The 129892-nt window shown below is 46.2% G+C and overlaps 1 protein-coding gene across 3 annotated transcripts; it reads right to left on the bottom strand.

The window, feature by feature from the left end:
- Positions 1 to 21429: 21429 nt before the first annotated feature.
- On the bottom strand, positions 21430 to 124220 carry DPYSL5 (dihydropyrimidinase like 5). 3 transcript variants are annotated; one of them, XM_007971191.3, is made up of 13 exons: positions 124059 to 124220; positions 72876 to 73140; positions 45974 to 46132; positions 43594 to 43773; positions 42728 to 42796; positions 39434 to 39478; positions 37985 to 38060; positions 36554 to 36710; positions 31099 to 31240; positions 29205 to 29347; positions 28564 to 28771; positions 26487 to 26655; positions 21430 to 24467 (listed from the first exon to the last, which is right to left on the bottom strand). In XM_007971191.3, the coding sequence occupies exons 2-13, from the start codon at positions 73134 to 73136 to the stop codon at positions 24382 to 24384; spliced, it is 1695 nt and encodes a 564-aa protein (XP_007969382.1). In that variant the 5' UTR covers positions 73137 to 73140; positions 124059 to 124220; the 3' UTR covers positions 21430 to 24381. The 3 variants fall into 3 exon arrangements, with proteins under 3 accessions (XP_007969382.1, XP_007969384.1, XP_007969383.1); XM_007971193.3 differs by lacking the exon at positions 124059 to 124220 and adding an exon at positions 122809 to 122887; XM_007971192.3 differs by lacking the exon at positions 124059 to 124220 and adding an exon at positions 122593 to 122755.
- Positions 124221 to 129892: the final 5672 nt, after the last annotated feature.

Here is a 129892-nt window from a genome sequence, read left to right as displayed (position 1 = left end):
GGGTCTTGCTCTGTCACCCAGGCTGGAGTGCAGTGGTGTGACCACAGGTCACTGTAGCCTAGACTTCCTGAGCTCCAGTGATCCTCCCACCTCAGCCTCCTACATAGCTGGGACCACAGGCATGTGGCACAAGCCAGCTAATTTTTGTGTTTTTAGTAGAGACAGGGTTTCACCATGTTTCCCAGCTGGTCTAGAACTCCCAAGCTCAAGTGATCCCCCCATCTTGGCCTCCCAAAGTGCTAGGATTACAGGCATGAGCCACCTTGTCTGGCTTCCACTTCTTAAATGCCTCTCAAAACTCTTCCCTTCTTTATCTGCTTTACCTTTACCATCTTTTGCCCGGGTTGCTGCAGAGCTTCCCACCTGCTCTCTCTGCCTTCAGCCTCTCTCACCTCCAATCCATCCTTTATACAATTGTCAGAAGGGTCTTTCTAGAAGATAAATCTTATCACATAACTATCCTGCTTAAATCCCTATGACTGTCATCAGACCTGCTGAAGCAACTTCCGGGATGGGGGATTCACGTAAGGAAACAGGGTGGGAAGAACTATAGAATAGATTATCTTCCTCATGGTTTTGTTTTGTTTTTTTGAGACAGGGTTTCACTCTGTCGCCCAGGCTGGAGTGCAATGGTGCAATCTTGGCTCACTGCAGCCTCCGTCTCCTGAGTTCAAGCAGTTTTCCCACCTCGGCCTCTCAAGTAACTGTTGTGACTACAGGCGCGTGCCACCACGCCCAGCTAATTTTTGTATTTTTTGGTAGAGATGGGGTTTCACCATGTTGGCCAGGTCTTGAACGCCTGACCTCAAGTTATCTGCCCACCTTGGCCTCCCAAAGTGCTGGGATTACAGGCGCGAGCCACTGCGCCTGGCCCTCATTTGTTTTTTTTGAAGTAGGGTCTTGCTGTGTTGCAAAGGCTGGAGTGCAGTGTGTGATCATGGCTCACTGCACCCTTGAATTCCTAGGCTCAAGTAACCCTCCTGCCTGGGTCTCCAAAAACACTGGATAACAGGTGTCAGCCACCAGGCCTGACCTCTTGAATTTTATTTATAATAAATATATCTTTAAATGTAATCTTAAAATTTTATCTAGAGATTCAGAAAACAACATTTATCTTATTTTAATTTTAAATTTATTTTTATTTATTATGTATTAAGGTAAACATTAAAACAGACATAAAATGGAGTAGAATATAAGAATCACATGATTTCAAAGACAAGACCTTTAAAGAGAGTTTGAACTCAACATGGGCTGCCCTCTATTCCTATGCCTGTGCTATCCACTGCCTTTGGGATGCTTTAAGTGGAAAGGTTTGAGAAACATTGGCTTAAAGGATATAAAACTCCAGACATCTTCATATGGTGGACAAGCTCTATTACAGTCTGGCCCCTACCAACCATTTCCCCTTCACCTTCCGCTCCTTTTGTACCTTATCCCCTACTCCACCTTTTGTAGTTCTTGCAGTTGGCCAAGCAAGTGGTTTTGTTTTGTGGCTGAGCCTGCCTTGCAGGGTTACCCTTCCTTTTCCTTCATCAGGCAAACTTGGACTCATTCTCCAAGACCAGCTTTTGTGTCACCAACTCGGTGGTGTGGTCATGGGCCTCCCCCAGAGACCAGACTTGCTCTTTCTTTTTTTTTTTTTCTCTTTTTGAGACAGAGTCTTGCTCTGTCACCCAGGCTGGAGTACAGTGGCACAATCTTGGCTCACTGCAAACTCCACCTCCCAGGTTCAAGCGATTCTCCTGCTTCAGCCTCCCGAGTAGCTGGGACTATAGGCATGCACCACCACACCTGGTTACTTTTTATATTTTTAGTAGAGACGGGGTTTCACCATATTGGTTAGGATGGTCTTAAACTGCTGACCTCATGATCCTCCCACCTCAGCCTCCCAAAGTGTTGGGATTACAGGCGTGAGCCACCGCAACCGGCCCCTACTTGCTCTTTCTCCTTGGTACCTGGTCCATTCTTTGTTATGGTTCCCCTTTGCCTTCAGTTATTATGCTTATCTCCATGTTTCCGCATAGGAAGGCCTCACACTCAAAGACCATATCTTATCTACGTTTGTATTCCTGTCACCTTGTACTTTGCATTTTAACACCTTGGAGTAAAAACACCCAAGCAAGTTGAAAAAAAATCTGATCTTTCTGCACTTTCCCCAAGGTGAGTGGGCAAACCAGAGGAGTCTAAGAGGGTGGATTAACTCTGTGAGTTGCGGGGCTGGAGTTCAGACTGGAGCAAGCAAGCCTGCCCTGCTCCGGCTGTGAGGTGGAGGCAGGAAGGGGCTGCAATGTTGGTAATTGTTACTAACTGTGTTCATTATTCATTTGAAACTAGCTAAACGTGGAACAGGGCACTGAAATAAGACTGATCCCCACAATACAGGAAACCTTTGACATGGTTTTGAATGTTTACAAGGGACCTATATAAGTCATACACGATTTTGCTGAGGAATGAATTTTAATTACATGCCTTGAAGTGAATGAGCCCTTATTTAGAGAGTGCATCAACCCTCCACCCTGCTGGAGTTACACAAGCACTGGGTCCAACACCGCCTAGCTATGTGACCTTGGCTTTGGTTTTTCTCTTGGTCTGTGGTTGTGATGATTAAACAAGATAACGTGTGAAAAATGCCTGGCACTGCCTGGTGTACTATAAATATCAAATAAATGGTGACTATCAATACTAACAAAACTTTCATTAGGGTCAAGAGGCTACTCAATCTCCCTATCCGCCCCAGTTATACCTTCTATGTAGAAACTAGTGTGGAAATTGAGAACTTGCAAAGGTCTTAAGACACACCTGTGAACATTAATGAGCTGCTGTTTCCAGAATGCCCAGCAACTCAGGGCCCCAGTACTGTTCTTTCGCCCCTCCCAGTTTCTGCATCTCCATCTGCTGTTCCAGATGCTCGGTAGCCACAATCTGTGCTTCTCTTCATAGTGGTCACCAAGTCAAACTTCAAGGGCCAATCCATGCAAAGGTAGTGTAAGATAGAGGTTCGGAGCATTGGTTGGGGAGTTAGATGGACTCAAGTGAACATACTAAATCTACCACTTACTAGCTCTGTGATAAGCTTCTTAACTCAGTTTCTCCATTTGCAAATTGGGGACAGTAATAGTAAACACCTTGGAGAGTTAATATAAAGATTAAATGAGATCATGTTTATTAGATACTTAGGGCAATGTTGTGGGCATTCACTATATGCTATTAGCTATTATTTCTATTTAAAAGTGAAGTGTGGGCCAGGTGCGGCAGCTCACACCTGTAATTCCAGCACTTTGGGAGGCTGAAATTGGAGGATCGCTTGAGGTAAGGAGTTTAAGGCCAGTCTGGTCAACACAGTGAGATCCCATTTCTAATAATAATAATAATAATAATAATAATATAAAATAAAATAAAAGTGAAGTGTTACATTCTTTGTAGACAGCCTCCCAAAGGAGGTAAAGTTAATTGTTACCATAACACTTTTAGTTGTCTCTTTCTCATGGTAGTTATATTATTATTATTATTATTTTTGAGACAGAATCTCACTCGGTAGCCCAGGCTGGAGTGCAATGGCGCCATCTTGGCTCACTGCAACCTCCGCCTCCCAGGTTCAAGCGATTCTCCTGCCTCAGCCTCCTGAGTAGCTGGAATTACAGGTGCCTGCCTCCACGCCCCGCTTTTTAAAATTTTTTCAAAAGTAGTAGAGACAGGGTTTCACCATGTTAGTTAGGCTGATCTCCTGGCCTCAGGTGATCTGCCTGCCTCGGCCTCTCAAAGTGCGGGATTACAGGCATGAGCCACCGTGCCTGGCCTGGTAGTTATATTATTTTATAAAACTAGCATATATTCAGATCCTATGGCAGCCAGGCATGAGATACATACAATTTCTTACAACCTCCTTGGTCACCTTCCGAGGTTGGTATTATTTCTTCCTTTTTTTTTGAAGTGGAGTCTTGCTCTGTCACCCAGGCCGGAGTGCAGTGGCGCAATCTTGGCTCACTGCAACCTCTGCCTCCCAGGTTCAAGCAATTCTCCTGCCTCAGCCTCCCGAGTAGCAGGCACCCACCACCACACCTGGCTAATTTTTGTATTTTTTGTAGAGAAGGGGTTTCACCATGTTGGCCAGGCTGGTCTCAAACACCTGACCTCAGGAGATTGACCTGCCTCAGCCTCCCAAAGTGCTGGGATTACAGGCGTGAGCCACCACGCCCAGCCAGAGGTTGGTATTATTCCTATTTCCACACATAAACAACAGAGGCCCACAGATGTTAATAACTTACCTAAGTTAACACAGCTAGTGAACATTAGAAGTGGAGCTTGAACTTAAAGCCAACACCAAAATCCAGACTTCTTCCACTATCCCATGTTTCCTACATTTTCTTGTTGGTCAACATGTCTTTTTTCAAACTCACCTCTAAATGCAGGAGCTACTCTTGCTTCCTGTTGTCATATCTCACACATGCCTGGTAGATGTTCTATAAGCATGGATCAGCCAGAAGGTGGGGAATTCCTGTAAACAAACCTAAACTAGAATTGCCACATAAAGACAAGACACCTTAGTTAAATTTGAATTTCAAATAAACAATAAATTATTAAAAAATAATTTTAAATAGTAAATAAATTATTTAAAAATAATTTTTTAGCATAAGTATGACACAGACATTATTTGGACATACTTAAACTAAAAAATTATTTTTTATCTGAAATTTACATTTAACTGGGCATTCTGCTTTGTTTTGTTTTGTTTTTTTGAGACGGAGTCTCGCTCTGTCTCCCAGGCTGGAGTGCAGTGGTATGATCTCGGCTCACTGCAAGCTCCGCTTCCCGGGTTCACGCCATTCTCCTGCCTTAGCCTCCCGAGTAGCTGGAACTACAGGCGCCCGCCACCACACCCTGCTAAGTTTTTGTATTTTTGGTAGAGATGGGGTTTCACCGTGTTAGCCAGGATGGTCTCTATCTCCTGACCTCGTGATCCACCCGCCTTGGCCTCCCACAGTGCTGGGATTACAGGTGTGAGCCACCACACCCGGCCCTGCATTCTGTATTTTTATTTGGTATATCTGGCAAATTATCCTAAATTCTGAGATTGGTTTTGAAAGGGACAACTTCCTCCAGGGAGCTCCAGATGGGAGAAGGCTGCTATGGCCACTCACCCGCACTCAAGGCGGACGGAACCTCAGCTGCTCTGAGGGCAGGGATTGAGGCCTGGTAACCTGGACACACCTGCCTTTCCTTCAGCTTTATCTGTTCACATCGTAAACTAAAGCAGCGACCACTGATGAGCTGAAAGCGCCATCTGGAGGCCTTTACAGGCAGTACAGTGGCCACGGGCCATCCCACAAGATCCAGGACTTGGGGAGTGAGAAATGCCAAACCAGACAGAGACCACACAGAAGAGGACGCCAGCCTGGAGGTGGCCAGGGGCAGGGGAAGATGGATCGTCCTGGCATTTTCGGTTTGCAGCAGCTGCTGCTCTGGCCGCCTGGGGGTGAAGTCACTCTCCACAGGTTACTGGTTAGGGCTTCACGATCCTGGAATCCTCTGCCTCTCCAGCTGTTCCCAGCTCTTCCCCAGGCTGAAATTCATGGCCTTAGGAGAAGCACCATGACCTGGGTCGGATGAGGATATTAGGGCTCATGCTTGAGGGTGGTTTTAAAAATCTTCACCCTCTATCCTCAGAGGCTCATCAGTCATCATTATCTTCCAAGACAGAACAGTCTTTAATCCTATGGGCCAATAGATACAGGGAATTTCAGCCCCACTCCAACATTAAATCAGTAACCCATACATACATAGCAAAGTACTTAGCATATAGTAGGCATTTTAAAAAGTTACTTCCCTGTTCCCTCTGGATTGAATGCCTCTCCACCTCACCTCCATCTCATCTTCCCAGGCTCTTTGTATGATGTGAAAGGCTACCCTTAGCATCTCCTTCTTTCTCAGTCTGGGGGCGCAGGCACTGAGGGCAATCGCTCCTGGTGAACTGACCTCCCAAGCAGGCATGGCCTGCCACATCCCCAGTCCTCTCGGAGCATCAGAAGGCCAGATTCTAAGCATCTCTGTCAGCTCAGGGTTCAGATCCCAGGTCTGACTGTGGAGAGATGAACAGAAAGGCCATGGCAAGTAATCCAGAAAAACAAAATGATGAAAGAAATTTAAGGGACGCACCAGTGAGTGTGGAAGAGAGGCAAAAAATATCAAGCGGTTGAGAAGTAGACATCTAGAGGGAAGATGTGTCCAAGACAGTTAATCCCTAAAGTCGCTCCTTTCACTCACTCTCAGGAACCTCACCTCACAGCTCCGGAAACGCCTTGCCCTAGGGTTGGAAGAGGCTGTCTGAGGGCCCGGGAGGATCACAGGCTCTTGGAGAACCCAGGCAAGGGCAGCAGTTCTGCTTGCTGCTTAGCGACAGCCTGGGTCAGTCACCTAACAGGTTGGCTGGGATTCTTGACTGTCCTGGATGTAATGCGCTATAGAGGGAAGGTGCCCCAGCTGCTCTCCAGCAGTCCCAAGGGGACTCCTGCACACATGCTGAGTTCATCAGCTGCTCAGGTTATCAAGGGTTAGCGGGGCATTGTCTTTGCTTCTGCAAAGCCCCGTTGGTCCTTTCCTCTGCATGGGTGGGCACTGTCTCTGGGCACCTTCAGTCAGAAAACTCCATTCTGGAGAGTTGGTGCCACATTTTAAGATAAGGATGGTGGCTGGGAGCGGTGGCTCACACCTGTAATCCCAGCAGTTTGGGAGGCCGAGGCGGGTGGATCACTTGAGGCCGTGAATTCGAGACCATCCTGGCCAACATGGTGAAACCTCGTCTCTACTAAAAACACAAAAATTAGCCGGGCATGGTGGCAGGTGCCTGTAATCCCAGCTACTCAGGAGGCTGAGGCAGAAGAATTGCTTGAAGTCAGGAGGCAGAGGTTGCAGTGAGCCCAGATCGTGCCACTGCACCACTGCACTCCAGCCTGGGGGACAGAATGAGACTCCATCTCAAAAAAAAAAAAAAAAAAAAAAAAGCAAGTTCTTAGGCCCCACATCAAATCTACTGAGTCAGAAACTTTGGTGTGGGGTTTAGCAAGCTGGGCTTACACAAGTCCTCCCAGTGATTCTGACGCATGCTAAACTCTGAGAACAACCCAGAAAGCATGAGTGTAGTGGGCAGAAGTAAAGACTGCAATAATGTGTGAAATTGGAAGAGCTGTTTATGAATAAGATTGTTCTGTGTGCCTTCATAGGGAAGAGTTAGTACAAAGGGGCACAAGCTGAAGACAGACAATTTAGTTTCAGTTCAGGAAATGATACTGAAAAAATAGAGATTTTGGGGAGTGTGATAGTATGCCTGCTGAAGGCACACTGTCACTGGGCTAAACATCCTGCATCCTGAGTTAGATGATTGGTTAGGGATGTGGTAGAAATTTCTGCAGAGGTTTAATTAGATGTGTGCAAGAAATCCGCAAACTCAGAGAAGCCATGATTTCATTCTTCTTGCAAATCCTCTTTTCTTCTTCAGTTGTCGTTTATCAAGAGCCAGGGCACTTTTGGTGGTTCTGCCATTCCCGAGAACTTCTTTCAGCTGAGCATTTACAGCTTTTTGTTACAAACGGGCAAATACTGAGGGCAGGTGGCTGTTCTAGCCTGCTGGGCAGGATTTTCTCAGGACTGTTCCTTTCTGGACCAGCTGTGCAGCAGCTTAGAGAACAACTGCCTCTACCACCATTCTGGAACTTTCCTTATTTTCTTGCTTATGCTGAATGTCCTATTTCCTTCATCCCATGTCTTTTTTTTTTTTTTTTTTTTTTTGAGACAGGATCTCACTCTGTCACCCAGGCTGGAGTGAGTGGCACAATCTTAGCTCACTGCAGCCTCCGTCTCCCAAGCTCAAGCGATCTTTGTGCCTCAGCCTCCCAAGTAGTTGGGACTACAGGCGCATGCCACCACTTCCAGCTAATTTTTGTATTTTTAGTAGAGACAGGGTTTTACCATGTTGGCCAGGCTGGTCTTGAACTCCTGACCTCAAGTGACCTGCCTGCCTCAGTCTCCCAAAGTGCTGGGATTACAGGCATGAGCCACCTTGCCCGGCCCATGTCTTTTTATTATTCATTTTGGTGGAGCACACCCTCAAAGGGACTCTCTAATGGGTTCCATGGAAGGTCAATCTTTTCAATCTTGCATGTCTGAAAATGACTTTCTTCTATAATACCTTAACAGTTGGTTGAAAGTTTGGCTGGGTACAGAATTCTAGGTTAGAAATTATTTTTCTCAGAATTTAGAAAACCTGCTCCATGATCTTTCATCCTCTAGTATTTCTGTTGACAAATTGAGTGACATTCAATTTCTAATTCTTGTATGCAGCTAGTATTTTTATCTCTTGCTGGCTCTTGAAGCATTATCTCTGTTGTTCAGAAATTTCATGATGATGTCTCTTCACTCTGGAAATGCATATATTTAGTTTGGGAAATTTTCTTGTATTATTTCTTTGATAAACTCCCTTGCTTTGTTTTTTCTGTATTCTTATTTCTAGAATTCCTGTTAGACTAATCATCTAATTTTCTTGTCTTTCCTGTTTTCCTTTTATCTTTTAATGAATATATTCTCTTTATCTTTGGAATTTTCATTTACTCCTTGAGTCATGTCAGTTTTCTCTGAGATATTTTGTTCTTATGTTTGTTTTGGTCTTTTTTTTTTTTTCTTGAGACGGGGTCTCACTCTTGTTGCCTAGAGTGCAGTGATATGATCTTGGCTCACTGCAACCTCCGTCTCCCAGGCTTTGGTGATCTCCCGCCCCAGCCTTCCGAGTAGGTTGGACTGTAGGCGCGGGTCACCACACTTGGGTAATTTTATTTTATTTTATTTTATTTTTTTTTGAGACGGAGTCTCCCTCTGTCACCCACGCTGGAGTGCAGTGGCCGGATCTCAGCTCACTGCAAGCTCCGCCTCCCGGGTTCACGCCATTCTCCTGCCTCAGCCTCCCGAGTAGCTGGGACTACAGGCGCCCGCCACCTCGCCCGGCTAGTTTTTTTGTATTTTTTAGTAGAGATGGGGTTTCACCGTGTTAGCCAGGATGGTCTTGATCTCCTGACCTCGTGATCCACCCGTCTCGGCCTCCCAAAGTGCTGGGATTACAGGCTTGAGCCACCGCGCCCGGCCGGGTAATTTTAAATATTTTATTTATTTATTTATTTATTTTTGGAGACAGTGTTTTTCCATGTTGCCCAGGCTGGTCTCAAACTCCTGGACTCACAAAATCCACCCACCTCAGCTTCCCAAAGTGCTGGGATTACAGGCGTGAGTCATTGCGCCTGGGTGGCCGGACTGTCTATCTTTTTGGAGGTTTTCCTCATCTTTAAGAGTAAGATGCAAACCGGCTAACTGAAAGATTGGAGCTCATGCATGGGGCATATGGGTTGAGGTGTCTCACCATAGAGAGATTGCATGGGAACTGGCCAAATTACTACCGGACCCCTCAAATATCACAATGTAAGTATTTTTTCCTCAAACCAGTCAGCTTACCTAGAGAGGGATCCTCAGATTTCTTGCCTGGGGGAATACAGTTCTCTGTATTGGTTATGGTAGGTGGCATGGGAAGGAGGCTGGGAATATGCTGATGTCACTGTTTAGTGTTCTGTCCTTCTCTAAATCCACCTAAGTTCATCCTCTCCCCTTGGCAACCTGAAAGAGAGTGGGACAGTTGCTTGCAGGAGCTGGAGGATCTATGGGTCTAACTGCTCCTCTTAGAGAATTTTAGCCAGTCATCCTGATGTCACTCTCTGGCCTTTGGAGATCCCAGGAGCTGCTACTGGGGATTCTTTATTGGGCTCTGGGGTGCTAAATGGAGTCTCATTGGTTGCCTTCATGGCAGGCAGACATTTCAGCTTTCTCCACACTGCACCTGCTCATCCATTTATTTTACACCTTCCAAGTTTTGTTGATATCCCTCATAAGCCATAATCTCATTTCCCATTATCTTTTCCCATATGGCTTAACCCTTCTTTTTAAATGTCACTTTGGTGAGGATTTGAGAGGGAATATAGAGAAATAGGTGTGTTAATTTGCCACATATAACCATTAATCTACTCATTGATTTTACATTTGTTTTGTTTGAAAAGAGAATAAAGCTCTAAGTTTAACTCTAAATGACATTAGCTAGATACCACACATTTTATATTTTGTACGAAAATATTTCTATTTTGTATAAACACTCACAATTTACTTGCATTTTTCCTTAATAGTTTCTTGATGTTGTAGTTTATTTATGTCTAATTTCATTGGAATGTGAGCAGAGAACAAAGCCTGAAACACTAATACTTTGGAATTTTTTGAAACCTGCTTTGTGGGTTAGTAAATGGTCAATTTTTATAATATAATTCTTTTATTGTGATAAAAGATGTGTATCGGTGGGGGGTGGTGGCTCATGCCTGTAATCCCAGCATTTTGGGAGGCCGAGGCGGGTGGAATGCTTGAGATCAGGAGTTCGAGACCAGCCTGGTTAACTTGGTGAAACCCCATCTGTACTGAAATACAAAAATTAGCCAGGTGTGGTGGTGTGTGCCTCTAATCCCACCTACCAGGGAGGCTGAGGCAGGAGAATTGCTTGAACCCAGGAGGCAGAGGTTGCAGTGAGCCAAGATCACGCCACTGCACTCCAGTCTGGGTGACAGAGCGAGACTCCGTCTCAAAAAACAAAAACAACAAAAAAACACGTGTATTGCTGGGTGTGGTGGCTTATGCGTGTCATCACAGTACTTTGGGAGGCTGAGGCGGGAGCATCACTTCAGGCCAGGAGTTTGAGATCAGCTTGGGCAACATAGTGAGAGTCGATCTTTCCAAAAAAAAAAAGGCCAGGCGTGGTGGCTCACGCCTGTAATCCCAGCACTTTGGGATGCTGAGGCGGGCCGATCACGAGGTCAGGAGATAGAGACCATCCTGGCTAACACAGTGAAACACTGTCTCCACTAAAAATGCAAAAAAATTAGCCGGGTGTGGTGGCACCTGTAGTCCCAGCTACTCGGGAGGCTGAGGCAGGAGAATGGCGTGAACCCGGGAGGCAGAGCTTGCAGTGAGCCGAGATCCCGCCACTGCACTCCAGCTTGGGCGACAGAGTGAGACTCTGTCTCAAAAAAAAAAAAAAAAAAAAAAAAAAAAAAAAAAAAAAAAAAAATTCGCCAGGCGTGGTGAGTGTGCCTGTTGTCCCAGCTTCTTGAGAGGCAGAGGAAGGATCGCCTGAGCCCGAGAGACCGAGGCTGCAGTGGGCTATGATTGCACCACTGCATTCCAGCCTGGGTGACAGCGTGGGACCTTGTCTCAAACAAACAAACAAACAAAACCCATATCATAAAACTTACCGTCTTAATCATTTTTAAGCGTACAATAGTGCTAAGTGTATTTACATTGTTGTGAAGATCTCCAAAGCGTTTTATTCATCCTGCAGAACTGAAACTCTCAAACCACTAAACGACAACTTCCTGCTTCCCCCTCCCTGCAGTCCCTCCTAACCACCATTCTGCCTTCTATTTCTATGAATCTGACGTTAGATACCTTGTCCTATAAGTGGAATAAACAAATACTGTATCTTTTTGTGGCTGTCTTATTTCATTCAGCATAATGTCCTCAAGGTTCATTCATGTTGTGGCATGTGATAGGATTTCTTCTCTTCCTTTTTCTTTTCAATACGATTCCATTATCTCTATCTATCTAGCTATCTAGATAATTCTGTTGCATATATTTCACATTTTGCTGTCCATCTGTCAATGGACACTTGGGTTGTTTCCAGGTTTTAGCTATTATGACTAATGCTGCTATAAACATGAGTGTGCAAATTTTTTTTGAGCTTCTGCTTTCAACTCTTCTGGATATTTACCCAGAAGTGGGACTGTTGGATCAAATGGATCAGTCATTTTTTGAGCACTCCCTTATTTTTTGGTTCTCTTCCGTGTACAAAGTGCTGTTGAGCCTCACTGCCCAAAATGTGTAGCCCTCCTCCCCAGGTCACTCTTTTGCTCAAAGAGCAGAAAACCTGTGGTGCTTGTGGCAGCCACTCTCCTTTGGGCTGTGTGTTTCATTTTCTTTATAGTCCACAGAGGAGTTTTTATTATTATTATTATTATTATTATTATTTGAGACGGCGTCTCACTCTGTCACCCAGGCTGGAGTGCAGTGGCCGGATCTCAGCTCACTGCAAGCTCCGCCTCCCGGGTTTACGGCATTCTCCTGCCTCGGCCTCCCGAGTAGCTGGGACTACAGGCGCCCGCCACCTCGCCCGGCTAGTTTTTTGTGTTTTTTTGGTAGAGATGGGGTTTCACCACGTTAGTCAGGATGGTTTCGATCTCCTGACCTCGTGATCCGCCCGTCTCGGCCTCCCAAAGTGCTGGGATTACAGGCTTGAGCCACCGCGCCCGGCCGGAGTTTTTATTATTTTTAATGGACTTTGTCTTTTAAAAGTTGTGCTAAGTGTGCTCTCTATCTGCTTTGTGTTTGGAGTTGGGACATAGAGAATTTTTATTTGAACCCACCTGGCTATCTTGACTGGAAGGCCTTCCTAGAGATCACGATTAAGGTGATTGAATTGCACAAGCCTCACTCTCCATCAGTGGAAAAAGTACTGTGCACTTGTACATCACATGTGTACACGCCTTGACCTCATACTTTATGTGTAGGTGCACATTGATGACAAAGTCAGCTACTCCATCTTAAACAATGCTGCACATAAGAAGAAAATTTAGACAAGAAGAAGGTATGTCCTTTAAATTTTACAAACTTAATTGGAACAAAAAAAAGCCAGAACATACCAGGCACTGTGGCTCACGCCTGTAATCACAGCACTTTGGGAGGCCAAGGCAGGTGGATTACTTGAGGTCAGGAGTTCGAGACCAGCCCAGCCAACATGGTGAAACTCTGTCTCTACTAAAAATACAAAAAATTAGCTGGGCATAGTGGCACACGCCTATAATCCCATCTACTCGGGAGGCTGAGGCAGGAGAATCGCTTGAACCCAGGAGACAGAGGTTGCAGTGAGTCAAGATTGTGCCATTGCACTCCAGTCTGGGCGATAGAGTGAGATTCTGTCTCAAAAAAAAAAAAGGAAGCCAGAACAAAGAATATGTTTTGTACGATTCTATTTACATGGAGTTCAAAACCAGGCAATACTAGTATATGGTATTAGAAGTCAGAAGAATAATTATCCTAGTGGGGGATTGTGAGAGGAAGGGACACACAGCAGGCTTCTCAGGTGCTGGTAATGTTTTATCTCCGTCTAGGTGTTCAGTTTATACAATTTTTTTTTTTTTTTTTTTTGAGACAGAGTCTCACTCTATCACACAGGCTGGAGTGCAGTGGCGCGATCTCAGCTCACTGCGAGCTCTGCCTCCCAGGTTCACGCCATTCTCTTGCCTCAGCCTCCCAAGTAGCTGGGACTAGAGGCGCCTGCCACCACGTCAGGCTAATTTTTTTGTATTTTTAGTAGAGACGAGGGTTTCACCATGTTAGCCAGGATGGTCTCGATCTCCTGACCTTGTGATCCACCTGCCTCAGCCTCTCAAAGTGCTGGGATTACAGGCGTGAACCATTGCGCCCAGTCTCAGTTTATACACATTTATCAAGCTGTGTACTTAGATCGTGTGCACTTTTTTCTATACCCATTACACTTGAAGTGAAACATTGGAATTAAGAAAAAAGATACATCCCTAATGTCTTACTGAACAAGCAACATGACTCCTTCCTGATACATAGCTTGTCACCCCTTCAAATAGCCTTTTTGGTTTGTTGCTGATAACCATAATGTTTACCCTCCCTTCCCCACCAGTTATCATGAGGTTTTCTTTCCCTTTCCCTTTGAAAAGTGCCTTCTCCTCTCATGGCCACAAGGCAATTCTCGGAGAGGGTCTTAGTTTACACCCATGCGTAAAAGAAGGTCTGTGCTTTTGAAAGTTAAGGAATTAAGATGTAACAGTCAAAATGCCATTTGGTGAGTGCTTAACCTTGCTCTGCATGTGGTCTCAGTACATGACGGAAGCTAATATTAAATTCTGCATCCGTGGTCTTTTGTTTCCTGCCACGTTGTAATGTGGTCGTGGCAGGATCTGACACAACACAGCCCCTGAGAGTGGTGGTGGAGGGATGAGGCCCCGGGGGAAACACAAGGTAAGACCTGTTGGAGTCCTACCCTCCAGCTTCCTCACCCCCTCTCTGCTGCCTGGGATGCTGTGGTTCAGCTCCATCCTTGGCACGTTTTAGTTCAGAGCGCTTTACTGCATAAAATAGGCATCATAGGCTGAGCTACCTCTTTCCCCCTCTTACATTTTTCCTATCCAATTTTCTAAAGTGATTGAATGTCCTGTTTCACCCTTAGGCTAGATCAGGGTTTCTCAAGCTTGCTGCCATGGACATTTTAGGTTGGATAATTCTTTGATGTGGTGGCTGTCCTGTGTATTGGGGGATGTTTGACAGCATTCCTGACCTCTAGATTCCTATAGCACCACACCACCTGCAAGTTGTAACAACCAAAAATTGTGTCCAAACATTGACAAATGTCTCCTGGGGGAAGAAATTGCCCCTACTTGAGAACCACTGGGCTGGCTTGACTTGCGGGTTACTTCAGCCCAAGGGTTTGGAAGGGAGGCCTACCCCTGCTCAGATCATAGTAAACCATTATGATGCCCAATCTACTGAATTTATTTAAAGAAGGGATGTCCAAATTGCATCTTGAGTTCCTGTGACCATGATGCCAGATGAAAGCGAGGTCTCTGTGAACAAGTGAGAGTTACAAAAGAAAGGCAAAATCTTTCACTGCTTCCCATGCAGATATGTGGGAGGAGTTACAAAACCATATTTACAGACATAAAGTAAAAACTATAAAGTGCTTCTCAAAGAACAAGCTTGAATCCTCACAACTTAGAAAAGATACCTCCACCAGGCCGGGCGCATTGGCCCACGCCTGTAATCCCAGCACTTTTGGAGGCTGAGGCGGGCGGATCATGAGGTCAGGAAATCAAGAACATCCTGGCTAACACGGTGAAAACCTGTCTCTACTAAAAATACAAAAAATTAGCCGGGCATGGTGGCAGGTGCCTGTAGTCCCAACTACTTGGGAGGCTGAGGCAGGGAAATGGCGTGAACTCGGGAGGTGGAACTTGTAGTGAGCCGAGATCGCGTCACTGCACTCCAGCCTGGGCAACAAAGCGAGACTCTGTCTCAAAAAAAACAAAAAACAAAACAAAAGATACCTCCACCAGGCCACCACACTGGGGAACACAGAAAGCCTGGCTGCTGTAGACCAGGTGCGGTGGCTCACACCTGTAATCCCAGTACTTTAGGAGGCCAAGGCGGGTGGATCATGAGGTCAGGTGATCGAGACCATCCTGGCTAACATGGGGAAACCCCATCTCTACTAAAAATACAAAAAATTAGCCGGGCAAGGTGGCACGTGCCTGTAGTCGCAGCTACTCAGGAGGCTGAGGCAGGAGAATCGATGGAACCCGGGAGACAGAGCTGGGCGTGATGGCGCATGCCTGTGGTCCCAGCTACTCTGGAAACTGAGGCGGGAGGATCGACTGAGCCCAGAAGGTCGGGGCTGTAGTGAGTGGTGATTGTGCCATTGTACTCCAGCCTGGGTAACAGTGGCAGACCTTGTATCCAAAAGAAAAAATTCCAATAAAGCAAGAGGCACTGAGCAGATGATGAAATTTAAATATGCATAATTGTAAGCAACTGTTTTCTGTGTGAAGTGATCTTTTTTCCCCCTTGAGATGATAAATTAATGCAGAATGTGAAATTAGGAATTTTGGATATTGCATACATGATTTCAATGAGAACTTGAGTTTCATGGCTAGAAATGTTCCAAAAGGAAAAAAATGTTTGAGTTTCTGCCCTAAAGCTAATAGCTAAAGGTTTTTGTAAATGTGATGTAAAATGCGGGTTTTGGTAGCAGTATAGGCTATTGCTACTGAAATGTATCACAGTTGGAAAAATGTGTGCTTTATCAATTCATTCAATAAAACTCACATAATCTGAAATTATATAAATCAATAGAGAAGTTTCAACAGCTTTCTGGGTACCATTAAAATAATAAATTATACTTTCTTAACAGTTCCTTATTAATTTTACCTGGTTAGTCTCTGTTTTTTTTTTTTTTCTTCTAGGATTTCAGATTGGATTTTGGAAGTTTGAACTTAAATAGCTTTAAGGTAATGGATACTTGTTATTCAAAGGCTTGGCAAAGTTGGTTATGTAGTTAAAATGAACCTCTCTGTGTGTTTGCATGTAAATGCGTGTGTGTGTGTGTGTGTGTGTGTGTAAAGCCCTAAATTAAAGCCTAAATTTTGACCCATGCGTCAAGAGGATTTCAGATAAAACCTCAAGAGCTCGTATTTATGTGAATATGTCTTGTTACTGCTATCTTTGTGCCCCCCACAAATAGTCTTTTTTTTTTTCTTTTAGACAGAGTCTCGCTCTGCTACCCAAGCTGGAGTGCAGCGGTGTAATCTCAGCTCATTGCAGCCTCTGCCTCCTGGGTTCAAGTGATCGTCCCACCTCAGCCTCCCAGGTAGCTGGGATTATAGGTTTGCACCAGCATGCCCAGGTAATTTTTTTGTATTTTTAGTAGAGACAGGGTTTCACCATGTTGGCCAGGCTGGTCTCGAACTCCTGACCTCAAGTGATCTGCCCACCTTGGCCTCCCAAAGTGCTGGGATTACAGGTGTGAGCCACCATGTCTGGCCAAAAGTCTTACAACTGAAACTGAATTTCAAAAAATTCCTAACTGGGAGAATCATCTAGCAAACACCTGAAAAACTTAGTGTAGCAATACAAACCATACTCAGTTGCTTAAAGAAGTCACATACCGTAAAAAGAGAAACTTTTAGGTCATAAAAGGGAACCATATAAATTTTAAAAGGTAGATCAGACTTTAGCCAGGTGATCAAAGTCAACATCATTAGTAATAGGTCATTTTGATAGTATATACCCTTGATGTGACGTGAGGAAAATGGCAACTGACTTTTATGGTCTTCCTTCTAAAAACTCCTAACACCAATCTAACCACTTAGAAAAACAGCAGATAATTTCCAGTAGAGAGTATTCTATAAAATCTCTGAACAATACTTCTCAAAACTTGTCAAGGTCATCAAAAACAAGGGAAGTCTGAGAGACTGTCACAGTCCACCGGGCCTCAGGAGACATGACGAGTAAATGTAAAGTGGTGTCCTGGAGGAGATTCTGGATCAGAAAAGGGACATTACATAAAAACTTAGGAAATCTGAAGAGGCATGGACTTTAATTAATGATAATGTATCAATATTGGCTCAGATTGTAACAAACGGGCCATGCTAATGTAGGATGTTAGTAATAGGGGAGGCCGGGTGTGGAGTAGGTGGAAACTCTGCACTATCTGTGCTACTGTAAATCAGACTTTTCCAAAAAATACTCAATTTAAAAAAAGCTATACAAGGATAGAATGTGTTGCTTTAAATGTAAGGAAATCTTAAAATACAAAGGATCTAATTTATTCAAACATTTTTAAAGGAGGCAGAACTCCCTTGGCTAGAACTGATATACACACACATTACACTAATAATTGTGCATTCAGTTATTGTAGATGACCAGGTAGTGGTAAAGTGAAAATCAGGTGCACTGGAAATTTGAGATTGGAGTGGAGCTGTAAGCAGACCTTCCTTGCACCCTCTAGGAGTTGACTTGTCATCAAGAAAAGACTTGAGGCCAGGTGCAGTGGGTCATGCCTGTAATCCCAGCACTTTGGGAGGCTAGAGGATCCCCTGAGCCCAGGAGTTTGAGACCAGCCTGGCCAACAAAGGGAAACCCAGTCTCTACAAAAAAATACAAAAATTAGCCAGGCGCAATGGTGCACACCTGTGATCCCAGGTACTCTGGAGGCTGAGGTGGTAGGATCACCTGACCCCGTAGGTCAAGGCCACAGTGAGCTGTAATCGCACCACTGCACTCCAGTCTGGGTGATAGAGCAAGACTCTGTCTCAAAAAATAAATAAATAAAATAAAAAAGAAAAGACTCAAAGCTAAAGCCCAGTGAGAGCTTACAACTGGCAGGGGGTATAGAATTAAGAAAATAAAGGTTTTTAAAGAACTAAGTCCATAGTGTTAAAATTTTTGTATTAAGAGAAAATCTTGGCATAGTTGGTATTTTATTTATTTCTATGAGAAATTTTTGGTCTCTTAGAGTGAGCATCTCATAATTAACTCAAAATGTGTAACTCGGCCAGGCGCAGTGGCCCACACCTGTAATCCCAGCACTTTGGGAGGCTGAGGAGGGCAGATCACAAGGTCAGGAGTTCGAGACCAGCCTGGCCAACATGGTGAAACCTCATCTCGACTAAAAATACAAAAACTACCCGGGCGTGGTGGTGGGTGCCTGTAATCCCAGCTACTTGGGAGGTTGATTCAGGAGAATTGCTTGAACCCAGGAGGCAGAGGTTGCAGTGAGCCAAGATGGTGCCACTGTACTCCAGGCCGGGTGACAGACAGAGTAAGACTCCGTCTCGGAAAAAAAAAAAAATGTGTAACTTAAAACATAATTTTAAGTTGAAATATTGTTTATTCTTAGCATCAAAACAACTAATAAAGTATTAAACTTAGTATATTTATAAGTTTAATTTATTAGATTGGTAATAATTATTTGGTACTCAGGAAAGGTATTTAAAAGGGAAATAGAATTTTAAATGTAGTTGAAAATGTTGTAAGGTGTTTAAGTTCATAAATGGAATCAAAGGCACCTTAAAAGCAAGTGATAGAATATGGTAGGCTTATAGCTTTTAACGGAACAATGAGGTCTACGAGGCAAACTGAAAAAGCTTAGAAAAGCATTCCCAGACCTTCCCCACCCTATGGCATCATCAGCTACTGAGACTCATCAAGCCTCCAAGAGCTGTGTGAAGACACAGGGCTTGTCATGCAAACCCCTAAGTCACCACCCACTGTGGAAGGACCCATCTTCTGCATCTCCTATGATGCCATGTCTTGTCTTTCAGCAATGGAAAAATTTTTAACTCCTGGACAGGCACAGTAATAGCCCAATGAATGTATAGGTATATAGAAAGTGACCATGTAGTTTATTATACAAACCAGGACATGTTTGACAGTGAAAGTGGACACTGTTAATAATTATTCTGGGGCAAGGGACTTAAACCAGGATTGCCCTGAGCAAACCAGGACATCTGGTCTCTCTAGGTCTAAATGTATGGTTGTAAATCCACAAGGGAAAGTACATAACTCAGTTCCCATCATAAGACAGTACCCAGTGTCAGTAAAATGCCAGATCCTTTACTGTTCTACTGGGAAAGCACTAAGAGCCCTTTCAAATGTATGTTGTTACAACACTGTCAAATAGTCCGTTACTAACTTAGGACTCTAAGGTCTACCAGCCCCTACATATCATGAGGTTTCTTCTTCACACCTGGGTGTCATGAGACCCTGTGTCCTCCACTGACTACAAAGCAAGTTTTTTTTTTTTTTTGAGATAAAGTCTCACTCTGTCGCCCAGGCTGGAGTGCAGTGGAGCGATCTCACCGCCACACTTGGCTAATTTTGTATATTTTAGTAGAGATGGGGTTTCACTATGTTGCCCAGGCTGGTCTTGAACTCCTGAGCTCAGGCAATCCTGCCCCTTGGCCTCCCAAAGTGCTAGGATTACAGGCGTGAGCCAACACGCCTGGCTGACTACAAAGCAATTCTTACTGTTAGTCTATACCGGTGTATAGAGGTCAGTCTGTAATTCTGAGTTAGAAGATAGAGGTTGGTGGCTGCCTAGCTGCTGACTGGTGTGATTTCTCCAAATCCAGATTCTCATAAACAATCAAGGCTTATTTTAAAGTCTGAGTCTGTGGTCTTTTATTTTTCTACAACTACATACGTAAAAAGGCACCCCATGTCTTCCTGGGCATCTTTTATTTTTTCCCTGTAGACTGCCTGATAGATGCCATGTGCCAAATGTGTGGTCATGTTATTTTTTCATCCAAACCCAATGCATTTTTGGTAGTTAATCCAATTCTGGTGTGCTCTCCTGGTGTGGGAAAACAGGGTAACAGACACTTTGCAATACATTGCGCGGACTCGGCATCTATCTCAAGCTGACAAATCCATCTCAACCTTCAAATTTTAAGGTTAAGAAATAAGTACAGTGACCCCATAGTACTAGAAGCCACATTTTTTTTTTTTTTTTTAAAGACAGAATTTTGCTCTTGTTGCCCAGACTGGAGTGCAATGGTGTGATCTCAGCTCACAGCAACCTCCACCTCCCCGGTTCAAGTGATTCTCCTGCCTCAGCCTCCCGAGTAGCTGGGATTACAGGCGTGCACTACCACGCCTGGCTAATTCTGTATTTTTTTAGTAGAAATGGGGTTTCTCCACGTTGGTCAGGTTGGTCTCGAACTCCTGACCTCAGGTGATCCACCTGCCTTGGCCTCCCAGAGTGCTGGGATTACAGGCGTGAGCCACCATGCCCGGCCTTAGAAGCCACAATTTTACCCTTTAGTGAGAAAGAGTTTAATCAGATAATCCTCCCAACATCTGACGGAGCTCTAGAGAGAAGGCAGAGGGTCTCAACGCAATGGATGGGGTTGAGAGTACAGAGGGCAAACCCCAAAGGCGGGGTTCTGGACAGCCAGAGAGCAGCTGGAAGGTCCTTCAAAGGCACATTGGCCTTGTGATTTTTTTATGAAGCCATCGTTCCATCAGCCAAGGGTTCTGCCAAGTGGAGAGGTGGCTATGGGCTTCCAAAATGGTAGCCAAAAGAACAGGTGACTACAGGTAGATGGAGCGAGTCTAGTTTTTTCCCTTTTGCGCCTAATTCTTCCTCCTAATTATTTCAGATAATTTGGCAACCTTGTCCCTGGAAATCTGGCACCACTGGGGCTCCTGTCTCTCAGAATTAAAAAAAAAAAATCCAGTCTCTGCACAGGCCACCCAACAGGAGAGACAGATCAAAGCTGCCTTTTCTTAGCAACGGAAGCCTTGCCCAGTCACCGTAGAAGAGATCTCTGCCAAACTCCCTCCTCTTTGAAGAAACACAACAGAGTCCAAGTGAGAAGTAGCTACAGTTTAATACAAACCTGCACCAGAACACAACGTGTCGGGCTGTTTAGTTTTTGCCTCAAACGGTGGCCAAAGCACAGGACCGTGTGTCGTCTTGGGGTTGACACAGTCTTAGCACCATGACATTTACAGGGGAGTGGGGAAGTCACCTGGGTGCTGCGGTGCTGGAGGCTCCATCCCGACCCCAGGCTGTGCCTGCGCCGCAGCAGCTGGAGGGGGTTTGGGTTTCCTTGTGGTTCTGTGGCTTCTGGGTCAGTATCGGAAAAGCCCTCAGCACGACATCGGCTCGACAGAGACCTACTGTGGACTCCTAGCACTACACACACGCACGCACACGCACACACAGTAGCACAATTTTTCTGGCAACTTAACCCCACAAACCTAGAGAGCAGCTAAGGCAAGAACAACAGTATTTATTCAGCAAGTACAAGACCAGTTTGAGAGCTGCATTCAGTGCAACCAGAGACCCTTTCGTTCCAACCAGGAGCCAGTGAGGCTGGTGACGAAGCTGGCTGGAGCTCTGCACGGGGCAAGGAGTGCATGGTGGGGGCTGACCGCTCATTCGGCTCCTTGAATCTCTTTCTGATTTCCATCTAGAAGCTCCCGGGCAAAGGGTAGGGCCTATGTAAGGACTGGGGGTGGATGAAGCGGATGGCCTACAGTGGACCACTCCAAGATGTGGTTCCCCGGTGCCACGGGTCACGCATCTCTTGGGCGGAGGCACTCAGAGAAGGTAAAGCTTTCCTAGCCCAAGCAAGGATGCTTTGCCCAGCTGGCCACCACCACTGCTGCTGGGCTCTTTGGCATCTGCCCAAGGCCCATGACCCAGTGAGGGCTGACAGGGATAGAGATGGTGTGCACTGCACCAGGAGGCAGTGTCATGGTTTCCCCCATCCCTGGTGGCTTTCCCAGGCCTGAGTCCTCACCCCTGTTCCAATGGCTGCCACTTGCCATGAGCCCCTTCACCACCTCTGCTCCCTGACTGACCACCTCTGTCCTCTCAGCCCCTGAGTGAGGAAAGGGGGAGTGAAGGGAGAAGTGATGGTGTGGATGCAGCTCACACTGCACAGTTAGCCCCCAAAGGGTGACTAGTCCTAGCTCAAACACAGAATGTGCATGAGATTGTTTATAAGAAAGATGAGAAAAAAAAATCTATCTACCTGTGCAAAACAAAGCAGGCTGCCTACCAGGAAAGTAAGTCTTCTTGTTGGTTAAACTCTCAGGGGTGATCTACAATAGATGCCACCCCAGACCTCCTCTCCACAGCTGGGGTAGATAGCCAAGGTTGGAAGGGTGGTCACAGACACTTCTGGGGTCAGAGGGCCTGAACTTTCTGGGCCTCAGTTTCCTCACCTGTAAAATGGGAAGAATAGTAAGTGCTCCATTGTCATGAGGACCAAGTGAGAGGTCATATATGGAAGTGGTTTGAATACATGAACAGCAGTACAGAGATGTGCAGGGGCTGACTTTTTTTTTTTTTTTTTGAGACGGAGTCTGGCTCTGTCGCCCAGGCTGGAGTGCAGTGGTGCAATCTCAGCTCACTGCAAGCTCCGCCTCCCGGGTTCACGCCATTCTCCTGCCTCAGCCTCCCGAGTAGCTGGGACTACAGGCGCCTGCCACCTCGCCCGGCTAATTTTTGTATTTTTAGTAGAGATGGGGTTTCACCGTGTTAGCTAGGATGGTCTCGATCTCCTGACCTCGTGATCCACCCGCCTCGGCCTCCCAAAGTGCTGGGATTACAGGCGTGAGCCACGGCGCCCGGCCAGAGACTGACCTTTAACTGAGGATCCAGAAGCCTCGCACAAGCCTCACGGGCTGAAATCACATGTGCAACATGAAGTCACTTCCCACGGGGCAGACAAGGCTTAATAAGGGCAGGCGGCTGGGTCACTTCCCAGACCACTGGAGGTGGAAGGAGACACCTGGCCTCTAGTGTTTCCACGGGAACTTCTGGAGGGCCTCAGAAGCAGGGAGGGCCCACCTGGACAGACAGGGGAGAAGATGAGGCCATGAGCCGGCGAGGGCCTGGTGCCAGCCACGGGAGATCACGGCACCTGAGCAGCAATGTGGGTTCGACAGCCAGGTCCTGTGTGCCTGGGGTCTCCCTCCCTGGTGTCTGGCCAGCCCCTCTCCCACTCCTCCTCTCTCAGCAGGCATGAGGCCTCTTGCCAGTCACACAGGAGGAGCACTGAGTCTCTGTCCAGCAGGAAGAAGTTACAGGAAGCCGTGTGTGTGTGTGTGTGTGTGTGTGTGTGTGTGTGTGTGTGTGTGGTAGGTGGAGATGGGGGGAAGGCAGGGGGAGTGCCGGGAGTGACCAGGGCAGAGAGGGGAAAGGATACCTGCTTCCTGAAGGGCTGGCATCTCCGGGGCTAGCTTCCCAGGCCCCCTCTTGGAATGTGGGAAACTAGACAAGGAGGGGAGGGGAGGGGGAAAGGGCCTGGGCCTCCGGCAGCCCGGAAGGCCCCAGGCGGGGAGAAGAGAGGCCTGTGAGCCCAGCCCCTCCACCGCCCCTGCCCTGTGCTGTCTGGTTGGTGTCGAGTGCAGCGTCTCCTAAGGACCACATCTATTCCTGTTGCTATTCTATGCTAGTGACACAAGCACCGTTATTTTTCACAGGATGCACAAACAAGTCAAACCAAACTACTGCGCAAACCAAACGTGCAAAACCAAACCATTTACACGCGCCGGGCACCAGCCTCGAGCCCCGCCCAGCTACCCTTCTGGACCTGTGACCCCCCGAGGGTGTGGGCGGGGCACAAGAGAAGCTGGTGAGGGGCACCGGGCGTCCCAGCCACCCCCATCCCTGCCCCTACACAGGGCCAGAGGTGGGTTGGGGGAGATGGGACGTCCTGGGCATGGCTGGGAAGCTGACACCTGTCTGGCTTGGGAAATGTCACCACAGGGCCTAAGGGGTGGGGGAGGAGGCCTTTACTTTGAAACCACATCTGCTAAAGTGCTCTGGACAACTGGGCAGTCAGCCAGGGGGCAGGGCACTAAAGTCTGGGCTTTCCCAAAGCCAGCGGAGGCAGGAGTGAGAGGAAGGGCTGGCCAGGGCTCTATGCACTGGGCTCTGTGCATAGTGTGGGCTTCCTGGGCCCCAGAAAAGCCCACGGAGGCCAAGGCAGAAAGGACTACAGCAGGAGGAACACATCTCAAAGTGCCTGTTAGAGTTGGCTCGAAGCACAGTGAATCACTTTGCAGACATAGGGAGGGCTCCGCAGGTCCTGGGGCCCCCTTCGGGTGGTGTGCTGGCCAGCCCAGCCTCTCCTGCCCCTGAAGCTGTGGCCGGAGAGTTGCGGACTGGTGGCGGCGGTGTGTCCTCACTCGGGGGGCTGGGCAGTGCCTTTACCAAATGCCACTCGACCTGCCTCCAGGAGGAGCGAGGATCCGAGCTGAAGCTCGCTTTGGAACATGGTCATCGATCTGAGAGCCTGCCGGGAAGGAAGCACAAAGGGTGAGCTGGGCTCTTGTGCCTGCTAACAAACCACAGTCACCCTCTACTGGAGGCTCACTGTGTGCAGGGCCTGAGTGAATCCTCACAGTCACTCCATCCCATTTTACAGATGAGAAGACCGAGGCTCAGGGAAGTTAAGTGACTTGCCTCGTGTTGCAGTGTGTAACTGGCAGAGCCTGGACTTGGACCCAGGTTTTCCGGTTTCACAGCCTACATTATTAACTGCCCACTGTGCCAACCTCACTGCCTCATGTCTGGGCATACAGTCTCTTGTGCATGCAAGCCATCGGCCAGCCTGTTGGCACATGGGCCTTTGTACATACGCCTCAGTGAGTAAGCAAGAGAGAAAAATGAGGGTATGCCATTGTTTTGGAAAATGAAAGAACCACAGCCCAAAGGCCCCGCATCTTGAAATCCCATGACTTAGGTACAAAGGGAGGGTCTATACAGAAGGAGAAGGATTGGAAAAAAAACAAAAACAAACAAAACACAAAGGGAGGGAAAAGGAGGGTCTAGTGCCCCGGAGAGCCCAGCGGGACATTCTTCAGCCTGGCCTGCTTAGAACAGACAAGATTTGGGGTGGAGAGGAGGGGACAGGCTGCCTGATGCTTGCTGTCTGAGCGGGCGTTCTGGCCAGTCTTGGCTCTTGGGCAGGAGAAGAGGAGGCTGCTGGTCAGCAGGGGCCCTGCAGCTCTGGGGTCTTGGTGCCTCTCGGGTCTGGCTGCAGGAGAAAGGACCCTGCCCCGGCAGCGGTGGGAGTCCACGCCTCCCGGACTGGCAGGACCTAAGTGTGCATAAACAAGTCTTCCACGCCAGGGTCCCTTTCTGACTCCACTCATGGCCCATCACTGGTGGGAGTAGCAGTGGCCCTCAGGGTAGTGGAGCTATCATCTCAGCAATGAGACTGGTCCTGAGACCAGTGCCCAAAGCAGGACACACAGGAGCCAGGGCAGGCAGGCGCTGCCCCATTGGCATCCCTCTGGTTTAGCCCTCTGCTCTCACAGCAGGATGTTTTGTGTGCGGGGCTTGTCTCCCCCAGTAAACTCCAGGCTGTGGGCGGAAGGACCAGGGTCTTGCACCTCTCGCTGTGCCCATCCTAGCACAGCCCTCACAGAGTGGATGCTTGGTCTCTCTCTGGGCTTATGCTGAAGGCAGCTCAGTGGCGCTCGGGGAGACCCAGGGTCCTAGCCCCCTGCAAGTGGTGGTGACAGTTCCCACCTAAGCTGCCTGGAGGCCCGGGGCATCTTACAGCCTCTGCTTGTTCTCCATTGAGGGTCATCATTTATGAGCCTGTGGCTCGCATGGTGATGGAGGGGGTGGGGAGGAACTGCAGATAGTGGCTTTAAGAACTCGGATGGGACCCCCTAAGAACCTAGAGATTCCACAGAAGGACTGGGGCCAGGACCCAAGGGACAGAAAGATAAGAGAAAAAATTGGGCATCAAAAGTCGAGAGAAAATATTTTACTTAAAGTTAAAAAAAATTGTATACAACACAATTCCTGGTAAAAAAAAAAAGAAGGTGATGGTGGGGTAAAGGCGGGGACAGGTATGGGAAGGTCAGAGGAGGAAAGTGGGTAGCAGAAGGAGCAGAGAGGCTGCTGAGGAGTGGACTGGGGCAGGCCAGGGGCCACTGGGTGCAGTCCCGTGAACCACAGACAGGGCTGACTCTTCTGAGCTCAGGGCATCTTTGGAGCACCCACTGTGTGCACAGCCCTCAAGATGTTTCAAGGGTCAAAAATATCTGAACTTAGAAACCCTAAGGAGAGCCCCAGGTGGGCCATGGCCTATTAGAGCGGCTGTGCCCAGGGACCAGGATAGCCCTCCTGTCCCCACTAATGTCTGTGTGAGTCTAATATCCAAACCAGCACTTATCCCTGGAAATAGGCAACGGGAGGGAGGACAGGACACAAAAAAAAAGCAGGCGTAAGTCCCACTGCCTGGGTGGGCCACTCCTCCCGGCCCCCCGCCCTCCTCCCATGGCCCCCTGACTCTTACCAGAGAGGCTGAAGCTGGATTCATGAAGGTCCCGCATGCCCCCATGCCGGGTGACAGGCCGGGTAGGAGTGTCTGCGAGTGGGGTTCCCATCTCTTTTTTTCCAGGGTGCACGACAACAGCGACATCCCCTAGGTAGGGAGTGCGGTCCACTCCTCTAACCTTTAAAGTCTAGGGAAGGACGGAAGAAGAGCAGAAGCACGGGACAACACCATCAGAACTGACACAACTGTGGCCTCCCTGGGGGCCGGTGGGACATTAGACACTGCCACTCCGCCCAAGACCCAAATCACTGCAAGCGACCAAGCCTTCTTAAACCTTGAGTCCAGGGGCTGGAGTTTTCTCGTACGTCCTAAAGAGCATGTGCATGTGTGTAAGTGTGTGCATGCATGCATGTGTGTGAATGCACGTGTGTGTGCGTGCATGTGTACGGGAGAGATACTGGCTTCCCCCCAACACTGGTGGAAGCCTTACCAAGGCAGCAGGTAGAATCTGAGGAAGTCAACTTTAACCAAATTTCTTTTCTTTTCTTTTTTTTTTTTTTGAGACAGAGTCTCACTCTGTCACCCAGGCTGGAGTGTGGTGGCGCGATCTTGGCTCACTGAAACCTCTGCCCCTCTAAAGCGATTCTCCTGCCTCAGTCTCCCTAGTAGCTGGGATTACAGGCGCCTGCCACCGCGTGTGACTAATTTTTATATTTTTAGTAGAAACGGGGTTTCACCATCTTGGCCAGCTGGTCTTGAACTCCTGACCTTGTGATCCACCCACCTCAGTCTCCCAAAGTGCTGGGATTACAGGCATGAGCCACTGTGCCCAACCGGAAATCAACTTTAGAGAGTTCCCTCCCACACAGTACAACGTTACCCACCACCTTAGGCTCCCACGAAACCACACCCTTTACCGGTCTGACAACTCTGAGAGAACAGAAGCTAAACACAGCCCCATGTGGAGACAAGAGGCCCCCAGTAGCAACACTAGCTCATTCTGTACTCACAAAGGCAGTAGAGCTAGGAGTCTATATTCTACAACCAGACTGCCTAGGTTCCAGTCCCAACTCTGTCACTTGTAAACTGTGTGGCTTTGTGCCACTTACTTTTCTGTGCCCACAATACTAGTACCTACATCAGAGAGTTGCCGGAGAGCAGATGAATTAGTATGTGTAAAGCTGTTCCAACTGCTTTGGCACATGAGAGGCAACATAGAAGTAGGAGAAGTTATTACTACAGAGGTCATTTATGGTCCTACATCATATTAAAAAGTGCTATTGGGCCGGACGCAGTGGCTCACGCCTGTAATCCCAGCACTTTAGGAGGCCTAGGTGGGCAGATCACTTGAGCCCAGGAATTTGAAAGCAACCTGAGCAAAACGGTTAAACCCTGTACGTCTCTACAAAAAAAATAAACATTAGCTGAGTGTGATGAGTGAGAGACCCCGAGTTTGCTTTCGGATTTAGCCCTGTGATCAGGAAAGTCACGCTTTCTTCGTTCAGGCAGCCCAAGCCTGCGCCCCTACAGCAGACCTGGCAGTGGATTTCTTCGCTCATTGGCCTCCGGGAGAGAAGGGTCCTTAGTTTCTCTGAAAGCTCTGAGCCCTCTCGTGTGGTCTGTGTGCCAGCAGTGTGGGCCTCCCGTGTTCAGGTGCCTGTGCCTCCTGTGCTTCAGACAATGCTTTGCAAATGCCAGCTTTACCCCCACTTGCTTCATCAAGAGTGGGAGGTGGCCAAGCCAAAGCAGTATCTCCAGCCCCCAGCACCTCCTCCAACCCAAGCCTGCTTATCGGGAGGAGCTCAGCGGTCGCACACAGTCACATTTCCCATTTGTGCCCTCAGCAACTCAGGACCCCTGCTGCTTGACCACTTAAAATGCCACTTGGTAATCAAAGACAGGGAACAGAAATCAGCGTTTTCTGACTCTAGCGTTCTCCGGCCCTGCCACACACTCCCCTCTCAATGCTGGAGAGAGGGCAATGGAATTGGGTCCAAAACTGGAGTGAACATCTCTTTGAGATTTAAAACAGTCATGGAGGATGTTCCCCGGCAGGGGGCGCCAACACCCCTGCATCTTCCCCCTCCCACCTCACCTTCTCTCTCTGGACCAGCTTCTTGTAGACAGTGTCTGGGAAGGACCTCAAGGGACAGAACTTGCCGGTGCCCTCGGCGCACATGAAGACGCCGTTCTCATACACGACGCGCCCCCGGCTGATGGTGACCAGTGGCACGCCGTGGCAGCGCATGTTCTCGTACAGGTTGAAGTCTCCTCCCTGGACCTGTGTGCTGGCTGAGATGGTCCTGGTGGGGAGGCAATGGCGGGAGAGAAAGCGCTGAGGACAAGTCAAAATGTCACAGCTCCATCGGAGGGGTGAACCCCAAAGGCTGGTTGTTATGGGCTGAATTGGCTCCCTTCAAAATTCTTCCGCTGAAGTCCTAACACCCAGAACCTCAGAACATGGCCCTATTTAGGGCCTTTAATGTGATGTCATATAGGTGGGCCCTAATCCAATCTGACCAGTGTCCTTATAAGAAGAGGAGACAGACACACCAGACATGTGTGACACAGAAGAAAGACTGTGTGAAGGTGGAGGGAGAAGACGGCCAACTGTAAGCCAGGGCCATATTTTATGCTAGAAATAGTGCAAAGTTATATGCTTTTGGAGATCGGTAATGCAAGTCCTCTTCAACACCCCGAGCCCCTCTAGCCCTGGAGATGAGCAACAAACTTTACTTTGTGGCTTCTGGGTCCCACACCACCACATCAGCATCGGCTCCGGGGATGATGCGGCCCTTGCGGGGATACAGGTTCAGAAGCTTAGCCGCGTTGGAACTGGTAACAGCCACGAAACGGTTCTCATCCATCTTTCCTCCAACCTGAAATGTTGCAGAAAGTGTCAAGTCAACCAGGCTCTGGGGGTGGGCTTCAAACCCTTGGCTACCTTTGATGCCGGCCCATGGACTTTGGGCTTAGGTGGTCAGGACAGTGGTCACAAGGGGACAAAGCCATGAGCAACATCTCAGATGAGCCAGCCTGCTTGGCTGGGTCCCAGGTGCTCACTTATTCCTTTCTCCCTTCATCCAGCAACGATGGTGAGTGGTTGTGGTTCCATTCAGGCTGCCTGCCCGGGGCAAATCTGCCTCCTGTTTGTAAAACCTACTCTGCTCATGTGCCCACACGGATGAGTCAGGAATCTCCCTTCATCTACTAAGGGTGGTATTTTCAAAGGGTTATATACGCTCTTGAAAAACATCTTATTGTCCCACCCATGAGAGTACTATGGACTCTCTTTAAGGGGATTTCCTGAGCCATCTCCTTGGCCTTCCATGAGCTTAGTCTTGAGAACTTCAGATCTCTTTGGGGCTCATACTATTTTGAATTTAATCTGAGATAGATCAAGACCAAAAATACTTACTCTTCATCTGCAGAACAGGTGGTATTCAAATGAAGTCCCAGTTCTTATCTTTTTTGAAATTAATTAGACAAAATATATCAAATCAAGAGCCTTAAAAATGTTCATATCCCTTGGCCTAAAAATCCACTTCTAGGATGCTGTCTTAAGGAAATAATCAGAAATAATAATCAGAGGCCTGGCGCGGTGGCTCATGCCTGTAATCCCAGCACTTTGGGAGGCTGAGGCGGGCAGATCGCGAGGTCAAGAGATTGAGACCATCCTGACTAACCAACATGGTGAAACCCCGTCTCTACAAAAAATACAAAAATTAGCTGGGTGTAGTGGCGCAGGCCTGTAGTCCCAGCTACTCGGGAGGCTGAGGCAGGAGAACCACTTGAACCCGGGAGGTGGAGGTTGCAGTGAGCCGAGATAGCGCCATTGCACACCAGCCTGGGTGACAGAGCGAGACTCCGTCTCAAAAAAAAAAGAAATAATAATCAGAAATGCTGACACACACACTCATGAACAAAGAGGTTCTCCACAGCATTATTTGTAAGTGCAAAAATTAGAAACAGTGGAAAGTCCCAAACATCAGGGAAGTATTAAGTAAAATATGGTACTTTCATTGGAGAAAATATCATTCAGCCATGAAAAAAGATGCTTTTAAAGAATTGTTACTGATATAGGGAGACACTCAGGGTATAGTGTTATATGAAGAAAAAGAATCCTGGTTAGTATAGCAGTTAGTAAAAGAAAAAAATATGAAGCCAGTTATTAAAATAATGTGTAGCTGGGTGTGGTGGCTCACACCTATAATCGCAGCACTTAGGGAGGGAGAGGTGGAAGGATAGCTTGAGCCCAGGAGTTTAAGACCTGCCTGGGCAACGTTGCAAAAAAGAAAAAAAAAAGTACAGTACATGCACGGAACTAGAAAGAAATACACTATAATGTTAATAGTAGTTTAATTTTTAGGCATGGAATTAAAGGGTTTTTTTTTTGTTATACTTTTCTGTATTTTCCAAATTTCCATAATAGATCTTACTACCTTTCTAATTGGGGCAAAGACCTTTTGTGTTTTGTTTTTGAGTGAAACAAAGAGCTGGGATTGAACCAGCCCTTCTAAGAACATTCTTTGACAGGATCTGAGGAGTGAAAACTCTTACTGGATTAGAGCGGGGATGAAGCGGGGATTAGAGCAGGGATCTGATCGGGGCGGGGCTCTAGCAAACATACCACTCCTCTCTCCCAGATGACGCTCATGCGGTCCTGCACGCCACTCACTCCATGTGGGATCTTGGTGAAGTCTTCCTTGCCCATAGCTTTCTGTTTTGTGGTGAAAGGCCGGTGATCTGATGCCACAATGTTCAGAGTGTCACTGGGTAGAGAAAAGGAGGTGACCAGTAAGGGGAGGGGAGGGGAGGAACCTAGAGGGTGGGGATAGATGTAGGGAAAATCCTCAGTGTGGGAACCAGGCAAAGCTGACTCCAAGTTCAGCTCTGCTGCTTAGGCCATGTGGCCTCTATGAGTTACTTCATCTATGTGAACCTCAGTTTACCCATCTACAGAATGAGTGTGGCACAGTCTGTCTGTGTCACAGGTGACTTCAGTGAGATCCTTGGGATGGCAATGTTTAAGAGTGAAGAAAGCAGAGAAAAGCCGAACTTAGAGTCTAGCTGAAGTGAGATGGTGGAGGTGGTTCTACCCTCATGGAATTGTGTGCCGATTCCCTCTCATCAGCTCTCCAACCCCACCTGCTGACAGGCATTCACAAGGTCAGTGTTAAGCTTTGTTGAACAACTTGGACTCATACCTTCCTTGGGTGTGGGGATTCTAATGGACCAGAAGAGGAAGGAGGAACAGGCTAGAAGCCTGACTTAATAGACCGAGAGTGGCATGCAAGTCACTCAGTTCTTCCTCAATGCTGTTCATGACTACGGTCCTCACACATATATTAAGGCTGTCCTTGGGCCGGGTGCTCATGCCTGTAACCCCAGAACTTTGGGAGGCTGAGGCAGGTGGATCACTGGAGGCCACGAGTTCGAGATCAGCCTGGGCTACATGGTGAAACCCTGTCTCTACTAAAAATACAAAAAAATTAGCCGAGTGTAGTGGTGGGTGCCTGTAATCCCAGCTACTCTGGAGGCTGAAGTCAGAGAATTGCTTGAGCCCGGGAGGTAGAGGCTGCAGTGAGCCAAGATCGCCCCACTGCACTCCAGCCTGGGGGACAGAGGGAGACTCTGTCTGAAAAGAAGAAAAAACAAAGCCATCCTCTATCCAAGGCTGTGGGTGGCTAAGGCACAGGCAGGACTTCGAGGGGCTACTGGGCCAGAGAAGATGTAGGGAAGAACAGGGAGAGAGGGCTCATGGCAGCAGATCCTCTGCCCAGTGAGGGAGGCAGGCAGCTGGCCCGGATTCAGAGATCTCTGCCCGGATTCAGAGATCTCTGCAGGCCAAGGGCTCAGAGGCAGTGAGGGGCGGAGGAGAGAGAATGTCCACGAAAACCAGGCCAGGGCAACCTCAGGAGGAAATGGCTTTGCGGGGGCAGGGAAAGGCCTGGCTGGAGCAGGGGGGTCAGGTAGGGGAAGGAGATGACTGCTGGGACCACACTGTGGGTGCCCTGAAGGTCGGGGCAGTGGTCCCATTGTACTCTGTAGGAGGCCCCAGAGCCTTGTGAGTGCCCGTGGGCCATCTAAGATGCCCACTCCAGGAGACTCCAGGGGCAGAAAACATTATCTGACCTGGTGAGGAAGCATATTCTTAAGGCTCTCAGACAATGGCCAGTTAGCTACAGAGGGCTGTCTCCACAGGGAACTTGGCAGGGCTCATCAGTCTCAGTTCCCACCCAATGACTAATGTCTTTGGCCAAACCCGCGGTGAAGATGGCTCGCTCTTCCCTGGGCCAAAGAGGCTGCTCTGGCCCTTGCAGAGACTCTTTGCAAGAGATTCTCCCGCAGAGCCCCAAGGCTCCCCACACTCTCTGGACCTGCAAAAGCCCCCAAAGATGAATGGAATCTTTAGGGTTTCCTTTCTCCTGAGGGGCCCTCTGGATACTTGAGCAGGGCTCAGGGCAGAAGATGCCCATTGCAGTCATGAAGGGCAGGTCAGGGACCCTGAGAGCAACAGGTTCAACTCCTGCTCTTTAACCAGCAAGTCTTCCTGAGCACCCAGCTTTCTGAAAAGGCTCCTACACAAAGGTGCCCACTAGGCAGCCGTGAATGATGGTAGTTACATTCTAGGAGGCCCTCTGAGCTCTCTCAGTGCTGCCCTGAATCAGGGAGATAGGAAGCCCCCATCCAAACCATTTAAAGTTTAAAACATGACTGGCTTTGCCAAATGCTTTAAAATTTTATATGATCAAATGAAAAAATTTCTAAGAAGCCAGATTTTAGGCCAGGCACAGTGGCTCACGCCTGTAATCCTAGCATTTTGGGAGGCCGAGGTGGGTGGATCAGTTGAGGTAAGGAGTTTGAGGCCAGCCTGGGTAACATGATGAAAAAATACAAAAAATACAAAAATTAGACTGGGCATGGTGGTGCAGGGTGGCTCACGCCTGTAATCCCAGCACTTTGGGAGGTTGCACTCCAGCCTGGGAGAAAGAGTGAGACCCTGGCTCATAAAACAAACAAGCAAGCAAGCAAGCAAACAAACAAACAAATGAATAACTAGCCAGGTGTGGTGCTGCATACGTGTAGTCCCAGCTACTCAGGAGGTTGTACCTCTCCTTTCCAGCCTGAGTGACAGAGCCAGACCCTTTCTAAAAAAAAAAAAAAAAAAAAAAAAAAAAAGCCAGATTTTAAATAAAGGACAAATCATTATATCTACAGATTGAATTTTTTTATTCCTATACAGCCTAACAAATCACAAATCACATCCTAAAGTAGATAATTATGAAATAGCTCATATTTTCTTATGGGAATAATAATTGGTGTCTGGATTTTCTATCAAGTATTTTGCATCATATAAATTATAACCAATAATGTATTACAAAAGCAAAATTATAGTCATCATCAATTTCTACAAATAATTAAAATATTAAAATTATGCTCCAAATCCTATAAAGTAGCACCCATTTACAATATGCACTGATTAAAAAGGGATTCAGACTATTCTCATAACACAAAAACTACATTTCTACTTAAATAAATAGAATCAATTTAAATAATTAAAATACATTTGACAAAGTAGGCTAGATGTAAAAACTTAAATTATTCAATGATACTTATTCCCCCCAGTCTATTTGAATTTGTGTGGGTTTGGGTGCTGTAATTTGGGTGGGTTGAGGCACTTATTATCTTTTTTGTTCTTTCAGTAAATTTGCTTGTAGCAAGCAGGGGTGTTTCAAAAGATTCTTGACCTTGGAACCAAGCCCACATTATTATACTGGAGTCTTGGTAATTGTTTCTTTTATTGTATTGCTGCTGATGAAAAGGAGTTTGACTCATCTCAAAACAAGCTTTTTTTCTTTTTTTTTTTTTTTTTTAATGAAGTCTTGCTCTTGTTGCCCAGGCTGGAGTGCAGTGGCGTGATCTCGGCTCACTGCAACCTCCGCCTCCTGGGTTCCAGCAATTCTCCTGCCTCAGCCTCTGGAGTAGCTGGGATTACAGACATGAGCCACCATGCCCAGCTAATTTTTGTATTTTTAGTAGAGACGGGGACTTACCATATTGGCCAGGCTGGTCTCAAACTCCTGACCTCAGGTAATCTGCCTGCTTCCGCCTCCCAAAGTGCTGGGATTACAGGTGCGAGCCACCACGCCCAGCCAAAATAAGCATTTTTTAAGAGTAAGAGCTGATCTAGCATTTCTCTCTTCATCTTTACCCTCCCTGTTTATTTACATAATGTAAATATGTAAATATTGTAAGAGCTGCCACCACCTGGCACCCACCAAGGCTATGGGACAGAAAACAATGACCATCCCCATGCCATGGTGCGTACTGTCCTCCACAGAGGCCACCTTCGCGCACACCCCTATTGACGGCGCTCCACTCACACTGGCAAAGCCCCGCACACCCCAACTCTCTATAGGTTGTGAACATAATGGGATGGGAGTGGGAGTTTTCCAGTGGTTGGCAACCAGGACTGAAAGCTAAGGACATGGACGAGACAAGCACCTTATTACCTAAGAGAGCCACCTTCAGTGGGGCTGGTCGCTTCCCTCCACTGCTCCTGCACCATCCTAGAAGAGGCATATCCCCACCCCGCCCCGGGTCTGGAAAGCGGGACCCTCAGAGGGAGACTGAGGGGTTGGCAGGATGGAGAGTCCTGGCATTCCCTCCCCTCCTCTTTCCTGGGTTGAGTGGGGTTTCCATACCCTCTCCCCACCAGTTCACCCTGAAGACAAGGAGGGCATACTTCAAGAGGTTCACTTGTGGAGAACAGAGCTGAGAGCAGTGGGCACCTGCCTGGGCTGTGGGCTATGGACCTGCCTCTGAGCCACAGGGAGCAGAAAGGCTGTGTGGGCTTCCTCTGGGCCTCAGATACTATAGAAGGTGGCCAGGCATAAGTTGCGGGTCCTTGTTCACAGAGGCATTGCTAGTGCTGCAAGCTGGGAGAGATGCATGGCTGGGTATGGAGAAGAATCCCCTCACCTTTTGTCCTAATCCTCCTACCCCAACCCAAGCTGAGCTGGGGATCAGGAAGGGAGGAGATGGAGTCTTAAACTGGATGGAACTTCAATATCCAAAAGTGAAGAGAAAGCAACGTCTTCTCCCCGTTTTTTTTTTTTTTTTTTTGAGTTGGAGTCTTGCTCTGTCGCTGGACAGGCTGGAGTGCAGTGGCATGATCTCAGCTCACTGCAACTTCCGCCTCCTGGGTTCAAGTGATTCTCCTGCCTCAGCCTCCCAAGTAGCTGGGATTACAGGTGCCCACCACCATGCCTGGCTAATTTTTTGCATTTTCAGCAGAGACAAGGTTTCACCATCTTGGCCAGGCTGGTCTTGAACTCCTGACCTCAAGTGATCCACCCATCTTGGCCTCCCAAAGTGCTGGGATTACAGGCGTGAACCACTGTGCCCGGCCCCCAAAATGTTAATAGGAGAGAGAAAGAAGCTGCAAGCAGTTATTGGATAAAACAAAAACCCTTTCATGATTGGGTCCCGCTGAATTCAGACTGTTCATCAAACCATTTCCTTTAGGTTGGGACTGCATGGGAAAAGCAGTGTCAGAAAGAGAAGAGCTGGAGAAAGGAGATCTGGAGGAACGGTGTGGGGGAGGGGGAAGGGGGAAAAAGTGCAGAAGAAAAAGGGAAAGGGGAAGGAAAGGAGGAGAAACCCACAGAAGGAGGGATGTACAGACAAGGGGCACACGGGAGCCAATGAGAAGAGGAGAGGTGAAGAAAAGAAACAGAAAGGACCCCTACATTCTAGGGTAAGTCACAGGCCACATTCTGCAGCTCCCCACTGGGCTTTAGAGTAAGAGATCAATGTCCTTTGAAATTCCGAATAACCACTGTTCACAGTTCTATATGTGCTCTTCACTCTTACACTTCAGAAGCTCTCACTCCACATCAAGCGCTCATAAAGTCTCAATAGGATGGCAATTATCTGATGGGCTCAGAGAAGGTAAGAAAAGCACAATCATCCTGTGGGCACAATGAAATCAAACCTAGCTCAGATTTGTTTCCTGGGCCCTCTATGACGTCTTCCTAAAGATGTACACATCCCTGCAATGTGCTGCTGAAACGCCTTACTTGGCCAGCAGGCTCATGAGGTAGGTGGAGGTGTTGGTGTCCAGTCTCAGGGGAGGCACCGTGACGTAGGCAGCCGCGTGGGACCAGTCCTGGTGGTAGTAGTGTAAGCCTGTCAGCGTGGCATGTGCAGTGGTGGTCTCAGCCAGCACAACCTTCCCTGGAAGAAGAAAGGTCAGAACTATAACCAGGAAGCCACCAAACCTGAGCGATCGCTGGTGTGTGCCTCTCATTTTACAGGTGAAGGAGCTGAGGTCAGAGACAGGAAGGAACCTGCCCAGGCTCACAGGGTTTTTGAGGGCACAGCTGGGTTCAAGCCCAGAGAGCTTCCCGATTCTCCTGCTGACTTAGGCAAGGAGAACAGAGGGACATGGGCACCGAGGCCCGGTAGCACCAAGCGGCACTTTGAGGAGTCTGGTTTGGCCAGAGCATGGGTGTGTGCAGGGCGCTGTTGGCAGATGGAGCTTGACAGTGGGTGAACAGGCACGCAGGGCTGTGAATGCCACGCTAAGGAGCAGTCTAGACTGTTTTCTGGACAGGCAGGTGCCATGAGCAGCTTCAAGAGAATGGTTGGCGTAGGACAGGGAGGGCTGTAGCAGGGCGAGAGGACAGGGAGAAAGGGGGTGGGAGCAGTCACCAGGCTGGGGCGACAGTCTAGGTGAGACCCTCCAAGGGGCTTCAGTGAGGGGAGAGGCAGGCAGCAGGATCTAGAGGGCAATACAGTTGAAGGCCGGGAGGCCCTTGCTTCTAATCTATTATAGTTGAAGGCCGGGAGGCCCTTGCTGCTCACCTATTATAGCTGAAGGCCGGGATGCCCTTGCTTCTGATCTATATCCCCAGGCCTGTGACTGTGACTTTGTTTCTCCTGCTGCCAGGCCCTCACCGGCACCTGGGGCGGGGCTGGACTCCAAGCATCTGCAAGCCTTTAGGTAATGCCAGGCGATCCACAACAGAAGCCATACAAGTGCCCCTCGGACTCATACACAGGGTTCTGGAGGCTAGAAAGGGAAGCTGGGCCCACACACTGCTCTTTCTTTAGGGACTTCCCAAACAGTCCCTGAAATGCCCACTGAAACTGGTCCAGGATTTTATGTTTGTTGCCAAGGCAACTGCTAGTGAAAGCTATGAGTCCAAAAAGACACTAATTAATGAGTGGGTTTAAAACTTGGAAAATTTTACCAAATCCAGAAGTGACAGACACTCCCGTAAAGCTGTTACGCATACAAATTTGCAGAAGAAAAAGCCACGTTCTAGCAGACTAAAGCCAGGCTAGCACAGGGCGGCTCCGAGGAAGACAGTGGCAGATGAAAGGGAAGGGCTGGCTGAGGTCCTGGGCGCAGGAGCCGGGGCCAGGAGTGAGCACGGCTAATGGGCCCCGTCCGTCTCCAGTCCCTCCACATGACCTGCTCTGTCCAGCCAAGCCTACGGACTCACCTTGCATCTTAGCAGCTGCGATAACGTCACCAGCCGAGATACTGGACACGTTGACCAGGTAGATTGGACAGTGAGTCTAAACACAAGAAACAGTGGGAAGTAGGGAGGGTTGATCCATAAACTTCACGAGCATCAGAACAACCCTAGTGAAGTCAGCCCTGGCCCCCGCGCCTCCCCCTGCGCCACTCAACCCCACCCTCAAGGTGACGGTCCTTAAGCGGGGAATGCAGGGCTGGCAGTCAAGGCGAGGTTGCAGGAACTGCATGATAGGGGGAGGCAGAGAACAGCCTCCAGCGCCACAGCCCACCGGGAAGCCCAGTCTGTGAAGTTGAAGACCGTCAAGTCTGAACCTCTCATTTTCTCCCATCTGACAACCACGACTGTAATTTAAAAGAGGGGAACTCTTTTTCCTATTTTAATTTCCTGTTTATAAACGTGATGGCCTAGAGTTAGTCGTGTATTCTGTATCTAAAATTACGATGCCTGCTGTCTGAAGGCTGCTTATCAGTAGACAGAATGCACCCTGGAGATGAACAAAATACAAGGGGGTTAGGGTTCAGAGTCTAGGCACGAGAAGGCTGATCTTGCGAACGGACACCTGGACTGTAATATTAGTTTAGCTTTTTTTCTACTAAGCTGTGCAACCACGGTCCATGGCTTAACTCATCTGAGCATATGCTTCAGCTGAAAGGCAAGAAACTGCCTTTTTGTTGTTCAGGTCTTTCCTTATTCTGGGGTAAGTTCCATCAGAAAGTAATTGATAAAATAACTATTGTCATGACAATAAAACAACGTCCTTGTCCAGCGGCCAGAGCTCTAATGTGCAATTGGGAAATTCTGTTTCCCCAGAAGTTATTCTGATTCTGTTTGCTTATCACATTAGGAAGATGTAGAGTGTAGGAGCTGGACTGAGTTTACATGTGAGCAATGAACTGAGCTTCAGCAGGCTCGGCGGGGTGGAATGGAAAGCTGTTGGTGAGAAGGGTGAATGCAAGGACAGTGGGCATGACAGCGCTCAGTCAGCAAACAGTTTTGGGGTCCTGTGGGCCAGACATGGTGCTGGCACCCAGAGCAGAATGGGGCTGCACTGTAGAGGTTCTTTTCTTTTCTTTTCTTTTCTTTTTGAGACAGAGTCTTGCTCTGTCACCCAGGATGGATTGCAGTTGGTGCAATCTTGGCTCACTGCAACCTCCGCCTCCTGGGTTCAAGCAATTCTCCTGCCTCAGCCTCCTGAGTAGCTGGGATTACAGGCGCACGCCACCACGCCCAGCTGATTTTTGTATTTTTAGTAGAGATGGGGTTTCACCATGTTGGCCAGGCTGGTCTCAAACTCTTAACTTCAGGTGATCCACCTGCCTTGGCCTCCCAAAGTGCTGGGATTACAGGCGTGAGCCACCATGCCTGGCCGAGGTTGGTTTCTAATCCCAGAGTAGAGATTGGGGGACTTACCCTGTTTGCAATGGTGATAACACGATGAGTGGCTTCAGCTTCCAGCTGTTAGAAACAAAGCACAGGAGGAAACCAAACTTCATCATCTCCTCCAAGCATACCCACACCATACTCTCCCCCTGTGGAGCAATTGCACCCACAGGGGTTGGCTTGGGGCAAAGCCTGGGCAGAGGCACCAACCTCCAACCACCCTGGCTCACAGTGAGGGAGAATTCTAGGTCTTAGAATACCAGGCATGTCCTTGCTGGATGCTACTTGGGGCTTAATTAAAAGACAAGGAAACAACATCTCTCCATAGCCACCTCAGAACTGCAGCAAAGGAGAAATAGTGGCTGATTTGACTCTGGAAATTAGCCTAGATTCGGGTTTCTGTGCATGGTACTATAGGCATTTGAGTTGTATAATTCATATATATATATATATATATATATATATTTTTTTTTTTTTTTTGAGATAGGGTCTCACTCTGTCTCCCAGGCTGCAGTACAGTGGCATGATCACAGCCCACTGCAGCCTTCACCTCGAGGGCTCAAACGATCCTCCCACCTCAGACTCCTGAGTAGCTGGGACTACAGGCATGCACTACCATGCTTGGCTAATTTTTTTTTTTTTTTTTTGAGACGGAGTCTCACTCTGTGGCCCAGGCTGGAGTGCAGTGGTGTGATCTCGGCTCACTGCAAGCTCCACCTCCTGGGTTCACACCATTCTCCTGCCCCAGCCTCCCGAGTAGCTGGGACTACAAGCGCCAGCCACCATGCCTGGCTATTTTTTGTATTTTTAGTAGAGATGAGGTTTCACCATGTTAGCCAGTATGGTCTTGATCTCCTGACCTCGTGATCCGCCTGCCTCGGCCTCCCAAAGTGCTGGGATTACAGGCATGAGCCACCACGCCCGCTTAGCTAATTAAAAAAAAAAATTTTTATAGAGATGGGGAGTCTCCCTCTATTGCCCAGGCTGGTCATAAACTCCTGGACTGAAGCAATCCTCCCGCCACAGCCTCCCAGTGCTGGGATTACAGGTGTGAGCCACTGCAGTCAGCTGAGTTGCGTAATCTTTATGGTGGGGGTGTCTGTGCATCGTAGGATGTTTAGCAGTATCCCTGGCTTCTACTCACTAGATGCCAGTAGCATCCGCCTTGTCCCCCAGGTTGGGACAAGCAAAAATATCTCTAGATATTGCCAAATTTCCCCTGGGGAGCAACATCTCCCCTGGCATAGATCCAGGGCCCCCCACCTTTAACCAATAGATAGTGGCGGTGGTAATTATTGGTATTATGACCATAGCCAAAGCCTTGCTCTTTCCCTTGTATTAAGTAACAAAGTCTAGTGTGCGTGTCCACCCCTTGCTCACTCCTGTTCTCACAGGCACACCCTCTGTGTTTCAGTCGAATCTGGTGTGTTTCTCTACCAATTCAGAAGTGCCAAACAGGACCTATATTCAAGGGCTCTGAAAGACAGGCACAGGTCAGGGCAGTGAGGGGGACTCCTCAGTGGACCCAGTGTGGGCCAACTTGGTTTCCAGGAGTGGCAGTGCCACCACATCCTGTGTCCCGATCCTTGTCCCTCGAGGCCTCCCCCTCAATCCCTCATGGATATCCAACCACCTATCTGCATTTTAGGCTTTGAAGAAATGAGAAGTTTCTCCCCCTCTTCTAAAACAGTAGAGAAGGAGTGAACAGGGTAATAGGGCAGGAAGGTGTTATTCGTCTAATGTGGTCCCTCCAGAGCAGAATTCTCTAGCAGGGGGACTGTAGGGGATTTGTATCAACGCCACGCAAAACTGCACAGGAATAAAGCCAGAGGGCAGGTGGAAAACAGAGCTCTGAATGACCATCCCAGCAGGTAATGAGGGGGAGGAGCACAGACTTGTCTGTGTCTCCTGTTTCTGGTAGAAAGGGTCCAAAGTGGCAGTCCCCAACCATTTTGGTACCAGGGACCGGTTTCGTGGAAGAAAATATTTCCACGGACTGGGACATGGGTGGGCCAGTGGTGGTGGGGAGTGGAGAGGGATGATTTCAGGATGAAACTGTTTCACCTCAGGGCTGGGCACGGTGGCTCATGTCTGTAATCCCAGCACTTTGGGAGGCCGAGGCAGGTGGATCACTCGAGGTCAGGAGTTCAAAACCAGCCTGACCAACATGGTGAAACCCCATCTCTACTAAATATACAAAATTAGCTGGGCGTGGTGATGCATGCCTGTAATTTCAACTACTTAGGAGGCTGAGGCAAGAGAACTGCTTGAACCTGGGAGGCAGAGGTTGCAGTGAGCCGAGATTGCACCATTGCACTCCAGCCTGGGCAACAAGAGTGAGACTCTGTCTCAAAAAACAAAAGAAAGAAGCTGTTCCACCTCAGATCATCAGGCATTAGTTAGATTCTCATAAGGAGGACGCAACCTAGATCCCTCGCAAGTGCAGTTCACAATAGGCTTCACACTTCTGAGAATCTAAGGCCACCACTGATCAGACAGGAGGCGGAGCTCAGGGGGTCTCAGCTTGCCCACTGCTCACCTCCTGCTCTGCGGTCCTGTACCGGTTCATGACCTGGGGCTTGGTGACCCCTGGTCCAAAGTATTCCTCAGATGCTCAAAGGAATGTCATCCCCCAAAGGCAGAGTTTATAGTTTGAAATTTCTTCTAACACCTGAAGGCCTTTTCAGTCTGTCTTTTGTCTCTTGATTCAGTTTTGGGCACAGCAACCCCAGGTGTGCTGACATTGTCTCCCCCAGATCCTTGAAATCAGAATCAAATGGGAATTTCACTCAGGGAGAAAATGATGCAACACATATATATATACACATGTATGTGTGTGTGTGTATGTGTGTGTATATATATGTATGTATATGTGTGTGTGTTTGTGTGTGTGTGTGTGTGTATATGTGTGTATATATATATGTGTGTGTGTGTGTGTATATATATATATAGAGAGAGAGACTCTATCACCTGAGCTGGACTGCAGTGGCATCATCACGGCTCACTGCAGCCTCAACCTCCCGAGCTCAGGTGATCCTCCTGCTTCAGTCTCCCAAGTAGTTAGCTGGGGCTACAGGCACGAACCACTATACCCAGCTAATTTTTTTGTATTTTTATTAGAGATGGGGTTTCATCATGTTGCCCAGGCTGATCTTGAATTCCTGGGCTCAAGCCATCCACCCACCTCAGCCTCCCAAATGTTGGGATTACAGATGTGAGCCCTTGTGCCAGGCTAATTTGTATGTTTGATGTCTCCTCCATCCTAGAAGATTCTGTCAATCTACATGAGAGACGCTGACAAAGGCCACAGGAAGTGTTTCTCACCTCCTCTGGACGGCTGATTTCGATTCCTTCTGGACCTGTGATCCCCAAATCTAGTGCCTCCTTAGCACCCTGGATAACAGCAAGAGAAAGAAAATGGAGAGAATCACAGAGATACTGTGTAAGAAAATACTGAACCCAAGGGACAGTGAAATATGCTAGACACAGCCTGTTTCAATAGGCTTGCTTCTTTTCTCACTTCTGCAATGTTCGTCTTCTAAAGAAGGCAGAGCATGCAGTGGGGCTCTCCTGATTCTCACTTCATAATGACTGAACATATCTTGTTCTCTTAAAAATACAGTTAACTATTATAACTAGCAACAGGCCTGGGACATCAAAGACAAGCACTCTTTACTGATTTCAAACTCAGAAATTCCTTCTCTGGAAATCGAGACAAATCTCTAGCTTCCAGCAACTCCTAGGCTAGCCCTTACCTAGGAGAATGCACCAGAGGCTTATCCTTCCTGGTGCCATGAATTGATCTCTTTAATGTCTCAGATCCTCTGAAGAGGCCAAATGGAAAGCGGATTCTTATTTATTCTGTATATCAAATCTCATTAAAAATATGTCTGAGAGGTGCTCCAAATTCTCTGCTATAATGAAATGTAAATCTCATATCATTAGAATTAAGACATCATCACCTAAGACTTAGAAGCCTTTTTGAACCATAAAAACAGATTTGTTTTTTACAGACAGTAGTAAAGTTTGGGATTTTCTGACCAAGATCTGACAGCTGGGGTGTCCACACCTCACACTTTAACAACTGATTTTGTCTGAATCCTGTGGGATCAGTGACGGGTGGTCAGGAACCCCCTGAGAACTGTCTCCACTGGTGTCCCTCCATCCAGCATTCTTGGCTGCAGACTTGCCTCGGCCACAAGCTCCCCGTTTTCAGCATGGACGCGGGCGATTGCCCCAATGTCCTTGCAAGCGTGCAACACTTGGTACAGCTCGCTGTCTCGAAGCATGTACAGGTCCTTGTAGGTCATGAACATCTGGAATGAGTTGACACCCTTCTCCCTCACCAGTGTCTCCATTTCTGCTTTCACCTGGAGAACAAGTGCAAAGGTAATGCTGCGTGAGGGCAGACACCCAAGAGGCCGACTGGCAGGCACCGGCCCAGCATGGGGGAGATGTGGGGCCTGCCTCAGCTCAGTCTGTCTGTTGACCCCCGCACACCTCTCTATCTCACTTTCCTCCCGCCCCACAGGCTGCTGTGAGGTCACCTGAGCAGATGGATGCAGAAGTACTGTGAAAATTGTCAACATGACACAATTTAGGAGCCACATTGTTACTACCTTATGGGCACGTTTCTCCTATCACTTAGGCCTGTCCCCTATGTCTGTCTCCAAACCAGCCTTAATGGTAAACATAGGAATAATAATTTTAATTTCTGTGGGCTGTTCCCTGGTGTTACAAAGAAGGCACACTAATGCTAAAAATCCAGAGGCCCTGGGAAAACTGAATTTAGGAACCAAGCCAAACGTGAACAAAGTGATGAGAGTTAGGATATTCCTAACAACATTATTTGTACTAGGAAAACCATGGAAGCAACCTTGGCCTGATAACAGGAAAATAAGTTCAGGTTCATCCATTTGGTAGAATATTAGGTGGCCGTTATATTGCTGGTCATGAACTTTGCAGCAAAATAGAAAATGCTCACACCTATGCAAAATAGCTACTCTGTGAAAGCATGGATGAGAAAAGATGGGAAAGAAAGAAGTTTAACAACAGGGATTGTGCTGGGGGTTATTGGATTATGTGCTTCCTTTCTTTTCTATTTTTAACATCTATAATTATAAACATTTATTATAAAACAGAATTTTAAATTCCTGATGCATGGAAGTCACCATAAGCTCTTGGAAATTAGGGAGGGTTGGCCTGGCTTCTGTGCTGCGGGGAACCTGAGCAGACCCTCTATTCCAGGCCAGCTCCAGGGGAGGTAGAGTAGTGGCTTGGAGGTAGAGGCCCCTCACCCAGGAGGGTGTCCAAAAAGAAGACCCCTGTTTGAGATAAGGAATGGCTGACATCCAGCGTGATCTGCACCTCTGGCCCAGAACCAAGAGGAGGTCTCCTATAAGTGCCAGGTCAGAAATAATGAAGAAACTGGGTGAGCCCCCAACTCAAGGCTAAGACCCGAGGGCAGGAATATACTGAGGCTTTAGATTATCATCTCAGAAGGGTGTTAGGCCCTTTATACCAGGGCCTACACCTGAAGAACTTTGTAAAACCTCCTCTTTTTTTTTTTTTATGATTAAGAACAGAGTTTATTCGAGCTGAAAGCTTGAGGATGGCCACCTGGGAGCACAGATTCAAGCTGCCCTGAATATACACTCTGATTAGCAGCAGTTACAAGTGGGGTTTTAACGGAAAATGAAGAGGCAGTTCCTAAGTTGGTAAAACTAATAATGCTCATTATTTTTATGATTCCGGGGCACCCACCAAAGTACTGGTACATGGGGCTTAATAAATAATTGATGAAAGAATGACTATCCAGACTGCTACCCTGGACAAATAAGCAGAAAAACCCCAGAAACAAAGCCAAATCCAAATGCCTGTAGATAAGGAAGAGCAAGAAAGTGGGAACCCGGGGAGAGGACACTGGACTCTGACACTGGGGCCTGGGCAGGGGGAGGACAGGAAAGCCAGAGGCCAGGAGCACAGACACAAAGGAGGCACAGAGGCTGAAGTGAAAAAGGTTCAGGGGGTGCCAGCCTCAGTCACAGACCAGGACAGCCTCAATGCTTCTCGGAAAAGGAGCTGGGCTCCCAGTAAGATAAGAGCGTACCACTGTCCATTCATTCCAGGCAGTGCTGAGGCAGGACGGGAGCCTCAGTTCGGAGACCTCAGCGCAGTGCAGTACACACGGGATATGGCATATGACCCTCTGCACCTGAGCCCTGCTCAGGCCACTGCTCAGCAGCATCGCCCATGACCTGTCGGTGGCGCCCCACGTACACACGAGACAATAGGAGCCTCATGGTCAGAGCAAGGAAACTGCGCCCCCAAGGCCTGGGCTCCGGCCTTGGCCTCTCTGTGCCTGCCGGAAAACGGCTCATTAAGTTAAGCAGGACAGGCCCACCCGCTCGCCTTATGGAATCCCAAGTGTGTTTTCTTTTGGCATTGTGGGGAGCTAGGATGGTAGTGGGAGGGGTGCCCCCACATAAACAGGAGGCACTGCATCCCAACCTGCCCCGCTGCCTACAAGACCACTCGTGCTTTCTTCTGGGATCCCACCAGCACTGTTACCTTGGGTGCCCACCAGGTGATCCCCACGTGGAGGGCGTAGTCACAGCAGACCTTGGGGTCGGCCAGACCCCGGCACTTCTCATAAGCGTCCACGAGGGAGGTCTCCTTGTCAGGCAGGACGTGGCCAATGATCATGGTGGTGCCTCCAACGAGCGCTGCCTAGGAAGACGGGAAAAGGCAGTCTCGTCACAGCCCTGCTTGCCCCTAAGTCCATGATGTGGTGAGACATGGTCCTCACAGTCCATTCAAAGACAGGCCCTGCCTCACAAGAGGCTGTGAGGACCACAGGCAGCGAGGTTGGGGAAACTGTAAAGAGCTGTGTGGAGGCGCAGGAGCCAGCGTGACCTTCATCATGACCATGGGTCCCCAAACCTGCTTCTTCCTCAGCCAGGGTTTCAGCTTGGCACGCTGGAAAAACCCACGCCGTGAGTCACCAGGCCTAAGGCCTATCTTCCCAATGAGAGATTCTCTCCCTAAATGATTTTTAGCCAATTGACTCTATAGATGTCATGATCAAATGTCTGTATGTAATATATAACATAATATAGTGCCGTATCATATAATAACGTAATATTGATGCCATAATCAAATGCCTGTTTACATCATTTACTTGGTTACACACGTATACTTGAACCATGATATAGAAAGTGCTAATTTGGATATACTGTTTTGTTTTATTCTCTCAAATTTCATGAAGCAAGTTTGTTCAAACATTTTGCGTGCATCTTCAACATCAGGGTCTTTGTCTTCAGTTTTTCTAAGCACAGGGGCTTCATTTTCATCTATCTTGTTTGAGACCGGCAGTTTTTAGATGCATGTGTGATTTATCAGTGAAAACTGATCCTATTCACAACTCCACAAGATACCACTTTAAAAAGAAATTGTTAAAAAGCCTCACTCACAATCATAGAGTGAACCCCCAGGAAAAATGACTAAATCTGTATTAGAGATTCCACCCTCTCAACTTTTTAAAAGTGAATTTTATCAGGGGGACTTCTGTGAACTGCCAAAACTAGCATTGATCAAAAGCTATTTCAGGCTAATGTGTTGTTCCCAAACAAAACTTAAAATAAAATTAAAATACGTGAGAGTGGGCGCGGTGGTTCACACCTGTAATCCTGGCACTTTGGGAGGCTGAGGCGGATGAATCACCTGAGGTCAAGAGTTCAAGATGAGCCTGGCCAATGTGGTGAAACTCCGTCTCTACAAAAATACAAAAATTAGCCAGGTGTGATGGTGGGTGCCTGTAATCACAGCTACTTGGGAGGCTGAGGCAGGAGAATTGCTTGAACTTGGGAGGCAGAGGTTGCAGTGAGCCAAGATCGCCTCATTGCACTCCAGCCTGGGTGACAAGGGTGAAACTCTGTCTCAAATAAATAAATAAATAAATAAATAAATAAATAAATAAATAATTGAGAGAGAGCCCCATCACATGACCGTCTTTGTGAGGCTCTAACACAAAGTAACACACAGTGACTCAAAATGGTTTGAGTCCTTATAGTGCTTCACAGCTCCAAGTTCAAGTCCCTGCTCTGTTCCCTTGTGGTTGGAATAACCCCAGCCAAGTTACTTAACTTCTCTGGATGCAGAGTCTTTACCTACACAAAGGGTGGCTTCCTTGTTGGGCAGTTGTGAAGGTTAAGTAAAACATCACTATGGAACAGAGGTGGTAAAATGTCCTAACATGTGAGTTTAGTTACTCAGAACTTCGGTTTTTGTTTTTGTTTGAGACTGGGTCTCATTCTGTTGCCCAGGCTGGAGTATAGTGGTGCAATCATAGCACACTGCAGCCTCAAACTCCTGGGCTCAAGCGATCCTCCCGCCTTGGCCTCCTGAGTAGCCAGCATCGCAGTTGTGTGCCACCTTGTCCGGCTAATTAAAAAAAAAAAATGTGTATATATATTCTTTGTAGAAACAGGGTTTCTCTAAGTTGCCCAGGCTGGTCTTGGAACTCCTTGCCTCAAGTGATCCTCCCACCTTGGCCTCGCAAAGTGCTGGGACTGCAGGCATGAGCCCCTGCACCCAGTCAGAATTTAGGTGTTTATCTCTGTTTTCTGTAGGGGAGAAAAAGAGCTCCATGAAATTGTCTTAATGGTTTCATGCTTCTCTATTCAGTTAAATCCTTGATCACAAATCAAAAATATTGCTGGGGGATAAGGTACTGAAAAAAATTAGCTCAGCAGCCCAACAGCAATTAAAATTAAAACTCTCACAACCTTGATGTTCCATGACGCAGGCTGGGCCAGTGAGAAAGTTCCCAGTTGTCCTGGGGAACTCGGTGGTTTGACTTCTTGCATAGCTTAAAGCAACCAACAGAGGGTGGTAGTTCTGTGGTACCTGCAAGAGCTGTGATGGGGGCAGCAGAGGAACTGGGAGAAAGAGGAGAGCAGTGCAGATTGTAGCTTTACTAGCAGGCTTCTATTTCTGATTTTGCTGGATCGTGCCAGGCTGATTCATCTTCACAGCAGGTGGTTGTACTCTATTTTGTCCTGAAATGCGTCTCTTGCTTTTACACATGCACATGGGGGTGTATATTGGGGTTTTACACACTAACTTGTTTCATTTTTTTGTGGCTCTAGATTGCGTTCCTTTGCAGCCCCCCAGTACCTCTGCAGGCTTGGATAGGAGAAGAGGAACCTGGAAACGGCACAGTGAGATGAAAGAGCCAGGACCAGTCCTCATAATGAAGGTCCCAGGGCAAGAGGAGAAAAGGAGGATCATGTGCTGATTCTCTAAACACTCGAAAGCTAGATCAAGCTAAAAAACCATTACATAGAATATACTCTATTCTCCTACTCTGTCAAATATATCTTCATAAAGGCCAAAAGGGCCAGGACCTTAGAATCCTCAAGGTCCTTAAAATTCTGAACTATACTTCAGGGATAGTTGGCCTCAGCCTCTGTGCCTGCCCCCAGCCCACACTCCCCTATCCTGAATTGATCCTGCAGCCTGCAGACCTAAGCTCTGTCAAACTCCTGCAAAATGCTGTCCTTGGGCCCAGTATGCACACATTGGTGGTCTGTCCCCCAGGAGGAGACATTCGGGTTTTCGTAGGCTCTGGAATGCTCAGGGCTGTTTCTCAGGGAATTCCAGGGACCCAGAGTATAGTTTAGGAATGGGTGAGTGGGGTCTGGGTAGACACAATCCCCAGACCTATGGGGTAGGAGTACAAGTTGTTGGAGGGCCCAAGCAGGACCCTGAAGTCCAGAGCCCTGGGAAGAGGCTCCTTTTGCCTGGGTCTAAGGACAGGAACTGAAAAGAGTTTGGGAAGGAGTTGGAAGCATAGGAGGTAGTCTTGACTTTCTCACATATTGGTTGTAATCTAGGAGCAGCCATGTGCCCCCTGATATGCACCTTACTTCTCAGGGGTCCCAGAGGGTCAGGTGGCAATAGATGTGAGAGCATCTACACGCTGGGAGAGGCATGCATATAAGTGCCTGGAATAATTATTACCGTTGCTACCCCAGGCCTCGAAACAAGAGTTTCATTGGATCAGCAAACTCTCCCCCAGCTGCAGGCTCGCAAGCCCACACCACACACTGATGTTCAAGCACTTGTTTCCTCTTAGGCAAGACATACATAGAGTTGGCTTTTTGAATATGTACCATTCCGACCCAAGGATGAATGCTGACAAGCTCTGTTTTCACAGGAAAGTGATATCACAGATGTGACAGAACTTTTTAGTGTCATCCCCCACAAAACAGCCTTGTAGAAATCGGCAGCAGTGCCCAGCTCAGTCCTGTTCCCGAGGCTTTCAAAAGGATGATGTTTAAGAACATGTGATTATTGAATGCTCATGACTGTTTTTATGCAAAAAATGGTGTTGGTTAAGTACGTTTCAGAAGATCTTTAATGGAAGTCAATAAAAATGATGTTCACGAAGGCTGTCATAACATGGAAAAAGTTTTATACTATAATGAGTGAAAAAGGCTTGATTCAAAATGCTTGGAACCATGTTCAAACACACATACTCCCCACGCAAGGAATAAAAATGCAAGGAAATAGACCAAAATATTAACAATGGTTTGTTTGTTTGTTTGAGACAGAGTCTTGCTCTGTGGCCCAGGCTGGAGTGCAGTGGTGCAGTCTCAGTTCACTGCAACTTCTGCCTCCCGAGTTCAAGCGATTCTCCTGCCTCAGCCTCCTGAGTAGCTATTACAGGCACCTGCCATAATGCCCGGCTAATTTTGTATTTTTAGTAGAGATGGTGTTTCACCATGTTAGCCAGACTGGTCTTGAGCTCTTGACCTCAAGTGATCTGCCTGCCTTGGTCTCCCCAAACGCTGCGGTTATGGATATGAGCCACCACGCCTAGCCAACAATGGTTATTTTTGAGTGATGAGATTCTGAGGAATTTATTTTTTTCAACTTTTCCAAAATTTAACAGAATATAAGTTTTATAATGTACACTTAAAAATAAATTTGGAGGAAGTTAAAACTGCAGTATTTAAAATTTTAGTTAGCCATTCTTAATGTGTTTAAAATATTTTAAAGTTATGAAATATTTCAGAGTAAAAATATAGAAAATAATAAAACATATACCCATATATCCACTACTCAAAATTAACAGATGTTAACATTTTTGCCATGTTTACCTCAGATGCTCTTTTTAAAGAAAATGAAATATTTCTGATACAGCTAAAGCCCTCCATCCTATTCTCATCCCTCTCTTCCCTGAAGATGGCATACATTCCTCCCATCTATGTTTTTATGCTTTTACTACATCAACACATAACATTTACAAATTTATACAAAATGTAGACAATAAAAAATTATACAAATAGTATCTATCATACTGTCTATATTCTTTTGCAACTTGCTTTCATGTACTCAATATTATCTTTAAGATTTATTTATGTAGATTTATTTCATTCCTTTTAATTGATTTATTATATAAACATGCCTCCATGTATGAATGCATTTCCAAGTTCATGGACATTTACAACTTCACACAGTGCTTGAGCATTCTTGCACGCATGTGAGCAGAGACCACATTGCAGGTGGACACTGCCAGGAAGCAGAATTGCAGCTTTGTAGAACATCCTCATCTCCAACTACTCCAGACCTGATCATGGAACAGCTGATTGCACAACAGCCTCCTTGAGCCTGGTGGCTGACCAAAAGTGCCCATTTATCAACCCAAGCCCTTATTTTAAAAAATATAAACGTTTAAAAAATATCTGTCCAGCCGAGCATTTCCCATTATGTAGGTGGAAATTTGTTTTTATCCTGACATCTCTCACTATTAAATTAACAGAGACATTAGGGTCATTTGTGTAACCAACAGACACTGCACCATTATATATATTTGGAAGAACACAAAACATCACTTTACTATTTCAAAGGGTCACTATTATTTTGTTTTTGACATTTATAACATACTGTTGGGTAAAGTTGGATTTATTTGATGCTCATCTGTTCCCTAAGAAAACCCAATATATTTAATGGTAATCCATTTTATGACACAGTTTCCAGGCATACACTTGACAAGGCGCAGGAACCTGTACTAGAACTCAACCTAAACCTTTTATAAACGCCATCTTTATACTTCAGAAGTTCATCAGACCACCGCGGGGCACATGAGGGGTCTCCATATTGACTAGGGAACTGCTCAGCAAGTTGGAAAGACATTTCAGATACTTGTGGCCCTTCAGATAAGATTCATTTGTTGACATCACAGCGTTGGAGAGAACAATGTGTTGGTCACTTCCAGCTTTATCAGGAGAAAGACGTTTGAAGAGCCACTCTCTCACCATCTTCTACAGGACTGCCCTGCCGCTCCAATGTGTTTTGCTGAATTTCCTGCAGCAATTGCTTCCCAGCAACCCTGCCGACAAGATTTGGTCCTCTTGCTTCAAGGCCAAGAACCAGTTGGTCAAGTTACAAGCTTTGTGCTCTGCTATTGAGAAGGCACTTGGGTTACAGCCAATTCATGGAGTTTTTCATTGAGGAAAGGGGAGAGACTTCCTAGAGCATATCTTCATATGAAAATATGCATGGAAAAAGGGTGTATGTTTGAGGAGGCGACTGGAATCAGAAAAGCAGGATCTGCTACTATTGGGATGTATATAGATTAAGACCAACTCAATCTTTATAGAGGGAACAACACTGCACTGAGAATCAAATGACGAGTGGATGTGCTCTGTAAACTGGTAAGCGCAATGCAAACATGTCTGCAGCTCTTAATGCTGCTGGAAAAGCTATCATTTGTTCAGATGGATCTGCCTCTCTTGGAATTGCTGAACCACTTCCTTTTCTTTTCACATTAAAATTATCTTCCATCTTTTATTCACATCCTCCCGAAGTACAAGAGAAACAAAAAAATAACCAGCTCAATAGTTTCTATATTGCTCATGGTAACTTCCTTCACCTTCAGCATTCTCTTGGCTACTTATTGGCCATCTGGAAAGCAAGCTTTGAACATCACCATGGGATGTGAGCAAACCCCATAACGGGTCCAAGCATTTCATCAAGTGAGATGATGCATGTATGGTACCTGGAACCATGCCTGGCATGCAGGAAACACCTTTCCCATTCTGAATCACAAGCCCACTATCCAGGCCCAGCTCCATGGGCCTGTCGCCCGTGCAGCTGCACAAGGCCCTACATTTAGAAGGGCTCTGCGCTTGCTTTTTTTTTTTTTTTTTTTTTTTTTTTTTTTTTTTTTTTTTTTTTTTTTTTGAGACAGACTCTCATTCTGTCTCCCAGGCTGCTGGAGTGCAGTGGTGTGATCTTGGCTACTGAAACCTCTGCCTCTCGGGTTCAAGCGATTCTCGTGCCCCAGCCTCCCCAATAGCTGGAACTACAGGTGTATGCCACCATTCCTGGCTAATTTTTTGTATCTGTAGTAAAGACGGGATTTCACCATGTTGGCCAGGCTGGTCTCGAACTCCGGATCTCAGGTGATCTGCCTGCCTCAGCCTCTCAAAGTGCTGGGATTACAGGCGTGAGCCACTGAGCCCGGCCATTCTGTGCTTGTTTTAATGTTCTGCTGTCACCATCTGGAAATTCTTAACAATTTTTAAACAAGGAGTCTCATATTTTCCTTTTGCATTGGGCCCCGCAAATTATGTGGCCAGTCCAGCCATCAGCTTATCACCTATGCTGGCCTGATGTCGGGGAATCAGGCTCTTAATGGCCTTACACTGGGCTTCATTGTCAACTCAGCTAATTCACATGGGTTGGGGGTTGCTGAGGACACTTGACCACTTGACCATTTCTCGATGATCCCCTTCCAGGCAGCTTGCATGCTGACCACCACTCCATCCTCTTTGTGCCACCCCCAACCCCACACCCAACCCCAGCACCTTCTGTCAGATACTCCTTAAGAAAACAGCCTCATCCAGGGCATCCGAGAGATGCATAATTTGTTCTCTGAGGCCCCACTCTCTGTCCCTTTGGCTACATACAGCCCTCAGGCCTTATCTTGACTGATAATTTGCAGCCTGTTGAGCTCATCCTGAAGCTGACAGGTTTTCCCTAAATTGCACATTTGTAATTGATTGCACTCCTAAACTTCCTTTTACATTCCACTCCTACCTTCTGGGTCTATAGCCTTTACCACATCATCCAGGGCATGGTCCCACTTTCTGACCTTACTTTGCTGTCACTCTAAATGTTATTGTATCCAAAACTCACACTTCGTTCTTTCAATTTTCTACAGAGGAAACAGGCAACATTCGATCCACAATATATTTTGAAAAACAAAAATTCTCATACCGAATCTGCCTGCCACTTAAAGCACATTAATACTATAGTATCCTGACAAGAATCAGACATTCAGGCAGGCAGATCTAGGTTTAAATTCCAGCTCCATCACTTATTAGTTGTAAGATCTTCAGCAAGCTACTTAATCTCCTTGAGCTCCATTTCTCCCTTTGTAAAACAGAGATAGTAATACTTCTCTCATGGAGTTACTATGAGAATTAAATGACATACAGCATATAAGGCACCTAACCCAGTGCCTGCACATAGCAGGAGCCCAGTAAATATTCCTGAGGAACAGGAAGCATAATTTGTGGGTAGCACTAATACGTACACTGGGTGCCCTCTATTATGTGTATCAGACGCTCCAGAAGAAGAAATGTAAGCATCTTAAGGAGCTTAGAGTCCGACTGGCAAACAGGAAAGGAGAAAAGTTCAGTTTTAATAGGAATGACTTCAAAATACTATGAGTCTACAAGGCAGCAAGAGATAGTATTCCTCGATGATGATGGAGAGCAGCAAGTGCAAAAGCAGCCCAGTGGAAGGAAAGGTCATGTTATGACAGGAAGGCTGTGAGCAGTGGGTAGGCATGATTTGACCAGGACCAGGCCAGGATGCTCCGGGGTAGCAAATGGCATAGCAAAGTCAGAGGCACAGCAGGAAGACAGAGAACAGGCTGAGGTTCCGGCTGAGGCAGGTCTGATTAGGACCAAACTGGGGACTTTGATTAAACTGATTCCATCGCATTGGCAAAGTTTGTCACCTTGTGTGACAAGTGGAGGTGGTGGTAGCGAGGGAGTTTAGGGAGTGTGGGGTTTAGGAGCACATTTACAGAGAGGAGTCGGGCCACACTGCCATCCCTGGACATGTCTGGCCCAGGACGGGAGGTTGTCGGGGGAGCTGGGATGCACTTGATCTCTGCTGTAAGCCACGTGCAGCCACAAGCAGGCTCTGGGCAGAGGAAGAGTATGAACATCAGACTTCGCAACATTACTCTGGCTGTAGTGTGCAAGCTCAAGGGCAGTGTTGGGATGATGGACCTGACTGGAGGCTGGGTTGGAAGAGACATATGTGATTCATGTTTCTTGGAAGAAGCAGCAAGCTTTGATGACAGATGAGGAGGTGAAAATAAATAACGGGGGAGGTTTTATGCTTGGGTGGCTGAAAAAAATGGCATCAGGAGAGGGAAAATCAAATTTAGGGGGAAGGGAATTTTTAGACACATGGAGATAGAGCTGATTAAGAGACAGTCAAGTGTTGATAAAAATTGCTAATAATTAATATCATGAAGCACTTCCTGTGCCAGTTTAATTCTCCCCCAAATGGCCCCAATGAGGGGCCATTATTATCCTCATTGTTCAGATGAGGAAACTGAGGGCTGATATTCTCATCTATTAGGCTAGAGGGACCTTCCTCCCATTCATTCAGGAGAGGGGTGGCTAAAGATGGAGGTGATCAGAGGAGACTGGGAGGAGAGTGGAGGAAGTGTAGGCCCTTGGTCCCAGACTTCTTAGTAGAACAGGAAATAAAGCCAAAATCCCAGATGGAAGGTTTTGGGGGAAATCATGAGTGTTTGTCTGAGCCAAGGTGAGGCTTAGGAAAACCATTTGGAAAATGCACTGCAGAGTCAACCAGACAGGCAGTGACGGGGCTTGGCTGAAGTTTCCATGCCGTTGTAATGGACCCACTCTGAACCAGGAGCTGGGGCAGAGAAAGCACTCTGGAAGAGCTGAGGGGCTGGGAGCCCAGGGGTTAGGGATGGTCGACAAAGGGGTCCAGGCAGAAGTCCAGCACAGTCACAAAATGGGAAGGGGTCCCAGGGCATGCTGAGTTTGGTTTGGGGCTCAGAGTGACATTTGCATCATTCAGTTGGTTAGAAATGCAGTTCAATTCTCCGATGGTGCATGGAGGCAGGGGCAATGGTGGGAGAAGCCTGAACACTAGAGCCTGACAGACTTGGATTTGGGTTCTGGCTGTATCCCTTAGGAGTCCCTGGTCTTTAGCAAGTAGGCCTGGCTTGGGTGGATGGGTTACCTGCAGGAGGTATCCCTGGAAGAGGAGTGGGGTTGTATGGAGGACAAGGAGCGTGTTAGGTTGGGCTTTTGGGGCATCCAATGCACAATGTCTAGTAGGGAGGTGCACAGAGGTGGCTGGTGGCTGGGCTGCAGGTCTAAATGGGAGTCGTCAGTAACAGATTATGTAGGTAGAGAGGATGGGTAAGAGGAAGAGACACTCTGGAATAGGACCCTGAGAGGCCACAGCATAGGAGAGCATCAAGATGAAGACAAGACCAGGAAGGAGACTGGGAAGGAATTGCAAAGAAGTAGGAGGAAGCCCAGGGGGTATGGGGTTATGGAAGCCAAGCAAAGCCTCTTACCAAGGCACAGAAACTCCCTAGGGTTCACTGGCTTCAAGAAGAGGTGAGCTCCCCTTAGTGGTTAAGATGCAGGCCCTCCCTGGGAGTCCTGAAGTCCTGCTCCCCATAGGTGAGTAGCCTAGGGACTTTTCTTGTCCCAGAGACGAAGAACACATCTATTCAGGAAGCCCTGATTTCAGCCTGCCCTGGCTCCTGCTCAACAGGTGGATAGATCCCAGGCACATCCCACGCTGCTGCCAGCAACCACTGCTGAGAAGTGAGAGAAAGGTCTGTGATTCTGTGTGAAATCCCTGCTTCCCCTCCTCCCTTCAGCCCCATCAATAAAGAACAGGCCTGATTGGTAAGCTGTAGGGAGCAGCCGGGTCATGCACGGGTCAGGAGGCTGTGCAAAAGCCCCTGCCCCTCCTTCCCTTCTGTCACAAATTCCTAAGTACAAAGGGGAGCTGGCTCCAGGGCTGCCCCAGCAACGCCTGGGAAGACCAGAGGACCCCCCAGGGAAAGACGATTCCGAGGTCTGCGATTCTCACCCCTGGAGGGCTTCAAAGCAGCAAGGGGGTGCTCCCTCACAGAAGGCTCTCGGATGAAACTAGACCCAGAGAGAATCTACTGCAAGGGTGCAGACCAGCCCAAAGACCTGGCCCCTTTCTGCCTCCTGCATCAGCACAATGAGGTACTCTCCCATCTGATCTTCACAGCCATGTGAAACAGACATGGTCATCTTCTCAGGTTTTGAGAGACCAGCCAAGGTTGCGATCCAGGTATTTTTACTCCAAATCCCACATTCTTCTGTAATACTGAAAACTGGTCTGAGGTTGCTGCTAAAATAGTAACTCGGCACAGAACCTCCCAGCCTGGGCGATCCCACTCCAGCTTCAGGGTCTCCCAGAGGGTGTACTTAAAATAGAACACTGATAAGTTAGTATATCTATCAGCTCTAACACTTTTTTTCTTACATTTTGGAACTAGAAATACATGAACACCCACTGGTGGGAGAAATGTAGAAGCATGCATGGTTTTTATGGTGAGACGTGAGGCACATTTCCATGCTGAAGACATTTCCTTTGAGCCCTGGAATGAATTGGGCGAATTCCCAGACATGGCAGATCAGCGAGTCCCAGGGATACAGAAGCAGCTTGCTAGCAAAAGTGATATCACTCTCACTGAAGTCATCAGGCCACTGTGGCATTAGCTCCTGGGTTTAACACACTTTCAGGAAAGAAATTAATATTTACTGACAGCCTACTATGTGCAATGTTCTTAATACTTATTATTTTATTTGATTCTCAAAATGACTCTGTAATGGAAAGCAGGAACTCAAACAGGTATTTGTACACCCATGTTCATAGCATTCACAGCAGCCAAAAGGTGGTAGCAACCTAGGTATCCATAGACAGATGAATGGAGAAGCAAAATGTGGTATCTATGTACAATGGAGTATTATTCAGCCTTAAAAAGGAAGGACATTCGGACACCCGCTGCAACATGGATGAGTCTTGAGGACCTTATGCTAAGTGAAATAAGCCAGTCACAAAACAACAAATACAGTATGATTCCATTTATGTGAGGGACCTGGAGTAGTCAAAATCAGAGAAAGAAAATAAGATGGTGTTGCCAGGGACTAGGGGAAGGAGGAATGGGGAATCAATGTTTAATGGGAGCTTCTTATTTGTTCAGCCTCATCAATAGAGAGCCAGTGGGGAAGATGAAAATGTTTTGGAGGTGGACAGTGATGATGGTTGCACAACAATGCGAATGTGCTTCATGCCACAGAACTTACACTTAAAAACAGTCAAACGGTAAATTTTATGTTGCATGTAGTTTACCACAATAAATACTTTTTAAAAATGCCTCTGTAGGGTAGGGATTACTCTTCTCATTCCACAGATAAAAAAAACCGGGGCCTGAGAAAATCACACAGCCAGACTCTAGAGCCCACTGGTTTCCTTTACGCAAGGCTAGAGTAGCCCTGGCCTGACGCAGGGGCTCCCCAGCTCCAAGATTCCTCAAAGAATGGAGAAAAACCCAAGTGAAATCGGACCTAACTGCAGCTTAGAAACAGAGGGGTAGGTGTAGCTTGGGCTTGAATTACAGGGCGAAAACTGAGAATTGTGCCAACATTTAAAATGATGAAATGAGGAGCTCCAGGCTTCTCTCTAATCCAGAATGATTATCTTCAGTGCCGAGCATCCAATTTAAATTCATTGTGTTTAATACAAAGCCACAGTACGGAGCCGGCTGGCTCCCGACATGCGGTTTCCATGGAGACTGGAGAGGCTCCTCAGAGTTGCTGTGTGGTACAGGGAATGTGGCTGCCAGCTTCCGGAGAGCCGCTCTGAAACAGAGCCACAGTGAGAGGCCCTTTGTCACCCACATCCTTAGCAAAGCCCCTTCTAACCCCAAAAAGGGACGTTTACAGGCCAGCAGGCCATGATGATGTTTATTAAACATCCAGGCTACCCCAGATGCCAGAGAGCAATAAGACACATGTAACTCTGCTTTCTCCATCCCTCAGCTGCCTCAACGTGGCAAGACCCTCATTTTAGTCCCAAAGCTATGGGGGGGACAGTGCCACAGAGCTGCCGAGAGGCCGCCCTGGAAACACGGTTTCCAGGAATGGGGGCTGTGAGTCAATGGGTGGCAGACAGGCCTGCCCTGCCCTTATTAGCTGGGCAAGTTATTTCACCTCTCTGGGACCCTGCTTTCCATCTGCAAAGGAAGGATAAGATCTGGCTGAGGGGGATTCAAAGATCAAAATAAGTGATGAATGGGTGTAGAAGTGCTCTGATGGGTGGGCCTGAGGTCCAGGCCTGACAGCTCAGGTACATCCCGATTGCAGAGGGGTTGGGCGATGGACGCCAAACCTCAGGTCCTGTGACAGCCATGTGCTGCCATGTACCAGCTCAGGGTCTGAGGTCCCAGATCCCCTCAGGGGCTGAACACACCCCATTTTGAGGACTGTATTTTCCGCCTGGTGGGAAAAATATACTCTTTGATGGCCACTAAGTCTAGGGCTTCTAGATTGGGAGCCAAAGTGCTCTCCTAAACCTAGGTCCTGGAGTGTGTTTTGCTTGGCAGTGTGAGAATCAAGGCAATAAACCAGAAAAGAGAAGTTCCAGCCCAGGCCTGAAGGTAACAAAGGATACTGTAAAGAATGGAAAACTGACTGAGGGAAAGGGGGGCGGGGCGGTGGCTTAGTGGTTAGATTCAGTCCAGGAAAAGTTTAATCCCAATCTAGTCCTTTCAGGAGCCCCCAGCCTACCCCTCTTCTCCACCAATTCTAAATCTGAGGCAAGAGGAAGCATGAGTTCTTCCCCATGATGTCATTGTAATTTACTTTAAATTAGACATGGGTGATATGAAGACAATACATTAACATCAATATTTATAATCATGTCATAGATTTTTCCCTCCAAATAACTTGAGAAAATTTTAAAGAAAATTCCTAACTGTTAGCCAACAGAAAGGGGCCATGTTAAGGACTGAGAATGTTTATCAAGTGCTTGGTTAATGCATTCATTTCTCTATGTTTTTGATTTGCAGCCTGCCCTAAACTATTGGCTTCCAAGGACATAAAATAGCCATACAACTTTGAAAAAGAACAGAGTTGGAACACCTACACTGCCTGATTTCAAGACTTACTGTAAAGTTACAATAATTAAGAGACTGTGGTATTGGTGTAAAAATAGACAAACAGATCAAAAGAAGAGAAGAGTCTAAAAATAGGCTGGCACATGTATGGTCAATTGATTTTTGACAAGGGATAATCTTTTCAACAAATGGCTCTGGAACAAGTAGACAGCCATTTGAAAAAAAAAAAAAAAGTAGATGCTTATCACATACCGTATATAAAAACTAACTTAAAATAGATCATAGACTGAACTGTAAAAGCTAAAATTACAAACTTCTAAAAGAAAACATAGGAGAAAATCTTAGAGACTTTGGATTCTGCAAAAATTTATTGATTACACCACGAAAAGCATAAAGTAGAAAGAAAAAATCGATAAATTGGACTTCAGAATTAAAAACTACTGCTCTTCAAAAAACACTTAAGAAAATGAAAAAGTAAGTAACAGACAGGGAGAAAAATTTGCAAAACATATATCTAATAAATGGCCTGTAATTAGACTATAAACAACTCTTGGGCTGGGTGTGGTGGCTTATGCCTGTAATCCCAGCACTTTGGGAGGCTGAAGCCAGCACATCACCTTAGTTCAAGACCAGCCTGGCTAACAAGGTGAAACCCCGTCTCTACTAAAAAACAAATAACAAAAAACAAACAAACAAAAAAACCCCATCTCAAAAAAAAAAAAAAAAAAAGAAGAAAGAAAAAAGAAAACAACTCTTATATTCAGATATTTAAAAGTCAACAACTTATTAAAAGATGGGTAAAAGGTATGAGCAGACACTTCACCAATAACATATAGAAGGTATATAGGCACATGTAAAGACATTCAACACTGGTCACGAAGGAAATGCACATTGTAACCATACTGAGATACCACTACACACCTATTAGAATGGCTAAAATTAAAAAGACTGACCACAACAAGTGGTGGGAATGATATGGAGTGACTACTGATGGGAAATTGTTGCAACCACTTTGAAAACCAGGTGGCAATTTCTTAAAAAGCTAAACGTAGACCTACCATATGACAAACAAATTCCACTTCTGGGTAATTACCCAAGAGAAATAAAAGCCTATGTCCAGACAAATATTGTATATGAATGTTCACAGTAGCTTTATCTGTAACAGTCAAAAACTTAATACTACTGAGGGAAAGAAGCCAGACCAAAAAAGGAATGCATATTGCATTATTCCATTTATATAGAAATAGTAGAAAATGCAAACTATAGTGACATAAAACAATGGTAACCTGGGGTGACAGTTGGGAGAAAATTACAGGAACACAAAGAAACTTTCAGGAATGATGAATATGTTTATTATACTGTGATGGCTTCATGATGTATGTATATGTCAAAATGTATCAAACTGTGTACTTTAAAATGTGCAGCTTATCAAACATTAGTTATACCTTTTTTTTTTTTTTTTAAAAAGGTGGCTTCCCAGATTACCTAATCATGTTCTCCTTCTTTCTATACATACTCTTCCCAAGAGTAGAGTTCACTAACATTTACCAATTTTTTTTTCTGTTTTTAGACAGAGTCTTGCTCTGTCACTGGAGTGCAGTGGCATGATCATAGCTCACTGCAGCCTCAAACTCCTGAGCTCAAGTGACCTCAAACTCCTCCTGCCTCAGCCTCCCTAGTAGCTAGGACTACAGGTACACACCATCATGCTTGGCTAATTTTTGTATTTTTTGTAGAGATGGGGTTTTACTATGTTGCCCAGGCTGATCTTAAACTCCTGGCCTCAAGTGATCCTCTTGCCTTGGCCTCCCAAAGCTTTGGGATTACAGGCGTGAGCCACCAAGCCACTGAGCCCCGCCTTGTTTAATTTTATTTTAAAATATTAATTGAGAATACTGTGGATTGTTTAAGTCTAAACACGAAAATTATTTATGAATTAGGGGTAGTATTTATTAATCTCTAATAGTACTTCCAGCTCTCAAACTGTGTGTGTGAGAGCAAGTGTGAGCGTGAGATGGTGTGTGTGATATGTGTGCAGCATGAGTGAGAAACAATTGTCAGTGAGAACGTTCTTACAATAGTTGGCCCACAGTTGTATATTTATTTAGTCACTAATTAAAGATCCTTACAGGGCTTCAGTTTTAGTCAACAAGAAACAAAAAAGCATCAGAAGGAGAGAAAAATGTGGCTGGCTGCAGTGATAACACAAGGGAACAATGAGGCTGAAACTACCCAGGGGAGAGGATCCAACACCTACACACATTTCTACCTGTAAATGAACCAAGATATGTCCCGTATTTTCTTTCTTTCTTTTTTTTTTTTTTGAGACGGAGTCTTACTGTCACCCAGGCTGGAGTGCAGCGGTGCGATCTCAGCTCACTGCAAGCTCTGCCTCCCAGGTTCATGCCATTCTCCTGCCTCAGCCTCCCGAGTAGCTGGGACTACAGGCGCCCACCACCATGCCTGGCTAATTTTTTGTATTTTTAGTAGAGATGGGGTTTCACCGTGTTAGCCATGATGGTCTCGATCTCCCGACCTCGTAATCTGCCCGCCTTGGCCTCCGAAAGTGCTGGGATTACAGGCATGAGCCACCACGCCCGGCTGCTATGTCCCTTATTTTCAACACAGGAATATGGCAACTTCAAAGGTAACCTCTGTGAGGTTTGGGAGAACAGATATTTCCAATTAAGAAAAGGCCATATTCAAATATTTCTTGAAATATTAAAAAAGATACGAGCTTAATTTAAGAAAAGTAAAAGAGGAAGAAGGGAGAAAAATGTCATTCATGTGTAATATGTATCATTGAAGTGCACATACAGTATATATTTTTCTTCTTCCTTTTTTCCTTTTATAAATTCCAGTGGGTGAGAGCATAAAGCAAAGCTTCTTGTACTAAGCATGAAAGATTTCCAAGACACTTGGCCTCAATCACAGAGGGTGTATTTATTTTATTCTGAATCAAAGGTTTTAAAAATGCAATAATCTGCATTGATAAATTCTTTGCAAACACTATTCTAGAAGTTTAGGACCTGCTTGGTCACCATAGGAGGTTTTTTTCAATGCTAGAGATACAAATTTATAAGAAACGATAGATCTCCTCATTCACATCAGTTCTAAGAAGGATCAACCTGGCCTACATTTTGGCCTACCAATTAATGTACACGTAGAATGAAAGTTGCCAGCAAGGTTTTGAAAGTAGCTGGTTTGAAGCAGGACATCTTTAAATAGCTCCTGATGCCTGCAGAGTTTATTACTGGCTATTTCTGCCTTTAAGAGAAAGAGAGAAGAGAGAAAATTATCTAGAATTTATCACTATTACTATCGGACTCCATTCAAACTCTAAAATACACACAGAAATTCTAATAGTAGGAACGAAATCCAGTTCCTTTACTTCCTATTTGATGCTTAACTGTTTAATATGTATGCTTATGAGGAAACTACAGTACAAATGGAGTTTTAAGGGGTCTGACTTTGATCAACATGATCTATTTATTTATTTAACCAACAGTCACATAATGCTTAATAAGCACCAAGTATTCTTTTTAAGTTCTTTACAAATAATAGCTCAACTAGCACTTATAGAGAACCATTATAATCTCCATTTTCCATGTATGAAAATGAAGGAAAAGACAGATTAACTTGCCCACATTACGTAGCAAGTGAATATGGAACAGAAATCCATACTCCAGCATTCATAGCCCCAGTCTGTGCTGATAACTCCCACTCCATGATGACGTCCATTTCTTGGATGTCGACTACACCATTAGGGCTATCTGGGTTCTGTGGTGAGTCACAAGTTAAATCGTGGTCTCTGCTCCTCAAAGGGTCTTCAATCTTGTTGAGAAACAAACTTAATATGGGAAACAATTTGAAAGCCCCAGGATGACAAGTTATTTCAGCTGGGGAGAAGAAAGTGACATCCTGGAGCTGGGTTAGCTGGAGAAGGAGTGAGACGAGAGGGTGTTTGTCTTGAAGGAGGGGCTCTGTGCAGGGGTGGAGAGAGCCAGCAACAGGCAGCATAGGATGTACATGGAGGGCGTCTTCCTGATGGATGGGTGCGTGTGGGGAGCAGCTGGCCATGAGGGATGGATGGGAGGGCAAGGTCAGATCGGGGGTTGCCCAGGGGGAAGATCCATACATCCAAACTTGATGTCTTAGACAACAGGGAGCCATTGCAGGGACACCGCATCAGGCATAGAGAGAGCTGTGAGGCGAAGAGGGGCTAAGGTGATTTTTGATTTAAAAAATGTAAATGTGGGCTGGGCGCAGTGGCTCACGCCTGTAATCCCAGCCCTTTGAGAGGCTGAGGCTGGTGGATCACCTGAGATCAGGAGTTTGAGACCAGCCGGACCAACATGCAGAAACCCTATCTCTACTAAAAATACAAAAATTAACCAGGCATGGTGGCAGGCGCCTGTATTCCCAGTTACTTGGGAGGCTGACACAGGGGAGTTGCTTGAACCCAGGAGGCGGTGGTTGTAGTGAGCTGAGATCGCACCACTACACTCCAGCCTGGGTGACAGAGCAAGACTCCATCTCAAAAAAATAGAATAAAATAAAATAAAATAAATAAATAAATAAATAAATAAATAAATAAAAATGTAAATGTGGAGTCTTAAAAAGGTTTAAGTAGGCCGAGCATGATGGCTGATGCCTGTAATCCTAACACTTTGGAAGGCTGAGGCAGGAGGATCACTTGAAGCCAAGAATTCAAGACCAGCCTGGGCAACGTAGCCAGATCCGGTCTCTACAAAAAATAAAAATAAAAAATTTAGCTGGGCACGGTGGCATGTGCCTGCAGTCCCAGCTACTCAAGAGGCTGAGGTGGGAGGATGGCGTGAGCCCAGGTGGTTGACTCTGCAGTGAGATATGATCATGCCACTACACTCCAGCCTGGGCGACAGGGCCAGACTCTATCTCTAAAATAAATAAATAATAAATAAATTATGATTTAAGTAGTTTAAGCAAGATAGTTGGAGTGGAGATGTACTAGGGCAAAATGTCTATAGGATAGCCATGTTTTTGCATGTGACTCCCTGGGGTAGGCAGAATTCTAAGATGACTTCCAGTGACCTACATCCCTGTATGACTGCCTCTCACTGAGTGTGGCAAGGATCTTGTGAATAAGATGGGAAAACATACTCATGATTAGGTTATATTCCATGGCACAGCTGACTTTGAAAGAAAGGAGATTATCCTCAGTGGGTCTGGACTAATCAGGTGAGCTCATAAAAGGTATGGTTTGGCTGGGCAAGGTGGCTCACGCCTGTAATTCCAGCCCTTTGGGAGGCCGTGGTGGGCGGATCACAAGGTCAAGAGATAGAGACCATTCTGGCCAACACAGTGAAATCTCGTCTCTACTAAAAATACAAAAATTAGCTGGGCATGGAGGCGGGTGCCTGTAGTTCCAGCTACTTGGGAGGCTGATGCAGGAGAATCACTTGAACCCGCGAGGTGGAGGTTGCAGTGAGCTGAGATTGCGCCACTGCAGTCTAGCCTAGTGACAGAGCGAGACTCTGTCTCAAAACAAACAAACAAACAAAAAAAGGTATGGATTCCCGCCTGGTCGCCTGGTGAAAGAGATTCTAGTCAGAGATTTGAAACAGGAGAGGGACCTGAGGTGAATATGTTGCTGGCTTTGAAGATGAAAGGGGCAGTTGGCAAGGGGTGCTGGCAGCCTCCAGGCGCTGAGATCCACTTGCAGGCTGAAAGCTAGCAAGGAAACAGGGACCTCAGTCCTTGAACTCCAAGAAATGGAATTCTGCCACAACTACACGAGCTTGGCAGAGAACCCTGGAGTCCAGATAAGAATGCAGCTCACTGACACCTGGATGGCAGCTTGAGAGGCTCTGAGCTGAAGATTTAGTCATGCCATGCCCAGATTTCTACTTTCAGAACTGTGAGTTAATAAATGGGTGTTTTAAGTTGCTGAATTTGAGGCAATTAGTTACACAGCAGAAAACTAATATACCCTCTACAAGCAGACTAGGTACTGATGGAAGGGGTAGAGGGATGTCCTCCAGGTGGCAGGGGAGGGGAAATCACTTCATGAAGCCTTCACAGGGCTCTTTACAGCCTGTGGGTGAGTCACAGAAGAAAGTGGAGAGAGGAGCCCAGCTATGCTAATCTCAACCCCCACAGTTAGGCCGGACAGGCAGTGGGGCAGCAGGAAGAATGGGCATGGAAAACGAGCTGGGAGGTGAGGGCCGATTCCCAGAGAAGGCCTGCCAGGGTGCCTGCTAGCCAAGCCCAGGGACACAGGTAGCATGGGCACTTGGTGCCCAGTGGAGCAATTTCATCGTGAAGCCAAAGTGGGTGGATCTTTTCTCAAGGAACTGAAAGAAAAGAGCCTGGGGTGGAAGCAGGTAGTCCCAGTCTGGGGGCTAACATTTATTTCATGTGTATATTCTGCATCAGGCGCTTCGTGAAGCATTTGTTATGCATCATCTCATCTAATCCTTACAACCACCTTTTATACATAGTAAAAACTATTCAGCTCTAAGGCACTGACGTCAGTTATTCCTGCAGGGAGGAGCGGCATTTCATAAAGCTACTGTCTTGGGCAGGCAGAGAGCTCATTCAACTGCCTGCCTGATGAGTGTCTCTTCTCAGATACCCTCATCTGGTCCAGGGAAATTTGGGGCCACAGAGTAGCAAGAGACATTTTGCATGCAGCCACAGGCTGAAAGGGGTTCAGTCCTGAGGTCTCAGGAGGCCCCAAATGGGGTGGTGAAAAGGCTGAGAAACCTGACTTCTGGTCCAACTGGCCCTGGGATGTGGGTTACTCATGCATCCTCAAACTTCTGTTTTTGTTTTTGTTTTGAGACAGGGTCTCACTCTGTCACCCAGGCTGGAGTGCAGTGGTACAATCACAGCTCACTGCAGCCTCAACTTTCCTGGGCTCAGGTGATCCTCCCCACTCAGCCTACTAAGTAGCTGGGACTACAAGCGCACACTACCACGCCTGGCTGATTCTCTATTTTTTGTCGAAATAGTGTTTTGTCATGTTGCCCAGGCTGCTCTCAAACTCCTGGGCTCAAGCGATCTTCCCCACTTGGCCTCCCAAAGTGCTGGGATTATAGGCATGAGCCACAGCGCCTGGCAGGTTCATGCATCCTCTCTAGGTCTCCTATCAATGGGTGGGTGGGACTAGATGATTTCTAAGGTGCCATCCAACTTCTTGCAGGGATGGAGAGATAAGTACACTTGAGAACATAAATTAATAAGCAAGACCATAGGAGTCTGGATCCCCATGAGCAGGAAGTGTCATTGCAGAGCTTAAAGACGGGAAAAAAATTTTGGCCAGAATTTAACAGAAATAGAATACTGGAGTTAAAGAAAAAGAAGAAAGGAAGTGAGCCACATTTATAGGCTTCATTCCACGAGAGCACATTTTGAAGACAAAAGTAGCAAAAGCAACCTGCCAAGCAGACAAATGGGATCCTTGGTAAGGAAGCTGGCAGGGCTGGGCACCAAAGGGAATTCATTTATGTCCTAGCGGGGCATACCTCAGGGCCCTACCAGATGGGGTCCAGTCCTCTGCAGTGGGAGGGCAGGAAGGGGCAGGATCCTCCATGGGGGTGAGGGGTGGCAGGCCACCCTAGCCTGCGCTACCGGCAGTCCTCTAGGCCGATCCCATGCTGCACAAGCACTCTTGATTAGGATTTGGCTTCCCCCACAGGTTGACGGTAAGATTCCCCGATGCTAATTTTGTGTTGGTGGGAAGCTGTCTTTGGGACCAGAGAGCCTCTGGCACAGACAAGAGCAAGTCTCTGGACCCTCACGGAAGAGGGCCAGCCCCAAGTGGACTTCTGTTTGATGGCATCTCTGTCACTGCCAACTTCTCTCTCACTGATGATTGCCATAGGTACAGACAGGAGGGCAGGACACCGGGTTAGGGAACTTAACAAGCACAGAAGCTCTGGGCCCCGGGCTGGGGTTTGGGAGCCCAACTAGGAGGCATTGCAATGTGAATAGAAAGAGAGAAGCAAATAAGGACCAGCAAGGTCAAAACTAGACAGGCCCAAGCTTCCCCAAGGCAGACCCAGGGGATTCGGATGTCAGCCCTGGCTCACAAGGTGGGTGAGGGTTGGAGGGGCAACAGGAGTACAGCCTGTGCCACTCAACCCCCCCGCCCCGCCAAAGTTCCTCAGCATTACCAGGGATGATGGGCAGAACACAGACCTGGAGTTAATTGGGCTGGGCTGGGGACTGGACACTGGATCTTTCAAAAATTCCCCAAGTGGTTCTGTTCCAGGAGAGGGGTCCTTATCCAGACCCCAAGAGAGGGTTTTTGGATTTCGTGCAAGAAAGAATTTAGGGCCAGTTTACAGTACAAAGCAAAAGCAAGTTTATCAAGAAAATAGAGGAATATTTGGGAGGCCAAAGCGGGTGGATCACAGGTCAGGAGTTTGAGACCAGTCTGGTCAACAGAGTGAAATCCCTTCTCTACTAAAAATACAAAAAATTAGCCAGGTGTGGTGGTGTGCACCTGTAATCTCAGCTACTCGGAAGGCTGAGGCATGAGAATCGTGTGAACCCAGGAGACGGAGGTTGCAGTGAGCCGAGATCTTGCCATTGCTCTCCAGCCTGGGTGACAGTGTGAGACTGTCTCAAAAAAAAAAAAAAAAAAAAAGAAAGTAAATAAAAGAATGGCTACTCCATAGACAGAGAAGCTCCAGGGCTGCTGGTTGCCCATTTTTATGGTCATTTCTTGATGATATGCTAAACAAGGGGTGGATTATTCGCGCCTCCCTTTTTTAGACCATCTAAGGTAACTTCCTGATGTTGCCATGGCATTTGTTAACTGTCATGGCACTGGTGGGAGTGTAGCAGTGAGGACGACAAGAGGTCACTTCTTGTGGCCTTCTTGGTTTGGGTGGGATGTGGCAGCTTCTTTACTGCAACCTATTTTATCAGCAAGGTCTTTACGACCTGTATCTTGTGACTTAGAATGCCTTAACCATCTGGGAATGCAGCCCAATAGGTCTTAGCCTCATTTTACCCAGCCCCTGTTTAAGATGGAGCTGCTCTGACAGTTCTGATGTAATTTGCTTCGAAAGGGTGAAAATCACTGGCCTACACAGCGGTTCTTTTTTTTTTTTTTTTTTTTTTTTTTTTTTGAGACGGAGTCTCGCTCTGTCGCCCAGGCTGGAGTGCAGTGGCGCAATCTCGGCTCACTGCAAGCTCCGCCTCCCGGGTTCACGCCATTCTCCTGCCTCAGCCTCCCGAGTAGCTGGGACTACAGGCGCCCGCCACTGCGCCCGGCTAATTTTTTTTTCTATTTTTTAGTAGAGACGGGGTTTCACCATGGTCTCGATCTCCTGACCTTGTGATCCGCCCGCCTCGGCCTCCCAAAGTGCTGGGATTACAGGCCACAGCGGTTCTTAAAATATTTTTGTGGGGAGAGGAAGGCAGAAAAGGTACATAGGAAGCTTGTTCAGTTGCACGTGTCTGTCCTCTCTATCAATATCTTAGTGAGGGGCTGGTACCTATATTTATTTTTATTTTGCCACATACCTGGTTTGCTTGTGAATGACTGTAGTTTTAAAAATCTGATTCTGATATTTTCACCTGATCCTGGAGAGCCATTGGTGGGTGGAGCTCAAGAGCCTGTAAGAACATTCTTTACTCTGTAATACTAGATACGTATGAAAGAGACTAAATGCAACATCTACTTAAGCAGAATAATAATACGAGAACCCGCAACCAGACTAAAATTCTGGCCCTTCTGAACGCAGTTGGTGTCACTGGCTCTCCCTCTTCACTCCCTCTTCCCCTGTCACCTCACAGAGATAACCTCCTTTTTGGAATGAGGTCTGTATTGTTAGCCAGCAGGTGGTCCTGGCACCATCCGGAAACCCTAGTTCTGGGCCTGGGGAGGGCGGGGCCTGCAGGTGGTAGGGTGCTGGGGAGATGCTGCCTGGGGCAGGGAGGAGGGTCAAGTGACCAGGCTGTGAGTAGGGGAGCCAGGCAGAGCCTGCCACAGCCTCTTTCAGAGGCTGGGGCCAGCGAGGCGTGGGCTAAAGAAGTACTGGAGAGAAATCCCTGGAGACCAAGTACAATGGAGGTCCAGATGTTCTCGGAAAGGCCAGGCTTTCAACTGTTTTGTTTTCCTAGTCCCGGCTGCTGCTGCTGCCAAATCAACAAGCAGACGCTAGCTGGGGTGGGGCGGGGCGGGGGTGGGGTGTTGTTTGCAGGGTTCAGGGCCCCGCGATCTGTCTGACAAGAACAAAAAGATGCAACTTGATCTCTCCTTCTTTCTTGGCTAATCGTTCGGGTGAGATTTTCCTTGGGATTACTGTTCTATTATAAACCCAGATGCTTAAAGTGAATCAACCTTTCTTAGAGCATGCTAAGTAGGTCAGCGGCCGTCCATCAGGGTGCACAGCCTCTGCACGGGTGCCACAGGCGGTGTGAATAATTAAATCCACCCGTCCCCATCAGCGTTTCAGTAGGAGAGCATTTTCTCTCCCCGGGAGATTTTCAGGAACAGGAGAAACTGGGAAGCCACACCATTCGGCTGCAGGAGCCACAACGTAAAGGGGAAATCCTGGTGTGGAGTGGAGGGGTTGCGGCAGGAATTTCAGGACTCTGGGCAGGATCTACTAATGGAGTCCAGGCAGAACAAGGCCACCACACAAAGGCTTAATGTGAGGGCTGGGGCACAAGGACAATTACGATCTTGCTTGGCGCACGGATATAACGAAGTGTCAGTTTAAGGGACACCAGCTGCCAGGGTGGCTTGGGGTCTGTGGTCTCTTAAATTCCCTACAACTAGGGCCTGACATGGACTGGGGCTCCTGAGGCAGCCTAAACCTGCAGAAATGGGAGATCTGGGGCCTTTCATCACCAGGGGCCTTTAGATGTTTTTTGGAGGCAGCTACTTGCGTGAATGAGAAGCAGAAAAGATCAAGAGTTACCCACCACCTTGCATAAAGACATGTGTGCAGAGCTCTTCATCAGCTGTAAAGAGCTGATGGCTCTCAGGGGAAAACCAGTCACTCTTGGCTAATGAGGCCCTAGCAGATGACAATGTGGAAAATGAAACAAAGGAGGCGAGTCTGCCCTCCGCGAGGCTGGTAGACAGCATAGTGACAGCGTGACATCTGATGCTGGCCTAAAGGACTCCTCAAAACAGGGACAGTAACTAGGAAGGTGCAGTTTTAGTGCAAGGCCTGAGCATACTACAGAATGGACCCCAGCATGGACTGGTGATGTCAATGTTAAATGCCTCTCTTACACTACTGCTGGGAGCATAAATTGTTACAACCAGTCTGGAAAACTATTTGGCATTACTTATTAAAGCTGAACATAAGTGCACCCTATGGGCCCTGCAATTCCATTCCTAGGAGTATGTGCCCAACAAAATGTGTACAGACATGTTTGCTGAAGATATGTACAAGAACATGTTCATAGTGACAATGTTTAACTTCAAACAAGCAATGACCTAAATGACCACTGACAGAGAGATAATTGCTATGTGCTGTATTACACAGTGGAATAGTATTAAGCAATGAAAATGAATGAATTTATTAATTTTTGAGCAAAAGAAGCCAATACGAAGGTACATACTGCTTCATTTCATCTACATAGACAAAACCAAGCTGTGATAAATATACCAAAACCACTGACTTACACACTTTAAATACATGAATTGTATGATATGTGAATTACATCTCGATTAAGCTGTTATTTTAAAAAGCCTATTAGAAGTCAGGATAGTGGTTATCCCTGGTGGAGACCTGTGACTGGAAGAGCTTCTGGGTGCTGGTAAAGTTTGGTGTCTTGACTTGGGAGCTGGTTACAAGTGCATTCAATGGTGGCAATTCTGTGTACTTACAATTTCTGCACTTCTCTGTATATATGCTATACTTCAGTGAAAATGACAACAATAACCACAGGCCTGGCCTGGCTTGGTGCATGAGGGTGGTGAGCTGGATATGCTCACTCAATTCAGAAAGGTCCCGACTGTCCTCACTGTCATCACCTGCAAGAGGATCCTGAGTTTAAGAGGATGGGGCTCCCCATTTCATAATCAAAATATCACTTGCAGGGCCTGGGGGAATTCTCAGAGGAGAAAGCAAGGAGGGTTGGCCTACTACCTCTCTTCCCTGGACTGGGCTAGAGCGAGCAGGTGTAGCCCTGATGCTAGAGGGTTAGGCCAGGGAGCATCCTTGTGTGGGCACAGCTGGGCAATGGCTACCGTGACTCATAGCCCAGCCTTCCCAGGGTCTGGTCTGCAGCCCCCGGATTGGGAAGGGGGCCTGTCCTCAAGGAGACCTTAAGGGCCATCTGCTTGAGGTGGGGGTAGTCCATCAAGCTGTGTCCCCAGGCCTGGCCTCTGCCTGTACACTTACAGGACAGCTACTCTAGTCCCAGGTCAGTCCAGCTTCTGGGAAAGCAGAGGAAAATGGCCAGACCTTGCCCTCAAGGAGCCCACAGTCTGATGTCCGGGGAGAGGCCAGCATGAGATAGAAAATCACAAGGAAGAGGGAGGACAGCAGTGACAGAGGTGTCTGGAACACACGGGAAGGGTGAAAAAAGCCCATTCATAACTCTTTTTGCAGAATGTAGTTTCCTCCTAATTTTTCTTCTAAATTTTTGTTTTTGGCATCCAGGAACTTACAGTAGCTCAGGTCCAGCTCAGTAACTGTTAAATATTGTCCATGGTAACTAACTCTGAAAAGAGAACCCAAAAACTCTGAAAAGAGAACCCACTACCAGTAATTTTCCAGTTATTTTAAAAAATAACAAGCAAGCTAGGAGAGGTAATAGAAGCTGTCTCATCATCTAGGAGAAGCAAATTTGTCTTTCAGTCTTTGGGAATTTAATTCAGTTTATAAACATAAAAAAGCCCATCAGACCAACCCACTCCCCTACGCAATAACAAACACCAGCTTATTCTCTTCTTCCTATAGGTTTGTATTACATGACATAAAAATATAAAAATAAAATCCGTTCTCAGCCTTGGGAGAACCCAAAGCCTTGGGTACTTGGGTAAATTATATGATTAGCAAAACAGGCCTAAATGCCTCCTTTTCTGTAATCATGGAAATCTGTGACATTAAGCTGGAAATCCCTATTGTAGTTGCCACAGTGGCCCTGACACACCCTTCTCCTGCCAGCAATATACTGGGAGCACCTGGCTCACCTGGGGCTAGTCTGGAGCAGCCCCAGAAGCAGAATAAAAAAGCCAAAGAGGAAACCACCTTTGACAAACAGGAGCATTACCTTGGTCCCATGGTAGAAGTCGTCCACGCACGTGGCATTCATGAAGGTCTGGTGGAAGTGGGTGCTGGTGTCGATGCCACCAGGGATCACCAGTTTCCCTGTGGCATCAATCACCTTGGCCCCGCCAGGGATCATGAGCTCGCGGCCCACCTGCTGGATGATGCCATTCTCGATGTAGACGTCAGCCTCGTGGGTGCAGTCATCATTCACCACCTTGCCTCCCTTGATGAGGATCCTCACGCTGGCTGAGTTGGCAAGCATGTTCCTACAAGAAGGTGAGCATGGTCAAGGTCAAAGTCCTTTCTCACTGTTTCCAGGGTCCCATCCCTCCTATCAGAGCCCAAACTCCATGGTCAGTGTAAGTGAACAGAGAAGAGGAGGAAGTTTCCCCTACAGCCAGCGGGAGTCACAAGCCTTCCACTGGCTTCCCAGAAGGACTTATTAGGAATCAGGACATGGTGGCAGTAAGGGAGAAGCTGAGGCCTACAGAAACATCATGTTTTACTTTCTCAAAATGCTATATGAGTTCCAAAGCATTTTCACATCTACTATCTCATTTTCTATGTCTCATATCTCATTTCTCATATCTCTACTATCCCCAAAACAACCCAAGGCATTTTACAGATGAGAAAGCTGAAATTGCTAAGGAATTTATGGTTATCAAGTAGCCAAGTCGAACCCACATGTCTTTTTTTGAGACGGAGTCTTGCTCCATCGCCCAGGCTGGAGTGCAGTGGCACGATCTCAGTTCACAGCAAGCTCCGCCTCCTGGGTTCACACCATTCTCCTGCCTCAGCCTCCCGAGTAGCTGGACTACAGGTGCTCGCCACCACGCCTGGCTAATTTTTGTTTTGTATTTTTAGTAGAGATGGGGTTTCACCGTGTTAGCCAGGATGGTTTTGATCTCCTGACCTCGTGATCTGCCCGCCTTGGCCTCCCAAAATGCTGGGATTACAGGCGTGAGCCACCGCGCCCGGACGCACATATCTTATACAACTAATGTCTCCCTTACACTGCACCGTATCCTGAAAACACCAGAGCCTCCGGGGGCGTGTCTCAGAGCTGAACTCTCCAAATTTCACATCCGTTTAATTCATGACATTCCTCAGATGGATTCTGCTTCCTTCATGCTCCTATTTTGGCTTCAAGAAGTCCACAACCAACACTGAGCTCCACAGCTAGTTAGTTGCACATTAAGCTCTCCTGAGTAGCTTTGGACAACTACGTATGCCCAAGCCTCACCCCCAGAGATTCAGATTTATTTGGGCCAGATTGGGTCCCCAGCATCAACAGTTTTCAAAAGCTGGAGAACTTTTTCAAACATTTAAAGAAGAATTAATACTGATCTCATCCAGAAAACAGAAGAGAAGGAAACCCTTCCCAATTCATTTTATGAAGCCAGTATTAGCCTTATACCAAAAACCAGACAAAGACACTACAAAAAGAAAACTACAGAGCAATATCTCTCGTGAATATAGATATAAAAAATTCTTGACAAAATATTTGCAAACAGAATTCAGCAACACATAAAAAGAATTAGACACCACACAAATGGGGTTTATTCAAAAAATGCAAGGTTGGTTCAGTATTTGAAAAAACAATCAATGTAATCCACCATCTTAATAAGCTAAGGAAGAAAAATCACAAAATTGTATCAACTGATGCAGAAAAAGCATTTGACAAAATTCAACACCCATTCATGATAAAAACTCTCAGAAAAGTAGGGAGAGAGGGTAGCTTCCTCAACTTGATAAAGAACACCTACCCCATCCTGGCTAACACGGTGAAACCCCGTCTCTACTAAAAAAAAATACAAAAAACTAGCCAGGTGAGGTGGCGGGCGCCTGTAGTCGCAGCTACTCGGGAAGCTGAGGCAGGAGAATGGTGTGAACCCGGGAGGCGGAGCTTGCAGTGAGCCCAGATCGCACCACTGCCCTCCAGCCTGGGTGACAGAGCAAGACTCTGTCTCAAAAAAAAAAAAAAAACAAAAAACAAACAAACAAACAAACAAAAAAAGAACACCTACCAAAAAAAACTATAGCTAGCATCAGACTTAATGGTGAAAGGCTACAATTCAGAGGTAAAGATGTCTACTTTTGCCATTGCTAGGCAACATAGGTTATTCTAGCCAGCACTATAAGGAAAGAAAAATGAAATAAAAGGCATATAGATTGAAAAGGAAATGGCCGGGCGTGGTGGCTCACGCCTGTAATCCCAGCACTTTGGGAGGCCAAGGCGGGCAGATCACGAGGTCAGGAGATCGAGACCATCCTGGCTAACACGGTGAAACCCTGTCTCTACTAAAAATACAAAAAATTAGCCAGGTGTGGTGGTGGGCACCTGTAGTCCCAGCTACTCGGGAGGCTGAGGTGGGAGAATGGCATGAACCCGGGAGGCGGAGCTTGCAGTGAGCCGAGACTGCGCCACTGCACTCCGCCTGGGTGACAGAGCGAGACTCCATCTGCAAAAAAAAAAAAAAAAAAGAAAAAAAGAAAAGGAAAAAACAAAACTGTCCCCAGTTGCAAATGACATGATGATCCACATAAAGAATTTCAAGGAATCTATCAAAAAAAAAAAAACCAAAAACAACTCCTAGAACAAATAAGCAAGGCCACAAGTTAAAAGATCAGTATACAAAAGGCTACTTTTTTCTGTGCACTAGCAATGAACACATGAATACTCAGAACAAGTGAAATAGGCATAAATCCAAGAAAATATGTATAGGCATAGATGACAAAAGCAAAGATAGACAAGTGGTATTGCATCAAACTAAAAAGTTTCTACACAGCAAAGGAAACAACAGAGTGAAGAGAAAACCTACAGAATGGGAGAAAATATTTGCAAACTATACATCTGACAAGAGGTTAATATCCAAAATAAATAAGGAATTGAAAGAGCCCAACAGCAAGAAAATGACTCAATTTAAAAATGGGCAAAGAACCTGAATAGACATTTCTCAGAAGACATACAAATGGCCAATAGATTTATCAAAAAGTGCTCAACATCACTAGTCATCAGAAAAGTACAAGTTAAAACCACAATGAGATTATCACCACACACCTGTTAGAATGACTATTATCAAAAAGATGAAAGATAACAAGTGTTGGCAAGGATGTGGAGAAAAGGGAACTCTTGTACACTGTTGGTGGGAATGTAAATTAGAACAGTCATTATGGAAAACAGTATAGAGATTCCTTAAAAACTTAAAAATAGAACTACCATATGATCCAGCAATCCCACTACTGGGTATATATCCAAGGGAAATGAAATCAGTATGTTGAAGGGATATCTACATTTTCTTGTTTGCTGCAGCATTATTCACAATAGCCAATATATGGAATCAACTCTAGCGTCCATCAATGGATGAATGGATGAAAAAGATGTATATATACACAATAGAATACTGCTCAGCTGTAAAAAAGGGGGAAGTCCTGTCATGTGTAACAACTTGGATAAATCTGGAGAATATTAGGTTAAAATAAGCTAAGCACAGAAAGACAAATACCACATGCTCTCACTCCTATGTGGAACCTAAAAAAGTTGATCCATAGAAACAGATAACAGAGGCTGGGTGTGGTGGCTCACGCCTGTAATCCCAGCACTTTGGGAGGCCAAGGCGGGTGGATCATGAGGTCAGGAGTTCAAGACCAGCCTGGCCAACATAGTGAAACCCTGTCTCTACTAAAAATACAAAACCCAGCCGGGTGTGGTGGTGGGTGCCTGTAATCCCAGCTACTTGGGAAGCTGAGGCAGAGAATTGCTTGAACCCAGGAGGTGGAGGTTGCAGTGAGCTGAGATCACGTCACTGCCATTCAGCCTGGGCGACAGAGCGAGACTCCATCTCAAAAAAAACACAAAAAACAAAAAAAAAGAAATAGAGAACAGAATGGTGGTTACCAGCGGCTGGAGTGGTTGGTATAAAGGGAAGTTGGGGAAATGTTGGTCAAAGGATACAAAATTTCAGTTAAATAAGTTCAAGAGATCAATTGTACAACATGGTGACTATAGTTAATAATAACATTGTATTCTTGAAAAAGACTTTGAGTGTGGCTATTGTGTTCTAACCTCTCATTATATGAGGTAATTCATCTGTAATTAACTGGATTTAGTCATTCCACAATGTGTATGTGCTTCAAAACATCATGTTGCACACAACAAATACATACAATTTTATCTGTCAATATAAAAAAAGAAAAAACACACATGGGACTTGTATGCTGAAAACTACAAAATGCCAATGAAAGAAATCAAAGACAATCTAAGTAAGTGGAGAGACATACCATGTTCATGGATTGGAAGACTCAACATAGCGTCAATTCTCCCCAAATTGACATAAGTGTTTAACGTGATTCCAGTTAAAATCTCAGCACAAATCTTTTGTATATTATTGTCAAAATGTATGTGGATTGGCAAAGGAACTGGGACAGCGAAAGCAACTTCTACAAAGAAGAATAAAGTCAGAGGAATCAGTCTACTTGATTCCAAGACATATTACATAGCTCTAGTAATCAAGACTGCGTGATCTTGACAACTGTGGTCAACTGATTTTTGACAAAGGTGCAAAAGCAATTCAGTGAAGGGAGGACAGTCTTTTCAACAAATGGTATTGGATATCCACAGGCCAAAAACCCAGCCTCAATTTAAACCTAAAATCTTATATATAAAAATTAACTCAAAATGGATCATGCATCAAGTAGCCACATTTGACATCACTGACTATTCCCTCCTCTGTAGAGCTCCCTTCCCTTAGCATTAAATGTAGCCATGCAGTGAAGTGGGGGCAAGGACCACAGAAGATCTTGACCTCTGCTTTGGAAATCAGTGAGTCTTTGACGAACTCTGATTGAAGGCAAGTTTGTGGAGACTGCATATACAGCTGTCAAGATCTCTGTGAGTAAAGCAAGCCTAGAAACGGCTCAAGAAGCATGGCTGAGAGAAAGTATCAATTTTAGGACCAATATTTTTCAGGGAGTGAAGAAGGAGCCAAGGGAGAGGTTAAAGATCTAAGAGATCAAGGAACTATTTATGATGTGAGCTCCCGAAGGAGGTAGCATAGAATAATGGTGACCATGATTAACAGAAGGCCTCAACAAAAGAGGCCCTCACTTGTCAATTTACATGGCTTGCTTGATTAGATCCCTCCAACAATCCTGCGGGGAAGGCATTATTATGCTTACCTCACCAAAGAGGAAAGAGATACAGAGAGGTTAAAGTCAAAGGCCTGTAGGAGGAGGTGATGTGCAGATGCAGAACAGACAGGCATATAAGCGAGTTTGCATTCTCTCTGCTCTGCAAAGCTGGGGGCTGATAGCTCGTGGGAGTGGTACAGAGTGAGTGGATTTGAGGAGAGTGTGGAGATGTGGGGGAGCCACTGCAGGGACCTGAGAAGTGAAATGGGGTGCACATAGGAAATGGGGCCAGTGCTGAGGGCAGCTCAGATAGCTGTGGTCATAGTGAGTTGCTTAAAATTCCATCCAGGGGGCACACTTTGGTTAATATCCAAAATAAATAAGGAATTATCTACAATATTAAGGATTTATATTTATAATATAAATTATAATTATATAATTATAAGTATATACACTTGTTATATTTATATTTATAATATAAATTCTAATAAGGATTTATAATAATAATAAGGATATGCAACTCTCTTGACCCTTAGGTATCTGAACAGAAAATATTTACATTTAGGTTTAGAAAATATAGGACAAACTCTGACCAGCAGGAAGGAGATTACGCCATTGCAGTGTGTCCTTGAGGTAAAATAAAACCCACTTTTATATGCAGTAAATTTCTCATTCTTCAGGGCCCAATTGTCCCCTCTTCTGAAAAAGTTTTCTCTGACTCTCTTTGTGCCTTCACTAGATCCATTGCCTTCATGGCACTAGATTCTGTCTCCACCTATGGAGCAGGGTCCTCAAAGGCAGTCCTACCAGTCATCTTTGTCTCTGCCCGCTCCTCATCCTCAGCATCCAGTGCAGAATACTTAAAACTGGTGAATAAACGAATAAATAGCCCCATCTACTTGTTGCACTCTAACACAATCAAAATGGTTTAAAGCAATGAGTAGTAGACCAATTCCATGTTTGTTTTCAGGGATATTTGGCAACTCTATGTCCAGGAGAAGGCTCAATTTTCCTAACACAGCTAACTACGGTGAATAGAACAAAGGAAGCAACATATTTTCTCTCATCCTCATCATTTAACTTTGTCTGCCACCAGAGAAGTTCTGGGAAGGCTGTGTCCCAGGATGAAAAGGCCTTGGGGATCTATTAAAGGAGTATCTCTTGTAAGGGGACATGTCAGATATTTGGAGATCACAGCCTGTTCTTCTGGACAGAGTTGGTTTATTTTTTGCCAAGTTGGCCAGGCTCGAGTGCATGGAATCTCAACAACGAACAAGAAAGCTCATATGGAGCCTTAACCACCAGGTTCTCCTGCCGTAAGGAAAGCATGGCCCTTGGGGGCTGCTGCCTGAGGGAGTGCTGGAAAACAAGGCAGGTGGCTGGGAGTGACAACTGTACTCCAGGAACATCTGCTCCCTGCAGGGTATCATTCTGACCTCTGGGGAGAAGAGGTCCTGCTCTCCTAGAGTGGAAGGCGCCAGAGCAGAGACAGTGGGGAGCCAACTGGAGAGACTAGGGAAGAGGGGACAGCCACAGCCACAAGCCTATTGTCTGGAGCTGGGGTGAAGCTGAACACATTTCAAGGGATCTTTTGTCCTAAAATCTAAAATCTGGTGTTTTAATTTCATATGCAATAATAAGAAAATGGGTTTGGTTCTTGGGTGGTGGACAGAGCCCCTCTGGCCAAAGGAAGCCCAGAAGTCTGAGATGCAGTCTCTCCCTCTCTCACTTATTACAAAGCCAAGCCCAAGTGTGACTAGGAAAGGAGAGATCCAGGTTCTCAGTTTGCTTTAAAAGAGGGAAATGGGCCAGGTGCGGTGGTTCACGCCTGTAATCCCAGCACTTTGGGAGGTCAAGGTAGGAGGATCGCTTGAGTCCAGGAGTTCGAGACAAGCCTGGGCAATAAGGTGAAATCCCGTTTCTACAAAAAATACAAAAATTAGCCAGGTGTGGTGGCACGTGCCTATAGTCCCAGCTACTGGGGGGTGGGTGGGAGGACCGCTTGAGTCCAGGAGGTTCAGGCTGCAGTGAGCTGAGATCACATCACTGCGTTCCAGCCTGGGTGACACAGCAAGACTGTCTCCAAAAAAAAAAAAAAAAGAAAGAAAGAAAAGAAGAGAGAAGTGATGGTGACACTAGAGTTTGCTGGAGGAAGAAACAAACCCAATCCTCCATGCACCTGTAGTCCCAGCTACTCAGGAGGCTGAGGCAGAATGGTGTGAACCCGGAAGGCGGAGCTTGCAGTGAGCCGAGATTGCACCACTGCACTCCAGCCTGGGCGACAGAGTGAGACTCCGTCTCAAAAAAAAAAAAAAAAAAAGAAGATATAATCCTCACCTTAAATTGTTTGTTTGCTCGTTGGTTTGTTTTTTAGTTTTCTACTTCATTGCCCAGGCTGAACTTGAACTCCTGGGCTCAAGCGATCCTCCGGCTTCAGCCTCTTGAGTAGCTGAGACTACAGATGCATGCCAGCATGTCTGGCTTAATCCTCGCCTTTTAAAGCAGCTTTAAGGTAAGAGGAAAACTAGGAATACTTATGCTGGAAAAATTGCTGCATAATCATTATGTTAATGTTGTAAATGACAAGATGGGTTTGCTTACATGTTCATAGCACATGCCTGGAGGTTGGAGAATCTGAAAGGGCAGGTGATAATAGCTTACTGAGAATTCTTGTCTGAGCTTTGATGCTAGAATCAAAAGTCAAGGACATCGTCTTCAGTAGAAATAAGAGCTCTCAGTAAATAAACACTCTGTGCCTGGCACTTTACCTGCATTCACACAGCAACCCCCACAAAGTGGGAACGAGGCAGGAAGTATTAGCCTCACTTTAAGAGGAATAAACAGAGGTTTTGAAAATAACAAGTAGCCCATTAAAGGTCACACAACTCCAGGGGGAGGGATGGGCTTCAGATTTAGGTCTATCTGACTTAAGGGAATAAACTCTGGGTAGAAGGTTTCCAGGTGAGTTTTATGTCCTTCATAGGTTTCTGTATTTTTCAAATTTTATATAATAAATTGGAGGAGGAACATATAATCTGAAAATATATGTTCAAAAGGCTTTTTTTTAGGCCAGGCTCGGTGGCTCATGCCTGTAATCCCAGCACTTTGGGAGGCTGAGGCCGGTGGATCACTTGAGGTCGGGAGTTCGAGACCAGCTTGGCCAACATGATAAAACTCCGTCTCTACTAAAATTATAAAAATTAGCTGGTCGTGGTGGTGCATGCCTGAGGTTCCAGCTACTCAGGAAACTGAGGCAGGAGAATCACTTGAACCCAGGAGGCAAAGGTTGCAGTGAGCCAAGTTCATGCCACTGCACTCCAACCTGGGCAATAGAGTGAGACTCCGTCTCAAAAAAAAAAAAAAAACTTATTTATTTATTAACTAAAAGGAAGCCAGAAGGAATCCACTGTGACCCTTCATGCAGACTCAGCTGGCTCAGTTCCTCCCTCTGCCATCCTTTTTGAAAGGAGATGGGTGAGGGAGGAGTAGATGGGGCTGACTACTCCCCTTCTCTAGAACCCTTGGGCTGCCACCACCTCTCGGCCTATTTATTTCCACTTCCTAGTTGGAAGTCTGTGGAGACTAATGAGGCTCTGAAGAGGTTTGACTCCCGTGCAGAATGCTGGGGAGCCCTGGAACCTCTCTGGCCCAGGAATCTCATTCATGCAGGCCTGGACTGGTCCTGGAAATCCAGGATAGACTGCACTCCTAGGACTACCATCTAGGAAACTCATTCTCAGAACTTAGAGGACCCTATTAATAATGCTAACTAATAATTACTAGATACCTACTATATACTGGGCCCTTCGCTAGGCCCATTGTGTACATCATCTGATTTGATCCTTACAATGCCCGGAGATAGGTACCATCATTGCCCCCATTTTTACCAAGAAGAACCTGAGCCTTAGAAAAGTTAAAGGAAAGTCCCCAAGGTCCCACAACTAGTTTGTAACAGAGGAGAGATTGAAAGCCAGACAGTTTGTCTCTAGAGTTATTATGGACTAGATGTATGTATCCCCTCTAATTCATATGCTGAAGTCTTAACCCCATTGTGGTTGTATTTGTATATGGGGCCTCTTAGAAAGTTTTAAGGGTTAAATGAGGTCATAGGGCAGGGCCCTGATCTGCTAGGATTAGTGTCCTGGTTAGGAGACACCAGAAAGCTTGCTTTCTCTCTTCAGGCACAGGAACAGAAGAAAGGCCGTGTGAGGACACAGTGAGAAGGCAGCTATTGACCAGCTATTGACCAGGGAGGAGAGATCTCACCACAACCTGACCCAGCTGCACCCTGATCTTGGACTTCCAGCCTCCAGAACTGTGAGAAAATAAATTTCTGTAGTTTAAGCCACCCAGTCTCTGGTATTTTGTTATGACAGCCTGAGCAGACTAATACAAGCATCTAGCCTTGGGCCATACAGAAGCGGGGGTGAGCTGGACCCCAGATCAGAAGCAGCTCAGTGGAGACACCGCAGTGTGAGTGATGGCCCAGCCTCCAGGTCCAATTGTGCCAAATTCCAGCTTTCCACATGGGTTGCTGTCAGAGCGGCCTGCAGGGCTTCAGCCTCGGGGTTCCCAAGGTCTTGGGACCTCTAGGCCCACACTGGCTTGTTTGGATAATATCGTAGCACAGTTGCCTAACACGTTCCCTACCCAGGGTGCTTTTGGAGAATATCTTTTTAAATTTTTAAAATCTTAAAAGTTTAGAACATTTATATGCACTAAAGTGTTCTGTAACTTCACTCCTTTCAACTGGAGACAACTCTGAAAAAAACCACAGGCCCTGCTCTTAAAAAACTCAGTCTACGGAGCAAAAGAGATGCAAATAATTGCTTTAATAAGTGACTGAAGTGTAAAGGGGGCACTTCTTGCCTAAAGACCTAAAAGTGAACTTGACAGATACTGGTGTAAACTGGGTATCTTTCCCCATGTTACAGAGACCAGAGCTGGAATGGGTAAGACAAGCCGCATGGTGATGGTAGGAAGCCTATTGCATCAGTATCCCCCCCACACATTCCTACCTTTCCAAGTAGCCTAAGTCCCCAAGATGCTAACCCCTTCCAATCCTGCCTCACTGTGGACTGTGGGCATTCATCATGCTGCTCACCTTCCCCAGTAACCTCATTAGCACCTTATTCTTACAGCTTTCCCTGCTAGTCTTTGCTGAACTCAACAAAGGGAGGACGTTGCTGGTCTGTCTCTGCAGCACGGGCTGTCTGTCTGTGCCCACGTGTATGAACATAGTGATGGAGTCAGTCAGAGGGTGGGTGAGTGGGGTGGATACTCTGGACCTCTCAGGAAAGTTCCCCCAGAAGGGAAGAGATTTGAGGGCAATTGTTGTGATGCAGGTCTTTTTTTTCCTCCTCTACACTATGCAGGCTCTTAAGCACCATAAAGGAACTCTCTTCCCTCTGCTCCAATTGAGGCAGCAAATCCAGGCAATATTCTTGTCAGAGGTTGTGGTCAGAAAGAAGTATAAGCTCTCCAGAAGGTCAGTATTAGTTTTACCAATTGATGATGCTTCAAGTCACCCAGTTTATTCCAAAACACAATAATTGTGTAGACAGAGTCAATTTCTGGCCCTCTGGTTCACTACATAACAATGAATGGAATGTTTGTGTCCCATTCATATGTTGAAGCCTAATCCCTGGTGTGATAGTATTTGGAGATGGGGCATTTGGGAGGCCTTTGTGAGCCCTCATGAATGGGATTAGCGTCCTTAGAAGAAGAGACAGCAGAGAGATAACTCTCTCTGACATGCGAGAGCATAGCAAGAAGGCATCCGTCTGTAAGCCAGGAAGAGAGCCCTCAACAGGAACCCTCAGATTCAACTTGATCTTGGACTTCCCAGCCTTCAGAACTGTGAGGAATAAATTTCTGTTGTTTAAACCACCCAGTCAATGGTAGTTTTGTTAAAGCAGCCCAAACTCAGACATCACACTAGACAGAAATGAGCAACATAAGTAACAACTGGACCTTAAAATAAATGTCACCTCCTTTAAAGACTTTTGGCTATATCCCATATGCCCATATGTTTCGCCAAAAACTTTGATCATCCAGTTATTTTATCTATGCAAACAACAGAATTCAAAAACACATGTCTGTCATCCCAGGCAGAATGGGAAAAATTCCAGACAGTTAAATGCCATTAGAAAGAATAAATCATGGCTGAGCATGGTGGCTCACACCTGTAATCCCAGCACTTTGGGAGGTCGAGGTGGGTGGATCACCTGAGGTCAGAAGTTCGAGACTAGCCTGGCCAACATAGCGAAACCCCCGTCTGTACTAAAAATACAAAAATTAGCCAGGCAAGGTGCTGCACACCTGTAGTCCCAGCTACTCGGGAGGCTGAGGTAGGAGAATCACTTGAACCTGGGAGGCAGACATTGCAGTGGGCCCAGATTGCGCCACTGCACTACAGCCTGAGTGACAGAGCAAGACTCCATCTCAATAAAAGAAAAATGAATAAATCAGAAGTATGGAATTCTAGAGATGCATAGACTATTAAGTTTGCCTCCAATTTTTGCTCCAGTCCCTGGACTTTGTCAACAGTGACCTTGAACTGAAGGGAACCAGCCCAGGACTAACGGGAAGGTGTCACACTGCAAGTATAGGGATCTTATGATTTTTACAATTTACTCAGGGAAGTAATGATGCCTTCCACAGCAAAATGGTGGCTATCTTTGGATATCCAGAATCCTAGATTTATCCAGTTATACACAGCTTGTCTCCTCCAGTTTTCTGATTCTGTGGCATTATGTTTCTGAACCGTTTATGGGTTTGCATTAAGGTGATATGCAAGCTGGGAACAGGGAACTTGGGGTGGAAGTGGGGTGGTGGGGAGGGGACAATACTGTAACTAGAGAGTGCAGTATTTCGTGAGAAAGCCTCTTCATGTTTAAAATAGTAACAATTATTGCTATCCAAGCACTGTCTTCTGGGAAAACAAAATCCTTTCTTCCATGCCCCCCATTTTTACTTCTGTGGAGTAGTTCCAATGCAGAACTGCACAGGAAGCATCTTGCTGAGTGGACAAAGTTAGGGCAGCTGCTGCTTCTTGATCGTGAAATGCACACACCCTACACTCCTAGAAGGTACACAGTTTTAGTCCTGCCAAAGAAATGCCAAGCTCAACACTGTGTTTTGGAATTGCCTGCTTCTGTCATCGCCTTCCCCAGCTCCCCTGGGCCTGCAGGGAGGTGTGAGACAAGGAGAGCTTGCACAGTCTGGTCCACATTGTTGCCCCTGCCAACAACTCAGCTGGAGGACTCTGGGGGCCTCTGGCACAGGCACTTGGGGCCAGGATGGTGCAAGGGGGACCCTTCCTGCATAAAGACCTTAAAGGGAACTTGGAAGGTATTTAAGACATGCATTTCCTCTTTTTAGAAAGCATTGGTTTAAGACTCTTTTGATAGTTTATTTCCTCTTTTGATAGAATCCACAGAAAAACGTATGATTTTACAGATTAACTGGTCACTGTGATATCAAAAACGCACAAGACTGTTATATCAAAAACACTGTCATGTGACATGAAGGATCTGTGGCATCTACACCAAGCCTAATGGCAACCTGGGTAGCACCTCAAGGGGCAGGTGAGGTCAGCTCAGGTCACAGAGGACACAGGCGGGCTGACATGGTTTTCCCTTGCTCTAAGCAGGTAACATTTGCTAAAGGATCAAAAGGCAACACAGGACAGTTGTATGGAAAGGAAAATGGAAACCTACAGCTATTTTTCTTCTGATCAGCACAAAGGAGAGAGAAACAGTAGGCTGGCATTTTGCAGCCTTCTCAATGGGAGAGCCATTCTTAAAATGGGGTTGTGGGGGACGCTGGCACATAAGGCACCCTGGGGTCACTCAGGGAAGGGATTCTCTTTGAGTTGAAACACGACAAATCAAAGGTTCAGCAGAACACAAAAGTCAAAGGGGAGTTTGAGATGAGTGGGAAATGCTGAGGGTTTAAGTTAATAAATTTAACTTTAAAAAAGTAAATGGCTTTCTAAGTAGTAAACAGTAAAAACTTAACTAATATTAAAGCACAGTATAATTTTATGGTTAATTCATAATTGATTTATCAACTATTGAGTAGATTTAAAATAATATTTATTAGTTTGCAAAATTGTATAACTAGTAGTTATTTCAGAGGCGATATTTTGTTCCTTTTCAGGTAAGTAGCTGCAGCTTAATAGCATTAAGTGCATTTTTTATAATTTATTTAGATAGAAATAAAATATTTATAACCTACATGTAAGGTAGGTCATAATGACACAGAGACCTGTGAACTCAGCATGTCATTACTGTTTAAATCTCCACACCTTATTCATGTCCTACTTCTTGAAGGTCTCCACTTTCCTAGCCCATTTATATGAACTAATGACTAATAGCAATTAGGTGACAAGCAAAAAAGAAAAGGTCACAGCTGTTTCCACTCCATGACTGCCTCTCCTGACATCCAATCATGCCTCTCCACCTACTCAGTGACTGAGCTCTTCACAACCCCCAGTTTTCTGAAGCAAGCAGGAACCTAAAAGCCTAGCTAATGAGGGAGTGGGAGCATTTTAATACCATCCAAATGCCCACTGGACCATTCTACTGGGTTCCACAGGCAGCACACACTCAACCTGTCCAAAACCAACTCCCCTGTCCCCAATCACCCCCTCCAGAAATCTTCCCAGATTCCTATCCAGCCCAGGCCAGGGTCGACATCTGGGAAGACTGCTCTGAGAGGTGGTCCTGATTTGGGTCACCTGGGAGTTTTGTGCAAAATGTTTCTTTTTTTTTTGAGACGGAGTCTGGCTCTGTCCACCAGGCTGGAGTGCAGTGGTGCAATCTCAGCTCACTGCAAGCTCCGCCTCCCGGGTTCACGCCATTCTCCTGCCTCAGCCTCCCAAGTAGCTGGGACTACAGGCGCCCGCCGCCACGCCCAGCTAATTTTTTTTTGTATTTTTAGTAGAGATGGGGTTTCACGGTGTTAGCCAGGATGGTCTCGATCTCCTGACCTCGTGCTCCACCCGCCTCGGCCTCCCAAAGTGCTGGGATTACAGGCGTGAGCCACCGCGCCCGGCGCAAAATGTTTTGAGGAATTCTGAAAGTAGAACCCAACCCTGGGGCAAGGAACTGAGGAGAGCAAAAGGGTAGGTCCCCTTCTTCCATCTGGGCCTCAGGCATCTCCAAAGACTAGTGGAGGACCTGGATGCCTGGGACTGGCACAGGAAAGGAGTCGGTCAGGCAGCACAGTCAGAGGCTAGAGAGAGAGAGTCTCTGTCTAATGTTACATCCATCATGAGACACCCTGGGTCCTTGTCCACAACCACAAACATATTTTCATACCAAATTGGCTAGTCAGGAGGTCTCTGAAATGTCCCACCAGGCCCTGTTTCCATTAACCCAGGGGCGGGACAGGATCAAGCCTATGGATGGAGGTGCCATTTTGGGGGAGGGCTGGACTGGGGCGTTTGTACCTGGGGACCATCTGCACCAGATCATGAAGCATCCACATCTGGAAAACTTCTACCAACTTTGTCACTGCACTGGAGAGAAGGTAGAAGGTAGAATCGGAACAAGTAGGTCAGGGGTAGGCAAGACTATAGGTAAGAGCCCAGCACCAGAACAGCATCTTCAGAGTGCAGGAGTGGGTAAGGGACAGGAACTACCATCCCCATTGGCCAGTGTCATGGGTGTGAATATGGTGAACATGGGCTTGCTCCTGAGACAGGTTTTTTGTTGTTGTTGTTGTTGTTGTTGTTGTTTTTGAGACTGAGTCTTGCTCTGTCACCCATGGAATGCAATGGCACGATCTCGGTTCACTGCAACCTCCACCTCCCAGGTTCCAGTGATTCCCTTGCCTCAGCCTCCCGAGTAGCTGGGATTACAGGTGCCCGCCACCACACCCAGCTAATTTTGTATTTTTAGTAGAGATGGGGTTTCACCATGTGGGTCTGGCTGGTCTCTAACTCCTGACTTCAGGTGATCTGCCTGCCTCGGCCTCCCAAAGTGCTGGGATTACAGGTATGAGCCACCACACCTGGACTCCTGAGACAGTTTTTAAAAGGAACTGCCACAAGTACAGATCAAGAGCCACCTATCTCTTGGGCCCCAAGCAAGGAGGAGTTGAATGAAACAAATAGATTCTGGGAAGGTGTATATAAATCCACAAGGATGATTCCTTAACAGGCTGAGATCAAGTAAGAGGTTTTAATCCCATGGGTTCATCTGAGTTGGCCCGGCCCCACGTGGCTGGACTTAATGAACAAGGACCATCAGTGTGCAGAGGGCAAAAGCCACATTGCAAAGGATTAGCTGTGAGAGGGTGGTAAGAAATGGGAGCTGCCGACCACTTGTTCAGTGAGATTAGTTCAAAGGCACAGAAGAGGAATGGGGCAGTTGTCAGAAGCCAGAGCTGTGTGTGTGTGTGTGTGTGTGTGTGTGTGTGTGTATGTGTGTTTGGGATAGGACAAGCTTAGCTGTGTGTTGATGTGTGTTCACGTGCACCTCCCAGCCCAAGTGTGCACAGCACCAGTCTTGGGTGTTCGGGCTGAAGCTTGGTTCCTTGTAAGTGTTGGCTGACTCCCTGAGGCCAGGGGTCTTCATCATTTGAGGCCTGGACAGGCTGAAGACCCTTAAAAGTAAGTGTGAGTAAATCTCACTTCCAAAAGCCCAGCTCCCACAGGTCCTGGAAGAAGGGCAAACAGGTGCACATATGGGAGACAAGGACTCCTGACTCCTGACTGGGGCTTTAGCTGGGGAAGGCCAAGTGTCTGTGACCAGAGAAGGCACCACCACCAGCACCTCACCCGCCTGGCACCGACTCCTGGCAGATAACTCAGCCCTGCTGTGCTTCCCATGCTCTCGCCAGCTGTCTCCAGGCCCCAGAAATAATTCCATCAGCTCCCCTGAAAGGATGGCAGCTGCAGCTCAAGGGCCTCCAGCAGCTCCTGGAGTGGCTGCTTCCTAGAACAAGGGCCAAATGCTGGAAGAGGGCTCGCACCTACTGCCAGGGAACGGGGCAGGGGGCTCTTCTCAGCTGGAGACCTCAGGTGTGGGCTGGGGAAAGCTGGAGGAAAGAATGCATTTTCTTAACCATGAAAGGATCACAAACCCAGGCTACCTGATGAAACCTAGATTCAGGGTAGAAATTGAATGAGAATATAAAACTACTTTATTCTCTTTTAAGCTGAAGATTAGTATGAACTGACTACAGCCATATACAGCATCTTGCAAACAACAGTTGAGGGAAAGGAGCAGACATAAGAGTAAATATGAGGTCGGGCGCGGTGGCTCACGCCTGTAATCCCAGCACTTTGGGAGGCTGAAGTGGGTGGATCACTTGAGGTCAGGAGTTCAAGACCAGCCTGGCCAACATGGTGAAACCCCATCTCTACTAAAAATACAAAAATTAGCTGGGCATGGTGGCGCATGCCTGTAATCCCAGCTATTCGGAAGGCTGAGATGGGAGAACTGCTTGTACCCGGGGGTTGGAGGTTGCAGTGAGCCAAGATCGTGCCACTGCACTCCAGCCTGAATGACAGAGTGAGACTCTGCCTCAAAAACAAACAAAACAAAACAAACCAACAAACCAAACAAAAAGAGCAAATATGGTATGATTCCATTCTCATAACCATCCAAAACAGGCAAATGGGATTATAGTATGTAGGCATCTAGTGCTAAGACCATGACCAAAAAAAACAAGGAAGTGATCATCAGAAAACTCAAGATAGTGGTTATTGCTCTGGCAGTGGTTATCTATCTGGCAGGGAGGGAGGGGCCAATGGTAGGGGGAGCTTCTTACATGGGTGGGAATTATGCAGGTATTTGCTATGAATTATTCTTTAAACTGCACATATATTTTCTGCATGTTTCTGTATATATCTCATCAAACATTTAAAACTTTAAAAAAATACAAATACATGTCAAATACCCTTACGACCAAAATGTGGACTCAAAGCAGATCAGAAGAGAATAAACAATAGTTTCTGTTGTGGGATAACAGGGGATTTCCACCCCCCTAATTAATTTTCCAGACTTTCTATATGTTACATTGCTTTTTTTTTTTTTTTTTTTTTGAGATAGTCTTGCTCTGTCACCTAGGCTGGAGTGCAGTGGCCCGATCTTGGCTCACTGCACCCTCTGCCTCCTGGGTTCAAGTGATTCTCCCACCTCAGCCTCCCGAGTAGCTGGAATTACAGGTGCGCCCCACCACGCCCGGCTAATTTACAAAATAATTTTTGTATTTTTAGTAGAGATGGAGGTTTTACCGTGTTGCCCGTTCTAGTCTTGAACTCCAGACCTCAAGTGATCTCTGCCCACATTGCTCTTATAATTAAAAATAAATATTGTGCTGGGCGTAGTGGCTTATGCTTGTAATCTCAGCACTTTGGGAGGCTGAGGTAGGAGTATTGCTTGAGCAATTGCCCAGGAGTTTGAGAACAGCCTGGGCAACATAGTGACACCCCATCTACACACACACACACACAGAAACACACACACACACAAAAAAAATTAGCTGGGCATGGTGGCATGTGCCTGTAGTCCCAGCTACTCAGAAGGCTAAGGCGGGAGGATTGCTTGAGCCAGGGAGGTCGGGGCTGCAATGAGCTGTGATCATGCCACTGAACTCCAGCCTGGGTGACAGAGTGAGACGTTGTCTCAATGAATAAATAAATAAGTAAATATTGCACTTTAAAATCATGCAGGTGCTTTTATATTATTTGAAAAAAAATTGAAATAAGGTGAAAACCTTTCCCTTTATTTTCAGGAAGTCCTGCCCTTGTCTGGGACAAACCAATTTCCTTTATTTCAACTCCTGAAATTAAACAAGATTTCAAAAGGGTACAAGGCATTCCCTTTTTTTTTTGAGTCGTGAAACCTCTTCAAAGAGGCACCAGATACTTGTACTTAAAATGTGTTCCCAGGCTCGCTCTCCCAAATGAAGTTGCTTTTACCTGCCTCTGACTTTAAGTCAATAATGCTTCTGCCCAATCAAAGGCAGCCTTTCTCCTGTGCCTGCTCCTGCCAGCTGCCTTTCTTATGGACCTGACACCTCCATCACTGAGACAGACATTTTTACACCAGTTCAGAATTCCTAAGCCTGAGAAGCGGATCTCATCAGTGCCCATGGAAATTTGTGACTAATGGAACCCAGCTTTGAGGAGATGAGAAGTGAGGTGGTGAGCCACTGTGATCTTGATCCTGAGACGCCCGGGCACAGGCAGGAAGCACCGTGCCACCAGGGGTGGCAGGCCAGTGGGCACTCTCAGGAGGCTTACAGAACGTCTGGGGGTGAAAATGACCAACTCCCCTTCTTCCGGGGCAATGATACCACTAGGCTGACCGCGTCTGGATTTCAGGGCCCTGTTTTAGAGGGAAATGAATGGGAGTGAGTGAGGATGCGACGGACACAGAGGGGAGGTAAGGAGGAAATGGGGTGAGGAGGAAATGGGGTGGTCCGCAGAGTGAGCACAGGTGAGGGCAGTGACCTCGGCTATGCCATGCAACTATGGGCACGTCCTCCCAGGCCCGTTTTCCCAGCTGTCAAGTGGGTGTCAACACCATCAGCACCACATCATCTCAAGAGCTCACACGCAATTTCCTAGCAATCTTACAGCAGCCCTGTGAGGAAGTGAAACATTATTATCCCCACGTTATGGCTGAGAAAACTGTGGGTGGGAATTCAAGCCCAATAGATTGAAAGTTTTTGAAAGCCAAGCCTATGCCTTTTGTCCTCTGAGGGTTTGGCACGTAGAGGGGACTCATTCAATGTTGGCTGAAAGAAGGCTTGGGTTGGGGAAGTTGTAAGAACCACGGAGATGGTTGGGGAAGTTGTAAGAACCACGGAGCTTGCACTTACAGTGTCAGCCACAGGAACGGACTCTGAGCTGCAAGTGATGGGAAGGAAGTCTTCTCAAAAGAGAACTCTGCACTGGTTGTGGGTGTTTGGTCAAGCGCTGGGGCAGAGGAGCAAAGAAGGTGTTCTTTGGGATGGAGAAAAGAGGGGAGGCAGAGGTAGGCAAGTGTGGGCTGAGAATGGCAGGCAGACTGGCTACATCGGGGCTGAGAGGTAGGGTGGGATGAGGATGCAGCTCGGAGAGCCAGGGCATAGATCAGGGGTGCAGACCAAGACGTTGAGGCTCTGAATGAGACACACAGCTCCCAGGGTGCCCTGGCACAGCGGGAGCAGGATCCAAGTGTGGTTACAGGATGCAACTGTGAGCTGGGGACTGGCCTTTCTGCTTCCTTACCCTGGCCTGGGTTGACTGGAGGCAGGGAGGGCAGTGACTGTGGTAAGCCAGGCATGGGGGTGCAGTGGGTTAACTGGGTGGTGCCCACGGAACAGAAACGGAAGGAGCAGAGCTGAGAGAGGGCTGAATGCTGGGAGGTTCCCTGGGAGGTTCCCTGAAGGGAAAGGAAAACAGACTGGGAATGATACTAACAGTGGCAGCATGGGCCTGGCGCAGTGGTGGCTCTGCCTGTAATCCCAGCACTTGGGGAGGCCAAGGCAGGAGTATTGCTTGAAACCAGAAGTTTGAGACCAGCCTGGGCAGCATAGTGAGACTCTGTCTCTACAAAAAAAATCAAAAGTTAACTGGGTGTAGTAGCGTGTGCCTGTGAACCCATCTGCTGCTCGGGAGGCTGAGGCAGGAGAATTGCTTGAGCCTAGGACGTCGAGGATGCAGTGGGCCATGATCATGCCACTGCACTCTAGCCTGGGTAACAGAGTGAGACTCTGTTTCAACAACAACAACAACAACAACAACAAATGAGTGGTGGCATAGGCGAGCAGAGCAGAAAGCAGGTGTGGACAGGGGTTCAGGCAGGGACTAGCTGTCCAGGGCACGTCTGCGGTTTGTGGAGACACAATAATAAGAGCTGATTTCATCATCTCTCTCTAGAAATCCTTTAGATCAGTTGGAATATGGCAACTGACCCCACCACCCAAGGTAACGAGGTGGAGGAGAGTGGAGAACCAGCACTCACTGACTGCATGTGTCAGGGGCTGGGAGAGCTCATCACACATGGCACATCCTGGAAATCACTGCACAGTTGGCCTTGTAGGTCCATATGCTAACTTCACTTGATAGATGATGATGTGGAGGTGATAACTAGGCCAAGTCACACAGTTCATGGAAGAGAAGAGAAGCAGGCGTAATTCCAAAGAATCAAAAGGTCTGGACCATGCTAATGGGCTTTTTTTTTTTTTTTTTTTTTTTTTTTTAAATAGAGATAGGGTTTTGCCATGTTGGCCAGGCTGGTCTCAAACTCCTGGCCTCAAGTTATCTGCCTACCTCAGGCTCCCAAAGTGCTGGGATTACAGGCACGGGTCACCAAGCACTGGGCTAACGTTTTTATTTTCTCATGTATTGAATGTCCAGGAAACATCTCAAACAAAACCCTGTTGGTTCTACCTACTAAATCAGTTTCTCCTCTGTCCTCTTTCTCCAAACCCACTGCCGAAGTCAGGCCCTTATCATTTACTGACTATGACCTCACCATTACATGGATACTTCTGGTGGTCCCTGGCCTCCACACTTACCTCCACACTAAGCAGACTGAGCTTGCTAAAATGCAAATCAGATCATGGAGGCAGGGTTACTGTACTGGGCGCCAGATACTCAACCAACTCTCATGGAGCTCACAAGTTGGTAGTGGAAGGAAAGGCATCAGCCAACATTTCAACAGGAGACAAGGAGCTGGAAGGGCTGTCGGTACCGGGAAGGGTGGGGAAGCACTTCACACCGACTGGGCTGGAGGACTGCTTCTCACAAGTGCCTTGGAGGTGAGTCTGGACGGCTGCTTAGGAATTCACCAGGGGTTGGGGGAGAAGTCAGGCAAGGATGTTCCAGACAGAAGCCATGTGGTGCAAGCTAGCTTGGTGCACTCAGGATGGCTGGTGTATTGGATGCATGAGAGTGGAAAGTGGATAGGGGCTGAATCTTTCAAGGCCTGGTGGGACATGGCGTGCCAAGAGTATAGACAAGAGGCTGAGTGCAGTGGCAAGGCTGGCTGGCATGGCAAGCAAAGAAGTAGCATCAGTAGATTTGCATTTTACATTAGAAAAGGAGAGAAAAGTCTAAAGTACTAGAAAAAAACATAGAAGGATATGTTTATAAACTTTGATTGAGTTAGGCTTTTTGTTAGCATAATCCAAAGCCGGAAATCATAAAAAATCAAATTAATTTAGACTATATAATAGTGAAAAATTATGATACAGCAAAAGATACCACAAATTACTTTTAATAAAGAAAAATAAAAACTGGTATGACAGATGTGTATCATCTAACCAAGGATTAATATTCGTATGTAATAGTGCTTCTAAATCCTAAAAGGCAAAAAAATACTGCAATAAAAAAATAGGCAAAAGATAAGAATAGGCAACCCACAAGGGGAGAGGGAACATAAATAGCTAATAGGCAAATGAAAAGATGTTCACTTTTATTAATAATTAAATAAATGCAAATGAAAACAATGAGATTACATTTTCACCATTCATAATAGCACACAGAACAATGTCCAAAGCAAATGTAAAAAGCATGCATTCTTATATGTTGTTAACAGAGTTCAAATTAGTATGTTCTCACCAGAAGGAAATCTAAACATCTGCATGAAAACCTAAAATGTGCATTTCATGTCTAAGAATTCCTCCTAAGGAAATAGTTGAACAGTTGTACAAAGATGCATTACAAGGGTATTTGGTAACACTGTTGTTTATAATAACAAATATTTTGAGACCCAGCTTAAAGTCTGACAATAGGAGGACTGTTTAAATAAATAATGGTATATTCACACAATAGAGGGCTATGCAGCCATTGAAAAGGATTCTGTAGATCTCTAAGTATTGACATGGGAGGTTATAAGTGAAGAAAGTAGTTTACAGGACAAAACCAGAACCCAAGGTATGTTTATCTACATGTGTATTTATATACGTGAGATTTCATATATACATGAAACTATTAACTGTGGTTTCCCCACAGAAAGAGAATTACAGTGGGACTCAATCTGTTGGTACTATATAATTTTTAAAATATTGTTATAATAAAGTGGCTGTGGGCCAGGCGCGGTGACTCATGCCTGTAATCCCAGCACTTTGGGAGGCCGAGGCAGGCGGATCACCTGAGGTCAAGAGTTCGAGACCAGCCTGGCCAACATGGTGAAACCCTGTTTCTACTAAAAATACAAAAATTAGCCAGGCGTGGTGGCAGTCGCCTGTAATCCCAGCTACTGGCTTAAACCTGGGAGGCGGAGGTTGCAGTGAGCCAAGATCGCACCATTGTACTCCAGCCTGGGGGACACGAGCGAGACTTCGTCTCAAAAAAAAAAAAAAAAAAAAAAAAAAGGCTGTGGAATCAGTAACAGCCCTGGTGAATGGGGTAGTTACACCAGACTACAGTCTGAGGATATTTGTGCCAGGTCAGGCAAAGCCACTAGCAAGCCAACGTCTCTTGTATATTTCTTTAACAACCATTAATCTGCACATCTTGGCTGGGCGCGGTGGCTCACGCCTGTAATACCAGCACTTTGGGAGGCCGAGGTGGGCGGATCACCTGAGGTCAGGAGTTCGAGACCAGCCTGGCCAACATGGTGAAACCCTGTCTCCACTAAAAATACAAAAGTTAGCCAGGCATGGTGGCAGGCACCTGTACTCTCAGCTACTTGGGAGGCAGAGGCAGGAGAATCTCTTGAACCCGGGAGGCGGAGGTTGCAGTGAGCTGAGATCACACCATTGCACTCCAGCCTGGGCGACGAGCAAAACTCCGTCTCAAAAAACGAAAACAAAAACAAACCCCAAAGCCGTTCATCTGGACATCTAACAGCCAACTGGATCCCTCTACTTTGATATCTTGCTGGCCCTTCAAACCTATCCCATCTAAAACCAAGCTTATGATGCTCTGTCTCCACCTGGTTCCTCCTCCAGTGGCCCCCATCTCAGTGAGAGGCACCCCCACTCCACCGTGCACTGGGACCCACCCAGTGAGGGCATCACCTTCACTGAAGAGTGCAAGTGATGGGGCCACCCCCAGGAGGGGTAGTCAATCACCCCCTTCCTCCATTCTGTTCACCAGGGCCCTGGACAACGCAGCCTCTTCTCAAATGGCTACAAAATGGGAGCAGAACACCCTCTGTAACCTGGCCTACTTGGCTGCTACCTCCTTTGATGAATGAATGGAAATATGAAGCAAATGATTATTTGGGGTTCAAAAGGCTTTTCCTGATGGTTGAGTCTGAAAAAGTGCAGATAAATTCATTCACCTAAAGAAAAAGAGGAAATGGGCCTTTCCTCTGAGATCGATGCTGGGCTGTGGAGCACCTGCTGCGTACCTACCGATAAAAGAGATGAATACGTCTGCATCTCTTGAAAGCAAGTAAATGGGAGTAATAGAATTCGGGTTGCCTGCCCGTCTAATTCATCCGGAATGCCAGCATTTCCTCTTTTTCATGTTTACCTGCTCCTGCTAGGAGAGGTGGAATTGGAACTGATGACAGACACCCAAATTATTTTTATAAGGACTTACGATTTCTCCCCCATCTATTCCCTGAAAGGCTGTCCAGATCTCCTTGGTTCCTAGTCCCTGGTAGCCTCCTTCCCACCCCCAGCCACCACCAGCCAAAGTCAAGAACCAAACCCGGAAGGCAGGTTTAGAGTTCAACATGCTGAGCCTCCGGGTTGGGATGCCTGACACTGGGCAAGCCCTGACTCTGCGCTCAAACTCCTCTGTTGCTGAGGGCAGGGCCAGGACTCCACGCCAGATACTGACTCCCTGAGCCCAAGCCTGTGTGCAAAGGGCCTCATATCTCCTTCCCAGTAGGCGGACACACCCTTCTTTGTGGTTGCCCATCACCTTCCTCAGGGAGTCAAGGCCTGCCCACCTGTGGTCCCCCACCTGTTGGCACACTCTCCTGACACCAGCTGCTTGCCTCTCTGCACTATCTGTGCCTGCACTCCCGCCGCTGTGCTCTCCTGCCCGTTTTCACCCCACATGCCCACTTGGGTTACCCAGTGGCGGCTGTCTCTGCCGTCACGGGTATTTTGCCCACTGGAATGCAGGTTCTCCAGTGTCTGTGATGAGCTGTCCCTTCATCACCCTCAACCCACTCCAGTCCTAGCTCCTTCCCAATCTGCCTTATTCTGTTGCAGTTAATCAAGTGATCCATTACTTTTCTGAGAACTGGAGGAATGAAGCAGCTTATAATATTAAAACATATTTATCTCATTTATAATGGGATTAGAAAACAGGATGAATTTAACAAAATACGTGTGAAACTTGTACAATGAAAACTATACAACATTGTTGAAAGAAATTGGAGAACTAAATAAATGTAATATATCATGTTTCTAGATTGCAAGAATAGATACTGTTAAGATGTCCATTCTTTCCAATCTAATCTATAGATTCAACACACCCTCAATCAAAATCCTAATAGGCCTTTTTGTAGATATTGATAAGCTCATACTAAATTTATCTAAAATATGTAGGACCTAGAATAGGCAAGCCAATTTTGGTAAAGAACAAAGGTGGAAGCAAGCCCAGAGATCAGCAGCCACACCTCTCACCACCTCCCAGAACGCAGGTCTCCCTGCAAAGGTTGGGCCTCCTGGGACACCTGGAAAATGCCACATGAAGTGAGACACCTCCTGCTTTTTTAAAACCTTATTTCAAGACATACTGTAAAGCTACAGTTATCAAGACAGTGTGGTATTGGTGTAAGAATAGACAAATATGTGGATGATACAGAATAGAGATTCTAGAAATAGACCTACATGTGTATGATCACTTGATTTTTGACAAAGGTACCAAGGTAATTCAATGGGGGAAAGAGTAGTCATTCAACAAATGATGCTAGAACAAATGGATATCCATGTGGGAAAAAAAGTGGACTTAAAATGGATCATAGACCTAATCATAGATGCTCACCTATGAACTCCTAGGAAAAAATATAGGAGAAAGTCTTTAGGATCTTGGGTTAGGACATAAAAAAGCAGAACCCTAACAGATAAAATTGATAAATGAAACTTTTATCAAAACTTAAAACTTGTGTTCTTCATAAGATCCTGTTAAGAAAATGAAAAAGCAAGCCATAGACTGGGATAAAACATTTGCAAAACATAGATCTGATAAAGGACTTATATCCAGAATATAAAGAGAATTCTTACAACTCAATAAGACAATGCAATAAAAAAAAATGAGCAAAAGATTTGAAGAGACACTTGAAGAGACACTATTTGTATCTACAAAAAAGATATAAGTAGTAAATAAGCACATGAAAAAAATGCTCAACATAATTGGTTATCAGGGAAATGCAAATTAAAACCACAATGAAATACCACTCTATGCCCAGTAGAATGGTATAATGGTTAATTGTATGTGTCAGTTTGACTGGGCTAAGGGATGCCCAGATAGCTAGTAAGGCACATTTTTTCTGAGCGTTGTCTGTGAGGGTGTTTCTGGAAGAGATTAGCATTTGAGTCAGTAGACTGAGTAAAGAAGATCCACCCCTCACCAGTGTGGTGGACATTGTCTAATCCGTTTATAGATGGAACAGAATATTTGTCATGAGATATTATTTTTCTTTTGTTCAACCATTTAAACATGTGAAAACCATGTGTAGCTTATGGGCCATACAAAAACAGGTGACAAGCCTGGATTTGGCCTGCAGAGCATCATTTGCATACCCCATCTGTTTCTATAGCAGGGTTCTTCAATCTTGGCACTATTGAAGTTTTTGGCCAGTTAATATTTTGTCCTGGGAGCTATCCCGTGCACTGTAGATGTTTAACAGCATTCCTGGCCTCCCCCCACTAGATACTAGTAGTACCTGCCCAGCTATGACGACCAAAAATGTCTCCAGACATTGCTATATGTCCCTGAGAGGCACTGATCCATAGGAACAGTAGATCACTGATTGCCAGCGGGGTGAGGGGGAGCACGAGGGGAGGTGGTGGTGGAGAGGAAGCGGGATTGACTACAAAGAGGCACTTTTTGGGATAATAGAAATATTTCATATCTTGATTGTGGTAGTGATTACATAGGCACATAAAAATGTCAAAATTCTGAAATACACACCAAAAAATTGTTGTGTTTATTGTATACAAATTATACCTCAACAATGTTGATTTGAAAACAACAAAAATGCATTTAAAGGTGGATTGTTGAAAAGAAGTAAAAAACCATATAATTTAGTAGGAATTACGTTTAGCACTAAGCTTCCTAGCAGTTCAAACAGAAGGGGAAATGGTTTGGGAAAGGGAAACCCTTATTGTTGGATTAAAGGAAGGCTCTGATTCACCCACTGGGAAACATTAAAAAGAGGTTTCAGTCTAAATATTTTAGAGAAAGTAAGTCTGTTCTAAATGTAAATAAAAATTCTAGAAGGAATTTATGGAATCACTATTTAAGGAAAATAAATATATATTTGACTGCAGTTTTGCAGAAGGTGTGGAAATATTTTTCCGATGGCCATTTTTTTTTTTTTGAGACAGAGTCTTGCTCTGTTGCCCAGGCTGGAGTGCAGTGGCGCGATCTTGGCTCATGCCATTTTTAATATAGAGCAAACATCAATAAAAGCTGAGAAAATATTATTAATTTTTTTTTTTTTTTTTGAGACAGTCACGCTCTGTCATCAGGCTGGAGTGCAGTGGCAAGATCTCGGCTCACTGCAACCTCCGCCTCCTGGGTTCAAGTAATTCTCGTGCCTCAGCCTCCGGAGTAGCTGGGATTACAGGCAGGCGCCACCACACCCAGCTAAATTTTGCATTTTTAGTAGAGACGGGGTTTCACCATGTTGGCCAAGCTGGTCTTGAACTTCTGCCCTCATGATCCGCCCACCTCGGTCTCCCAAAGTGCTGGGATTACAGGCATGAGCCACCGCTCCTGGTCCATTAACTTTTTTACTTAGTGATGACACTTCTGTGGAGTGTTCTGTGGAATGACAGAGTCCAATTATAAATTTACATCTGGTGCTCTAACCTTCGCAACAAAGAGACTACAAATGATGTCTTGTGTATTCTTTAGCTGGCAGTGGTAAGGAAGGCGTCAAACTACTGCTGCCCTGGTTAGGCCACCCCAACCCCAGACATCATGTGAGCCAGACTCATGCTCCCTGCTCTCCTCTCTCCTCAGCCCAGTGCTCCAAAATTAAGAACACGTGTACAAGTGATTTCAGGAGGTACACGTGCCTGGACTTAAATGACACTGAATTATGAGTGAGGAGGCAGTTCCCTTTCCAATTCTCTTTCTACATGTCTGATTACATCAAGGAAAATTTCTCAGCTGGTGGGTGTGTATCTTCTAATACTTCATACTCACTAATCTCTCTTTTTAGCAAAGGGAAGAGCAAGGTCTAGTTTGTAATTGGAATTTAATAATACTGTTGGCTTTCATTGTATTTATTTTTCTAGTTATTTATGGCAAATGTTTCTATTTATGATGTTGATATAATGTTTCTTTCAAAAATTTAAGTAAAATAAGTAAATTTCAAAACTTCAAGTAAAAACATAAGAAATAATGTTTCTTTCAAAAAATTAAGTAATGTTTCTGGCTGGGTGAGGTGGCTCACACTTGTAATCCCAGCACTTTGGAAGGCTAAGGTGGGCGGATCATTTGAGGCCAGGAGTTCAAGACCAACCTGGCCAACATGGTGAAACCCGTCTCTACTAAAAATACAAAAATTAGCTGGGTGTGGTGGTCTGCAACTGTAGTCCCAGTTACTTGGGAGGCTGAAGCAGAGAATCGCTTGAACCTGAGATCCAGAGGCTGCAGTGAGCCAAGATGGCACCACTGCACTCCAACCTGGGTGACAGAGCAAGACTCCATCTCAAATTAAAAAAAAAAATGTAATGTTTCTTTCAAAAATTTAAGTAAAAAAAGTAAGTAAATATTTCTATTTATGATATTGATACAATGCTTCTTTCAAAAATTTAAGTAAATCTATTTAAAGAAAAATATTAAGTAAATAGTCATATAGATGGTGTTCCATTATAAAAATGATGGGAAGGGGCAGGCCAGTAACTCAAGTTAGGAGACAATATTTTCAATCAGGGACCACCAGATTTTTTCTGTAGAAGGCCAGAGAGTGAATAGATTAAGCTCTGGGGGCCACAGTCACAGGCTCTGTCACATATTCTTTTTTAAGTAATCTCTTAATATGGTAACAACCATTCTTAGCACACCAGGCTGTACAAAAACTCCACTGAACATGGTCTGCTGACCCCTGATTTCCTGTTTAGTGTGGCAGCCACTAGCTACATGTGGCTACTGGGCACTTGAAAGGTGGTTCGTATGACTGAGGGACTGAATTTTAAATTTTATTTCATTTTAATTTAAATAAGCATATGTGGCTAGTGGTTAAGGCAATGTGCAGAGCAGCTCTAGCCAATAATTAAGGAAATGTATTAACTATTAACTACTACACAGCAGGCTTAAAAGACAAACAGAATGGAAAGATAACTCCCTCTCAACCTTGTTGTTTTGACTTTCCCTGCCTCTACCAGTCCATCAAGAGTTGTCAAAAAATGACAGTTTGATGACAAGCTTCTGAACTCATTTTAATTTTTTTTTTTTTTTTTTTTTTGAGACAGAGTCTTACTTACTCTGTCGCCCAGGCTGGAGTGCAATAGCACGATCATAGCTCACTGCAGCCTCAACCTCCTGGGCTCCAAGCAATCCATCAGCTTCCCAAAGTGCAGGGATTACAGCCATGCGCCCGGCCAACTCATTTTATAAAACCAATATAACCTTAATATCAAAGCCTAATAATGACAGCACTAAAATTATAAGCCCTTGGACAAATCTCATGAACATAGATACAAAAGATACAAACTACAGTTGTAAACAATTTGCAGTGTACCAAAAGGATAATACAGTTTATGCCATAAGCCAAGGACAATTCATCATGGAAGTTAGCAGCATCATTCTTACATCCACAAATCAACTGAGAAAAACCAATCAAAATATATAAAAATTGGAAGACATCTGATGAAATGCCATTCCCAATAAAAATTCTAAGAACCATGGAACAGAACAAAACGACTCAAGTGTAATAAAGACACGTTACCAAAAACCAACAGCAAATATCATTCTAATGAGTAATGCACTAAAGTCAGTCATTATAATTAGGAATAAAACATGGATGCCTCCCCTGACCACTATTATTAAACAATGTTTACAAGTTGCCAGAAAATGCAATAAGATAGAAAATTAATCCTCAGAATAAACATGGAAAAAAAGAGATACATTGCGTTATAGTTGTCTAAGAAAACCTAAGAAAAGTGGTAAAATAATCGATTATAAGATAAATATAATAAAATCAGTATTTTTGATAGCAAGCAGCTAGCAAGAAATAGGAGGAAAAAATGTTCTATTCACAACGGTGAAAAACATTGTAAAGAATAAAACACTAAAAATGACGTAGAAAGGGCAAATCTATATATAGAGTATTTTCTCTATTTTGATCTATTTTGAGCAGCGGCTGCCTAGGGCTGGGGGTGGGAATGGGAAGTGTCTGCAAATGGCCTCAAAGTGTCTGTGTGGGGTGATGGACATTTTCTAAAATTAGACTATATGATGGTTACACAACTCTGTAAAAATCTAATCATCAGCAAATTATACACTTAAAGTGGGTGAATGTTATAGTATGTAAATTACACCTCAATACAGCTTTACAAACAAGACAGACAGAAAACTAAGAAAGGCTGATCATGCATAGTGGCTCACCCCTGTAATCCTAACACTTTGGGAGGCCAAGGTGGGTGGATTGCTTGAGCCCAGGAGCTCGAAATCAGCCTGGGCAACATGGTGAAACCCTGTCTCTTCAAAAAATACAAAAATTAGCCAGGCATGGTGGTGTGCACCCGTAGTCCCAGCTACTCAGGAGGCTGAGGTGGGAGGATCGCTTGAGCCCAGGAGGTTGAGGCTGCAGTGAGCTGTGACTGCACTACTACACTTTGGCCTGGGCAACACAGCAAGACCTGTCTCAAAAAACAAACAAACAAAGGCATAGAATCCTAAAGAACTTCTCAAAGTATAAAAAGTAGGATCCAAACAAAATGAAACAAATATATGCTTAGACGGGAAGATATATTGTAAAACATCAATTTTCCCCAAATTAATATATATGTGAACTCCCAATGTATTTATTTTAAAATAGATAATAATGGAATTGAGAGGAGTTGAGAAAATTATAAAAAGGAATAGTGTGGGGAAGACGAAGGGCTCCCTTAGTAGATACTATAATATGCTCTATGAAATCACTGTAGTTAAAACTGTATGGTATCAACAGATAAGGAGAGCAGAATAGAGTGCTTGGTAGCAGATTTCAATTAAATCCAACAGAAGTGATATTTCAATTCAGTGGGGAAAATGACTTATGCAATGAATGATGTGGGCACAACTGGTTATTCATCTGGAAGAAAATTAAATTGGCTCCCTACCTTACAGCGTACATCAAAATCTTTAATCCATCTGGAATTTATTTAAATGTAAAACATAAAACAATAAAAAGACTAAAAGACAAGCTGGGAAACTACGCGTACCACTAAGGAGTAGGGGAGCGCTTTTCACTGAGTCTGCAAACTCAGAGGCCATACACACACACAAAGACACAATTCTGACTTGATAAAAAATTTAAAATTTGGTAAAATGAAAGATACTATAGAAATAAATCGATAAATGATAAAGAGTCTGAGAAAACATGTGCAGTGCATATGACAGAAAGGAGCTCTTAACATATTGGTTGGAAAAAGACAACCAAGAGAAAGATGGGCATAGGACATCAGTAAGTGATAAACAGAAGAACAAATTTAAATGACCAACAACATACGAGATGATGTTCAGCCTCTGCAGTAGTCAAGGAAATGCAAAAACAGAAAGTAACAATGAGATACCACTTTACATCCATTAGATGGCAAAAATTCGAGTGTGATACCTGACATTGGCAGGTCTTGTGGGAGGAGGGGTGCAAATTGGGAGTGGTGGTGAGGAGAATCCATATATGGCTGATGGAAATGTGAAATTATTGCACCCTTCTGAAAAAGTCTGAAAAGGCCTCTATTAACATTTTAAAAGGACCTCTGACCCAGCACCTCACCCCTAGTACTCTCTCCATAGAAATAAAAGGAGACAGGCACCAAGCTGTCCACTGCAGCACTGTTGGCAGGGCAAAAACAAACAATTGGAAACAAACCGAATGTCCATCAATAGAGAATGGCAGACTAAACTGTAGCATTATCTGTGCCATGGGATATTATGCAATTTTAAAAAGATCTACATCAGTGGGCCTACAGTCTCTTCCAAGATGTAGTGATAAGGCAAATTGCAGAGATGATGTATTTTACCAAAATGTAAATCCGATACATGTATCCATGACACCCACACGCAGACATAATGTTAAATCGGGTCCCATTTAGCTAAAATGAACAAGGACAAAAGATATTTACTTATGCACATATATTCATATACATTGATGTGTATGGGGTAAACTGTGAGTGGGAACACTCAGTTTATGTTGGTTTCCTCTGTAATCCCAGCATTTTGGGAGGCTGAGGCAGGCGAATCATTTAAGGTCAGGAGTTCGAGACCAGCCTGGCCAACATGGTGAAACCCCGTCTCTACTAAAAATACAAAAAAATTAGCTGGGTGTGGTGGTGCACACCTATAATCTCAGCTGCTGAGGAGGCTGAGGCAGGAGAATTGCTTGAACCCGGGAGACGGAGATTGCAGTGAGCCGAGATCATGCCACTGCTTTCCAGCCTGGGCAACAGAGCGAGACTCTGTCTCAAAAAAAAAAAAAAGAATTTTTAAATTTATTATTACTTTTATGGATATATCATAGTTGTACATATTTGGGGGATTCATGTGATATTTTGATGTATGTATATAATGTGTAATGATCAAGTCAGGGTAATTGGGATATCCATCACCTCAAACTTTATCTTTTATCTTTTTTTTGTATTGGGAACATTACAATTCTTCTAAGCCTCATTTTTTTTTTTTTTTTTTTTTTTTTTTGAGACGGAGTCTTGCTCTGTCGCCCAGGCTGGAGTGCAGTGGCGCAATCTTGGCTCACTGCAAACTCCGCCTCCCGGGTTCACACCATTCTCTTGCCTCAGCCTCCTGAGTAGCTGGGACTACAGGTGCCTGCCACCACGCCTGGCTAATTTTTTTTGTATTTTTAGTAGAGACGGGGTTTCACCATGTTAGCCAGGATGGTGTCGATCTCCTGACCTCGTGATCCGCCCGCCTCGACCTCCCAAAGTGCTAGGATTACAGGCTTGAGCCACCGTGCCCGGTTCTAAGCCTCATTTTTTTAAACAAAGAAAGAAAAAATAACAATTACAATGAACATTGTGTGTGTGTGTGTGCATGTGTGTGTCTGCATAATGAGATGCATGAAAGGTGGTCACCAAACTACTAACGGTGGCTATTTCAGGGTGGTGGGATTTCAAGTGCTTTGTTTTCTTCCTTACAATATCATTTACATTTTTCAGAGTGAATATACATTGTTAATAAAATCAGGGGAGAACTATACTCACCCAGTCAAATTTACTGAGCCCCTATTGTGTGCCATGCACAGAACTATATGTTTTATATATTTCATTTCTAATCCTCACAGCAACACTGCAGTGAATGAGGCCAGTGGAGTTCAGAAGCATTAAGTAATTTGCTTGATACCACACAGATTATCAGTAAGTGTGGAAAGGCAAGCTCTAAACCCAGGCTTAACTCCTAGACATTCTCTTTCCTGCCTTTACTCTGAATTCTCATTTAGGGGCTATGCTGTTCACAGGGCATTTATCCTTCATCTGGCCAACTCATATGTCCCTTCGCTCACCACGCAGATAAACACCCACCGTGTGCCTCTCACTCTCCCTGATGGTGGGGTTCAAAATGAGTGTTACAGAAACCTTGCCTTCAAGAATTGCAGGTCTCTATCTGTTAGCATTTTAGTCTGTAATTGCTGGCGGGGGCAAGGGCTGTGTGTTACAGATATCTCTGTGTTGACATCTGTGTTGATACTTGGCACAGGTCTCTGTAAATGTTCAATTCATTGCTTACAACTGAGGAGTTTAAAGTACACACAAAAAAGCCATGCGCTATGTTTTCCAGCCTTTTGACTCTCTCTTTACCCATAAGGTCTTTTTAATCGGCCACACCTATTATGATAAAACTTTTATATAATAAAGTATGCTCTGATGACTTCAAGCTCACCATGCATTTAAAAATGAACACAGGCTGGGTGCAGTGGCTCATGCCTATAATACTAGCACCTTGGGAGGCCGAGGCGGAAGGATCATGAGGTCAAGAGATCGAGACCATCCTGGCCAATATGGTGAAACCCCATCTCTACACAAAAAAATTAGCTGGGGGTGGTGGTGCATGCCTGTAGTCCCAGCCACTCGGGAGGCTGAGGCAGGAGAATTACTTGAACCTGGGAGGTGGAGGTTGCAGTAAGCCTAGATCACGCCACTGCACTCCAGCCTGGGCAACAGAGCAAGACTTCATCTCAAAAAAAAAAAAAAAAAAAAAAAAGCACAAAAACCTATCTCCACATCTTAACAAAGAACAGAGGACTCTACAGTTAGGAGGAAAGACCATGTTTTCTGTGCTATTTATTTGTTGGCTATTTGGAGCATGAAGGATGTGAACAAAGGTTTCCAAAGAAGAAGGAACAATAGATGTTATTTTAATCCAAAATCAGAAGGAGGAAAAAAACACATTGCATTTATACACACAGTTTTCTTATTTAAATATACACAGACACTAAACTAAATATATTTTCAAAACTCATCATTGTATTGTCACTGATTTTAATTAGGAAAGAAAAATTGCTGAGGGTGGTCTGGAGGCTCAGGGCAATGAGGGGGTCTGTGAACAGATGTAGATGAAGACAAAGTCTCCTTATTTCTGACCCTCTTGGGCCCCCTTCTTCAGACCAGCAGCCTTGGACTATCCTCAGCACATGGACCCCAAAAGGCGAGGAGTCAGGAGAAGGTGGAAACAGGGGAGCACAGATGTGCTCAGTTGACCCAGCCACCTTGGGCATCTGTCCGCCTTCTCCCCTGCTGCCCAAGCCTCCCTGCTCCCACAGGCCAGCCAGCCAAGTAGGTCCCTCTTCAAGTGCTTGGCCCTTCCTGCAGCTTCACACTCATCCCTCTGCCTGGCGTCCTTTTCCCAAATCTAGCTCAACATTCATCAGTGAAGACCTTTGCTGCATCCCAATGGCCAGGATGGTTCATATTAGTCATTCTCTGTCACTTTACTGACAGTTGCACAATCTGCACCCAGAGAGTGAGAGAGACTTCTTCAAGACCGGCACTTCCATCCACCTTTTCCTTTCTGTGGTACTTAGATGATGCCTGGCTAGTGGCAGATGCTTAGAGAATGTTAATCATCTTCCCCACCTTTCCCATCATCTACTCAAATAATCCTACTTTGGGATCTGCACCTGCTCTGGATGGAAAGCCATCTGGATGCTGTCAGCATTGTGGAGGCCAGCCCCTTTCAGACTGGGGCCCAAGGGGTGTGGCATGAGTAAGGCACTTCTTCCTGGAGCACTCTTGTAGGGCTAAACATTTAAACCGTGTGTGATTTCTTCTGTGAGACAGGGTCTGGATTCATTGTCCAGGCTGGAGTGCAGTGGAGCGACCTGGGCCCACTGAAACTTCCGCCTCCAGGCCTCAAGTGATCCTCCCACCTTAGCCTCCCAAGTAACTGGGACTACAGGTGTGCACCACTGCACCTGGCTAATTTTTGTATTTTTTTTGGTAGAGATGGAGTTTTGTCATGTTGCCCAGGCTGGTCTCAAACTCCTGGGCTCTAATGATCCACCCACCTTGGCCTCTCAAAGTGCTGTGATTACAGGCATGAGCCACCGCACCCGGTCTAACTATGTATAATTTCTGAAATTCCTTGTATCTATTAAAACAAAAAGGGAATACCGTGAACTAGAGTGCAGTGTATCAATTTTCTTAAGATTAAAAAATGTGACTTCAGCAGTCACAAAAGACCACATATTGTATAATCATATTTATATGAAATGTTTAGAATCATCAAATCCATAAAGACAACAAATAGATTAGTGGTTGCCAGGGATTAGAGGGTTGGGGAAGAGATGGTAGTGGAAGAAACAGAGAATGACTGCTAATGGATATGGGGTTTCTTTTGGGGTGGCAAAAATGTTCTAAATTTAGACTATGGTGATGACTACACAACTCTGTGAACATACTAGAAACCATTGCATTGCACACTTAGTATGGGTGAACTCTATGGTCTGAAAGTTGTATCTCAATAAAGCTGTTCAGACAGGCTTCAAAGAGATTTCCAACTTGTATCAGGGTGCTACAGGTCCAGCCCACAAGCTCCCAGGGGTATGAGCTCCTTTTCCTTTACCATTCCGGGCAAGATTTGAGAAGCAGTGATAGGAAAGGAATGGAAACTCCAGCCTGGTCCACAAGTCAAGAAAATAGGTACAGGCCTGGGAGACAGGTCAAGACTGTCCTGCACTCCTGGTCAGCAGCTGAAACTGAGCCAGTATAAAGGGGGAGGATGCCAACATCCTGGGGCCTGTGTCAGAGCTGTGGCCAAGAGTGCCAGGGCTAGTATGGTTCCACACAGCTGAACATTGGAGAAGAGGTGAGACAGGGGCAGTGCAAATGGTTGGCTCGGTGAAAAAGTGAAGGGACATTCTGGTGACGTGTGGGAAGTGGCTGGGCCCCCCATATGGATTCTGAGGAAGACAATTATGGAGGTGGGTGGTGGGGAAGGGGAGCCTCTCCTCCCGCTGTGTTGGAGAGAGGTCCTCAGAGTGCATGTGTCAGATGCTACAGGGTCTATTCCAAAAAGGGGATTCCAAGGGGAGGGCACCTCAACAAGTTCCCTCCCCTCCACCTGAACAAAACCCAACAAAAACACCAGGGGCAGGCAGAAACAGCTTCTGGAATAGGCTGTACACTTTGAAAATGGCCATGTAATGGGGTGTTGATCACTCCTGCAACTGCTTCTAGTAAATTCCTCTGCACAGCTCCATCTCAGCCTCCCTTCCCACCAACTTGGTCAATACAGCTGCTCCACTCTGCTGGACCTCCACACAGAGGCTGGATGTGCCTGGCATCCCAGTGACTTCCACCAGCCTTGTCACAGTCAGGCACACAGCAGCTCTCTGCCAACATCCAGGCAGAAGCCAGGGAGTAGGTAGGGATAGGGATGGGGAAGGAAGAGTGCAGACCCAGAAGAAAAATAATCAACAAATATGCAATGTCTTCATGGGGCAAAATGAGCCAGAAAACATGGACAATAGATGATGAGATTATCATAGCTTGGAGGACCATACCTCCCAGTATGCCTGGCATAGACCCAGTTTATCCCTATAGACCTAAGTAGATTATTAATAGCAAATAATTATCACTCTCCAAAGTGCTCTGCTTTGAAAAGAAATTATATGACCACCCAAGTAAGAGCACTTCAGGCAATTATTGTGAGATACATTCACAAAAAGAAAGAGAAATAAATTCAGCTCAACACATTCATTGATAACCAACTTGCTGAGGGGCCTTGCACCAAGTGCCACAAGAGAACCCTGTATTAGTTTTCTATGCTGTGTAACAAATTATCACAAATTTGGTGCCTTAAAACAACACAAGCTTATTTCCTCACACTCTGTGGGTCAGGAGCCCTGGGTCCTCTGCTTAGAGCCTCACAAGGCTGCAATCAAGATGCTGGATGAGCTGTGTTTTCATCTGGAGACCTGTCTGGGGAAGAACTTGCTTCCACACTCACTTACATTGTCGGCAGAATTCACTTCCACATGGTAGCAGGCTCTCCGCTAGAGGCCACCCGCAGCTCCTAGAAGCCACCTATTTCTTGCCAAGTGGGCTTTCCCAGAATAGCCACTTACTTCATCAAGCAAAAAGAGTCTCCAAAAGGAGTTTGCTAGCAAGATCAGGTGTTATATAACATAATAAGGGAAATGACATTCCCATCACCCCTGTTGTATCCTATTAGTTAGAAGCAGGTCACAGGTCCTGCCCACATTCAAAGGTAGAGGATTACATGAGTGTGAACACCAGGAGTTAGAGATCATGGCTGGGGGATGGCATGAATCTGTCTTCACATCCTTAGAGAGAAAACATGTTCACAAGTAATTGAAACACAAGGCAAAATGAAATGAATGCTCTACATGAGGAAGCCAACTCTATAGGAGCATCCAGAGGCTTCCTAATCCATCATCCGAGGCCAAAGAGGGCAAAAATCACCAGACATTCTCTCTGCACTGATACCGCTCACTGGAAGCTAAAGTGCTCTGTGGGTTCCTCCTCTGTGAAATGACTAAAATGTTCTCTAAATTTCTTTTAGCCCCAATATCCTGTGATGACACCTGGCCCAGTGCAGGTGTTCATCAAGCACTTGCTGCCTGGAGGAAGGGATGTGGGGATGAGCAGACACACACATTACTGTGGGAAGGTTCACAATGCCCAGTTAGTGCTTCTCATCTTCTGTGTCCTACAGTTCCAACCAAGTTTTCCTCTTAATAAAAAAGACTCAAAGGGGAAATATTGGAAATGCTATTTGATAGTCAGCAATAATGGGTCTTTCCTACTTCCTGATCCCAGAGCCTTTCTTGTTTGAATGGGCAGTCGAAAAAACACAGTCTGTGTGTTCAGTAAGCCTGAAACCCAACTCTGTATGCTTGTGTCTTATTTCGGAGGCCTGCATCTGGGGGTCTGTTTGGGAACATAAGCCATCCACATGGGCCCAAGAACTTCACCCTCCTCAAGTCTTCTCGAGTCTCTGACGGGGTGAGCCAGAGCCAGCCAAGGGTGCCAAATTATTATTATTGTTTAGACAGGTAAAACACACACATGATAAACACTTTAAGCCATGTAAATTATGAGTTTTCCCAGCTCCTCCCTGACCCCTCTAGAGATAAGCAACATCATAGGTTTTGTTGCGTTTCCTTCCATGGACTGTCTATGCATATTTAAGCATACATGTATTTTTCACATTACATAATGTATTACAGAAAGGGTGGCACACATTAAATATTGTTCTGCACTGTTTTCCTCCCATTCAGTGATATATATTGGAGATTGTTCTACATCAGAACAGAAATACCTGCCTTATTCTTTGTGATGGCTGTATGGTATTCCTTTGTAAGGACATGTCATAGTGCATTTCATTCATTCTCCAATGATAGGTCTTTTGTCTAATTTTTTGCTAGTACAAATAATGCTGCAATAACAGCACTTCCTATTTTTCATCAAGCACATGTGCTTGTATTTTTTTTTTTTTTTTTTTTTTGAGATGGAGTCTTGCTCAGTCACCCAGGCTGGAGTGCAGTGGCGCGATCTCAGCTCACTGCAAGCTCTGCCTCCCGGGTTCATGCCATTCTCCTACCTCAGCCTCCCGAGTAGCTGGGACTACAGGCGCCCACCAACACACCTGGCTAATTTCTTTTTGTATTTTTAGTAGAGACGGGGTTTCACCATGTTAGCCAGGATGGTCTTGATCTCCTGACCTGGTGATCCACCCGCCTCGGCCTCCCAAAGAGCTAGGATTACAGGCGTAAGCCACCGCGCCCGGCCATGTGCTTGTATATCTTTAGGAAAAATTGCTAGCAGTGGTACTGCTGGGTTAAAAGGAATGTGCAATTTTAATTTTGATAGATAGTGTCAAACTGCAAATCTGCCAGTTTTCACCAATGAAGAACTGTGACAGCTCAGCAGCAACACAGGGTGTCTGTCACAGGACATCAAGGCAGTCAGGACAGCATCCAGTCTGCATCTTCTGATTTGACAGACACAGGAAGGGAGAGGTGTTGTGCTAAACTTCTCCTTATGTGAGGGAGAAGTTTCCATTTGTCCAGCCTGTTTCCATTTGACAGCCTGTTTCCATTTGACACTCATATCCCTTTGATTGTTTTTTATATACATTTATATATCACAAAGCACCTAATTTAGCATCTGGACAATACCATTAGCTCCACTTAGCGCTTACCACATGCCTACCAGACTCAGTGCACGTTATCACTTTAGTCCTCTAGAAGCCTGTGAGGACGATATTAGCATCCCTTTAGTTTGCAAGGAAACTGAGTCTTGGGGAGATAAAAACGACTTTGGCCAAGATCTCTTGTGCCTAGCAGTCAGGATTCCAACCCCGTATCTCTCCCATGCGCTAGCTCCTTCCTGGAAATCGAACTGCCCGTTGCAGACACTCAGGAAATAGGTGCAGGTCTGAGAGGAGGTTCAAGCCCATCTCAAATAACAGCTCAAGGCAAATTAAGTGCACAGTTATCAGACAGTAAACCTCTCTCTCCCTTGCCAGGCAGCACTAACATTCAATTCATTTCCATTTCTGGCTATTTGCACTCTGTTCCCAGATATTCAGAACTTAACAATGGGTGCGTCTCATAACCCAATCATCTCTCCGCAACACCAAGACCATTTAATTTCTGTCATAACGGCCAACTTCAGGTGCTTATTGCTACTGAGACAGCACAATTTTATAGAATTAATTGATAAAAATCAGCTTCACTTGGAATCTTTCGTCCTCCAAATTATTCCTGTTAATGATTGAGTATCTCGCACAATTTTATTCCTATTTTCACAAAAATTCTTCAATGACCAACTTGCCCACTAAGGCTGATTAGAAAGTATTTGCTGATCAGGAAACTTTGTGAAGTTGGTCCTGAAATAAAGAAATTAACATGTATTTATACACTTATTTTAATGTGAAAACTATGAGGTACTATAGATAGAATTGTACCCCCTATGCCAAAAACATTTTTTTAAAAAAAACACAATCTCTATTCTCCAAAACATATTATCAGCTAGGTACGAAAATGATGTATGTGATGTTCACAAAGATATGAATAAGGATTTTTGTGGTTGTACTATCTAAAATAATTAAAAACTGGGACATAACCTTAATGTTCATCAATAAGTAAATGCATAAATAGAATCTAATAACATATAAAAACGAAATGAATTTTAAAAATGGAATCTAGTAATTCCAATGGAACTGAAGACTGTCATTTAAAAGCTTCCATTTGTAAATTAGGTAGAGACATGGAAAAGTTTTGATGAAGGAACAGAATATGAAATAGTTTCCATGCCATGGTAACAACTCTGTAAAAATTTATGTAAACATATGGACAAGGGCTTGAATGGAATCAGCCACAATTACACTAGCTAAGCAAGCAAAATTGTCTATGGGTAGTTTATAATTGATTAAATATTGGAGCATTAGATTCATATATTTTAAAGTACAAAATTAGGCCAGCTGTGGTGGCGGATGTCTGTAATCCTAGCACTTTAGGAGGCCAAGGCGGGGGGGATTGCTTGAGCCCAGCAGTTCAATACCAGCCTGGGCAACATAGGGAGAACCTATCTCTATGAAAAAAAAAAAAAATAGCTGGGTGTGGTGGGATCCACCTGTACCTGTGGCCCCAGCTACTTGGGAGGGTGAGGTGAGAGGATTGCTGGAGCCTGGGAAATGGAGGCTGCCCCGATCGTGCCACTGCACTCTAGCTTGGGTGACGGAGTGAGACCTTGTCTCGAAAAAATATATATATATTACATCCTATATTATAAAAGATACGAAATATGAAATATCTAAGTGCTTAAGGGACTCAGAGTTTAAGCAGTAAGTCGAGGGTTTAAAGATATGTTAAGTCTGGGCTGATCGCGGTGGCTCACGTCTGTAATCCCAGAACTTTGGGAGGCCCAGGTGGGCAGATCACGAGGTCAGGAGATCCAGACCATCCTGGCTAACACGGTGAAACCCCATCTTTACTAAAACTACAAAAAACTAGCCGGGCATGGTAGCGGGTGCCTATAGTCCCAGCTACTCGGGAGGCTGAGGCAGGACAATGGGGTGAACCCAGGAGGCGGAGCTTGCAGTGAGCCCAGATCGCACCACTGCACTCCAGCCTGGGTGACAGAGCGAGACTCCGTCTCAAAAAAAAAAAAAGATATGTTAAGTCTGATCTCATTTACTTGTTTGTATAAAGACAAATACCAAACATGGTAGACCACATGCTAACAAAATCTTCCTCAGGAACAATTTGGGCTGTGAATGGATTGCACAAGGAAAAACCAGCCAAGTTAGGAGTTCATGACTGCCTTGGCAGGCTCCTCTGGCTGCTCATGTTTCATTACCACCATCCTATAATTATGCCTCAACTTTATCCACATTTATGCCTGTCCTTTATCCACACTGGTCATGACCATCACTGCCATCACTCCTGAGCCACACGATGATACTGGCCATGAACATGAGATGCCACAGGCCGAAAGTTTAGTGCTCGTATCTTTGTGCCTCATCTTTTTTTTTTTCATTAGTTGCAGAGGTTCTTTCCATTATAATCCAAATGTAAAAATCCATCTACTTTAAGTTTTTCCAGAAACCTACAGAAAATAAGATATATGTCATAATTCTATTCCTAAATTTTAAAAAGGCAGTGTCCTGTCTGGTCATTATAAGAAATCTGAAATGATTATAAGAAATAAGAAACATAGCCATTATTAGAAATCAATGTCCTGTCTGGCCAAATAAGAAATCTAAACTCTGTGATTCCAAGCTGATCCTTTGGCAGGATTTTTTTTTTTTTTTTTTTTTTTTTTTTTTTTGACAGAGTCTTGCTCTGTCGCCCAGGCTGAAGGGCAATGGAGCAATCTCAGCTCACTGCAACCTCCACCTCCCAGGTTCAAGTGATTCTCCTGCCTCAGCCTTCCCAAGTAGCTGGGACTACAGGTGTGCACCACCATGCCTAGCTAATTTTTGTATTTTTTAGTAGAGATGGGGTTTCGCTATATGTTGGCCAGGCTGGTCTCGAACTCCTGACCTCAGGTGATCTGTCCACCTTGGGCCCAAAAAGTGTTGGGATTACAGGTGTGAGCCACTACGCCCAGCTGAGACTTTTTTTAAGCCACAGAAATCACACAATTCGAAATTGCTATTTGACCCAATACAAGAAATATAAATTAGTTAACAATAAAAATCACTTGTTAATCTTGCCCAAGGCTGTCAGGACACCTCTGGAATGACCTTTGGACCAATGTTGCATTTATAATCTGATTTTCATCTTTTTCGTAAGAAAAAGCAGCAAGCAAGACTAAGGTAGATGTACACTGTTTAGTTTAAAAGTGTTCATTTCAGCCAATCAACTGGTTGTTTGTGGACAATTCTTAAAAATTAGTATAATATATATATTATATATACATATATAATATTTATTACATATAATATATGTATATATTATATATATAATTTTTTAACTGGTAGGTTACTGTGGAGTCAGAGATATAGCTTAAAGTTCTACTTTTTGCTAAAGAATAAGAGTTGGAAGCCAACCTCTGATCAAGTCATAATATTGTGCCAGTCTTTAGGATTTTGGTTTAATCAGCTGCATTGCATACCTCAGAGGATTTTTTTTTTTAATTTCACCATTAATCTTAGCATTTGGCACAATTTACTAAAACAGAACATGTGTGTACCCTTGACCCGCTAATTTCACTCCTAGGCATATATATACCCAACGGAAACACACGCGTTTACCAAGACACCTACTAGAATGTTCACAGCAGCACTGTCCATGAGACCCCCAAACCGGAAACTATCCAACCATTAGCAGCATAACTGACCCATTTGGTACATACATACAATGGGACGCTATATAGCAATGAAAATGAGCAAATTAGATACAACAGTAAGATAAATCTCGCAAATATAACCTTGGGCACAAGAAGCCACTGGTGAGAGAATTTCGGCTACATGATTCCATTTCTAAAAAGTTCAAAAATAGGCAAAGCTGATTGATCTATGTGTAAGGAGTCAGGATATGGAGGAAGAATACTAAGTAACTAGAGACTCCCCTTGAGTACTGATAATTTTCTGTTTCTTTTTTTCCTTTTTTTAAATAATAAGATTTTGAATCAGGCAGGCTTCTGAGCCATAGTAGGCTCAGAGACTCCAATTTTCTGTTTCTTAATTTGGTGCAGATTACATGGGTATGTCTCATCAAACTATACACTTATGGTTTGTACACTTCTCAGTTTGTCTGTTTTACTTCACCACCCTCAGCCACTGTACCCCCCAAAAGTGACTGTTTCATATTTGTGTATTGCCACTTGACAATACGGCAAACTTAAAACAATTTAAATAACCTCATTAACGTTGAAAGTGTTTCACATATGCTGGAAACAGGAGCAAAAAGACATTAAATGAAAAAATTGGGGGTTGTTTTTGAATTTTATAACAGAACAAACATAGCAATCTACGAGGTCAGAAATCTGAAGTAAAAAATTAGAAAGGAGGCGACTTCTGTATCAATAGTGGATCTTGCTCTGCAGAAGGACAAAGGGAAGGACAGGACCAGACAAAAGAAGGGAGAATAAAGACCCAAGGCCTGAGAATTTCGAGCCAGCCCATGGCGGATTTGAAATCAACAAAGGGGCAGCTTAGAAATAGACACTGGAGTGACACAAAGATGGTGTGATTGAGTACCAGGCACAACTAATGGGTGGGAGACACACATTCACAGGGAGTCCAGGCAACAGCAGACCCCAAACCCTTTGCTGAACCAATGAAAGTGGACAGATGTTAGGTAGTGGGGAGTGACACATGCACAACTGAGAATGCAGAAGTTCTCCTTTCTTCCTAAAAGAATCTAGTCATTCACAAAAACTCAATCTTACTTGGGTCAGATGATTTTTTTTTTTTTTTTTTTTTTTTTTTTGAGACAGAGTCTGGCTCTGTCACCCAGGCTGGAGTGCAGTGGTGTGATCTCAGTTCACTGCAACCTCCGCCTCCCGGGTTCAAGTGATTCTTCTACCTCAGCCTCCCGAGTAGCTGGGACTACAGGCACGTGCCACCATGCCCAGCTAAATTTTTGTATTTTTAGTAGAGACGGGGTTTCACCATATTGGCCAGGCTGGTCTCAAACTCCTGACTTTGTGACTTACCAGCCTCAGCCTCCCAAAGTGCTGGGATTTCAGGTGTGAGCCACTGTGCCGGGCATGGGCCAGATGATTTTTAATTTCAAAGGGAGGCCAGGCACGGTGGGTCACACCTGTAATCCCAGCACTTTGGGAGGCCGAGGCAGGCGGATCACCTGAGACCAGGAGTTCCAGACCAGCCTGGCCAACATGTTGAAACCTTGTCTCTACTAAAAATACAAAAATTAGGTGGGCGTGGTGGTGCACGCCTGTAGTCCCAACTACTCGGGAAGCTGAGGCAGGAGAATCGCTTGAACCCAGGAGGCAGAGGTTGCAGTGAGCTGAGATCACACCACTGAACTCCATGGGCGACAGACTCCATCTCAAAAAAAAAAAAAGAAAAGAAAAAGAAAAAAAATTTTAATGCGGAGCCAGAGGTCTCAGTAGCTGGAAAATCCTCTAAAATATTATCTAAAACCATTCAGTCAGTCATTCTTTCAATATTATCTGTTGAACGGTTACTCTGAGCAATATTTTGGGCTAGAAGCCACATGGGTGAGAAAAGAGGTCCAAATTCTATTTTAAACAAGGTGAGGTGCACCATTTTGTAATGGGATAGCCTCTTGCTAAATTATTTAGTTTACTGTGAATCCCACACCCAACTCATAAGGTTCTCAGCTTGAGGTAGTGTTTAAAGGCATGGATCCTTTTATAGTTAGGGTTTCTTTCTTTTTGTTGTTGCTGTCGTTGTTTGTTTTTTTGAGACAGTCTTACTCTGTCACCCAGGCTAGAGTGCAATGGTGTGATCTTGGCTCACTGCAACCTCCACCTCCCCAGTTCAAGTGATTCTTGTGCTTCAGCCTCCTGAGTAGCTGGGGCTACAGGTTGTGCCACCATGCCTGGCTAATTTTTGTATTTTTAGTAGAAACAGGGTTTCACCATATTGACCAGGCTGGTCTCGAACTCCTGACCTCAAGTGATCTTCCTGCCTCAACCTCCCAAAATGCTGGGATTACAGGTGTGAGCCACCGTGCCTGGCCTAGTTAGTTCTTTGTGTCAACTCTGCTATGCTATAGTACCATTATCCAATAGAAGATTTATCTAAGTGTTGCTGTGAAGGTATTTTGTAGATGTGGTTAACATCTATAATCAGTTGACTTTATTTTTTTTTTAATTTTTTAATTTTTGAGATTGTCTTGCTCTGTTGCCCAGGCTGAAGTGCAGTGGTGTAATCACAGCTCACTGCAGCCTCGACCTCCAAGGCCCAAGCAATCCTCCGACGTCATCCTCTCAGGTAGCTGTGCTAATTTTTTTTAACTTTTGTAAAGATGGGGTTTCCCTACGTTGCCCAAGCTGAGTGGTTGACTTTAAGGAAAGGAGATTTTCCTTTATAATGTGGGTGGGCCTCATATGATTAGTTAAAAAGTCTTAAGAGAAAAACTGAGTTTTCCCTGAGAAAGAAGAAATTATAAGTAAAGAGTGTACCATGAGCTCCTGCCTAGTTTCCAGTCCGCCAGCTTTCCCCACAGTTATGGGACTTGCCAGCCTCTCCAACTGCATAAACCAATCCTATTGGTTTTGTTTTTCTGGACAACTGATTTTCTGTTTTTCTGGAGAACTCCAGTTATACTGGAGAACTGATACAGACGGTATTCAAACCCCTTGGGTTCAAGGCCTGGCTCTGCCATGTCCCCATCTGAGTATCCTTTTTACTTTTGTTGCCTCATTTGCAAAATGGGGATAATAACAGCAACCTAATGCATAGGAATCAGAACCACTCCTGGCACACAGTGCTTTGAAAGTGTTTGTGAAACAAATAATTCTGTGGTTCCAAGTTGCACAAAATTCCATATATCTTAGCTGGAAAACCTGAGTTATCTGTATTCCCAACAATTTGCCATCAACCAAACACGATGACTCTTCCCCACACCAGGAACTAAATAGCCTCGGGACAACAGCCCCTCACCAGCCACGCCAGCCTAACCCCACTCAAAGGAATGATGCAGCAAAGCTGAGGTCACAGCACTTCTGGAACACTCTTAATTCTCCAAGTTCTCAGCTGCTAAAAACAGCTGAGCTTAAAGAGGCTGCCAGGAAACAGACTCCACAGAGAGCTATTCCTACTATTTGCAAGGGTGGGAGTTTTAGAAAGGAGTCCTAATCATTCGCTCTGTTCCCACTGTTAATCCCTACGGCAACTTGCCATGGCCCCTTGGGATGAACGATTAAATGGGGAATCAAAGTGTTGTTTTTGTGGACACACATTTTAGGGGCAGAATATGATGCTGCTGCTGATGGTGATGATAACTTTTACTGAGCACTTACGAGACGCCAGACACTGCTCTCAGTGCTAACCATTAACTCATGTAAACCTCAGAACAACCCCTTACGTAGATACTGTTAGGTTGGCACAGAAGTCACTGCAGTTTTTGTCTTTAAAAGTAATGGCAAAAACAGCAATTACTTCTGCACCAACCTAATACAACCATCCTCATTGCACAGATAAACAGAAAGTGACCAAGGTGAAATCTGAACCCAGGTTTTCTGGCTCTCCCTCCGGTACACACTACCGCTGAGCCTGGATTGTGACGAGGGAGGAGGGAGGCGAGGGAACAAGTACAGAACAGGGCTGTGATTGATGGGAGTGCTTGGCAAGCTCGGGTTCAATCAATGATTAAATCAGCTTATTTTAAATGAAACAAGTTTCAAAGACTGAAGTAGAACAAATCATACACCATGTTCCTCCCTGAATTTCCTTTGTGCCCACTTTTATACATAAATACCAAAGCTCACAAAAGATTCATGCTATGGTATTTCAATCTTTCATCTTCATAGAAAAAAAAAGTAAGGCAAAGCGATTTTCAAATTCTCATTTATCCACTAGCAGTGCAATGAAATCAAACACCTGCTTACTTGAAAAATGATAAAACACATTTATTCTTATTTGTTCCCATATTATACCAAGTTTTCCCTACAGGACTTCATGTTGACAAAGATATCCTGTTTTACAGGATTCCTGTGAATTAAGTCTTAGAAGACTTTTCGGGACTACGTTTTTATACCTCAGAAAACAAAAAAGATACACAGGACCAGATTCTATCAGAAACTGGTAAATTTTCACATCAGGAAGATAGACTGGGTCTCAGATACTCTTGTCCAACTTCTCCAGCTCTCAATGTATTTCTATGCCCTAAGAAAATGATCTGAACACAAAATTACATTTTTTTTTTTTTTTGAGATAGAGTGTCACTCTGTTGCCCAGGCTGGAGTGCAGTGGTACAATCTCAGCTCACTGTGACCTCTGCCTCCCGGGTTCAAGCGATTCTCCAGCCTCAGCCTCCCAAGTAGCTGGGACTACAGGTGTGTGCCACCGTGTTAGGCTAATTTTTTTGTATTTTCAGTAGAGATGGAGTTTCACCATGGTGGCCAGGCTAGTCTCGAACTCCTGACCTCAAGTGATCCTCCCATCTCAGCCTCCCAAACTGTTGGGATTACAAGCATGATCCACCGTGCCTGGCCACAATTTACTTTTGCCCCAGAGACCTGCCTATAGTCATGCCGTCCTTTGGCTTATAGTCCCTTGGAGCTAATGCAAGATCATACAGAAGCCTGGACCAGAGAAGCTATTAAGAAGGGGAAATTCTCAGATAGCTATGGCAGGAGAAGAGACGTGGAAGTGCCACATATGAAGTTTACGCCAAGTCCTGAGACCTGATTTTGTCAACTGTGTAAACTTGCCTTGCTGTGGAATTCTTTCCAGAGACAGCAGCATTGAGAATAATGCAATGACCCTGCTAATGTTTGCACCTAGAGAGGTTATGCTGACAACAGCCAGGTCTTCACGTCCCAAGAACATCTTTGTGTACCTAGCCGAGGTCCCCAAGCTCAAGAATGGCACCCCGGAATTCTGGGGACATAAAGTCCTTCTCTGGGCCCACCTGCCTCTCCCCTTTCTGGGTTCTGTCTTCCAGGTGTTTTGCTGGAGCAGCAGCGGAAGGTGGGAGAGGGAGGCTGCTTTCTCTCCATCATCCCTGTAAAAACCGGCTGGTCATACCCGAATTCCTCTTCTGTGGATTCCCTGCCATGAGGAACAGACTGGGATAGATGTTCACAGAATGCTTTAAGAGGATTGCATCCTTTAAAAAATCCATAAAATTATTACAAAAAAGAAGCCAACAAAACCCTCCTTTCTGAGATTGTTCCCTTGGGTAATATTATGAAAACATGTTTCCCATTGAAACTCTCTTACAAGAAAAAAACCTTCATTGTCAGATTTCTGAGTTTCTAATATTGAGATTCCTAGTTTTTATGTACTCTGAATGCATGTTTGTGTGTATGAATAAATACATATATATATAATTAGTTAAAATATAGTATGTGTATATATGTGTGTGTATGTGTGTATATACATATTAATATATACATATATATAATTAGGTTAAAATATAGTTAAAAACAACCAATGAGCAATGTTTCAGATAGTCCTTCCAGACCAGTTTTGTAAATTCTGTGAGGCACCTCCTCAAAACACCATCCTTTAAAACCAGCAAGACATAGCCTACTGCTGACTCCCTATGGCCAGAAAGGACACTCAGACAAGAGGCCTTCACGTTGGCAGCTATCATCTGTCGTGGGCAAGAGCCAACAGTCATAGCACAGTCCTTCACCTTACGCACCAACCTCGTTAAGAAAGAAAATCCTGAGATTTCAAGGCTGGGTTAAGAGAGCTCTCAGTTAACTTAGTGGCAAATGTAAGTGGCATCAGTGAGTTCTACAATGCCAAGTATTGCCCAGTCTGGGAACAAAAACATTCCTGCCTTTTTTTTTTTTTAATGAATGGCAATTTAAAATGATAATTTTATACTAAAGATTCACCTTTAACTTGTCATCTAACCAACTATCAAAGCAACAGTGCAACACAGAGTTCTGGCTTTGGCTATCACTTCACATGTCAAGGCGCTGCAGCGGTGACTTGCAAGGTATTTAGACTGCGGGCAAGAGGCCGAGTGCATGGAAAGCCCTGCTGAAAGCCTGTTTTAGGCTTCCATTCGGTTCATCTGCTTTCCCATGGGCAAGCAACCACCGCCTATCACAGACCCACCCCAGTCTTAGGTCAGTAGACAATATGGGCGAAGTCTGCAAGAGGCGCACTGGCTTGGGTGTGGTCACTGGCAAAGAAAAGCACTGGTCCCCTAGCAGCGGCTCCCAAACCAAGAGCCTCACCCTTGGCGGATCATTTCCACCCGCTTCTCAGCAATTTGACCACAATCCGCACCAGCCCTTACGGCTCCCCCTGAGAAAGCATAGCTGCAGCCCCTAGACTCGGGCCTCCTCGGCAGACAAAGCCGCTGCTCGGGGGAACCCGCGCTGCACCGAGGCGACCTCCAGTCTCTGGCACCTGCGTCGCTGCCCGGCAGCTCCGCGCAGCTAACCACGCCGCGTCTCGGTAGCGGGTGGACAGCGCGGTGCGGGCGGCGGCGCTGCACCGGAAGGCACCCGAGCCGGAGTCAGGGGGTGGCTGTCTGCAGGCCCCCAGGCCGGCGGAGCGCCTCCCACCCGGGATTCCCGGCGGGACCGGGCCCCCACACAGCCCCAAAGACAGCACGTGCCCGGAGGTTCCGCAGGCAGTATTCCCGGCACGCGAAAACTGCACCCTTGCGTCCTGGGGGCACCTGGTTCGTCGTCGGGTGGACACCAGGGTCGGCTATTGTTCTCTGGGTTTCCCCGAAGGGAGACGTCCCCCATGCCGCCTCCCTGGCAGCACCTGCCGCTGGGCAAAGCCTTTCAGCTTCTCGAGAAAAGGGCGTGCCGGGGGGCGCCGCGGAAGATCACAGAACCTAAGCGAGTCGCTACCGGCTGGTTTCAAGCCTGGAGACAAAGCTCCTCACCAAGCCAGCCCAGTCCCGTCCCGGATCTGCCATTCTGGGTCCCTAGGCCCTGTCCGAGGGCCACGCCCAGCCGGCCACCTGGGCCGCCGGGCCCCGCGCCTGCAGCTGAGGATCGTTTGGCCTGAGACCGCCTCTCAGCTGCTTGCCCCTCCCTCCTCGGGAGGCTCCCCTTCCCAGGAGGCGCCCCTCCCTCGCACAGCGCGGGTCTCCTCGCTCTCGTCCTCCCTCCTCAAACCCAGGCGGTCTCCACCCGCCTGCATCCCTCCTCCCCTCCCCATTCTTCAGCAGATCCAGCCTCGCCGGGCGCCACCTGCACCGAGCTCCTTCCTTCGCTCTTCGGACCCGCCCCCGCCCCCGCCCCTTCTCTTTCCTCCTCAAACCCTAGTTCCCACTCCCTGCTCCCCGAGACCCACTACCTGTTCCAAGCCAGCTCCCCAGCCTTCCCCATCCCCATCTTTTCTCAACCCAGGCCTCCCCTCGCCCTCTCCCGGCTTTTCTCCAGCTCAGACTCCAGCCCCGTCCCCAGGCCCGGGGCGTCGACGTCGGTGCCCGCTGAGATCGATGCTGCAAGGCGGGCTCCCGCGCTGAGCTCCAGCCGAGGGACCCAGCTCGGCGCCCGCTCTGGGCTGGGCAGCCGCAGGAGGCCTTTGTGGCTCAGGCAGGAGGCTCGGAGGCGGCGGGCGAGTCCTCTGCAGGCGTCCGCTCCGTTAGCCGGGCGGGTGGAACAGACCGCCGGGTCGGGTCCAGGCTGGGCAGATCCCAACTCGGAGGCGAGAAGGACGGAGGGTGTGTATCTGGGTGGTGTGTGGGACTGGGGACAGCGCAGATCCTGGGGCCGGCAGGACTGGCCCCCGGCCAGAGGCACCCCCGCCCAGCCCTCCAGCGGTCCACTGCACAGCGTCTGGCTAGGGGAGCGGCCCACTGCGTGCTAGGCGCGAAACCCATCGGCCGAGGCGCCTCCTCACCCCAGGGCTTTGCAACCCCGCGAGCACACATTAAACGCTTACTGTGAGCAGGGCCCGGCACGGCGCTTCGTGGGCGTACAAAGAGGACCCCAAGAGCGCCCTGGCTTAACCCCGATGGCCACCTCCCAACCCCAAACCACACCTCCCGCCGCGTCCCCTGTGGCCGGGCCCCAGGCGCACCCGGCTCCCCGCCCTTTTGTGCGCCTCACGCAGAAACAGAAGGGGGAGAGGAGGATGTCCTAGCCCGAGGCGGATAAGCCCACCGACCCCCCTGCCATCACCCACTCCTCCGGGATGCTGCGGCCGCGGGGGCCCGTGGCTCGGTCCGTCTCCGTCTCGCCGCGGCGCCGGAGCTGCGGGTGCTCGGGGCGGCGGCGGCTGCACTCGCGCTCGCTCGGGGGCCGCCTCAGCGCGCCCAGCGCGGGAGTCCAGAGTGGGGAGCGGGGGAGGGGCGCGTGTGGGGGCTGGGAGCGGCCTCCGCCAATCACCGCGCGGCCGGCTCCTCCCGCCGCTCCCCACCTCCGCTAGCAGGTTAAGGGGAGGCGGGGACAGGCGGCGCCCCGCATCCTCGGCGCCGCGCGCGGCCGCCGCCTAGAGACTACAACTCCCGGCAGGCCCTGCTGCAGGGCCGGGGTCCGTTAGCGGACGGAGGGCGCGGCCGGAGAACTCACCGACCCCTCTAGCACTCGGCTCCGTGTTCCCTCGGGTTTCCATGGAGACTCAGGACATCACAAAGCCTGGACGCGCCGAGGCACGGGTCCCCGGGGAGGGCCGGGGGGCGGCTCCGGAGGACACCCCACCTCCCCTCCCCCAGCTGGATCCCACCCCAGGGGCCGAAACAATGCCGCGACCGCCTCTCCCGGGCTGCGGCCGGGCTGCCCTCCGCGGTGGGACCCCGCCGAGGCCGCCTGGTTCGCGCCAAGACCCGCTCTGACGCCCGCGGGATTGCAGGATGCAAAGGGCGGGGTGGGCGTTATAGGAAAACTGTTCTCATGATCAAAGTGATGGCCACTTGGGGCCACCGCAGTTCCATCTGCACCCTGTGAGGTCTCGAACCCGGAGTGCATTCTCTCCACCGAGAAGATTTTGCCCAGGGCCACGCGGGGGCTTCCCTGTTCAGAGCGCTCAGGCCTAGTGCCTGTCTTATTTCTGGCTTATGTCAAGGGACAGTGAAGCCTTTGGAAATTATTCATAACCCAATTTACATTCGTTTCACCTGTTTCTTCATGTTTAAATACATACATGATTTACCAAAATAAACAAATCTAAAAAAGAAGAGGAAGGATCATCCCCGGTTTGTCCCACCTTCCTAGCTAATCCCGGTTCAAGCCTTTGCCATTGATCTGTGTTATTTTCTGCAGTTATAATAATAGTTTGGATTAGTCATTTGCCTCTTTGCACTTAATGTCATTCCAAAGGCGTTGCGATGTGTGTTAAAATGCAGCATCGAGGACCCCCAAGCTGCAGCTGCAGAATCCCTCCCTCTCCGGGCTCCCCCAATATCCGGTGGGGATGAGGAGTCCCCTGGCAGCCATGGCCTCGTGAAGGGGTTCTCTTTGCAGGATACTTTCAAACAAAATGGTGTTCACTACTCCGGGGGCGTGGAGGGGGTCCCCTCTCCCCATCTCAGCAAAATCTACCCGGGCACAGGACCCGCAGAGCCCGCCAAGGCGGGGTTCCCTGCTGTCCTTCCCCGGAGAGCTTAGGGCCTGGACCAGGCCAGGCTGGCCTTCGAGGGATGCATTTCTGGATTACCCACTACTGAGTCTGCACTTCTCCCCTTCCCAACTCCCCTCTGCATGGTGAGCAGAGAGCAGGGAGCCCCCAGGGGAACCTCAAAGCATCCCCAACCCAGCGCAGCCCGGGATGTGGCTGTGAAAACTGCTCCAGCTTGGGGCACTGCCCTGTGAATTCTCCAGGGCTTTGCCCGAACAGGGATGTAGGCAAAATGGACTGGGCGTCAGGGAGGTGGCGTGCAACTCCCAGTGGCCTCCCGGCGGCGGAGTCCAGAGGCTACCGCGCGCAGGCGGTGCTGCGCTTTTTGCTTAAGGGAGAGGGAGCCCCCTAGTGACTATAAATGTTTTCTGCGGCGTTTCGTAGACCTTAAATTTGGACTCTAGCTTCTTAGCTTTCTTGGGCTACCTTCCCCAGTCAGAGAAACGGTTGCCTCTACGTCATCTGTCAGTATAGGACATTAATAAAGGTTGCACCCAAACCAGGGGTTGCATATGTCCTCAGTACTTGACTTCGGTTTGTCGTTGTTAACTTAGGCTCCATTTCCTGGGAAGTAGAAAGAGCACAGAGCTGGGAGTCCCACATTGCTGGGTTGGAATCTTTGCTCCTTCAGTTTCTATCTACTTGACCTTGAGAAAGTGACTTACTCCAGCTGACCCTTAGCTCCCCCCAGAATACTGGGGTCATATACCTTTTTTAAGCTTGTCGTGGAAATTACATGAACAAATGTATATGAAGGCCATAGCATATTGCCTGGCATATAGTGTGCATGCAACAAATGCAGCTATTATTATTTATCCCACAGAAAGTGGTTATTGAACAGTGTGAGGGATATAAGAATATGTGACACTCCCCGCAATAACAGCCACAAAAGGCAATATATTGTGATTTTTATTATAAAGCTCATATTACTACTTGGTCAGATAAAGTAGAATAAGAATTTGGATGGGAAAGAAATCACTTCTGCATAACATTGGGAAATGGAGGAGCTAGAATTTGGATTTCACCTGGATATTGATTTGATGGACAGTTCTAAGCAGAGGTCTGAGATTCCAGGGTGAAGGAGCAAAAGCTTGTGGGTGGGGAACCCAAGGGGATATTTGGAAGACAGCAGAAGAACCCACCATGTCTTGAAAGTCAAGTCCCTGAATGAGGGTGATGGGAAGAGAATGGGGATAGTGAGTTAGGCAGGGGTTGGGGTCAGACCTCACAAAGCCCAGGGCTACTGGTTTTTTATGAGTAAATGTGTTCTGAGTTCCCAACAGTCTTAACAAACTTCAGAATAAAGGCAAGTTAAAGACTACATGAAAGGAGGAGGGAGAAAAAATCACACTTTCTGAACTCCTATTATGAGCCCGGGTCTATTTGGTGTTTTACAACACATCATTTAATCCTTGCTACTCCACACAGCAGGTAGCATTGCTCATCTTACAAATGAGGCTATCTGGACTTAGAGAGGTTAAATGATTTGCCTGGGAAGTCACACTACTGTAAGCAACAGAGCCAGGATTCCAAAGGACATCTGCCTGGTGCAAAGCGGAGCCCTTCCTGCTTCAGCACGTCCTCCTGCCAGCCTCCAGAAGGCCGGATCTCCAGTGCAGAGAGAGCCTGTGACGGTGAGTGACTCTCAAGAAGAGCCCGTTGCCAAGCCATGGGACCCAGACGTTCCTTCCTCTGCAGCTGCAACCTGTTCCTCCTCAAAGTGCCCCCTGGGAAAGGGGCTCTCCAGTATTCCCAGGAGCTTTGTATAATATTAAGTTTCCTCCTCATCCTTCTCTTTTCACTTTTTTTTGCTCCTTATACTTCTCAGTGACAACCCTAGTGTGGGCAACAAATTGTGAAGTCTAGTTAGCCATTAAAAAAAAAAAAAAAAAAAGTGAGGCCAGGTGCAGTGGTTCATGCCTATAATCCCAGCACTTTGGGAGGTCAAGATGGGACCATCACAAAGCCCAGGAGTTTGAGATCAGCCCGGGCAATATAATGAGTCCTTGTCTCTGCAAAAACATTAAAAAAATTAGCTGAGTATGGTGGCAAGCGCTTGTAGTCCCAGCTATTCAGGAAGCTGGGGTGAAAGCATCACTTAAACCCAAGAGGCGGAGGTTGCAGTGAGCCCAGATTGCTCCAGTGCACTCCAGCCTGGGTGACAAAGGGAGACTCTGTCTCAAAAAGAAAAAATAGCCTGGGCATGGTGGCACACGCCTGTAGTCCCAGCACTTTGGGAGGCTGAGGCGGGCGGATCACCTGAGTTCGAGACCAACCTGACCAACATGGAGAAACCTCATCTCTACTAAAAATACAAAATTAGCCAGCCGTGGTGGCACATGCCTGTAATCCCAGCTACTGGGGAGGCTGAGGCAGGAGAATTGCTTGAAGCTGGGAGACGGAAGTTGCAGTGAGCCAAGGTCATGCCATTGCACTCCAGCCTGGGCAACAAGAGTGAAACTCCATCTCAAAAAAAAAAAAAAAAAAGAAAGAAAAGAAAAGAAAAAGAAAAAATAGACCAAGTGCGGTGGCTCAGGCCTGTAATCCCAGCACTTTGGGGGACCAAGGCAGGTGGATAACCTGAGGTCAGGAGTTCGAGACCAGCCTGAGCAACATGGCGAAACTCTATCTCTACTAAAGATACAAAATATTAGCTGGGCGTGGTGGCACGCACCTGTAGTCCCAGCTACTCAGGAGGCTGAGGCATGAGAATCACTCGAACCCGGGTGGCAGAGGTTACAGTGATCCGAGATCGGGCCACTGCACTCCAGCCTGGGCAACAGAGCAAAACTCCGTCTCAATAAAAAAAGAAAAAAAGAAGAAAAAAATTTGGCTGAGGGTGGTGGCACAGGCCTGTAATCCCAGCTCCTCCGGAGGCTGAGGGCTTAGAATCGCTTGCGCCCAGGAGGCAGAGGCTGCAGTGAACTGAGAGCTTGCCATTGCACTGCAGCCTGGGTGACAGAGCAAGACTCCATCTCAAAATAAATAAACAAATAAATAATAAATAAATAAATAAATAATTGTCAACTAGCAGTCAAACCTGTGTATTCAAGTCAGTGCCACAAAGCAGGAGCCAAATTTAAAAAGCGCAGGGCCAAGGGGGCAACAAGACAGACAGACTTTGGGAGAGGGAGGCAGGACAACAGAGAAAGCATGAAGAAGATCTAAAGACATAGAGATACTCAGATACACAAACAGGGGAATGAGACTGGGAGGGTTCCAGGCCCCAGAGCGATGACTACTGTCAGACAGGGGACGGAGGAAGAGGCCTGGGGAGGCTGAGGGGGTGCTGTGCTAGAGCTGAAACATCAAAATAAATTCCAATGGTTTATCACTACCCTTGAAACTCCGAAGAACTCTCCAAAAATTTAAATCATTCCTTCTGGCCTAGGGAAGTTGTTTTTTTTTCTTTCCTTTTTTTTTTTTCTGCTTTTATTTTTAAATTTCAAAGTTTAATTTTGAAATGCAAGTTTGCCTTCTCTTGGAACGAGAATGGCCACAAACCAGCATAAAGAAGGAATTGCTGGATGATTCCAGCTGCCCCAGCCTTGTAGCAGAAATCTACAATGTTAAATTGGCATTTATTTCACGCACATGTAGAGGTTCTTTAAGCCAAACAAAGCTAGAAATTGCATAGTCTCACAATGCCAACATTATCCAGATGAAGATAATGAGGCTTTGTTTTAAGCCTTTTTCTCCCTTAACAAATAAAATTTGAGTATTAGAAAGAATAATAATGAGGACAAGAAACACAAGTCAAATATAAACAATCACCTTCAGGGAACAAAATAATTACTCTAAGAGTTAGATCTTTAATCACCTTTTGGTTCCCTACCTGTCACGTTCCACAACACAGGGCTTTACTGAGCCCCTACTGGTGAAGGAGCTGAGAACATAGGAAAGAATCCTCTCACCCATGCCCCCAAATTGAATTTTTATTTATTAAGTGAATCCAAAGGAGTAAGACAGTAGGGCCAGGCATGGTGGCTCATACCTGTAATCCCAGCACTCGGGAGGCCGAGGTGGGAGGATCACCTGAGGTCAAGAGTTTGAGACTAGCCCGGCCAATGTGGTGAAACCCTGTCTCTACTAAAAATACAAAAATTAGCCGGTGTGATGGTGTGCGCCTGTAGTCCCAGCTACTCGTGAGGCTGAAGCAGGAGAATTGTTTGAACCCCGGAGGTGGAGCCAAGATCATGCCACTAAATTCCAGCCTGGGTGACAGAGTAAGATTCCATCAGGAAAAAAAAAAAAAAAAAAAAAGACAGTACTTTTCCCTTATTACCTTTCGCTGATATTCTTTTTATGAAGCCAGTTCCTCCGTTGAGCTTTCTTTTGTTTTTGTTTTTTGTTTTTGTTTTTTAGAGATGGAGTCTCACTCTGTCACCCAGGCTGGAGTGCAG

Source organism: Chlorocebus sabaeus, chromosome 14, assembly GCF_047675955.1.
Source record: "Chlorocebus sabaeus isolate Y175 chromosome 14, mChlSab1.0.hap1, whole genome shotgun sequence".
Taxonomy (NCBI): domain Eukaryota; kingdom Metazoa; phylum Chordata; class Mammalia; order Primates; family Cercopithecidae; genus Chlorocebus; species Chlorocebus sabaeus.
Note: the sequence above shows the minus strand (reverse complement) of the source record. Positions and strands in the feature narration are given on the sequence as shown.

Excerpts from the sequence above, each read along its gene's own strand:
- DPYSL5 (XM_007971191.3), bottom strand. The coding sequence starts at position 73,136 with ATGCTTGCCAACTCAGCCAGCGTGAGGATCCTCATCAAGGGAGGCAAG. Across the intron at positions 42,797-43,593 it reads ACGGGGAGCTTGTGGCCGAG|GGTGCTAAGGAGGCACTAGA; the intron begins GCAAGTCTGCAG and ends GCTGTTATCCAG. Across the intron at positions 38,061-39,433 it reads TTATCACCATTGCAAACAGG|ACTCACTGTCCAATCTACCT; the intron begins GTAAGTCCCCCA and ends TCTTGTGTTTAG.